The sequence below is a fragment of the Podarcis filfolensis genome (assembly GCF_964270895.1).
Source record: "Podarcis filfolensis genome assembly, chromosome: 12".
NCBI lineage: Eukaryota > Metazoa > Chordata > Lepidosauria > Squamata > Lacertidae > Podarcis > Podarcis filfolensis.
The window spans coordinates 6,756,903-6,901,081 of record NC_139614.1 but is presented as its reverse complement, the minus strand read 5'-3'; the positions used below and the strand labels follow the sequence as shown (position 1 = coordinate 6,901,081).

The window sequence follows — 144,179 nt, the reverse complement described above, 5'->3', positions numbered from 1 at the left end:
ATCGCCATCGCCATGCGCACCTGTGGTTCGCGGAGCCCGTGAGGCCTGCGCTGCTGGGGGCTGATGACTTGGCAGAAGGCTGAACGCTCTGAAACCCGCAGCGAGCCGGTCCAGTGCGGAGGCTGTACCGTCACGAGGTGCCCAAAGACTGAGTCGAGCCCCGTGAGTCGCACGGCCTGGGGCTTGTGCACAGCCGGGCTGCATCCTCGCGTTTCTCCAGCCACTCCAGGGGGTTGCGGGTGCCCAGCTCCGGTCTTGGCACTGGGCTCTAGCACCAGGCTGAGTCCCTGGAAGCAAAGCTGCACTTCCAGGTCGGTGGCAGTGGCTGGACTCTGCCCTCCCCGAAAGGGGTGCTTAGTGCTGCTGGGCTTGGGCACGGCACCCCGCAGCCATTGCAGGGACTCATCCAGGGGGGACCAGGGTGCCCAGAGCTGGTACCCGCTGGCCATGGTCAGCGCTGCCCAGCCGCTGCCACCCTGCTCTGCCCAGGCTCTTGTTGCATCTTTCCTCAGTCCGGCGCCCGCGGCAACCCATTATGAGCATCCTTCACTCCAGAACACCAAGACTGAGCCAGTGTTCCACAAGCTCCTCCCTTTGGCTCACACAGAATGGCTCTTCCTGTAAGGACAGAATCCCTCCCTCGCTATCCGATACTAAAATAAATTTAAATGAACCGAGGCAGGGAGGATCTTCTTGGTGTCGGTACTAAAGTTATGATGGAACAAGTCTCCCCAGAGAGGCTCACCAGATGCTTTCCTTAGCTTTTCAGTACCTGGTGAAGAGCTTTTAATCAGCTTGTAGTTATTGTTGTTTTAATAATCTGGGGTTCTCAGTTCTATTATATTATTCATGTTTCTTTGTACATCTATTTTGTTTTGCTTTTTCAATAATTGCATTTCATTCTTTTTATTTTTGTGAAGCTCCCAGAGAACATATATTGGGTGGCCTTCCAGATATAGTTAATTTAATAGTAGTAGTAGTAGTAGTAGTAGTAATTATTATTATTATTATTTATTTATTTATTTATTTATTTATTTATACCCTGCCCATCTGTCTGAGTTCCCCCAGCCACTCTGGGTGGCTTCCAATCGAGTGTTAAAACAATACAGCATTAAATATTAAAAACTTCCCTAAACAGGGCTGCCTTCGGATGTCTTTTAAAGATAAGATAGATGCTTATTTCCTTCACATCTGAAGGGAGGGCGTTCCACAGGGCGGGCGCCACTATCGAGAAGGCCCTCTGTTAATGAGTTAAATAACAAAACTCCTCTGGACGATACTAAGTCCAAAATTATAGCTGTCTTCCCAGTTCTGTACTCCTATGCATGCAAAGCAACATCCACCAAATAAGAGACCATTTCACAAAAGTGAGTTTTGGCTAATCAAAGGGCAGCTTCACACATCCACCCACATCACTTGATTTCTTACCATTGGATTAACAAAGTTTTATTACTTGCACAAACCCATTCCTCTGGAAAGCATTGTGTTTCAGAGCTCACCCATAGGTTTCAGACAAGTGTATCACTTGTTGCTGCACTCTTGCATGTGTGAATCGGCCAAAGAGATTAGAAGTGGTCTACAAACAGGGAAATGAATCTCACAAGTTTTTCCTTCCAAGAGTTTCCATAAAGGTAAAGGGACCCCTGACCATTAGGTCCAGTTGCGGACGACTCTGGGGTTGCGGTGCTCATCTCACTTCATTGGGTGAGGGAGCCAGCGTACGGCTTCTGGGTCATGTGGCCGGCATGACTAAGCCACTTCTGGCAAACCAGAGCAGCGCACGGAAGCACCATTTACCTTCCCGCTGGAGCAGTACCTATTTATGTACTTGCACTTTGACGTGCTTTCGAACTGCTAGGTTGGCAGGAGCAGGGACCAAACAATGGGAGCTCATCCCGTTGTGGGGACTTGAACCACCGACCTTCTGATCGGCAAGTCCTAGGCTCTGTGGTTTAACCCACAGCGCCACCCGCGTCCCTCAAAGGGTTTCCTTAATTAAGCCCATTTTGATTTTAAATTCACATTTATCTGTACACTTAAGTTTTCCATCCACACAAAAATCCACTGAAGAATCACTAAGACAGGGTGTCCTCCAATATGTCGGACTACAGTTTCCATAACCCCCTGCCCCCCACCCTGCCTTGGCTATGCCCATGGTATGTCAGCTTCCTATGCCCCTACTTCTTACATCCAGGGTGGATAAAACCTATGGCAGGGTTTGTTTCCATGCTACGCCAAGATTTAATTCTCATCTCTGTTCAAGAGATGTACTCTGGCCCCAGTCTGTATAGTCGTAACAGTTGGAGTTTGTCTGGCAAAGTTTGCTTCTTTGGTGAACTTTACCGACACTTAAGAGGAAAATGTGTTAGGCATAAATACACTTCTAAAAAGTTGGCACAGTTTCAGATGAGACAAATGACACAGTCGTTCTAAAGTGTTTAATATTTCATTTGCAGTTTGTAATAAATGGTCCTTATCCCATTGGAAGGAAATTAGCCCGTAACAGTTCTTTGGAAATATATCCATAAGAGTCACTTGGCATTTGAAGTTCAGCTTCTATAAGAAGTGGTTTGGCTACTGTTCATAAAGATGTTTCTCTGTAAGTTGCACTTCACCTCAACTCCAAAATCCCCCTCATTAATTTTCTAGTTTTGTTTTGTATGAAAAGGAAGTGTTGCCTTAACAGTGCAATCAGCCCCTCGTATATTTTTAATATTAATTTGATATTGGGAAATAGTAATAGCAAAGAAGATTAGAACAACCTCAGATATGCAGATGACACAACTTTGATGGCAGAAAGTGAGGAGGAATTAAAGAACTTCTTAATGAGGGTGAAAGAGGAGAGCGCAAAATATGGTCTGAAGCTCAACATCAAAAAAACTAAGATCATGGCCACTGGTCCCATCACCTCCTGGCAAATAGAAGGGGAAGAAATGGAGGCAGTGACAGATTTTACCTTCTTGGGCTCCATGATCACTGCAGATGGTGACAGCAGTCACGGAATTAAGACGCCTGCTTCTTGGGAGAAGAGCGATGACCAACCTAGACAGCATCTTAAAAAGCAGAGACATCACCTTGCCAACAAAGGTCCGTATAGTAAAAGCTATGGTTTTCCCAGTAGTGATGTATGGAAGTGAGAGCTGGACCATAAAGAAGGCTGATCGCCGAAGAATTGATGCTTTTGAATTATGGTGCTGGAGGAGACTCTTGAGAGTCCCATGGACTGCAAGAAGATCAAACCTCTCCATTCTGAAGGAAATCAGCCCTGAGTGCTCACTGGAAGGACAGATCCTGAAGCTGAGGCTCCAATACTTTGGCCACCTCATGAGAAGAGAAGACTCCCTGGAAAAGACCCTGATGTTGGGAAAGATGGAGGGCACAAGGAGAAGGGGACGACAGAGGACGAGATGGTTGGACAGTGTTCTCGAAGCTACTAACATGAGTTTGACCAAACTGTGGGAGGCAGTGGAAGACAGGAGTGTCTGGCGTGCTCTGGTCCATGAGGTCATGAAGAGTCGGACATGACTAAACGACTAAACAACAACAACAAACTAGACCAACTAGGTTTAGTGTCTAGGTTTGGCTTGATTTTGTCACATTATGGACTGATGTCTATGATGGTGGCTCCTGCTTGATGACTTAGCGGCTTGAGATTCTAGATCTCATAGTAGAGCGGGGTGCCCCTTTTGTAATTACTCAGTCCCCAAATAACGATCAATAAGCTGTTTATTTATTTAAAATTGTGTCTAATCTATAGCCTCCAAGGTGGGATACCTCCAAGGTGGGACCCCCACCCACCCAATCTGGACAGAGAAATAACCCCTCCCATCTTCACCCACAACTCTTATTGCATTTCTGCTTCCTCCAAATATGTGGAAGTTGGCAATTATGTGATGCCAAAACTGGCCAGCCATCACCATAGGATTTAGTCTCTACCCTGGCACAAACATGTAACTTATCACTTGTTATCACAATCATGGTGCCAGGTGAGATTTTGAAATAAAGGACGTTTAACATTTCAATCTTAGGTTCCAGCCACACAGTGTCCCAGTCTAAAACTGCAAGCTGACTGATGTCCCAGTGTACTTCCCTGTACCAACTGCCCTTTGGCAGACATGACCCTTGGCACTTTGAGGTGGCTGAAAGGTGTTTCTAAAGGCAACAAATCCTGTGAGTGAAGATGAGTGGCTGGAAAGTAGGAAAGGAGCAGGCAAAGGGTTAAGCAGAGTCCAGGCTATAAGGGTTCAGGGGTCCTCTGGCTGCTGGACTACACCTCACATAATCTCTTACCATTGGCCATATTGGCTATGACTCATGGGAACTGCAGTTCAACAATATCAAAGGACCTGCCCTGGAACCTTAAGGTGAAGGGAGGGTAATGAATATCAGCAACACCATCACCATTTGGGGAGCCATAGGTTGCCCATTCTGGCTTCCTGTCCATTCCAGGCCCATGTTCCCAAATGATGTTCCCAAGAGTTGTCAAGGCACACTTCAGCTTCATTTGGCCCAAACACTTAGTGAGAAAAGAAGACTCTTACAGAGAAGGCTCTCTGTACATTTTGATAATAAACCTGATATGCAATGGGGGTTGAATAATTTTGATTGCTACTGTATATACATTTCCCAACGTCCAGTAGGAGATTATGCATAATAGCTGGAGAATGCACAAAATGCAGTCAAGATGCACACATTCTCCAAGACCTAGTGAAATTCATGCATATTGACTGGAGAATGTACAATATATTGTCAAGATAGGCACATTCCCGAATGCCTGTTGAGGAGCATGTTGAAGAGATTGTTGTTGTTGTTTAGTCGTTTAGTCGTGTCCGACTCTTCGTGACCCCATGGACCAGAGCACACCAGGCACTCCTGTCTTCCACTGTCTCCCGCAGTTTGGTCAAACTCATGTTGGCAGCCTCGAGAACACTGTCCAACCATCTCGTCCTCTGTCATCCCCTTCTCCTTGTGCCCTTAATCTTTCCCAACATCGGGGTCTTTTCCAGGGAGTCTTCTCTTCTCATGAGGTGGCCAAAGTATTGGAGCCTCAGCTTCACGATCTGTCCTTCCAGTGAGCACTCAGAGCCGATTTCCTTCAGAATGGATAGGTTCTTGCAGTCCATGGGACTCTCAAGAGTCTCCTCCAACACCATAATTCAAAAGCATTAATTCTTCGGCGATCAGCCTTCTTTATGGTCCAGCTCTCACTTCTACATCACTACTGGGAAAACCATAGCTTGAACTATACGGACCTTTTTTGGCAAGGTGATGTCTCTGCTCTGTTGAAGAGATTGTGCCCTTGGAAATGTGCACAATCCCATGGGTCCAACCATGATAGATCTTCAGGGGCAGGAGAAATCGAGTCCTAGACATTTGAGAAAAGGATCACAGAGGGCTTAAAACAAGGTTCAGAAATCTGCCTCTTTAAATTAATGCAGCATTGATCTCTTGATGCTGAATTCTGCCCCATAGTAAAATGGTTCAGTTACTGGCTTAACAAAAATGCATTCATTTTAGCTAGAGCTGAAATGTTTTTATCCGTAGATTATTAACTCCACAGTTTTGAGAGAAGTGCAACCTCTGCCTTTCAGTATTTTATCAAAGCTTTTAGGGAAGAAAAACTAATCTATGTCCTTATCATTTAAACGTTGCCAAGCACAACTGCGAACAGCTTCTTATTTGATTCCTGGTGAGATCTGTTTGCTTTCTATCTGTTCAAATTGAACACAGCTGGGGGAAATATACTTTTCTGATTTATCTTCGGATATAATATTCTTTTGGAGTACTAACCTGGGCTGGATTGTCTACTTCTTATTTAAATTACATTGCAGTGGCTGTCTTCACACAAGAATGCAGTATTGCTACTATTCCTAAAATATTTGTGGAAATATTTGCTGGGGAAGTTATGCAGCAAAGAGAGCATTAATAAGCAGATATAGCTGGTCTGTCAATAAAGGGTGGGGGGGGGGACTTATATTAGGCCAGATGGGACCTGATTGGATCCAAATGTCACCTGATTCTGTTAGTCTGAAAACCACAGCATCCCTCTGCAGCATTGCAGTGGTGATGGTGCAGCAGAGATCAAGCCAGCAAACTATTTAAGTACCGGTACATCCTTCTCTCACAGGGTAATTGAGAGAGAAGAGGTGGAAGGTATCATGTACACTACCATGAGTTTCTTGGAGGAAAGGTAGTATGGAAATGAATAAAAGAAAGAAACAAGTAATAGTTATGGTAGTATTGTTGGTGAAGGGCCCATGGAATAAATGGATAAATTGCCCATGTTATGTCAAAGAGCAAGCCAGCAGTAAATCAAACCATTCAAATATGGAGGTAACTCTTAATTAGCAAAAATACGATCTTCACAGACTTGGCTGAGTGTCAGCAAAAATGCTCATCCCTGGTAGATCTAGCCCCATGAATTAGTTGCTGTCTCTTTCTCATCCTCTCTATGGCTTTTTCCAAGCAATCAGAGACTACGCCTGCATGAAGCCTGCCTCTGCTTTGCCCTTTTCACCCCTCTTCTGACTCTGGGAGTCAAGAGGAGTTGAGCTTCTCATAACAGGAGGGGGAGACACCTGTGATTCTTCACCAGCCAGACTCATCTCTGCCATAGCTGTCAACTTACAGATTTGAAAATAAGGGACCAGCAGCCTCAAAAATAAGGGATCAGCAGCCAAAATAAGGGATTTCCTTTTTTCCCACCATGTGCCTCCACTCCAGACAGACCTTTTCCCCAGCAAGGGTGAGTGGGCTGTCGATGACACATCCATCCGATTCTGGGCACGGGTATGTTCAACTTCTGAGCGCCTCCAAGCCAAAGGCAGAAAGCCCAGCCAGCAACCAAACGAAGCCTCAAGCAGTGGTTCCCACAGCGCAGCAACCCGGCAAAGCGGATGCAGCAAGAAAAACCACCGTCACCTCTCCGCTGTGAAGCGCTGAGCAAAGGCGAGTCCCCAGGCAACGCAGCCAAATTGATCGGCACAAGGCATGCAAGCTCCACCCCCCAGTCGTTCTTAGACTCCTTATTGGTTGAGCAACGCAGCCAAGCAACACAGTTGGAGCCTCCCTCCTCCCTCGCTGGCAGGGAGGGAGGGAGAGGAGCTGTTTCCTTTGAAACCTGGGAAATTTACGGGATATCATCAATCCGGGACAGCAGTGGGAAACGGCTCTGGGATAAGGGAGTTTCCCGCCAAATAAGGGACGGTTGACAGCTATGATCTCTGCCTCTTGGCCTCCCTCCTCTCCTGCTTCAGCATCTGCCTCTGATTCTGATTCTGAACTTCTCTTTGCCATAGCACCTTCCTGCTCACTAAGCTTTGTTACCTTTTCAGCTTCCAACCCCTCCCCCCCCCACTCTTATCACAAGGAAATTGATCAAGGAAGGCAAATCAGAAGAGATGAGTGGGTGAACTATCCCATGGGCAAATGACATAAAGAGCTGTGCAGACAAAGGTAAGGCCTTTGAAAGTGATGTGAAATGCATTAGGAAGCTGGAGAGGTGAAAGCAAGAAATGAAAGGCATTGTTCTGACTCTGATATTCTAAACAGATTGAAGCCCAGGTTGGGGAGAAATAATGTAGATGTTCTATTGAGGAAATGAATAGAGAAATCAAGGGGAGATATGAATGGATACTGAGACATTGGGACACGGTTCCTTCCACTGTCAATTGTAGAAACAAAGTTCAAGGACTGGAGCATCTCTGAGTTTGGGAAATGCAATTTTTTAAAATTTTGTAATGGACTGTGAATTGTGGGGGTGGAGAAGAAAATGTCTCTTAAGCTCTGAATCTTGAAATGCGGTTCTCCAGCCAACTAATGTGTACAGAAATGCAGGTACTAGGTTAAGGTGCACATAAAACTGCTTATATTTATGAAAATGACACACACAAATGCACTGTATTGGGGAAAATAGAAAAAAAATGTATATTGGGGAAAACAGCATACAAAAATATGCATATTGGAAGAAATCTGTAGTAAAATGTTGGTGCATTTTCATGAGGGTCTTTAAAAAAAATCACAAACTGTTGTGGAAATGTGGAGAAGTAAACTTGAAACTGGAAAAATGAAAAAAGAGGTAAAAGAAACTGGAATTGACCATTGATCTCATCTTAACTGAGGTGTTTCCTGACTCTTGACTTGTATTAGACTACAACCTTAATGGGCTATTAATAAAATAATAATAATCTTCCAGACGTCGAGCAAAAGAAATTAACAAACTTTTTGGAAGAAAACAGACCAACTTTTTAAAAGCAAGTCACTTGACAGCGCAACTCCAGTAATATTTCTTTTTGGGGCGAAGTCCCACTGAATTTTAAGAACTATCCAGGATAGGGATAGAGACATAGAATGGCACAATACAGCATTTTCTGCTAGTCTCAGCTGATGAAGTCTTAGTGCTGAGGCCCTACTTTTAAGATGTCACTAGCTGATTTTGATGGCTGACAAGTTTCTTGTTTGTGTCTTTCAGTAATGTAGGCGGTGATACCTCACTTCCACCCTGCATGGCGTCCAGGGCTCTTGACAGTTCTGACAGAGAAAAAGATACAGTCACATACCTGCCGTAATTTGGCAATTATATACAGCCTGAGGGCTTCTGCATTTTTACTGACATGGAAGCCTAATTATGCCTTTCCCTCACTTAAAAAACAAAGAAAGTAGCCAACACATTTTGCATCTTCTGAAGTATTAATTGTACATGGAAAGCTTTATTCACAGAAGTATTGAATGGCATTTCAAATCACATACCAGTCTGCTGTCAAGTTATATATCACACTGAAGTTTCTCATAGGAAAGTTACCCTCCACACAAAAAAATCCTTGTCTCTTTCTGGGTACATTGTACTGTCCATGGCTTAATTGGCCTTGTGTTGCTATAGACAAGTCCTAAGCCTTTTTGCAGTTAGGGAACCTTTTCCAAACTGACTTACCCGCCAGACAAGGGGATTCCTGTGCTTTGCAAAGGATTCTGGGAATGCTCGGTTCACATGAAAATGGGTTTGTTCTTGGAAAGTTGATAAACCAGTGTGTGAGCTGTACCACCTCAGATTGCATGTTTGAATTTGGAGAAACAAACATCTTTCCAGCTGTAAACTTTACTAAATGGGGTGCAAATTTGAACCTAGATAAAAAAGAACAAAAACCCAGTTGTTCCTAGCAGTTGCCATGCAGATGAACCCCGCCTCTGATAGCCTCCTCTTACTGAATTTGTCTAATTGGTTTTAAAAGCAGCGAAAGAGGCTGTCACCACATCTTGTGAACGCATCTGTCTTCTCTGAGAGGAAAGGAAAGCAGTCTCTCCCTTCATTTCAGATTCAGCATATTTTCAGTTATTAATTCAATGAACCATGTTAGGTGATGAAAATAAATTGTTGTGTGCCTGGAAACCCTAGCAATTGTTTTTATGTTTCTGAAATCTCTCCACAGCATGTGTCTGTGAGATAATGGAGAGCATCTCTCTTATCATATTGTGCTTAAAATTTTGAAGTTCTCCTGTTCAACTCCCTTGCATGCTTTATTAAACTAAGACTTGTTGGTGGGGTGGGTGGGTGCTGACCTCGTTTGGATACAAGGCTGGCGCATGTATGAGCCTCAGGCAGCAGAATCCACAGGAGCAGCAGATCACAATGTAGATCTTTATTCCCCCCCTTGTTCCAGATGTGGATCTTCATTCACCTCTTCTTCCCTGGCAGGGAGAGAGGTGCCATTTTGTGGTTTGCCTCAGGTGCTAAAATTTCTTGGGCCAGCCCTGTTTGGATATATCTTATAATGTTGAATCTGCTGCACTCTGTGAAGGTGAAGAAACATGAAGCAATGTGGAAGCACTCATGCATACCTGTCAACGTTTCCCTTTTTTAAAGGGAAATTCCCTTATTCCGAATAGGATTCCTCGCAAGAAAAGGGAAAAGTTGACAGCTATGCACTTATTTATCATGTTGGGGATCGCTTGCCACATAAATAACTTTGTTGTTGTTGTTTAGTCGTGTCCGACTCTTTGTGACCCCATGGACCAGAGCACGCCAGGCACTCCTGTCTTCCACTGCCTCCCGCAGTTTGGTCAAACTCATGCTGGTAGCTTTGAGAACACTGTCCCACCATCTCGTCCTCTGTCGTCCCCTTCTCCTTGTGCCCTCCATCTTTCCCAACATCAGGGTCTTTTCCAGAGAGTCTTCTCTTCTCATGAGGTGGCCAAAGTATTGGAGCCTCAGCTTCAGGATCTATCCTTCCAGTGAGCACTCAGGGCTGATTTCCTTCAGAATGGATAGGTTTGATCTTCTTGCAGTCCATGGGACTCTTAAGTCAGCATAAATCTACTTGTCCACTCAGGAAGCCTCTTGACTGAGTTGCAAGACTGCTGCAATGCTCTGCAACATATGGGTAACCCCCAGACTGTCAGCATTTTGTGGGAGGAATTCAGGAAATTAAAGTGGTTCAAGCACTCAGCCACCCAAGCACAAAAAATCCATTCTTTTAAAACACTTTTTGCAGCAAGGAAAGTGATGGAGAAAGGCACTGAAAAGCGTGGTGTGAAAGACTCTCCTCCCTGGAAGAGAGGGGAGTGGTTGTGGGCGGGAACCCGAGCTCCGCCTCCCCCACTCACCTGGCTGGCGCCCACCCCCTTCGGCAGGCACCCAACCAGGTGCCTCCGAGGGGGCGTTTACTGCAGCCTAAATGCTGCGGCGCCAGCCCCTCCTCGGCCTCATTCTCCTTCGTCCCGTCGCGAGTCACCCACCCTCCACTCCCTTTGAGCTCAGGGTCTTAGTTCTTCCTTGGCCTTGCTATGGACCTTAGGTTGGTCGCCCTGGTTGTCCGGGGGGCCTGGTAGGAGTTTTTCCATTTGGCATTAGGCTTTTTGGTTTTTTCGCCTACCTCGTAGCAATCGTCACAACTTTTGTGGTATTGGTGGGTAGGTTAGGCATTGGAATAATGTGTTGTGGTGTGTCGAAGAGCTAGGTGTGGCCATCGCCTATGCCTTCAATTTTTGGGTATTCCGTTAAAGGAATCTGGCGGTCGTGTATTCTGTCCGATGCCTGCTTGGCGGGAGGCCATGGCACGACCCTCGGTGACATCAGGGGAGAGCCTATAGTTGGATTAGCATCAACAGGCTCCACCTACTGGTGAATAAACCCTCCTTGTTTTAGACATCCAATGCCTAAGCCAATACCTTTTCACTGCTGTAATCAATAAAGTTGTGGCCTTTTCTTGCCCATTAACCTTATATCACGTGACCTTGTGTATTCATTTCTCATTGCGGAGGTCGGGTCCTCGAACCACAACAAATGGTTAATGGTTACGCCTTGTGCAGGCAGATCAGGATGAATCCTCAATCAAAACAGGACATCTGGAGGAGCCCTCAATCTATGTAGAACAACCTGGGGAACTAACTACATACTAAGCAGGAAGTACATGTGCGCCAAATCGCCAGCCGCAAATTTATTGGACCGAAGCTTCTTTATTAGGCTGTTGTACTTAGAGCAGGAGCATTGTCCCATCTGCTTAGGAGAGGACTGTGAGGTCAAATACACAAATGAATGATTCTGAGTAGAGTTGTTTTTCCACTCCTGGCTCCACTTCTGAAGAACACTTTACAGTCTGCTTTAACTGTTCTTGACTATTTCTTTCCCATTAGAGAAAGAGCCTATATTTCTCCCTCTCCCTCTCCCTCCCCCCCCCTCTCTCTCTTTCTTTCTTTCTTTCTTTCTTTCCATGCTAAAATAAGTTGTGGCATCACAAGCACTCCCATTTTGCTGTGTCAGTTTTCAAGGGAGCCTTGGCAGTAAGGATGCTCAGATGCTCAGATTGATACCACTTCAACATGTGGCTTGTATTATTTATGGGCTAGATCCAAACTAAGTTAGTTGCAATGAGTTCCCATTGAAATCAGGAGTCTCTAGCTAAATCATGACTAACTTGTCCCATTGTTCACTTCATTTAGTCTGGATCCAGCCCATTATATTAACCATATTCTAGAATCCAGCTAGTCTACCGGGGGTGTTCTACACAGCAGGTGTGGGCACTTAAGATCTCCTAGCACAATTCCATTACCTCTTAACTGTTAACCATTGGCAAGATTGGCAGCAGCAGCGATAAGTTCTATGCTTAATATGTCATTCTCCTGCTAATTGTGCTGTTTAAAATGTGCATTTTATATTAGACTCCCTTTAGTAATTTTTTCTTTTGAAATATTTTTGAAAGATAATTTTTTTTAGATTAACTTTGCTGCATTAAATGTGCATTCTGTAGTTGTCCTTCTTTTGGAATGTTTTATTTTGAAATCTCAAAGATAACATTTTAGTTTCCTGTTAATTATGTTGCTTTGAATGCATACAGTATTTTGGACTTTCATCAGTAATGCTTTATTCTGGATTTTTTATTTGATTTGATGCTTTAATGTGTTGTAAACTGCTTTGAAAATGTTTTTTCCTGAAAAACATAAAGTGGTTTTTAAATGAAATGAAGGATAATAATTTTTCAAAGAAACATTAATATGCGAAAAAGGCACTACAATGGAAAATCTTATTCATTCCTAACAGGGAGAAAAAAAGAAATTTTTTTTTGCATCCAGCATTACAAAAATAAGTTTTGGCAAATTATATTCCATGGAGAAAATAACAGCTTGATTAAAAACACGACCGAAGGCATAGAAAACAAATTAATGAGCATGCTAGTGGCTTGTAGAAAAGAGCCAAATAAAAAAATGGGCATTGTTTTTGTAATTATATAAAACCAGGTTGACTATTTTTTAATGAATAATTGTTCGTGTCTACATAAAGAAATCCATGAAGATGTGGAAAGATTGCGTGTCAAGGTTTGTTTTTTAGGATGGGGGAATCTCTGTTGACGGTTGCCCTCTGGAAGAAATAAAGTTAAACTGGAACATTTTTCTGGAATCTGGAACAGCCAGATGGACATGTGACACTCATTTTGTGCTGTCAGGAATTAGCTTCTTACATTTTCCCTGAACTTACCGAAGGCGCTGCACCAGCAAGTCATGCTGCTGACATCTGTATGTTCAATTGACTGCACATGGGAGCTTCTGTAAGTAAGCCCCAAGTAATTTTGGTTCTTGCTGGAGTTGGAGTAAAAGTTTGATGCAGTTTGTATTTAAAGGGGAACCTGCCTAATTAACACTATCCAAAACAATACTTAAACTGAAACACAATCATCCTATGAAATTCACTTAGCCGTGTGATCTTTGCAGCGCAGCTCTCCAGCATATGCTAGGGAAAGGCATGCATAATAATGCTTATATTATTGAAAATAACATGAAAAGGGGAATTTTGTTACAGAAAATGGCTCTGCAAAAACATACATATTGGGCAAAATTGCACACAAGGGTGTGTATATTAGGAGAGGCTTGGAGAAATAAAATGCTGATGAATTTTTTTCATGAGGATTAATAATAATAATAAACTGAGATGGAAATGTGGAGAACTGAATTTAGGGTTGGAAAAATGAGAAAAAGAGAAAAGAAAATGGATGGATTTGCTCATCACATGTAGTTGGACTACAACTCCCATCATCCCTGAATTCTGGCCTTGCTAGCTAGGGGTGATGGGAGTTGTAGTTCAACAACGTCTGGGGACCCACAGGTTGAGAAAGGCTGCCACAAACCAAGAGTGGGGCACCTTGTATGTCCCAGATGTTGGTGAACTATAACTCCTATCATCCCTCACGACAGGCCATGCTTTCCGTGAACAAGAGCCCCTTTAAGACATTTGGCCGAATGTCACTGGTATGGCCAGAGGTGGTGGTGCGGTGGTTGGGCAGCATAGTCTCTTTTCATTTAATATTGATCTCAATATATGTATATCTCACTGTTCTCCCGAGATGAGATTCACCACAGCTTTAAAAACACCGTGTTGAAAATACAGAATGATAGAAACAAACTTGCTTAAAGCCACAATCGAAATGCATCGCAACCTATCTGAAACCAGCAATTAAAATATAATTTGTCTTGTCAGCAGTCCAGTGGCCAGCACTGTCTGCAGCTTAGTCTTCAAACGCCTGTCTGAACGGTAAAGTCACAGTGTGCCATTGACAGATCACAAAGAGGGAGCCAGTCGAATCTCTCTTGGGAGGGAATTCCACAATCACAGAGGAGTCTCTCTCTCGTTTCATGCTTCTGATGTTGAGAGGAGGTGTTCACCCAAGAGTACCGTCTGATTGGTTGATTATGTTTCCCTCCTGGAGCCTGATTGGGCTGCTGCTGCAGGCCAACCCGGTTGTTGCATTCTAGGATCTTATCTGCCTATTGTTCTAGGATCCAAGCTTAGTACAAAAGGGCTAGTATAGGGAGACCTGATCTTTCAGGTAGCCTTAGCTGAAGCCATCATGGGTTTTGTAGGTCATAACCAGCACAATTTTGCCCAGAATTGAACGGGAAACCAGGAAGCTGTTTTAATAAGAGATTAACCAGTCAGCAGTCCAGCTGCAGCATTCTGGATCAGTGGCCTGAAGGAACATGTGGAAAGTCTGTAAGAGGCTGCTAAGAATAGAGATGGAGCTAAGGTTGTGGCCTGAGGCAAGCATGCCTGGATTTGGTCGGTGGTGGCATGGGGGTCATATGTATGCAGCCTTGAATTCAATGGTGGAAGGAATACAGGACATAGATAAATAAAAGAAAAATAGCTAAATAAATAAAGGCAGGTAAAAAGGTAAAGGACCCCTGGATGGTTAAGTCCAGTCGAAGGCGACTCTCGGGTTGCGGCGCTCATCTTGCTTTCAGGCCAAGGGAGCCAATGTTTGTCCACAGACAGCTTTCCGGGTCATGTGGCCAGCATGACTAAACCGCTTCTGGCACAACAGAACACCGTGACAGAAGCCATTGTGCATGGAAATGCCGTTTACCTTCCCATCGCAGTGGTACCTATTTATCTACTTGCACTGGCGTGCTTTCGAACTGCCAGGTTGGCAGGAGCTGGGAAAGAGCAACAGGAGCTCACACCATCGCGGGGATTTGAACCGCCAACCTTCTGATCAGCAAGCCCAAGAGGCTCAGTGGTTTAGACCACAGCGCCACCCATGTCCCCTCCTAGCTAAATAAATATTTCAGATGGAAGATGGGACTCTGACTACATGAAAGGGAAAAGAAAGCTCCATTTTAGTTTTGGTAACTGTGATGGGAAGCCCGTTGAGTCTTCGGAGGGCTAAGTGTCAAATATGTTTGGTTTGTATTAACAGCACTCGTGTTGTTAATGTGTGCAATCTCCTTGGCAGGCTGAGGCCTGCACACAGCAGACAAGGCCCTTCCTACAGAGCTTAGGTCACCCCATGGAGTCATCCAAAGGATGAGGGCAAAGGGAGCACTTGAGCCTCACCAAGGAGGCGGCAGGTGCAATCAATTTTCTCCCAATTGGGACCAAATAATTGGAGGAAAGAGTCTGCGTTACCAAAGAATCTTCATCTATTGGAACAGAGTTGGGGGGCAGGCAGAGGGAGCATACAAAGCCGACTGCATCTGTTCTATCATATATAGCTGCTGCTTTTGTAACTCCTAATGCTTGACAACTGTGCTTGAAATGGATATAATTGGGGAGGAAAAAAAGCCTTTCCTTCTATTTGAGGCTTAGAAATGCTCAGAGGGAAAGGAGGTTTATGAGAGACAAATTAACTACAGTATTAGGTCCAAAGTAGCACATTTTATAGGTTTATTTGAAAAATCCATATAAGCTATTCATTTCAAGCCTGTTTTATAGCGAGTAAATTGTTCTGAAAGCTCCAGGAGCAGATGGGTTGAGTTCCAGCATTGGAAATGAGCTGTCAAAGGAAATGAGGGAGCCAAGAGTTCCACAGAAGTAGTAGCAAAAATACCTTGTCTCTTGAGAACATCTCCCTAAAGCCAAATATAATATAGGAAGAAGGAGTTGGAAACTGCAAGATACCAAGTTTCTCTAACAATGCTAGTACAAACCCAGGGCTTTTGAAGGAGATAGCGTTCTTAAAGAGTGATATACTTTGGTGATCTAATTAATATGATGTAATGCAGGGAACGGCCCTTGATTAAAGGCAGACCATGTGCTTTGCAAACTGAAGGTGTCGGGTTCAGTTTCCAGCATTTCCAGGTAGGACCTCCATCTGGAATCTTCGAGAGTTGTTGGCAGTCAGAACATACGGAGCTAGCTGGACCAATAGTCTGACCTCCGTAAAAGGCAGCTTCCCATGTTGCAAGTTAAATGGACTTCCTGGCTCATAGTCCAGTCTCTCAGACACTACACTACAGCTCTTGGTATAGAGCAGGTTTAAATGTTTTGCCAAAAGTGCTTTGTGAAATGCTCCCTTAAGTAATAAACCGTTTGGTGAATTTCATGCACTTATGAACAAAAACCTGTCCCCAGCATCAGCCATCTCTTTTCTGCACATTTAATATTTTGCACTGTCATTGCTTTTATTTAGGGCTGCTATAGATCTGGAATTTCCAGGACATATCCAGGATGCGTCCGCCAGAAGTAGCATCCAGGCTGCCAAATATCTAAATGACCTACTACTCCCTTCCCATCAAATAGCCTTTATGCTCGCGAGACTAAATGCCTTCCCCTCTGCAGTGTCCACAGGTATATTTTCACATACCCCATATAAAGCCCATCTGTGTGCCTGCAACCAAGGAGTGGTTCAATGGACCTGATTCAATGGACCACATTCTCTTGGATTGCTCTTTACACAGTAGACCTCGCCAACTGATGCTGAGCAAAATGTTGGACCTCTGGCCTATAACTCCGAAAAGAAGTCAAATGAGGTCTCTCCTGGCAGATATCACTATTTTAGTAAGCTTCCGTTTTAGCCACAATTTTACCCGAAAGGGTTCCCAACAAACCATCCTTTCGGAGAACAGACAGGGCGGATACCAAAGTACATTAGATCACAGTGTGACTTTACGATCCTTGACAGCTTCACCCTTGCCCCTTTTAATTACCCCAGTGACCTGAAATGTTTTATACTGTGATGCCAATAAAGGTATTTGATTTGATTTAGCATCTAGGCTAAATTTTTGAAAATTGGTTAAAATGGCAAATTTAATAAAATACGAAAAATTTCATAAAGTTTAGCTCAAAATTTCATTTTTTGGAATTTTGCAAAAAACACACCCAACAACATTTACCCCCCACCCCAATAATAATTTTTTAAATATAGCAACCCTATTCTATTGTTGAACATCCTAGTCTACTTAAGATGTGCACCAAACACACCAATCAGAGAAAGGTGATATTTTAAAATGATGTTTTTAGTTTGATGCTCATAACAAATATATAGAAGTGGGCATTTTTTAGGGTGGTGTGTTCCTGAATCCAGAAGGAGAAAGTCAGCATTCATTGCTCAGCTGTGACAGACATACCTTAGGAGAAGCAACAATCAGATTGTTTTTCTGCAAATGAATGAGTACCGTGCTTTTCTGAATTTGAGATTTAGGGCTAGATGAACAGGGGCTGTACTGGAGAATTTCTGGACTGGCTGGTCAGTCAGCACACAGCGTTAACTATCTCCAGTGTAGAGGCCTCTGAATCTAGATAATCTTTGATACAGAAATGTTGGTCTCTCTCTGGAGGAGCAACATTAGCTGTGATGAAATTGTCGGTCAAGCATATACGATGAAGACTCAGCATTTCTAGATGTCTCATGAATTCCTCTGGTATCATCTGCTGTGGGGGCTGTTTAGCCTTAGGAAACTTGGAAGCTGTCAGACCACTGCTCCATCTGTATTGTCCACATGGAGTGGCAACAGCTCTTCAGGGTTCCAGCCAAGAGTCTTTTCTAACCCTCCTTGGAGAATGAATCTGGGACCTTCTGCACACCAAGTATGTGCTCTTCCCATAGCTACAGACCATCCCAGACTTATCTGGGATAACAGAAAACACAGTATATGTAATAAAATTGAATCATGTCTATGGGTAAACTGGCACTCATGTTAAAGGCAAAGGGACCCCTGACCATTAGGTCCAGTCGTGGCCGACTCTGGGGTTGCGGCGCTCATCTCGCTTTATTGGCCGAGGGAGCCGACGTACAGCTTCCGGGTCATGTGGCCAGCATGACTAAGCCGCTTTCGGGCGAACCAGAGCAGCGCATGGAAACGCCATTTACCTTCCCGCTGGAGTGGTATCTATTTATCTACTTGCACTTTGACATGCTTTCGAACTGCTAGGTTGGCAGGAGCAGGGACCGAATCCCCGGTCGTGGGGATTCGAACTGCCGACCTTCTGATCGGCAAGTCTTAGGCTCTGTGGTTTAACCCACAGTGCCACCCACATCCCTGACAGGCCCTATAGATAGGCCCAAAGTCATGATTGACTCGCTTCTGTGATTCCTCTATATATCACATTCAGAATGTAAGAGCCCTCACGGATCACACCAAACATCCATCTAGTCTGGCAGGGAGCCATGTGCCTATGGGAAGATCACAGGCAGGACCTGGGTGCAACACTATCACTCTCCCTAGCAATTGTTGTTCAGAGGCAATAGAGGGACAACACAGGTATCACGGCTTAGTAGCCTGTGATAGTGTTATCCTCAATGGATTTGCCAGATCCTTTTTTAAAACCACTGGCGGAGAAGTCCTTCCTTCTGCATGTTCTGTATCTTCCAACATTCACCTTCATTGAGTGGACCTTTGCCCTCTGTTTCCATATCTGGGTCACAGCTGGTAGTCAGCTTCATGATCTGAAATAGCCCTTACTTTAGTTTCTCTTTGCCAGTAATGTAGGTCAGAAGAAGCTGCTCTTTAAAGCAGTGATGAACATTGGTCCTTTTTCTGGATCAAGCAGCTTTCTGCGTGAAAAAAGCTTTTGATATTGCTCCCTTCTGTAATGAATGGAGTAGCCATATGTGGCACAGAGTCAGTGCTGATAAAATACTAGATGGTAGCACCTGAGGATGTTTAAAAAAGAGTGTCACAACTATGCATCTACTTAAATAGCTAGATAAATCACCAAGTGGAATCTACTGTCACCCCAACACTAGGACATTAAATAAACTGAACTATACTCCTTTTTATGAAGTTATTATAAGGATAGGAGGATATGTTCTTGGCAGGCAGCTCAGGCAGGCTGACAGTGCAAATGACTGTTACTGCATATACTACTTTTATTACAAACAATTCTTCGACATGTACCCAGTGATATTCTAGCTTCTTGGCAAAAGCTGTTTGATGAGTCAAACTGGAAAAAAGTTGAAAGTTAGAATTGGTGCACTACCACTGCAAAGGCAGAAGGAAGGAGCATCTAGCTTCCATTTATATTGTTATGGAGCTTAATTCTGTCTTTGCATTGGATTAGGTTAACCATAAAAAATTAAACACTGCCACAGTTACAAAGAGATTGTCATTAATTGGCTACTTGCTGTGAGATTATACGTGGCACAAAATTGGGTGAAACACTCTTTTCACCGGTGAGAGAAGTGAATCAATAAGAGTTCAGATACTGCTGGGATGCAGAAATCGACAGATAAGATGTACACAGTCACATGATTTTCACAGAGGAAATCTCTAGTACCGTATTTTTCGCTCTATAAGACACACTTTTTCCCTCCTAAAAAGTAAGGGGAAATGTGTGTGCATCTTATGGGGCAAATGCAGACTGCGCAGCTATCCCAGAAACCAGAACAGCAAGAGGGATTGCTGCTTTCACTGCGCAGTGATCCCTCTTGCTGTTCTGACTTCGCTTCGCTGGAGAGGTGCTGCGCAGAGAGGGAGAGAATTCTTTTCCCCTTGTTCTCATCCTCTAAAACTAGGTACGTCTTATGGTCAGGTGCATCTTATAGAGTGAAAAATGTGGTAATTTATTCTGGGCTAATGAGATCATAAACAAGACACATCAACATTTGAGAAGTATAAGATGAGACTAAGTTTTATATTTGTTCATCTGTAATATGAGTGCCATTGGGACCTGGGTGGTGCTGTGGGTTAAACTACAGAGCCTAGGACTTGCCAATCGGAAGGTCGGCGGTTCAAATCCCCATGACGGGGTGAGCTCCCGTTGCTCAGTCCCTGCTCCTGCCAACCTAGCAGTTCAAAAGCACGTCAAAGTGCAAGTAGATAAATAGGTATCACTCCAGCGGGAAGGTAAACGGCGGTTCTGTGCGCTGCTCTGGTTCGCCAGAAAGCGGCTTAGTCATGCTGGCCACATGACCTGGAAGCTGTACGCCGGCTCCCTCGGCCAATAAAGCGAGATGAGCGCCGCAACCCCAGAGTCAGCCACGACTGGACCTAATGGTCAGGGGTCCCTTTACCTTTACCTTTATAGGGCCTGTCACTCATTCCCCTCTGAATGTGAAGACATGGAGAAGGGAGTGAGAGAGATCGGAGGGTGCACAGACAGCTGTATGCACTTAGATGTTCTGCGTGAACCTCAACCATTCAGGCTTCCCCATTGCATAGAGGGCCTACACTCCTGCAGCTGTTGCCTCTCTGCAACTGTTGCCTCTCTCCTACTGTATCTGTGAACATGGAGACAGTATCGGTGAGTGTGTTATCACTCCACATATGTAAGGGGATGAGTGTGAACCTTTCCCAGCATTGACTAAGGGTGAAAATCCAATCACTTAAGCTGCTCTCTTGTCCTCTCCAAGACCCATTCAGAAGGCTTCCTACGTGCCCAGATTGGGCATGAACAACACTTTGGAAACACTTGCTTTTTTTTTGCCAGCAGATGCTTTAGGTTATGCATGGAATTGAAGAGTACAATAAATCAGGCTTTAAAGCTGCAAAAGGCATTTATCTAGATTCCCTTTGGGAGTGCTGTATGATGAATAATGTTTTCTGGAGGACTGTTCATAAGCAATCAAAGAAATGAAGAAATTTCGTTTGGGAAAAAAGAGGCAAGTATTTAGCTGAGCACTCCGCTCAAGACCAAATGACCCATCGCATCCTACGAATGGCATCCCTGTATTGTTCACGCCAGCTAATGCAGGTGTTGGGTTTAGATTAGGGATGGTAGAGAAATTCCATTCAGCTTGTATCTCAAGGCAAACTTACCTAATTCATCCATTATACAGCCTGCTTCTTGGAAGAAAAGCAATGACAAACCTAGACAGCATCTTAAAAAGCAGAGACATCACCTTGCCAACAAAGGTCCATATAGTTAAAGCTATGGTTTTCCCAGTAGTGATGTATGGAAGTGAGAGCTGGACCATAAAGAAGGCTGATCGCTGAAGAATTGATGCTTTTGAATTATGGTGCTGGAGGAAGAGTCCCTTCTTAAAGAAATCAGCCCTGAGTGCTCACTGGAAGGACAGAGTGTGAAGCTGAGGCTCCAATACTTTGGCCACCTCATGAGAAGAGAAGACTCCCTGGAAAAGACCCTGATGTTGGGAAAGATGGAGAAGGGGACGACAGAGGATGAGATGGTTGGACAGGGTTCTCAAAGCTACCAGCATGAGTTTGACCAAACTGCGGGAGGCAGTGGAAGACAGGAGTGCCTGGCGTGCTCTGGTCCATGAGGTCACGAAGAGTCGGACACGACTAAACAACTAAACAACAGCAGCAGCAGCAGCAGTATGCACACTGCAGCCCAGCCATCCTTTCAAAGTCAAATTCCTCTGAATTTTGCAATGCATTTCTCCAGCCAGGTATCATGTACAAAAATGCATATAATCAGGGTATAGTGCAAATCAAAGTGTGCAAATATATGTGTGAAAATAATACACAAAAATGTGTTACATGAAAGAAAATTGTTTCGCAACCCCATCTATGTTAAGCACATGAAAACGTGTGTATTGGGAGAAATTCGCACTAAAATGCTGATAAATTTTCATGGGCGAGGCAGCTTAAAAATAGTAAATTGCAGATTGATGTGAGAATATGCTGAAATGGAGAAACTAGGAGAACCAGAAACTGACTACCCCTACTTCAGAGAATGATTTGAAAGCCATGTATTTCAGGTTTTATTATTGTTTGTAGCCAGTGGCTGTTGCAATATAAACATGAAATACATACATGCCATGATCATGAAAGCCATATAAAGTGAATGTTGCACTGGTAAATCTAAGCTTTCAATTTCATCCATTTTTATGCACTGCTAACATGATGATAATGTTGATAATAGCTTGTGAAAGTTTTGGGGTGACTATATTTATATCTGTTTTCGATTTATTTAGGAAGTTATTGGGTTTCTCTCAGCAGTGAAAGGAATGGCCCTCCCTTGTCTTATCAAAAAGGAGGTGGGAGCTTTTTCCCCAAAGAAAGCAAACCGTTTAGAAGCATTTCCATTGTTTAGACTGAGCTCCTTTGTGACATTCAACTAATACAGTTTCACTGACCTAAATATAAAGATTATCTGCAGAAATGCACGATGGAGGGAATTAGATTTAAGGAAGTAACGATGGCAATTTGCTAACTGACTGTTGAAATTTCTCCACCAAAGTGCCTCATTGTGTAGGATTTATGGAAGATTTGATATGGGTTAGAAGAATACAAAGCACTGGTTTTCCCAAGTTCAAAGACCGCATTTATTCCTTTCTTTTTGGAAAAAAATAACCCTATATTATTGTACAGCAATAATATTACATATCACAGTAATTATCTTTAGAGTGAAGCAGACATATTCTCCACGAAGAACAAAACTTTCTGAAGAAATGTGATGACGCTACACACCCCAATTCATATTGCTGTTGTTCGTGAATCATGCCACAATTGCCTCGATTGTAATGGAATAGTCCTTCTCAGATATGCATTATTCACATCAGAAATAAAATTGCACCACAGCAAGAAAAAGTATCTTGCATCTCCCAGGTTTTTCAAAATGTTGTGTGGAGCATTTTTCCAGCGTTGAGTAATTGTGTAGCTCAGCAGCTACCATAAATCTGATTAGATTCTTTCGCTCTGATAGTCAGAGTCATCTCCATCAAAGACAGAAAGCAAAAATACCACATTTCTATGTTGATTTGTCTGTGAAAGAAACCCTGCACATCTGCCAGTTCATTACTGGGACCCCACAGGAAATTGTGGCTGCTCCCCTGTGAGGCATCAGAGGATATGAAACAGCAGGGGGTCAGGATCCACGAACAGTTTGCTAAGACCGTTGCCAGCAGGCTGATGTGTCAGAGATCCTGCTTTGCTCGTTCTGCCAAGTATCAGAGGGGAAAGAGGAAGTTTAAAGCACTCGGATGGATTCCTCACACTACTGTACATAGCAGCCAATGAATTTGTGGCTTGTATGGATTTTTCATGTGTTGCTACTTGACTTACATCCCAATGCTGTGCATGATTTCTCAAAGGTATGTCTCACCAAGCTCCATCATGATGATGATGATGATGATGATGATGATGATAATAATAATAATAATAATATATTTATACCCCACCCATCTGGCTGGGTTTCCCCAGCCACTCTGGGCGACTTCCAACAAAAGATTTAAAATACAGTAAGACATCAGTCATTAAAAACTTTCCTAAACAGGGTTGCCTTCAGATGTCTTCTAAACGTGAGATAGTTGTTTATTTTTTTGACATCTGATGGGAGGGCATTCCACAGAGCAGGCACCACCACTGAGAAGGCCCCCTGCCTGGATCCCTGTAACTTTGCTTCTCTCAGAGAGGGAACCGTCAGAAGGCCTTTGGCGCTGGACCTCAGTGTCCGGGCAGAACGATGGGGGTGGAGACTCTCCTTCAGGTATATAGGACCCCTGCTTAGCCGGCATATATTAGCAGTCAGAGCAGTTTTGAGAACACTGCCTGATTTCTTTGCTCTTGGTCAGAATATGCCATAACAGCACCCCAGCTGTGGCGCAAGAAGTGACCTGCCCTTAGGGATCAGGAAGAAATTTGGTTTGGTTCTGATTTTCATGTGAACCTACCTAATTCACCTGTTCCCAAACAACCTGTGTTTAGATTGCTACGTATGATGTTACACATTGCGTTTTACCCTGTTTAAAGTTAATTTCCAAGAGTATTAAGGGCCCAGCAGGATTGTGCAGAGCTAGCACTGCCCATAGGGATGCGGGTGGTGCTGTGGGTTAAACCACAGAGCCTAGGACTTGCCAATCAGAAGGTTGGGGGTTCGAAACCCCAGGACGAGATGAGCTCCCGTTGCTCGGTCCCTGCTCCTGCCAACCTAGCAGTTCGAAAGCACGTCAAAGTGCAAGTAGATAAATAGGTACCGCTCTGGCGGGAAGGTAAACGGCGTTTCCGTGTGCTGCTCTGGTTCGCCAGAAGAGGCTTAGTCATGCTGGCCACATGACCCGGAAGCTGTACGCCGGTTCCCTCGGCCAGTAAAGCGAGATGAGCGCCGCAACCCCAGAGTCAGTCACGACTGGGCCTAATGGTCAGGGGTCCCTTTACCTTTACTAGCACTGCCCATTCGGTGACGATGAACACAATGGGTGTGTCCCCCAGCAGATGCATAATTGTCCCCACCAGGAGAGAGCCGCTTCCAGGCAAGTAGGATTTCTGCCGCAGGAACGAGCATCAAATGCCTGAATCGATCTGTTGCAGGTGCATGGGGAACTTATGATTAGGCATAGCTTCCCAGTACATGCGCAACCCATGCTCAGGCAGTGAAATGTGTGCACATTCCCCACATGCCCAAATCCATGCGTGAGGTTTATGCTGATTCCTACTTGGTAGTGCTTTACCGACAGAAGATATTGCAAAAAGTGTCCTCTCTTGGCAAGGTGGCAACCATAGAGGGGTCAGAGGAGGTCAGGCCAATCAGGTCATCTGAGGTAGAAGCGGAAGACCACCAGGAAACAGAGACAGCTCAACCCTTGGTAATGATTCCAGAAACAGGGTGGTTAGCGACAAGTCTCCCAGGACCCTGGACAGAGCCGAAAGAGCTAGAAATTTGTTCCAAATAGAGCTTGGTCTAAACTCCTGGCCCTGAATATCCATTTCAGGCTACTCCCGTTGCTGAAAGACGCAAAGCCCTCTGGCCTTGAGTCTAACACTCAGTCAGCAGTTCGAATCCACGTGATGGGGTTGTTGGTTTCTGTTTCCCTCACTGAGCAGCTGCTGGCAGTCACAGGACTATGTTTTCATTCCACAGTCCAGATACTGTTGGATTCCCACAGAAAAGGGAGCTGGGATGTGACGTTTACTGGTTTCCTGTTTCCTTTGTACTGTCGTTTCTTTGTTGGAGTTGCTCTCTGCTTCTCACAGAGGCAAGATGTATATTTGTATGCTCTCTGCATAGCTTAGAAATAAAGCTTAGCAATGTAGCCATACCTGCTTCATCCTTCTGTTGTGGACTCTGGGTGTTTACTACTCTGCTGGGCTCAAACGAAGATGAGCCGTAGCAGCTAGGACGACCGGAGCTGAATTTACTAACAGGGGAAAGCTTCTGTTGCTCTGTCCCAGTTCCTGCCAACCTAGCAATTCAAAAGCATACCCTTGCGAGCAGATAAATGGCACTGCTGTGGCAGGAAGGTAAACGGCCTTTCCATGCGCTCTGGTTTCCATCACGGTGTTCCGTTGTGTCAGAAGCACTTTAGTCCTGTTGGCCACATGACCTAGAAAGCTGTCTGAGGACCAACACTGGCTCCCTTGGCCTGAAAGCAGAAATGAGCGCTGCACCCCATAGTCGAATTCGACTGGACTTAACCGTCCAGGGGTCCTTTACCTTTTTACCTTTACATTTACACCCAAATATCCTTTATTAGGCATAACAAACCACACATTATCAAACAAACACCGTATACAATTTGTACAAAATACAAGCTCAACATAACAAGGTTTGTCCCAGTCAGATCTTAACTCCAGAGAAAATCAATTTGCATAAATAATACAATACAACCACTAAATCTCTTTATAATGGCCCAGTCTTTCTACATGGACAGCACTCAAGAATTCAGCCACTATTAAAGTAATTTGATCGTTACTGTCCAAAAACAGGTCCTGAACCATTGGTAGCGTAGAAATCAGCCTATTGAGTTGTAAGGCCTCTAATAATTGTCTTCTGGCATAAATGTCAAAATCACAAGAAAAGAAAATATGCTCCAAAGTGTCAGGTTCCTGTTTACTACATTTGCAGAGACGTTCTGATTCGGGAGAGCTAAATATCTTCCTCTCACTATCATCGAGGGAAACATATTAAATCTTAACACCTTGTGGAAGAGGCAATTCCGTAGTTGAACGCACAGTATGTGAAACAGTACTCCCTAATGTTCAGTGCTCTCTAATGTTCCAATGTTCAGCTTCATTGGATGGTTCAGGTACAGTGGTACCTCGGGTTAAGAACTTAATTCGTTCTGGAGGTCCGTTCTTAACCTGAAACTGTTCTTAACCTGAGGTATCACTTTATTGTTCTTAACCTGAGGTATCACTTTATTGTTGCTGCCATGCAATTTCTGTTCTCATCCTGAAGCAAAGTTCTTAACCTGAGGTACTATTTCTGGGTTAGCGGAGTCTGTAACCTGAAGTGTCTGTAACCTGAAGCGTATGTAACCTGAAGCATCTGTAACCCAATGAGAGCCAGTGTGGTGTAGTGGTTAAGAGCAGTAGTCTCGTAATCTGGGGAACCGGGTTCGCTTCCCCGCTCCTCCACATGCAGCTGCTGGGTGACCTTGGGCCAGTCACACTTCTTTGAAGTCTCTCAGCCCCACAGAGTGTTTGTTGTGGGGGAGGAAGGGAAAGGAGAATGTTAGCCGCTTTGAGACTCCTTAAAGGGAGTGAAAGGCGGGATATCAAATCCAAATCCAAACCCGAGGTGCCACTGTGTTATGAAAGAGGGCAACTGCTTCTCCCACTAGGTCTCAGCCCATGCTTTAAGATCAGCAGGCAATACTCTGCTGGTCTGCATCCCCACTGCGGATGACACAGAGCCTTCACCACTCTAGGATTTTCCCTAACCTTTGAGTGTTCAGAACGGCTTTTTCTTCCAAACAATCCTGCATCACTTTCTAATTACCTGCCCCATAGTTCCACTCCATGCATGTGGTCCCTGTTCCCTTTTGCCTCAATTAAATTTCTTTGTCTCTTTCTCTTCTTGTTCCCATTTGCCTCACTAGTCTGAATATAGGTCCTGATTTTCTACACAAAGGCATTTTTCTCTGCCTTCATGTGACTCAATAATAATAATAAGCGAGGAAACACTTTGCCAGCATAGTCTTATTTTTCTGAACATTTCAGCCTTGGGCTGAGTCAAGAAAGATTTTTTTTTTCAGTTGGTGGCCTAATGTCTCCAAAGATGTGCCACTACAAAATTGAAGATGAAGTCATTGTCGCTTTAATTTGATGGATGGTTGTGCTGTTATAAATAACGTGATCCTTAGAGTGGGAGGTGATTAAAAGTGGCCAGGAGTTTACACTGAATTATGTCATTTGAAGAGCTAAATCAATGCTTGATTACCCGTAATTAGCTGCTATTGTAGGGAATAATCTCCAATCAGAGTCTTTGGAATGGGCTCTGCAAAGGTGCTGCATAACGATACATTTCAAAATGCTGGAGAAAATTATCAAGAGTTTGGGGCGGTGAAATTAGTCTCTATATGATGTCCATTTGCACATACCTCGTTTCACACGAGGCTTGCAATATATTGTTGCAGTCTGCAGTGCTCCTGTTCAGGATATTCCCCCCACTGCAGTCAGTCAGTTTTCTGTGCCTACTGAGAGTACTGAGTTCATGGCACTAGTTGTGGGGGGAGAGTGTTCCACAATAAGGTCCCCCCCCCCATCCTAAGGTTCATTGTACTTCTGGGAACCTTGAGGTTTCCCCAAGCTTGCTGATATGACTCTTTTATGAACTAATAATAATAATAACAATTTATTATTTATTATTTATACCCCGCCCATCTGGCTGGGTTTCCCCAGCCACTCTGGGCGGCTTCCAACAAAACACTAAAATAAAATAACCCATTAAACATTAAAAGCTTCCCTAAACAGGGCTGCCTTCAGATGTCTTCTAAAAGTTTGGTAGTTATTTTTCTCTTTGACATCTCATGGGAGGGTGTTCCACAGGGTGGGTGCCACTGCCGAGAAGGCCCTCTGCCTGATTCCCTGTAACTTGGCTTCTCGCAGTGAGGGAACCGCCAGAAGGCCCTTGGTGCTGGACCTCAGTGTCCAGGCTGAATGATGGGGGTGGAGACACTCCATTAGGTATTCTGGGCCAAGGCTGTTTAGGGCTTTAAAAGTCAGCACCAACACTTTGAATTGTGCTCGGAAACATACTGGGAGCCAGTGTAGGTCTTTCTAGACTGGTGTTATGTAGTCTTGGCAGCTGCTCCCAGTCACCAGTCTAGCTGCCGCATTCTGGATTAGTTGTAGTTTCTGGGTCACCTTCAAAGGTAGCCCCACATAGAGTGCATTGCAGTAGTCCAAGCGAGAGATAACTAGAGCATGCACCACTCTGGCAAGACAGTCTGCGGGCAGGTAGGGTCTCAGCCTGCGTACCAGATGGTCAGGTTTGGGCATTCGGAGAACTATTAGTACGTAAGTGATAATAAAACAGGCACCAGGAGTCATCGGTCCACCATGGAAAGCAGCAACTCATCACTCACTTGCTCACAGGAAGCAGCAAACCATGAGCTTAAGAACCAGTCTTCAGGGTCCCTTCCAACTCTACAATTCTGTGATTCTATGACTTTACATTTGCTCAGGTTAAAAACCAGCAGGTTCCCATGAATGCATCTCCCACCAATTCCAGAAATGCAGATGACTCTTCAGAGGTGTCTACCACCTTCTTCTTTTTAGCTCTTGATCTATTGCTTGCTCTACACACATTCATACGTGATGTTGTTGATTTCTGTGCCATATAAAAAATTACCTGCTGATTCCTGCATATCGAACAGCTGTTAGACTGAGGAACGGGGTGTAAAAGTATTTTTGTATGCCACAACTGCTGCACGGATTTTACTAGCCAAAACATGGAAAACAAAAGAACTACCAATGGTAGAAGAATGGCAGATGAAGATGATAGACTTTATGGAGCTGGCTGATCTCACCAGGAGAATCCGCGACCAGAAAGAAGAGGAACACCAAGAAGACTGGAAGAAATTTAAAGACTATCTGAATAAATATTGTAATATTAAAGATATTGTCATATTAAAGATATGTAACTTGAAAGAATCAATTAGGCCTAGGATTAAATTGGGATTAAATAAATAAATAAGAAAATGTACGATAAGAAAAGTTAGGAAATATGATTATGACTGTGATATGGTTTTATGAAATAATGATATTGGAAACTGCTACATATAATTACTAAGAAATTCAGATGGAAGAGATTTGAGGAAGTCAAATAATATGTTTATGAAGATGGATTTTAATTAATTAATCAAGTGTTAGTGTAGTGATGATTTGTTGTTCTATATTCTTTTTTATGTTCTATATTCTTTTTTCTTTTTCTTTTTTCTATTTCTCCCCCCCCTTTATTATTGTCAGCTGTTTCTTTTGTTATGTCTATGTATGGAAAATAATAAATATTATTATCAAAAAATCAAAAACAAAAAAAGACTGAGGAACAGGAGCAGACCAGGTTGCTTTGTTTCATTATAAGTATTAATATTAGTATTACTTGTTAAATTTGTTAGTCACTTTATCTTGCTCAAGGCAACTTACATCATCATCATCATCAGGACTGTTTTTATAAACTGTATTATTTTAATTATGTAACATCCACCTTACCAAATTTCTACAATGCCTAATATGAATAATCCCAACTGCTCTTTTATATCCATATCTGCGTTACTAACCCATATTATTTCCCCACCCCCATAATTCACTGGATTTCCCTTCCCTCTTCTTGACTGTGATTCTTCCAAAAGTCAATAATCCACTGTGACTGTAGTGAATTTATGCAGAAAGATTCTCTCAGTTGAGCAATACTTAACCTTCCTTCTGTTACAGCTAAGCTGCTTTGTCTCTGGTCAGTTGGCAACCACAGTTAGCACAGATTACAGACCTTAGCATGGTGTTTTCCCTGATGGGGCAGCTTTCCACAAAGGATTTATATCAGTGCATCTTGCTATTAACCAGAAGGTTGGTGATTCGAGCCCACCCAGGAACGATTGAGAGCAGGATTTCTTCCAGCAGAATTCAAAGTTTGAGAAGAATGTGCCTTCAGGACAGGTTAGCTAATGGTCTCTATATTTTCTTACTTGGCTCATTTGCAAGAGACATAGTCTCTGCTTGTGATACCATCTATTTTTCAAATTTTAGCAGTTTACATGTAAGTGTAAATGGTACCTTGTTGTTTTTCAATAGAGCTGTACCTTGGTTTTCGAACGGCTTAGTTCTCAAATGTTTGGCTAACTGAGTGTTCCGGTTTGCAAACTATTTTTAGAAGCCAAACACCCGGCGGGGCTTCCGTGGCTTCCTGCAGCCAGTCAGAAGCCGTGCTTTGGTTTCCAAACATTTTGGAAGTTGAACAGACTTCCGGAACGGATTCCATAGTATCTCTCCCATATTTTACTCCTATGTACATCTTGGACTAGATTTATTTAATGCCACTTTGCAAAATTTGTTTATTGGGTTGCTTCAGTCATAATAGGGTCAGCTGCACTTTCATAGAAGCTGAGTGTATTGTTATAGATCTGGTGGGGGGGGGGGTGGATCCCTCTAAGCCCTAGGAATGAATAAATGCCAGGATTTTGATTAATCAGGATCTGGATTACAAAACATAAACTCCAGAGCTGTGCCAGACTGGGAATTCCTGGGCTGGTTTATGCAAACCAACCTGGCCGAGCTACCAAGAGGGCCATTAACAATACAAGGGAACTCCCCTCTGGTCCTTCAGGTGTGAACAGAGATTGTGGATTTGGGAGGTTGCCCGGGTAGCTGCTCTGGAGGAGGGCAAGGGGGTTCTGGGAAGAAAAGCAGAGATCCTCCTTGGAGAGGGAGGTAGTAGATTGCCTGTGCTGCTGCCTCTTGAACTGACCTTGCCGTAAGATCTGGACTCCCTCCACGCAGACTGAAGGTGTAAATAGGTGAATAAACCACATTTCTTAAAGCACAACAGTCTCTGCCCCGTCTTCTATTCTCCAAAGGGACACAGACCCTGTGCAGGTGCCTGGGACCCCATGGGATCTTGTCATGGCCTTGGCCAAGTATACCTGAAGGAGCGTCTCCACCCCCATCGTTCTGCCCGGACACTGAGGTCCAGCGCCGAGGGCCTTCTGGCGTTTCCCTCACTGTGAGAAACAAAGCTACAGGGAAGCAGGCAGAGGGCCTTCTCGGTAGTGGCACCCGCCCTGTGGAACACCCTCCCACCAGATGTCAAAGAGATAAACAACTACCTGACATTTAGAAGACATCTGAAGGCAGCCCTGTTCAGGGAAGTTTTTAATGTGTGACATTTTAATGTATTCTTAATCTTTGTTGGAAGCTGCCCAGAGTGGCTGGGGAAACTCAGCCAGATGGGCGGGGTACAAATAATAAATTATTATTATTATTATTATTATTATTATTATTATTATTATCATCATCATCATCATCATCATCACCACCACTCAGCAGAGAGAGGGGCAGGCACTGGGTTTTTGTAACCGTATCATGGCTGGTTGGTGGTGGATGGAGATGAGAAGAAAGAAAAACCAGCATCTAGCTCTTGTAAAGGATTTTTCATCAATGCACAAAAGGAGAGAAAATGTTTTCCTGGAACAGAAACTCAAACAGTTTGATTTCTGTCACCTTTCGCACTCCTTCGGCGCAGAGCCATCTGCTCTGCTGCATCTCCCCTCTTCCTCCTCTAGTGATCCATCTGTCTGTTTGCCTTCTTGCCTCCCTCCCCAGCTCCCCCCCCCAACTTGCTCCTTTCCCATTTTATGCTATTATCCTACTTCATTGAAACTATGAATTTCACACGCGGACCTAAAATGCTTTGCCTAAATATACAGTGATATTTGGCGGGTGCTGTTGATCTTGCTTTGTGTTTGAGGCTAACCCCTTATACGTTTTTCAGGCTCTGGTGGGGCTATTGTTCACAACAACAGAAATCCCTGAACTCTGTGTGAGTGGTCTAAATACAAGCCATTAAAGATCTGTTGGTTTTCTCAAGAGATGACATAAGAAGATTATTGTTTTTGCTATAAGGGCATGTTATCATTATGTCCTCTAACATTTCTCTTTTATATAATCTTCACAAAGTCCAAAGTAATTGGAAGTCAAGCCACTGCTCCAGAAAATCACAGAGGCCTTCCAAGTCAGAGTCAACAATCTTTTGCTAAAACTTTTAAAGTGCTTAATGGGCGCCCATTAAGTATTATTAGACCTCCTGTAATTTTAACAGAGGTGAGAACAGGGCAGGAACGCAACTGAAACTGACTCATCGATATAATGAGCACTGTCTCTCCCTCCACCCCAGTTGTGTTCTGTCTTTGTTCTGTTCCTTGGCTCAGTAAATGTTAAAAGTAACAGATGACTGAGTAGAGGAGACCAGGTCTTGGGTGCCCTGTCTCACTTTACAGAGGCCATGCTTTTTATTCATTCATTTCATTTCATAAAATTTATATGCCACTTAACTGTAGAAAAAGAACTCAAAGCGGTTTACAAAATAATAAAACAATAAAATTATCATTTTTTAAAAAAAATGCAACCATAATTTTAAAAAATACAGAAAGTTCAAGCCGCAACAGAATAGACTAAAACAAATTAAAACTCATACGAACTTTCTAAACATCTATGCTTGGCCATAGCCAATGGTGTTGATGGAATCATAACCATTGCAAGGAAATATTTTACAAAACCAGCTGCTGCAAATACTTTTGAATTCACTGGTTTTTAGCAATTTAAGAGTGAGCCTTTAATGTTTGATGTTTTATCATGTTTTAATATTCTGTTGGGAGCCACCCTGAGTGGCTGGGGAAACCCAGCCAGAAGGGCGGGGAATAAATAACTTCTTGTTGTTGTTGTTGAGCCCAGGGGTGGGGAACCTGTGTCCTTTCATTTTTTTAAAAAGAAATATTTATTAAGATTTTACAAAAAACAGATATACAAAAACACATAATAAAAAAACAAGAAAAAAATAAGAGTAAACACACACAAAAAATACAAAAAGTTAAAAACAATTCTTTTTCATAATTTAAAACTCATTTGCTTGTTTCTTTGACTTCCTTACACCTCCCCTTCTTGTATTCCCATTTAAATAATCAAATCAGCAAATCCTTACCCTCTTTCATTTATCTTATCTCTATAACTTAACATTTTATAACTCAGTATTTTCATCCATTATCAATTCATTTTTGCATATTCTTATTAACTTTGTTACTAATACCACTTATTTCCAATCCAACACCATTTTTGTTTTTTTTTTGTTTTTTTACCTATTTATGCCCTTCTTCCATATTCTTAAAGCATTACAGCTGGAAACCACTTAATTTCTATCCAACATCATTCTAACATTCATTAATTTTGCAATATTTCTGTAGATAGTCTTTAAATTTCTTCCAATCTTCTTCCACCGCCTCTTCTCCCTGGTCCCGGATTCTGCCAGTCATTTCTGCCAATCTCATATAGTCCATCATCTTCATCTGCCATTCTTCCAAAGTGGGTAAATCTTGTGCCTTCCAATACTTTGCCATAAGTATTTTTGCTGCTGTTGTAGCGTACAGAACCTGTGGCCTTTCAGAGGTTGCGGCCATTGGTCAAGGGTGATGGGAGTTGAGTCCATCAAGGACAAGGACTGGGTGGGGGGTCACGGGTATCCCATCTTTGCACTAGATGATGTTCATTGGCAGTAGGGAAGCCAGCAAAAGATACTGAAGTTGGCAAAGGAGCCAGCAAAAGAGCAAGCTCCACTGAACCTTGCACACATTTGCACAAACCTGTCTCAAGCATCGCTCACAAGAGCTCGTGAACAGTCTTTGATACCGATCTTCATATATACTTTTGAAATCCCCCTCCCCATTTTCAATCTTCAATCTTAAGCGCACAAATCTGCTCACAAGGTGCCAAGCCAAGAGGGTGCTGCAGGGGCACCACAACAATGACAAAAATGGAAAGTTACAGGTAGGTAGCATGTTGGTCTGCCGTAGTCGAAACAAAATTAAAAAATTCCTTCCAGTAGAGACCAACTAAGTTTGTTATTGGTATGAGTTTGTTATTGGTATGTATCTGAAGAATTGTGCATGCACACGAAAGCGCATACCAATAACAAACTTAGTTGGTTTCCAAGGTGCTACTGGAAGGAATTTTTAAATTTTGTTTAAAAAATGGAAAGTGAGAGGTGGTGGTGGCGGTGCACTAAAATTTCAGGTCACTGCTGAAATTTAAAGTCTGCCACTGATGAGATTACAGGGGTTCCCGGTACTCACTCGGGGTTGTGTTTCCGTTGGGAAATCAAGACACAGCAGAGAACAGGGCCTTTAAGAAATATGGTTTATTTTAGACATATTTACACCTAGGTCTACTATGGGGAGAGCTCAGAGCACGACATCTCAAGAAGGCCATGTTCCCTCAGAAGTGCAGCACTGGATCCCCAAGGAATCCCAAAAAACTTCTCTGTGCTTCTGCCTCCTTCTGCCAACATGATTATGCCCTGCGTGGCCTCTGCCTGGAGATACGGCTCCACCTTTCTCTTTCCCCAGCGCTGTGTGGGCACAATGTGTCCCCCCACCCTGTTTCCTCTGTCATGGAAGCTGGACTCCTAAACCTTTCTCTGCCCATAGTAACCATGGCAACTCTGTTTCACAGATTCAGGAATCCTGCTTTGATGTACTGATGACTGACTATTGTCCATTCACTACACATTGATGGCTTTCCTCCCCAGGCTGTTTCCCAGTTCGGTCTGCTAACATTTACTAATTTTAGGAAATCATAGAGAGAACCCGGCAACCAGGGATGCTGCCTATCACATTTACTTTATTTAATGCAGATTCTCTTCACGGTTGATGTGACTGTCGGGCCTCATGCATTTGCAAAAGCAGAGGAGAAAGAATTGCTGTATTTTTTGCTGTATAAGACTCACTTTTTCCCTCCTAAAAAGTAAGGGGAAATGTGTGTGCATCTTATGGAGCGAATGCAGGCTGCGCAGCTATCACAGAAGCCAGAACAGCAAGAGGGATTGCTGCTTTCACTGCACAGCAATCCCTCTTGCTGTTCTGGCTTCTAAGATTCAGAATATATTTTTTTTCTTGTTTTCCTCCTCCCAAAACTAGGTGCGTCTTGTCGTCCGGTGCGTCTTATAGAGCGAAAAATACAGTAAATACACTTTGCTTTTACAGAAGCAGATTTTGACACCTCCTACCCCACTAAGAAAACATGGGCATAGCCAAGGGGGGCAGGGAGGCGCAGCTGCCTCCCCCATCAATAAAAAAATCAATAAAAATACATAGCTGACTGAGGTTCTGCTCCCCTAAAGAAAATTCTGGCTATGCCCATGTAAGAAAACCTTTCCTTTTTCAGTGCATCATGGTAAACCAATATGTTACAATAACTTTAAATCTGCTTACAAATACAGTATTTCTGCTCCAAATATAGGATTTCCTTAAAACAATATTGCTGTTGTTGTTTAGTCGTTTAGTCATGTCCGACTCTTCGTGACCCCATGGATTAGAGCACGGCAGGCACTCCTGTCTTCCACTGCCTCCCGCAGTTTGGTCAAACTCATGCTGGTAGCTTCCAGAACACGGTCCAACCATCTTGTCCTCTGTCGTCCCCTTCTCCTTGTGCCCTCCATCTTTCCCAACATCAGGGTATTTTCCAGGGAGTCTTATCTTCTCATGAGGTGGCCAAAGTATTGGAGCCTCAGCTTCAGGATCTGTCCTTCCAGTGAGCACTCAGGGCTGATTTCCTTCAGAATGGATGCGTTTGATCTTCTTGCAGTCCATGGGACTCTCAAGAGTCTCCTCCAGCACTAGAATTCAAAAGCATCAATTCTTTGGCGATCAGCCTTCTTTATGGTCCAGCTCTCACTTCCATACATCACTACTGGGAAAACCATAGCTTTAACTATACGGACCTTTGTCGGCAAGGTGATGTCTCTGCTTTTTAAGATGCTACTTTTGTGTAAAGTAAAAAACCTGGAGAAAACTTGCAATCTAGTTTTTTCTATTTTTTATTTGCAAAACAAAACACATTTTCATGAATCATAATCTGTATGATTTGGGCAGAGGCAGAACTAGACTCCTTTGCACTCTTGGCAAGGAGCTGTATCCTCCAACCCCCTCACCACCTCTTGTGCCCTTGCCAATGGGAATATTCCAGCACCTCCAAAGCCAGGGAGATCATGAACCAGAAACTCAAAAAGTTTGATTTCCATCACCTTTGGCGCCCCGCCAGTGACTTCCTCCACAGCCATCGTGGTCTGGTCTGGTCTGGTTCCCCTCCCTTCCTCCTCCTCCATTGGTCCATCTGTCTGCCTGCCTTCCTTTTTTTAATATGAATATTTATTGAATATTATAACAAATAATGAAACAAATCTCATTCATCATGTTATATACAATTATTCTCCCTCCTCTCCTCTGAACTTCCCTCAACTCCCCCTCTGCTGTGTTATTAATTTTATTTATTGTATTCTGCTTTTCCTACAAAATAAAATCCCGTATCATTTCTCTAAAATATCTGTTACTCAAATGAAATTGTGAATGTTTATTCAAATCCTGCCAGTGAATCCAGTCCATTCTGTTGTTTCTGCAAATAAACTGTAAATGGTTCCCAGACTCTTTTGAAGTCCTTTTTGTCCTTCCCTTTTAGTTTCTCTGTTAGCTTAGCCAATTCTGCATAGTTCCTCAGTTTTTCATGCCATTGTTCCTTTGATGGTTTTTCTTCCTTCTTCCAGTATTGTGCAATCAAGATTCTTTCCACTGTTGTAGCATACATAAATAATGTCCATTTTTCTTTTGGTAACTCTGGATTTGAGATACTTAACAAAAAGGCTTCAGGACCTTTAACAAAATTCATGAAATTACATGGAAATGGTGTACAGATGGTCTGTCACACCAGTGAAAATGGCAAAGATATTTAGGAAAGAAAATAACAGATGTTGGAGATGTAAGGAAAAGGAAGGAACATTTTATCATATGTGGTGGGAATGCAAATGCATTAAAAATATTGGGAAACGATATACAATGAATTGAAAAAAATGTTTAAAATGTCTGCCTTCCTTCCTAAGCTGCTCCCTCTGCTGGCTGCTTCCCCTTTTGCCTCCTCTTGCAATTTTTGCCCACTGTCTCCATCTTTCTTCCCTATGAGCCTCACTGGGCACTCGGTTCACACTTCTAAAGGTGCCACCAGCCATCTGGGGAGAGGGTGCCATAGGGTTGCTGAGATGGCACATGCCAGTGACTAGATTTCTCCACGGAGGTATTACAGAGGCATTTGCAGTTTGACAGTCCTGCGCTGAGCGCCTTCTGCCAATTCCCTCACTACGAGAAGCCAAGTTACAGGGAGCCAGGCAGAGGGCCTTCTCGGTTGTGGCACCCACTCTGTGGAACACCCTCCCATCAGATGTCAAGGAAATAAACAACTATTAGACTTTTAGAAGACATCTGAAGGCAGCCCTGTTTAGGGAAGCTTTTAATATTTGATGGATCATTGTATTTTAGTATTCTGCTGCCAGGTGTGCAGGGTATAAATAATAAATTATTATTATATATTATTATGACAGATCACTCTGCTTCCTTGGCGAAAAATGGCGAAAAAAGGCTTTTTATTGGGCTACAGTGACTTTTGCAGTTGTTTTTAAAGTTGTTTTAAGCATGGGACTGAGTGAGGGAGAAATTTCTGGAACAACAGTGGGATATCAGCTCTGCCCAAGGCATGATGGATAACAGCAAAACCGGGAAAAGATAGACATAACATTTTACAGGGCAGGAAGAAACACCTCAGACAGAATAAATGTCACACACAGGAAGAACAAGGATATAGTTGGAGATCCTCACCTGTAGTTTCATGAATTATTTAATGTGTCAATACGGATAGAAGTTATAAATATTGCAGCTGTTGTATAAGGGATCATTATTACGACTGGAATGTAATTGAAATCAATAAGATTTTGGAACGCAGAAATAAATCATCGAATCAATTCTAGCACCTTATCTAAATTATATAATTTGGTATTTGAATGATTGCTATTAGTAATTGTATTATAATTTGGTATTGTTATAATGAGGCTACTATTGGATGATAATTGAAAATCAATAAAAATTGCCTCGCTGCCCAGAGCAGCGGAGGAGCTGCCAGAGGAGTAGGCGTGTGGGCAGCCCCCTCGTCCCTCTGAACCAGAGTGGAGAGGCACCACTTTTGTGCCATCCTGGGCCTGTGCCCTTGGTCAACCGGTCCAACCCCAAGGTACACCCCTGGATTTGGGGGGTACTGTTTTCAAAACACACACCACTGAAAAACAGCACGAAAGTAGTCATAAACAATAAAACCCATCATAAAGTACACAATTAAATTGAACAATGCCCATGTAAACCATAAAAAGATCTAAAAATAAAGATACGTAAAAATTAATATCAATGAAATATATTCGAAGTCTGAATTTCATGCTCTTTATTCAGCTCGTAGCAGCAATGAATGAAACTTTCCCCAAAACGTCTAGCTATATATACCTTATTTACACAATGGGCCCCATATGATTGGCTAATTCCGGGCTGCTCCTGTAGGCCAATCAGGTTGTTGATTTACTTAATCCAGGAGCCTGATTGGCTGCTCCTGCAGGCCAATCAGGTCGCTAATTCTATTCCACCTGGAGCTGGATTGGGTGGCTCCTGCGGACCAATCAGACTGCTGCATTCTGGATCCTATTGTTCTAGGATTCAGCTCAGTACATAACAATCAATAACAGCAAGACACCCCCCCACACCAACCCGGGCGAAACCCAAAACTCTTTATTGCTTTCTCCAGTTTCCTGTTTCCATTTCTGTAGCTCTGTAGGATTTTTAAATTTTTGAGATCAGATTGTACTTTAGCTCAATTGCCCAGAAAGGAAGAATAAGCCTCCACTTCAAAAACGCACATCCCGTGGCTCAGGACTGGCTTGAGGTATGATACTGCTGCGCTTGCTCCTTTTGTACAATAATGGGTTTGTATTCTTTACTGATCCTATTAAATTTGAACAGGGTGGTTATCTATGCTGTGGCATATAATTAGTCCTCCAGCAGTGCTTAATTCCAGGATCCTTTATGTAGCAGATGTGCATCTTCACACGGCTGGAATTCAATGGGTCACTTTAGATCTCTATGGAAAGTATAATGATGTTGCCATGGGGTGATAACACTCTGTAGGAGACAGAGGCTTCCTTCTGACACTCTTTCCTCCATCATACTTCTCGATTGCTACTTTTCGCTTTTCATCTGCTGGGTTTTCTTCACCATATTTACAGAAAACAGATCCTCTTCCTTTCTCTCTCACTATATATGAGAGAAGAATATAAGGCAGCCGGAGTGCTTATTGTCATTTTTCTGAATGTTTGATTTGGCCATTTCAGGGTGAAGGCAAATGTAGCATTCAATCATGTGGTGTTGTTGTTGTTTAGTTGTTTAGTCGTGTCCGACTCTTCGTGACCCCATGGACCAGAGCACGCCAGGCACTCCTGTCTTCCACTGCCTCCCGCAGTTTGGTCAAACTCTTGCTGGTAGCTTCGAGAACACTATCCAACCATCTCTTCCTCTGTCGTCCCCTTCTCCTTGTGCCCTCCATCTTTCCCAACATCAGGGTCTTTTCCAGGGAGTCTTATCTTCTCATGAAGTGGCCAAAGTATTGGAGCCTCAGCTTCGTGATCTGTCCTTCCAGTGAGCACTCAGGGCTGATTTCCTTCAGAATGGAGAGGTTTGATCTTCTTGCAGTCCATGGGACTCTCAAGAGTCTCCTCCAGCACCATAATTCAAAAGCATCAATTCTTCGGCGATCAGCCTTCTTTATGGTCCAGCTCTCACTTCCATACATCACTACTGGGAAAACCATGGCTTTAACTATACAGACCTTTGTTGGCAAGGTGATGTCTCTGCTTTTTAAGATGCTGTCTAGATTTGTCATTGCTTTTCTCCCAAGAAGCAGGCGTCTTTTAATTTCGTGACTGCTGTCACCATCTGCAGTGATCATGGAAGCCCAAGAAAGTAAAATCTCTCACTGCCTCCATTTCTTCCCCTTCTATTTGCCAGGAGGTGATGCGACCAGTTGCCATGATCTTAGTTTTTTTGATGTTGAGCTTCAGACCATATTTTGCGATCTCCACTTTCACCCTCATTAAAAGGTTCTTTAATTCCTCCTCACTTTCTGCCATCAAGGTTGTGCCATCTGCATATCTGAGGTTGTTGATATTTCTTCCGGCAGAAGTAGTTTGAATAATTTCCCATGCTCTCAAATGTGTGTTCAAACCAAGTTCTGCCACTCATAGTGGCACTTTCTATCCATGTTTACTCAGATCAATGGAATTTACTGTGTGCATAGGATTTCAGCATACAATTTTGGTAGTTGTGCATAGGATTGGAGTGGAAATGTTCAAACTGTTTTCCTTGAGATGTTGTTGGACTCCGACTCCCATCAGCCCCAGTCAGCACAGCCAACAATCAGGGATGATGGGAGCTTTATTCTAAGAACATCTGGAGGGCATCATATTCACAAACCCAGCCTTATTTGAATCTCACTGTTGTCATTCAGTTCTCAGTGCATCAAACACGGAATCAACATAGGCCTGTAGCTTAGGAATGTCCCAGCTGCCAGATTTAGTTAGAAAATAAATATTGAAAGTTGCTAGAGAGAAATAACTCCTTTTTTTTTTTTTGTAAAGTCTGACTTGGGAAAGGGTAAACAAAAGGAGAAGCCAGAAGAGGAAAAGGAAGCAGAGATGTTGTTTGACCTAGCAGGGATAAATACTTTCACCTCAAGTGTGAAAGTCAGTTTTTATCTTGTCAATAACTTGAAAATAATTGAAATGGTAAGGTTTTGATAAATTCCTAGGAACGTGAACCCCCCCAAGTATTTGAGGGATGCAAAGCATAGTTTAATATCTATGTTCCGTGTAACAAAAAGTTGTGTTGTAAGGCCAGTGTTCCAGAATATAGCCTCGGATTTATCACGGTTAATTTTAAAACCTGAAATCAAGCCCAGGGGGCCTATTTCTCTCTTCAGTCCATGCAGAGTTGATTCTGGATCAGGTATCATTATAGAAATGTCATCAGTGAGAAGAAGAAGAAGAAGAAGAAGAAGAAGAAGAAGAAGAAGAAGAAGAAGAAATAAATAATTTTATTTATACCCCGCCCTCCCCGGCCAGAGCCAGGCTCAGGACGGCTAACACCAATAAAATTTCAGTAAAAACATAATAAGAAAAAAAGAAAAAGAAAAAGAATTAAAATACAGGTTAAAATGCAATTTAAAAATGCAGCCTCATTTCAAAAGTCAAAACCATAAGGGGAGGGAAACATAAGGGACAGACTGAGTCCAAACCAAAGGCCAGGTGGAACAGCTCTGTCTTGCAGGCCCTGTGGAAAGATGTCAAGTCCCGCAGGGCCCTAGTCTCTTGGTGACAGAGTGTTCCACCACGTCGGGGCCAGTACTGAAAAGACCCTGGCCCTAGTTGAGACCAATCTAACCACCTTGCGACTTGGGACCTCCAAAATGTTGTCATTTGTGGACCTTAAGGTCCTCTGCGGGGCATACCAGGAGAGGCGGTCCTGTAGGTACGAGGGTCCTAGGCCGCATAGAGCTTTGAAGGTCAAAACCAGCACCTTAAACCTGACCCTGCACTCTACAGACAGTGCTTAACAGGTGCTGCTAGATATCAAGTTCATGGCCAATGGCAAGTGAATTGTCTCTGAGGATATTAGCCAATGGGTCTAATGATAAAATAAGTAAAAATGGGGACAAGGGGCAACATTGTTTCACTACTCTGTGAAGCACCGAAAGATGTGAATCAACATTGTTGGCTTGTACTTAATCAACTTGATCGGCACACAGAGTTTTGAGAACACTTCCTCCAATTTGTCACTTATCTGGAATTTCCACCTCAGGCATCGCAGGAAAGTCCGTTCCAAGTGGCCCAGGTCATTTTGTGTGTGAGAGAGATTTTTCATATGAGACCTGGTTTACATCTGTATCTATACAATTTGATTTCGTAACCGTGACTACAGTGTACGTCTGACGAGAAGCTGCTGAATGGGTGAACAGACTGTTGAAAAATACTGTGTTTAAGGTGGTGTGAGTAAAATGGAAAGTTTGTTCTCCGTGTTACCATTGTAATGTCCCATTCATACATGTAAGTCGTCACTTGATGTTGCAGTCATCATGTGCTAAGTGTGAATATCTGGCAGAACTAGCACACTGATGACATGAGAAGGAGCTCCTGAATTTCACTGGTAAAAGATTTTTGAATAGAGAATCTGAAGTTGGTGATGGTGGAATTGAGTACAAAAGTCATTTACTGTATTTGTGTAACTGAAGCCATTCCAAAACAAAATAAAATACATTACGCGCTTAAAATAATTACTGAGACCAGACATTCTGTCAGATAAGAGTTTTCTCCTCTGATTATTTAACTTATCATCCCTACAAATATTTCTCCTTAAAATTGCCATTGTTTGCGTGGCATCATTGCAAAGCCAAATCAGAATGAGAGCAGGTAGATGTCATGATATCTGAAAGCAAATCAGAGCGAAGGACCACAAGCAGATGGCAACAAAGGCTCAAAAACAGCCCCCCCCCTTTGAGCCAAAATGTGTGACAGATAATTTTTGGTTCAGCCTTAGTTTATTTCTTACTTCCTTTATTTACAACCTTTTCCAGAGAATGCTTACTTTATCCTTTCTGTAATTTGTGCTGCAGCAAAACTTAGCAAGTGGTTTTTTTCCCCTTCTCAACTTGAGACTTTTTGTGTGGTTAAATGTCACCAAAATGAATTTTTCCATCTATTTTTGGGGGGAGCAACAATGAAACCTACCCGCCTTTTAAAAACAAACTGCTAAAGATAGTTTCATCAGCTTTTATGGACCACCTCTGCAGATATGCATCGATTATACATTATTTGGAAAGGCTGTTCAAACTGATGAAAAATGCCCCATTGGCTTGAATACATGGTGATGTTGGTGCCTAAACCACAGCCAGTTTATTTAAGAGAGTTTTTGACATTTGCAAAAACTAGGGACACACTTATGACTGTAGAAATAAAGCATAGCCACATAACTGCCCTGGTTGCTTTTTCTGCCTTTGCCACTCCTTTAATTAGAGTTTTGAATAAATCAATAGCTCCACCTGCTGACAGCTGAAAGAAATTTCGTTTCCCAACCCACCCACTGTTCTACTGCTACCAATCAACCTAGCAGAGATGACCCAAGACTGTTCTGCTTTGTGGTGCAATTGGTGATCTTGGGGACTGCATATTTGAGTGACCTCCCATGCAATGTGTGTGTGAGACTGGACCGCTTTCTCAAATATACTGTGCTTAAGTGCAGCATTTGAACATTATGATCAGAACATGGTAGTGATTGACCTCAACCAGCTTTTCTTTGATCATGCTGTCCAGCGTCACATTACCAAGCTCATTTCTGTAAAATAATTTTTGCTCCTTTGCTGTACATTATTATGAAGCATCAAACCTGATTTTGAGATGATAATGGAGATGATAGTCACTCGTGCAATCCTCTTATCAAACTGCTGTCTCCCTTGCACATTTTCTACCATGAACCTTACTTCTCACCTGATGTGTGTGTGTACACACACACACACACACACACAAACGTGTGTGTGTATATGTATATATAAGGTCTGTATAGTTAAAGCTATACAGTTTTCCCAGTAGTGATGTATGGAAGTGAGAGCTGGACCATAAAGAAGGCTGATCACCGAAGAATTGATGCTTTTGAATTCTGGTGCTGGAGGAGACTCTTGAGAGTCCCTTGGACTGCAAGAAGATCAAACCTCTCCATTCTGAAGGAAATCAGCCCTGAGTGCTCACTGGAAGGACAGATCCTGAAGCTGAGGCTCCAATACTTTGGCCACCTCATGAGAAGAGAAGACTCCCTGGAAAAGACCCTGATGTTGGGAAAGATGGAGGGCACAAGAAGAAGGGGACGACAGAGGATGAGATGGTTGGATACTGTTCTCAGAGCTACCAGCATGAGTTTGACCAAACTGTGGGAGGCAGTGGAAGACAGGAGTGCCTGGCGTGCTCTGGTCCATGGGGTCACAAAGATTTGGACACGACTAAACAACAACAATTGCAGGTGTTTTGAAAACCTGGAGCCGTTATCAGGAAAAATGAAATGCAGCAATGTGGCGAAAATCAGGAAGTGAAATGAGCATTCTCTTGCTCAAGCAAAGTAGTGAAGCACACATTATCACTAAAAAAAAATTGTAAGCAAGAAGGCATTTATTAAGGACAGCAGCACTTTAGAAAGCAAAACAACCCTAGTGTGTCTGCTTAGCAAACTCATTCTCTGAATATGAATCCAGATAACTGCCATCTATAACACCAGTGGGGGGGAGGAGAGATAAGGAGGACCCAGAACAGTCAGAGAATTTCACACCCTCCACCATGATAAAAATACCCCCTCTCCATTTTTGCCATTCTCAAAGGGGTAGCAAACTGAGTGACAAATCCGGAGGAATGCTAAACTGTAGAGTCAGAAAATATAAAGGTCTCTTATACTGCTAGTGCCTGTCTGAGTGTTTGAGAGAGGGGGCAAGAGAGAGGCTGGTTTTTGTGGGCCTTTAAAAAGTTATTCTTGAGAACGAGGGTTTTCAAACGCTGGTCCACAGACCATCAAGAATTCATGAGCTTCAATCAGGTGGTCCACAGTGTGACTGTGGAACTGGGCTTGAAGTAGGATGTGACAGCACATACATTGTATTAAAGGTAAAGGTAAAGGGACCCCTGACCATTAGGTCCAGTTGTGGCCGACTCTGGGTTTGTGGCGCTCATCTTGCTTTATTGGCCAAGGGAGCCGGTGTACAGCTTCCGGGTCATGTGGCCAGCATGACTAAGCTGCTTCTGGCGAACCAGAGCAGCGCACGGAAGCGCCGTTTACCTTCCCGCCGGAGCCGTACCTATTTATCTACTTGCACTTTGATGTGCTTTCGAACTGCTAGGTTGGCAGGAGCAGGGACTGAGCAACGGTAGCTCACCCCGTCGCGGGGATTCGAACCGCCGACTTTCTGATCGGCAAGTCCTAGGCTCTGTGGTTTAACCCATTCATTGTATTAAGTATTCATATAAATTTCTATTTGCATTTTTATTGTTTCCTTTAATTCTATGTATTGCAATGAAGTGCAGTAGGTTAGAAATAACAGCAAAAAAGTGGAATAAAAAATCCTACAGCATCTAGCACAGCACATCCCAGTGCTCCTGTGTTTCATCAAGCTCCCCATTCTGTAAGCATGCTCAGTCCTCATTAGGCTGTTTTGGAGTTGCTCTTTTTAAAAATCAGTTTTATTGGTTTTTCAGCGATGCGCACATTGCGCACAAAGAGAAATGAAATATATTGGGAGATAAGGAAAACAACAAACAAAATCCTCCTGCCTATGCTGGAAGCCAGGCAAGGGGTCACATTCATGCTCCTAAGGTTTTTTTTTTATTTATGGCATATTTTTATACAGTGCCTATAAGGAAATTATCTGGGTATCATACAGAAAAACAGTTATCATACAATATAAGCCATGAAAAATTCAATTTCAGCAAAGACAAATCAATAACACCAAGGGCAGAGAGGTCTGGAAACTTATTTTAAAAAACCCAAAACCAGAGCCTCAAAATCCATAAAAAATATCAAAAGAGCTCTACAAATTATGGGAGAATAAAAGTAATACAGACTAGATGCCAGGTAAGCCTTGGGGTGTTATCAGCAAGAGGGGTCTTCTTTTGTAGCCACCAGCTGGATCCCCCTATGATCTTGAGAAGGAATAAGTAGGAGGAAGTGATCCTTCAAGTAACCTGGCTCCAAGCCATTAAAGACTTCAAAGGTTAAAATTGTGGGATATATCCATATAGCCAACAAGCTTAACTCTAATTAATGCATGAAGGGGTTAAGACCATAGAGTAAGCTGTTCTGCCAGGTTTAGGTAGGTCGCACACCCTAACCATGCTTTAGGGTTACCAAACTCTCTGTTCTCTGTTCTTCCACCATGTGAACTCTAGCAATAAGGTGGTCTAAGCTGGATGTGCCAAGCTTAGACCACACAGCTTAAGCAAGCCATCTTTGTGTTTCTATACAAATAATTTAAAAACATTTATTACTTTTGGAAACCTAAGTTATACTGCCTGTCTTTTCTTGTTGCTGTATAGAAAAGCACATGAATTTGACCTTTGAAGAGTTTGTAAGTAAACCATTGTTTACCAAATATATGGTCTTTTTCTGTGCTAGGGGAAATGGGAATCTTTGGAAGCAACTTAGAAGGGGATATTTTAAAAGTCCAACAACCTATATTTCCATGCTTTACTTTGCTGTTTGTTTGGGGATTTTAAATCTCTGCTGGGGCTCTCTCACCAGAGAGTACTTGCCCCAAACCTGGATCTTGACATCCAGGATTTCTCCTTTTATTTTACCGCATCTATTTTCTCTTTTACCAAATTCAGCACGCCCACATACAATAGGTCACACCAGGGTTGAGGAACATTTGGTCTTCCATATGCTGCTGTAGAGGCAGATTTAGGGCAGCACAGCCAGTTCCCCCACACTGGGCACCGAGGGCGACACAACTATGACCATCTCTCCCCCTTCTTTTCGTTCTGCACCACTGGGGATGGAGCTGGCTCTGGTGTGCGGCAACAGGGCTTGGTGCGCTGCTCCCGGAGAAGCCAATGCAGGTGGTGCTTGGCTGCATCTGTCTCCATGGCGCTGGCGCAGAGGTGGCGCCCATCAAGGTTCCAATGCGCCCATTCCTCTTCCTCCTTCTCCTTTGTGGCTGGTGGTGGAAGGGATGTAATCATTGGCTGGGGAGGCAGCAGCAGGGGGTGCCTGCCTCACACTCTGCCAGCGCCAGAGCATGGTGTGCATGGAGCGCATGGAGAGATCTTTCCACATTGCAGAAGTGATGAGGGGGCACTGCCAAGGGTGCAGGTGCCTGGCCAGGTCACCTCCCGATCGGCGGAGTCACCTCTTACCACCCCTGTGTCAGGCCTGAAGAATCTCTCCCTCCTCTCCCAATGGTTTCAAAGAGCCAGGAGAAAGCAAGAAAGTTTTTAAGTACAGTGGTACCTCTGGATGCGAACGGGATCCGTTCCAGAGCCCCGTTCACATCCTGAAGCAAACGCAACCCGCGTCTGCACAGGTCACAATTCACTGCTTCTGCGTATGCGCATGACGTCATTTTGAGCATTTGCACATGCGCGAACGGCAAAACCTGGAAGTAAAGCGTTCCGTTACTTCTGGGTCGCCACAGAGTGCAACCCGAAAACACTCAATCTGAAGCAACTTCAACCCTGAGAGTCCCATGGACTGCAAAAAGATCAAACCTATCCATCCTTAAGGAAATCAGCCCTGAGTGCTCACTGGAAGGACAGATTGTGAAGCTGAGGCTCCAATACTTTGGCCACCCCATGAGAAGAGAAGACTCCCTGGGAAAGACCCTGATGTTGGGAAAGATGGAGGGCACAAGGAGAAGGGGACGACAGAGGATGAGATGGCTGGATAGTATTCTCAAAGCTACCAGCATGAGTTTGACCAAACTGTGGGAGGCAGTGGAAGACAGAAGTGCCTGGCATGCTCTGGTCCATGGGGTCACGAAGAGTCAGACATGACTAAACAACTAAACAACAACAACATGACTATATTATTTATTCAGTTGCTGTGGTAACAGACAAAGAATTCTAGTCTTTCCCTCATGATGGAGCGGCTCATTCTGGCTCCTCTCTTCCCCTTCCCCAACAGCACTGGCCTCTACAGAAGCCTCCCATTGCCAAACGCTGCTGTGTATGTTGCTCTTGTACCCTCAACGACTGTCGCGCCCTAGGAGACAGAGGAGCTTCTACACTGTCTATTGAAGTGTTCGCTGGCTGCTCTCCCGCCTCCCTTAATTCTCCCAATTCAGCGTAGCTTGGCTGCTCACCTGCCCCTCCCTTGTTATCTTTCTCTTTGTTTGGCTGCAATTCAAAACTGTCTCTCTCCCCCCTTGTCAGCCCACCATCCCTCTGCCTCTTCATTCCAGTCTCTGACACTTGGTGGCTTTCATGCCTGCCAAACTGGGCACTCATGCACCACTAGGAGCCACTTCTCCTAGATGAGGGGTTTAAAGAGCTACAGGGGGACGGTTTCATTGCACCCTCCCCATTGGTTAGGACAAAGGAAGGAGAGCAGAGCTGTGAGCAGGGAGACATATTTTGGGGGGGAAGAGGGCAAATTTTGGCCTCGCTTAGGGAGCCATATTGTCTAAGTCTGCCCTGGCTTCTGGATGACAGCTCTGGTCTCCCCCGGCCATTGGTCAGGCTGGCTGGGGTTGATAATATAATAATAATAATTTATTATTTATACCCAGCCCATCTGGCTGGGTTTCCCCAGCCACTCTGGGCGGCTTCCAACAAAACACTCAAATAAAATAACCTATTAAACATTACAAGCTTCCCCAAACAGGGCTGCCTTTAGATGTCTTCTAAAAGTTTGGTAGTTATTTTTCTCTTTGACATCTGGTGGGAGGGCATTCCACAGGGCAAGCGCCACTACTGAGAAGGCCCTCTGCCTGGTTCCCTGTAACTTGGCTTCTCACAGTGAGGGAACCACCAGACAGCCCTTGGCGCTGGATCTCAGTGTCTGGGCAGAACGATGGGGGTGGGGAAGCTCCTTCAGGTATACTGGACTGCGGCCGTTTAGGGCTTTAAAGGTCAGCACCAACACTTTGAATTGTGCTCAGAAACGTACTGGGAGCCAGTGTAGGTCTTGGTTTGGATGGTTTGGGACAAAAGACTGAAAACAGTGTTTCATGCAACAAATACAGGTGGATCAGAAAATGGTGACTTCTTACATCCTTAATGGGTGCTGGAGTCCAACAACGTTTGGAGGGTCACGGATTTTTCATCCCTCCATTACAGGAATCTTAATCAGAACACCAATGACAATAGTCAGGCTATCAAAGTCCCCTGCTTCTTTTTTCCTTTCGTTAGGAATGGGGTGGGGGCAGCAGCAAATACATGCAACTGCAATACTTTCACATAGCTGGCTAGACCTGGATAGTATTGGTACTAAGGTCAAAAAAGGCAAAGGACCCCTGGACAGTTAAGTCCAGTCAAAGGCGACTACGGGATTGCGGCGCTCATCTCGCTTTCAGGCCTAGGGAGCTGGCCTTTGTCCACAGACAGCTTTCTGGGTCATGTGGCCAGCAGGACTAAACAGCTTCTGGCGCAACGGGACACCATGATGTAAACCAGAGCAAACAGAAATGCTGTTTGCCTTCCCGCTGCAGCGGTACCTATTTATCTACTCGCACTGGTGTGCTTTTGAACTGCTAGGTTGGCAGGAGCTGGGACAGAGCAACGGGAGCTCACCCCGTGGCGGGGATTTGAACTGCTAACCTTATGATCAGCAAGCCCAAGCGGTTCAGTGGTTTAGACCACAGCGCCACCCACGTCCCTTTCTGTATTGGTCAAAGGAGCACCTCAACAACAAAGCCATGATAAGAAGTAACATTTTGTGAAGACAATCGGAGGTCTCATAGCTACTATCATAAAAACACACCAGGTATCTTTTATTATTTTAATAATAATTTATTATTTATACCCCGCCCATATGGCTGGGTTTCCCCAGCTAGATGGGCAGCTCCCAATCGAACATTAAAAACACAACACAGCATTAAACATTAAAAACTTCCCTAAATAGGGCCGCCTTCAGATGTCTTTTAAAAGTAAGATAGTTGCTTATTTCCTTGACATCTGATGGGAGGGCGTTCCACAGGGCGGACACCACTACCAAGAAGGCCCTCTGCCTGGTTCCTATTTTGACAGAATAGCTGCAGAATCCCTTTGGATCTAGACAGTAAGTGCACTTTTAAATCTGTCACTATCTGAGTGTGAATTACCGTATTTTTTGCTCTATAAGACTCACTTTTTCCCATTTAAAAAGTAAGGGGAAATGTGTGTGTGTCTTATGGAGCGAATGCAGGCTGCGCAGCTATCACAGAAGCCAGAACAGCAAGAGGGATTGCTGCTTTCACTCTTGCTGCTCTGGCTTCTGAGATTCAGAATATTTTTTTCCTTGTTTTTCTCCTCCAAATACTAGGTGTGTCTTGTGGTCTGGTGCGTCTTATAGAGCAAAAAATACGGTATATGTCCCATTTCCTGAATTGCTGCTTCCCAAAAAGCTTCCACCAGAGGGCAGGACCACCACATGGTCATGTAAGTCCCTCTATGTCCACAATCCTTCCAAGAATGGGGAAAGTCTCTCTTCAATATCTGAGCCATCCAAGCAGGTGTATAACAACTTTATGGAGTTTTCTTCAGGTGAAAGTGGTGTTCCATTGTCATGTACTTGTTCACTTTTTCAATCTCTTGGTCCCCCACACCCCGTTTCCATTGATTCCTGAAACCTGAATTTCCCTCAGTGGTTAGCTCAAGGAAAATATTAGTTTCTCTCTGTCCCGATAAGGTTTCAGTTTGTTTATCAGCTGAATCTTATGAAGGGCACTCTGAGTCATTTGTGCTTTCAGGGACAATGTTGCATCATTGAGCAACTCCAAACTGTGACTCTTATCCTTTATGGGTACTGCAAACTCTTCCAGAACAGACAGAATAATTCTCAGCTGGCGTCTACAACCTAAGCATACTTCAGCATCTCACTGACGTTGCAAGCCCAGAGCCCTTACAATCATGAGAGAGAGAGAGAGAGAGAGAGAGATTACTACTTGCATTTTGTGACATCATATGGCCTCACAGGGCAAGAAATGTCACCGTGCTTCGTCTCGTCTTTGGTCTCAGCTTTGATGTGTTAAGAGTTGGGTGAAGATGAAAGACGAAAGTACCACAAAAATAATATTCGGATATAAACTCAAAGACAGATATTGTTACTGTTATAAAACTTGACATGGGTGAAATTTGTAAAAATGATTTTGAGTCATAAAAGCATAGTATATGACGAGAGAGAAAGAAGAAACACCAAGGCAAGTCACAATTATCGACATGAAAAAATATACACCATCTTTTTGGGGGGCAAGGTGGTGGTAGTTAAGGCCAGCAACACAGCTGAGGATCAATGAATGAGTAAACTTTAAATACAGCCAAATAGTTTGAAACAAAAACCTCACTGTCCCTTCCCTTCTCTTGGTTTCTCCTCATTCTTCCAAGAAGCTATAGGTTGTCAAATTCCTTTGCAGAGACTAAATTTAGAGGTGGGAATTGTGTGTGTGATTTAAAAGGGACAGGAGGGTTGGGAACACAAATTGCTTGGCAAGTATTGCACAAAGAGGAGAGAAAAGGCATTGCAAGGCAAACATATTACAATACCCCCTGGAGTCCTGCAAATGGATACTTTAGAGTGGTGGGCAAAGATTCACAACAGCAGAACTGCGAATAGTGAAATCCATTGGGCAAGGAGTTCTTCCAACACAGTCCGAAGACTCAAAGTCAATGACGCCATTTTCACAAACCGTGAGAGCGTGCCAAGCTGATTTGCATTTCACAGGCTGTGGACTGAAACAAATTGAGTTTGCGCAAGGGCACAGTGAGGGGGAAATGAACAAGACTGCAAGCCCCAACACTACTCAAAGCTGAGCTCCATAGAAAGCAGTGGGATAGAGCTTAGTCCTAACTAAACCATCTCGGTGACTTTCAACTAGACTACAAGTGTGAGAATGTGAATATTTACTCAGAAATCCCATTATGTCCATTGGTTTTTGCTCCCTATTAAGGATGTAAGAAGTCACCGTTTTCTGATCCACCTGTATTTGTTGCATGAAACACTGTTTTCATTCAGTCTTTTGTCCCTAACCATGCTATTTCTTTCACTGCCTGCTGTGTCAAAATTCTGTAACTTACATAATTAATTCTGTAAACCATGTTGACATCACGTTATTCCAGCCCCTTTTTCCCCCAGTGCAAAGGAGACATGATGTAAATGCTGGGCAGTGGCAAGGAAATGTAATCATTTGCAGATTTAAAACAACAACAACAACAACAACAACATATGTCAATCATATTCTCTGGATTGATTTCCGTTCTGGATATGAGGTGAATAACCAAACACCATCAATTTCTGCTTCTGTTTCTCTGCCATGCCTACTCCCTGGGAATTGCGCATAGTTGTGACCTTTTCCTGGATCATGTGTGTCCATTTCATCAGGAGAGCAGCTAGGATTCTTTTTCAATTATTCTTAAATGTCATTTTTGAAGTCCATTAGTGAAGTATCACTGCCTAACAAAATCATATTATGGCAACCACTCCAAATGAAAACTCTCCCTAAATCCAAAAATTATCTTATTACAGATGCATTAGATGGTGTAAATGATATCATGAACTGATGAAACATTCCACTTCATCCCTAGGAGGAAAAAAAACTTCCATGGCTTCTTCCCACTCTGTTAACTGTCAATGGATTGCACCGTTATACGAATCTGGAAATGAATATCGTCATACTTTGTAAGCTCATGATCTTTGCAATGAATTATAAGTCATTTTGGGTTGCCTTGGGCAAGATAAAGAGACTAATAGATTTAATAAGTAAAAAGTAAAAAAAAAAGTAATTGCTATGTTCTGCTTATTAAATGGTGTTGGCCAGAAAATGCAATATGTTATAATATAAAGTTATAATGTTTATAACTCTATCATAGAACCATAGAGTTGGAAGGAACTATCAGCAGGAATCTTTCACCTAACATGGGGCTCAAACCTATGATCTGAGATTAAGAGTCTCATGCTCTCCTATAAGTGCCACACTTTGCTTGGAGCCCTTGCTGGCTGTTTCTTTCTGGTGGGTCTTAAAAGTCCTTCGTTCACAATGAAAAGCCATATTACATGCTCCGTTGTCTCAGACAATACTTTGATAATTACACAAGCTTAGTCTCCATCCTTTATCCCTCTCTTTCCAAACACAATAGTCCTTGCTGGCAGTGGCATACTTAAAATCTAATAGACACAATGCAAATGAAAAATGGAATAAAGAAGGGGAAGGGAATCGGGAGCCAAGCAAACCCAAGCACCAATTCTTACACAAAAATCACATAATAAAAAAAAAATACATCCTTTATCTTATAGGCACCAGCTGGAATAGTTGCTGATGGCACAGTTCTGAGACAGGATAGCTGAAACAGCAGCTGCTCCTCGCTGACCCAGTGGAATTGCTGCCTGTTCTTTCCCTCTGGTGCAGTCAGGTGAAAAGGACTAGTGATGGTAACTTTTCTGGGAGGGGATGAACCAAAAAGACAGTTTGTCTCAGCCAAGCTGATGGAATGAGCTTAGCTGTCTGTCCTCTGCCCCAGACACAGGATGCTTCCAGATGAGATTTTATCGTTGAATTAGTGCTTTCTCAAATTGTTGTTGCTTTGCAGTATCCACACAGTTTATTACCAAAATACTAATCTAGACTTTCCCCTAATTTGTTCTGGATTTCACCTTACCATAGAAAACCTGATGAGTAAAGGAGAACCTGTTTTACATTGGCAGCCACCGCTGGTCTGGAAGCTTGATGACACTTCCTGGGACAGTGGTGGTCACAGGTATGGCAACCCTCTCTATTGCCACAGCCCTGGTTCCCTTTGCTCTCACCTTGAGCACAACCTAGCCATTTTCTTCCTGACAGCCCAAATCATAGAATCAACTCGAATTGTGGGGTTGGAAGGGACCCAGAGGGTCATCTCATTCAACCCCCTGCAATGCAGGAATCTCAACTAAAGCGTCCATGGCAGAAAGCCATCCAACCTCTGCTTAAGAGAGCCAGTGTGGTGTAGTGGTTAAGAGCGATAGACTCGTAATCTGGGGAACCAGGTTCGCGTCTCCGCTCCTCCACACGCAGCTGCTGGGTGACCTTGGGCCAGTCACACTTCTCTGAAGTCTCTCAGCCCCACTCACCTCACAGAGTGTTTGTTGTGGGGGAGGAAGGGAAAGGAGAATATTAGCCGCTTTGAGACTCCTTCGGGTAGTGATAAAGCAGGATATCAAATCCAAACTCTTCTTCTTCTTCTTCTTCTTCTTCTTCTTCTTCTTCTTCTTCTTCTTCTTCTTCTTCTTCTTCTTCTTCAAAACCTCCAAGGAAGGAGAGTCCATCACCTTCTGAGGCCACCAGTGGTTTGAGCCCACCCAGAGACAGCTGTGAGTAAGATTTCTGCATTGCAGGGAGTTGCAGAAGTGGTCCCTTGCCCAACCAAGAAGGAGCTGGGGCAGGGCAGCCACAGAACTCCAGGACCACTCTTAGGTCTGTGAGACCCTCTTGCCAGACACCCTGAAGAATGGATGTGGGAAACTCACTGAACTGCTGAGATTGAGTGGGGGACCACGTTACTAAGAAGAAAGTAGTTGGATACCTTCTTCCATCAGTTTCCCTGGAACAGTCATTAAGCTAACTGGCCTATGATTTCTAGGTTCCCCCAGGACCCTTAGAACATCATTGTTTCAGGGCTACTGTTTTAGTGCTTAAATGCATGTTCTCGCTTTGGCAGCACTTTAATAAAGTGCTTCCACCTTGGATGATCTGAGAGGAAATTGAATGCATGATACTTACCTGACTTCTAAGGCAGAAAGCTTCTGGTAGATCTATTTCTGCTACAGCACGACCCTTCCTTCCACCACCCTAAAAACTCCTCCATTCTGCCCATTGTGAAACGTGCCTACTTTTGGATTTGTTTTTTTAAGGTGTCCACACACAGGTACAGAAATAGCTGCCCATATGTAAAGCCCCATGGCAGAAATGGTGAGCAACCAAAACAGAGAAGAACCAAAATGACCCAGTGGAATGGGCTTTGGTGTCTGACGTCCCTTCTCAAACAGCCAGGGGGAAATCATGTGAGCTGGAAACACATGCACCCAGTTCAGACTAACTGCACCCTCTCCCCACACCCATGCAAGTGCCACCATGAGCTTGTAAAGGTAAAGGGACCCCTGACCATTATGTCCAGTTGCGGATGACTCTGGGGTTGCGGTGCTCATCTCACTTTGTTGGCCGAGGGAGCCGGTGTACAGCTTCTGGGTCATGTGGCCAGCATAACTAAGCTGCTTCTAGCGAACCAGAGCAGCGCACGGAAACGCTGTTTACCTTCCCACTGGAGTGGTACCTATTTATCTACTTGCACTTCGTGCTTTCGAACTGCTAGGTTGGCAGGAGCAGGGACCGAGCAACGGAAGCGCACCCTGTTGCAGGGATTCGAACCGCCGACCTTCTGATCGGCAAGCCCTAGGCTCTGTGGTTTAACCCACAGCTCCACCTGCATCCCATGAGCTTGTAGCCAACAGCATTTACCAGAAGGCACCATTTGTGAGAACTGGAAGTACCAGCAGTGACTGAAACCTAATTGTTGCAATCATGCAAATTGTAATAGCCACAAAAGACCATGTCAGCTTAAAGCACTCGGAGACTGCTTGTTGTGGGGGTTGGGAAAAGTGCTTGCTTTTTATTTTCTTTGCTCTGCAATACAGGATCTTAGGAAGCTCCTACGGAGTCAGCCCGCTGGCTCATCTGGCTCAATACTGCCTACACTGATTGGCAGCAGCTCTCCAGGAATTCAGACAGAGGTATTTCCTAGCCTACCTGGAGATGCTGGACACTGAATCTGGGAGCATCCTTTCCCCTAATGATCAAATGTGATGTTTGAGCATTGGGATTGAAATATACTCGGAGTCGAGAGTGGATTTCATGCTTTTTATTCAGCTCATAGTGGTGAGGAGGAATGGAAGTTCCCCCACAATATCTGCTTTATATACATTATTTACACAATGGGCCCCACGTGATTGGCTTATTCCGGGATTCTCCTGTAGGCCAATCAAGTTGTGGATTCACTTCCACCTGGAGCTGGATTGGGTGGCTCCTGTGGACCAATCATACTGCTGCATTGTTCTAGGACCAATCAGACTGCTGCATTTTGGATCCTATTGTTCTAGGACCAATCAGACTGCTGCATTTTGGATCCTATTGTTCTAGGACCAATCAGACTGCTGCATTTTGGATCCTATTCAACTCAGTACATAACAGGGATATAGCACAATCAGGGAATTGTGGCACAGATTTTGGGAAATGATGCAAAGAGAAATTACAAAAACAAAAAATGGTCTACTTCAAAATCCTGGTGGTCTAGGCAAGTTTCAACAACTGATGACACATTTGATGGGCTGCACTGCATCCTGCCAGGTACAAGGGGACATGGAACAATGCTCTGTTTTGTAAAGAAGATGATGCTCACCTTGCCAGTTGACACTTAGACATGTGGTGATCTACAGCTAGCTCAGGTACAAGGATGACTCAATAGGGATTCACTAGTAATTGACTCCAGGTGCTGACGAGAAACGTCTAGACAGCCAGGTCTGTCGGCAACCTGAGTTCCTTTAGACAGAAGGTTTCCTCAGCTTGGATGGTGTTGCTGAGTTGCCTTGAAGTTTGATGCCTCCCAGAGCCACCGGTGGAGCAGTGAAGCTGCCTGTGCAGCTGTGCTCCTCTGTGGAGAGACCTTGGCTGTATTATTAACTCTCCGTCGCCAGAAGAGCCAGAGCAGTTCGGAAAAGAGCCACAAGCCATGCAAGCCAATGTCACAGAAGGCAGCAATAGCTCAAATGGGAGCGCTGACAGCCTGGAATCCACTCTTGTCACTTGCACAGAGACGGTGACTTTCACTGAAGCGGAGGAAGAGGAATTGGAATCCTTCTATTATTCCTTCAAGGTATGTTCCGCTTTCCTGCGGTCACTCGCTTTTCTTATTATGATGATCCAGCGGCTTGGCAGGCAGGCAGAGATCACCAGTGGGGCACTGAATGCTTTTGCTCTGAGTTGGCAGCTGATTCCCGCCCCTCAATTTGTTTCAATGAGGACTTCGAGGTCAAAGAGGTCTGTGTTTTTTTTCAGCTGCTGATCAGTGGGAGGAAATTTCAATGTTCAGCGAAGAGCAGGAAAGCGATCTTTGTATAACCAAAGGATGGTATATAGATATTGAATTGCTTAGGTGATTATGGTGTTTTCCTCTTTTTGGATGCGATGTTTCAGCTGATGTTTCTAATGCAACAATAAACAGCATATTTGCAATTGCATTCCTATTCCTGTGTCTTGAAATTAAGATTGCTTAGATTAGTTTACTTCCTTGTGTTTCTCTGTTAAGTGTGATGCAAATTGATGGAGCTATAGAAATCACTACCAACACGCAGCCATCCCAACAAATGTACTCTAAGCAACAGGCAGCTGAGTTCTGTGATTATGAAAAGTCTTTTGAGGCTGTCTACCTCCCTTGCAAGTTTAATTGACTTGTATAAAAGTTTCTGGGGCTGTAATTTTCAGGGTGCTGTTGGGGAGGGAGATTTGTGAATGGAGACAATTTGACTTCAGCCCTCTCATTAGAGAGTACCTTGCTATCGCCATCACTTAGCAGGTGAAGTTTGGGAGGGGGGAACCTGAACAAGAATAATGGCAAACATTTAGTTTATAGCATAATTGTCTGGGCTGCTGCCAATCCTTTGATGGATTTAATTTCATCAGGTGGGTTTGTGTGTGTCACAACAAAACTGACAGCGATCAGGCAGCATCAGTCAGCGTGGTTTCAAAAATGAGAAGTTGGAAAAGGTCTTTCATCCCTCTGTGGAAGTGTAATGGATCTAGTGGATCTAGGGGTTCAGGGCACATCTGCATAGTAGATGGCCATAGTCGTTTCTGGCTCTCTAGCACACAAGCAGAAAAGGCAGATCAACATGGCTGTGCCCTGAGAGAAAGGTAGTAAGAGCCCTGATAGATCAGGTGCGTCCAATTCAACATCCTGCACAGGGCAGCCCAAGACATTTTGGCAGCTGAGGTGAACCCCAAAATGGTGTCTCTCTCTCTCTGCCAGGGAAGAAGGGGTGAGGGAAGATCGACATAAGGGTAAAAAAATGGAAAGAAAGTTGTCATTAGGATCTGCTGCCCTGGTGGATTCTGCTGCCTGAGGCAGTCACCTCACCTTGCCTCATGGTTAAAGGTAAAGGGACCCCTGACCATTAGGTCCAGTCGTGACCGACTCTGGGGTTGCGGCGCTCATCTCGCTTTATTGGCCGAGGGAGCCAGCATACAGCATGGCCAGCATGACTGAGCCGCTTCTGGCGAACCAGAGCAGCACACGGAAACGCCGTTTACCTTCCCGCCAGAGCTGTACCTATTTTATCTACTTGCACTGTGTGCTTTCGAACTGCTAGGTTGGCAGGTGCAGGGACCGAGCAACGGGAGCTCACTCCGTCGCGGGGATTCGAACCACCGACCTTCTGATCAGCAAGTCCTAGGCTCTGTGTTCTAACCCACAGCGCTGCCCTAATCCTACACACCACCGTGGCCGGGAAGCCCACAAACAAGACTGGAAGGCATTTGTCTTTGGGGGACAAAACTATTATATCTGAAAATGTGTAACAAAATTGCAATGGCCACTTCTGTCAGGGGAGAGATTTTGGCTAGGGATAATTTGAAGTGGAAAAGCTGATCTCTTCCCCTGTCCATTGCTTTCCCCCAGCTGCCTCCCCTCCCTGCTTCTTGCAAACACATGTCTGCAGCCTTCCCTCAGCCACGTAGCCCACATTATAGGGAAATCTGATGGGTGGAGGAAGAGTTAAGCACTCCCTCCCGCCACGGAGTCCCCACTGCAAATCACCACCTTCCAAAGCTGCTTTCACCTCATAGATGTGCTCACTAGGATTTTGTTACACATGTGTGCATGTATATGCAGTTCTGCCCTCTGCCTAGGTTGCATCCCTGGCATATGAAGATTACATGTATAGGATGCACTGCAAGAGAGCGTCTAATTTCCTAAATAAGCATACATAGATGTGCTTCCATGCAGAGAGGAGCAAAGTGAGCATAGGCACAGGCATACGGAGAGCAATGTATTTAATGGTGAGCATTCTCAAATCCCATTGATTGCAGTGCAAGAGAGGGAATCAAGGGCTGCACTCTCCCATTGGAATAGATGGGACTGGAACATTGTTTAACTTTGGCTGGCAAGCCCTTTCCTTCCACATAATGGGTGGAGGGTGTGTGTGTGTGCATGCACTTCTTTCCCCGTCCCCAGCAGCAAGAGGAGAATGGCATGGATCCTAACAGTGTGGGCAGGAGCAACTTAGCCACCCAGTTGGATGTGCCTCCCTCTTTACCAAACTGGGCAAATAATATGAATGTAAGGCAAGCCTGTTGGATGAAACCAATGGCCCATTTAGTCCAGTATCCTCATAGTGGCTGGCCAGATGCCTGTGGGGAAGCTTGCAAGCTGAACATGAGCACAATGACACTCTGCCTATCTGCAGTTTCCAGCCACTGGCATTCAGAGCCATAATGCCTCTGGCAGCAGAGTAGCCATCATTCATTATGCGGCAGATGCAAAACACTTTGAAAATGGTACTGGGCTCTGATTCCATATGAAGCACCTTTGTAGAAAAGAGCGCAAGTGAATTTCCCAGTGCAAAGGCTTTTTGCAATTGGTTGCAGCTGAAACCCCATTGCCTTCTCTCCTTCCAGCAGGTTTACAAGAAGGATGTGTGTGTGTGTGTGTGTGTGTGTGTGTGTGTGTGTGTGTTGCTTTGTTATGAATTTCGGCTGGATTCTGCTTGAAATGGAAAAATAAAGTCAAGAAGCTCTCTTTCTCTCTTATCTTTCTGGTTTTGACATCTGTCTGTGAGCCTAAACAACAGCAGCAGCAGCAGCAGCAGCAACAACAAAATACTACTACTACTACTACTACTACTACTACTACTACTACTAATAATAATAATAAATTAGTAGTAGTGGTAGTGATTGGGAATAAAGAGAGTGAAAGCTAGTTAACCTTTCCAATTTGAAGATAAATATCCAAGCAGGTCATGCTGTTAGATACAACAGAGCATCTAGGACCAATCAAAAAGAAATAGGAAACAACATAAAGAGAAGCAAATATTGATTCCTAATGTAACAAATGCCTCTTGATTGCATCACGCACACATGAAGCTGGGATGTTGTTTCATCCTGGGGCATTTGTCTTGTAGGGACAAGTGTTCATTACAGGGACCTGTGTAAAATATCCATTTTTAGACTTCCTGCTTTCTGAGCCTACGATCGTAAGCAGGAAACACCACTTACAACTTTACAACTTTGACCTAAGGCAACACACTGTCATTGACTTTAGTGGCTTTGCAAATTCTTCCATATTTTTTCGGGGGGGGGGTCATCCACATGATAGTGGCCCCCATCTCCAATCCCCCAGCCAAAATCTACTAGCAGTTTCATGGAGACGTGGAATAACATTTGAGCCATGCAGAAAGTACCCAATATAACCCCAATTTTTAAAAAGGGGTCTTGGAAATTATTGTTGTTGTTGTTTGGTCGTTTAGTTGTGTCCGACTCTTCGTGACCCTATGGACCAGAGCACGCCAGGCACTCCTGTCTTCCACTGCCTCCCGCAGTTTGGTCAAACTCATGCTGGTAGCTTCGAGAACACTATCCAAGCATCTCATCCTCTGTCGCCCCCTACTCCTTGTGCTCTCAATCTTTCCCCACATCAGGGTCTTTCCCAGGGAGTCTTCTCTTCTCATGAGGTGGCCAAAGTATTGGAGCCTCAGGTTCAGGATCTGTCCTTCCAGTGAGCACTCAGGGCTGATTTCCTTCAGAATGGAGAGGTTTGATCTTCTTGCAGTCCATGGGACTCTCAAGAGTCTCCTCCAGCACCATAATTCAAAAGCATCAATTCTTCGGCGATCAGCCTTCTTTATGGTCCAGCTCTCACTTCCATACATCACTACTGGGAAAACCATAGCTTTAACTATACGGACCTTTGTTGGCAAGGTGATGTCTCTGCGTGGAAATTATAGGCCAATTCATTTAATGTTTGTCACTGGAAAACTGGTGAAAAGTTCACAGTGAGTCATCCAATGTGGATATCTTCTGGGTCTTTTGGGAATTTGCTGACTTGTCACAAGAACTGGAGCTTTATGGGCAAAAAACACCATATATACAGTGAGGGAGGGGGAAGTATTTGATCCCCTGCTAAATTTGCAGGGGTTCCTGACTTTTGTCTTCTGGGTTTCTGGGGTTTTTCCTGTTGTTATTCTGTCTCTCACAGGTACAATAAACCTACCATTAAAATTATGGACTGGTCATTTCTTCATCAGAGGGCAAACGGACAAATTTAGCAGGGGATCAAATACTTCCCCCCCCCTCACTGTACATAAAGGCCATATACACACATGGACCATGGAGCATAGAGAGCAGGGGAAAAGGGGGGGGGACTATACCAGAGGTGTGCAACCATCTCCATTCTACATCACAGCTGGTGCTTTATGAGAAAATGAGGTATGAAAGAACCCATCTCTTGCCAGAAGTCCTTCCTCAAGGAAGCGGGAAGCCTGCTCCAGAGAAAAAACAAACAAGATCAAACATAAAAACTCGTCCTATAAAATAATCAAAAGGGGGTGAACGCCTGCTCTTGTCCCACCCCGGAGAAGCAATTAATAATAATAATAATAATAATAATAATAATAATAAATTTTATTTATACCCCGTCCTCCCCACCCAAGACCGGGCTCAGGGCGGCTAACAACCAATAATAAAAACAAGTTGATTAAAATACAATTCAAAAAACAAGATTAAAATACAACATTAAAACATTAAGATGCAGCCTCTTCACAGGAGGAGAAAGGAAAGAGGGAGAGGGGATCGGGCTGATTCCAAGCCAAAGGCCAGGCGGAACAACTATCTTACAGGCCCTATGGAAAGAAATCAGATCCTGCAGGGCCCTGGTCTCATGAGACAGAGCGTTCCCCCAGGCTGGAGCCAGTGTTGAAAAGGCCCTGGCTCTGGTGGAGGCTAATCTGACTTCCTTAGGGCCCGGAACCTCTAGGGTGTTGCTATTTATGGACCTTAAGGTCCACTGTGGGGGATACCAGGAGAGGCGGTCCCGTAGGTACAAGGGTCCTAGGCTGTGAAGGGCTTACAGGTTTTCCCCACAGGTAGCAAGACTCGCTGCCTCCTCTATTTTCTCCTTCCCTGGCATCGGGCAGTGCAAGCTGGGCTAGTTTGGAGACTGCCCTCGAAAATCCCCAGGGAGTGCTCAGTATGTCATTTGAAGCTTGATTCCACTTCTGCTGAAAAGACAATTGCATGGTTATTCTTTTCAGGCTGCAATCCTGCCCCCACTTATCTGGCCGTAAACTCCATTGAACTCAGTGCATAAGATTGCCTTGTTAAAGTCATCTCGTATGATTTGTGTTTAAAAATGCAAAGCTCGATTTAATTATACAAGGGAAGAATGTCGACCAATCCTCCGTATCTTAGACAGGCTTGGGAGACGTTTTTATTGAGACATTATTTTGTTGCATTTATATTGGCTCTTTAAATGATGCTGAGCTTTAAATATTTTGATAACTGCTGGTTTTAGCTGTCCTTTGAATATTGCTTCTGTTGTTATCTTTGACTTGCTAAGGCACCCTTGAGGATATTAAGATTCCTCTTTAGACACAATGAAATGCATATATTTTAAACAAAAATGCTTCAAATATACATATTTATTGAATAAATTAGGAAAAGAGGGTAGCTAGGATTGTCACTGGGAAATGGCTATACTTCAATGATTAAGGACCAGCAGTTGATGATGAAGTGAGACTCAAATTAATTCTGTCGAAATTATTATCATTGGAAGAGTTGTTTATCTGCTGCTTTGGGTGCTATGAATTCTCATGCACAACTAATTATTCCGCCTCTGTTATTTCCCCCTGCAATAGCTCAATGACTTACAGAAACTTCAGCCAACTTATTTCATCAAGGAACTTAATGTAATTACTTGCTTGGGAGATGCCCAATTGCCTTGAAGGGAAAGCTGGTCTGTGAGATCCAGTTACACCTTCCACCCTATTTCCTTGCTCCTGAGTGAGAGGAACTCCCTCCAAGAGGTTTTTTCACCTGGGAAAGGGTAATTGCCAGCTAAATCCACAGTCACTGCTGAGCAAGTTCAGCCCGTTTCTTCTTCTTCTTCAATAATAATAATAATAATAATAATAATAATAATAATAATAATAATAATTTATTTATTTATACCCCACCCATCTGGCTAAAAGTCAGGTAGTTGTTTACAGTGGTACCGCGGGTTACAGACGCTTCAGGTTACAGACACTTCAGCTGTCTGTAACTCTGCTAACCCAGAAATAGTACCTCAGGTTAAGAACTTTGCTTCAGGATGAGAACAGAAATCGCACAGCAGCGGTGCGGCGGCAGTGGGAGGCCCCATTAGCTAAAGTGGTGCTTCAGGTTAAGAACAGTTTCAGGTTAAGAACGGACCTCCGGAATGAATTAAGTTCTTAACCTGAGGTACCACTGTATTTCTTTGACATCTGATGAGAGGGCATTCCACGGGCGGGTGCCACCACTGAGGAGACCCTCTGCCTGGTTCCCTGTAACTTGGCTTCTCGCAGTGAGGGAACCGCCCAAAGGCCCTTGGAGCTGGACCTCAGTGTCTGGGCTGAACGATGGAGGTGGAGACGCTCCTTCAGATCAAACCATGTAGCATGAAAGTGCATTCTGATACACAGGGTAAAGATATTTAATAAATAATAGTAAATAAATAATATTTATCTGGCACTCCTCTTGCTCCTGTGACTCGGCTGATCAATGAGAAGAACACTGCAGGCCTTGTAACATTAGGAAGGAACAAAGAGGAAAGAAAGACAAAAGGGTATATTTCTTGGAGACTCTTCAAACTGACTGGAGAATGTGACATCGTCCAGATAGTGTATAAAATGTTGTCAATATATGCACATATCCCAAGGACTGTTGGGGAGTCTGCATAATGGCCAGAGAATGCACAAAATTCAAAATTCTGGCCCCATTGATTGCACCAGGCTAAATCTCTGGATAAAGCACTTTGTTTCAGCCATGATAAAATAGCACATATCCTCTTAAGAAAATGAATGCGGCGTGAAGCATTGTAGATGTACCAGCAAAGTCTTTCCTTGGATGTGGTAGCATAAATAAGAGCAATCTTATCCACAAGAGACAGTTGTTGCCACCAAATAAATTGATTCTTTTGTCAAGTAAAAATATCGTTTTATTTTCTCCAGTTCTTACAAAAATATAATTACACGGGTTTGATATTTTTGATGTTGGAAAGATTATTCTTATGCTGATTTAATGTGCTGCCAGGGCAGGGAGGAGATCAACTCATGGAGGAGCAAACAGTCATAATAATATGCAAGATAAACAGACAACCATTGAGCCAGCCATATGGATGGGAATAGTGATTATACACAAGGAGTGTTTTGAGGCTTGGGGAAATTTTATGCACACATGGCTACTTTTTAAAAGCAAAACATGGATTGAAAGGTGAGTGTAAAAGTTTTCATTGTCACCACAAAAACAGATTTGTTCAGCCTGCATATTTATGCTGTGGTGCTTAGTGTAGCCCTGGAGCTGGAATTTGTGCTCAGGGGCTGATTCTGTTATTCTTCATGGTCACACTCCCATTTAAGATGAAAACAGGCCAAACAGTGATTGCATTTCCATAACCCAAACATGGGGAATGAAAATGCAACTCACTGGACTTTATACATTTGCATAGTAATGTGAATACACATGCTGTAATTCCCAGATAATAATAATAATAATTTATTATTTATACCCCGCCCATCTGGCTGGATTTCCCCAGCCACTCTGGGCGGCTCCCAATCGAATATTAAAAACACAATACAGCATTAAACATTAAAAACTTCCCTAAACAGGGCTGCCTTCAGATGTATTTTAAAAGTAGGATAGTTGCTTATTTCCTTGACATCTGATGGGAGGGCGTTCCACAGGGCGGGCGCCACTACCGAGAAGGCCCTCTGCCTGGTTCCCTGTAACCTCACTTCTCACAGGGAGGGAACCGCCAGATGGCATTCGGAGCTGGACCTCAGTGTCCGGACAGAACAATGGGGCTGGAGATGCTCCTTTAGGTATACTGGGCCAAGGCCATTTGGTCAGCACCAACAGATAAGTCTGACCAAAGTCTTCTGACAGAGAAGCTTTCTCCCATTGAATGAACTTATGGGAGAATCTTGGACTTGGAACAGAGAACTTGGAACAGGTTCCAAAGCTAGGACTTAGGTTTCATGTTTGTGCTTTAGCTGTGGAGCTCTTCTACACACACACACAAAAGGAGTATGGATAACCAACGTGTTTGGCATGTTTCTGGGTGGACTTTTTGATGGCATCCATCTTTCTCATGAGACAATGGAGTGCGCCTCCATTGGGGGTGAAGTCAAACCACTGGGAAATCACGGCGCCTGCTGTGACTGCAGAAACCGGTAAGCCATAACTGCTGCATTCTGCCTTACTTTTGCTGCATTGGTGGCATTCTTCAAGGCACAAGTCTGGGCAGTGTGTCTGGAAGTCCTGGGCTGCCCAGTCGACAAGACCTCCCTCTCAGCCTTGCTGATGTGGTCCAAAGGACAGCAGAGCAGGACGTTTGGCACAAGCGTGGCTGCAGGTGTACGAGGTGCCATCCAACTGCCTAGGGCAGGGGTCGGCAAGGTTTACCTCGCCTGGGCTGGTTCACTCCAGCAGAGATCACTCCATGGGTTGGATTGTGCGTGCGCGCCCACAATTTCTGGCATCTGCGCAGACGCGATTTCCGGCGCTGTGGAAGCGAGTCCCCGCGCCACACCAGTTTAGCGCAGCATGCAGGGCCTTGCCAAGTGGGCAGCTTCATTCGGGGGTGGCTTCTGGGCTGGGTTAAACGACCCCCGTGGGCCTCTTGTCGCCCATGGGCCTTAGGTTGCCGACCCCTGGCCTAGGGACTCCCCTCTGGATTTGTGAAGGGTTTGCCTTCTCGGTAGTGTCACCCGTCCTGCGGAACGCCCTCCCACCAGATATCAAAGAGAAGAACAACTACCAAACTTTTAGGAGACATCTGAAGGCAGCCCTGTTTAGGGAAGCTCTTAATATTTTAATGTTTAATACACTATTGTATTTTAATATTCTATTGGGAGCCGCCCAGACTGGCTGGGGAAACCCAGCCAGATGGGCGGGGTATGAATAAATTATTATTATTATTATTATTATTATTATTATTATTATTATTATTTCTCTCAAAGTTATCCCACAAGGCAACGGGTACTAGGATGCAGTGGCGAAGCAAGCCAATCAGGTGCTTGGGTTGTCGCCTGTGCCCTGCGCCCAGGGGCGGGGCCAGCCAGAGCAGGACACTCCGCAGGGCCTCTGAGGAGTCTGTCTGCCTCCTCCCACTCAGCCGCCCTACAGCTGAGGGGGAGGCGGCGGGCGGACTGCTTGGGGCAGCGCAGACCCTGCGGGCGCAAAAAGCCGTCGCGTCCCTCCCAGGAGAGCCATGTGGCTTGGGCGCGCTGCGGGCCCCACGGTGAGCGCCACCTGGCATTTTGTCACCCCCCAGTGGTGACATCTGGGGTGGCCCACCCTCACCACACACCCCTTCCTGCTAGGATGGACTAGGCCAAGTGTAAACAGCAAAAGGCTGAGCAGCCCGCAACAGAACAGAACTATTTGCTGCACCCAAGGTACCAGTTCTTGTGTTCACCCAAGTTTCACCTCCAGTTTCCAGGACAGGGTCTGGTGACTCTGGCCAGGACAATGTTCGTGCAAGGAGGCCGTTTATGGCTCTCATGCAGTATGGTCCTCTGCATAGGATATGGATTGAAGTCCCAAATCCAGTGTTTCCCTTTATAGGCAGCCTTTGGGATATGCACTTCTGGGGGGAAATAAATAAATGGTACTACTAATAATCACATCAATAAAAAATACTACTTGTTGTTAGTATGTATTAAAACCCATCATTCATTACTTATATTTATTACTATTAACTGCTCGTAGCATTGTTAGAAGAATTGTAAAGCCCCACGGCTACTAAAAGAACTGCTGAAATAAATTACTACAAATTAAGCTATGACTTGGGACGCGGGTGGCACTGTGGGTTAAACCACTGAGCCTAGGATTTGCTGATCAGAAGGTTGGCGGTTTGAATCCCCGCAATGGGGTGAGCTCCCTTTGCTCAGTCCCTGCTCCTGCCAACCTAGCAGTTCGAAAGCACATCAAAGTGCAAGTAGATAAATAGGTACCGCTCCGGCGGGAAGGTAAACGGCGTTTCCGTGCGCTGCTCTGGTTCGCCAGAAGCGGCTTAGTCATGCTGGCCACATGACCTGAAAGCTGTACGCCGGCTCCCCTGGCCAATAAAGCGAGATGAGCGCCACAGCCCCAGAGTCGGTCACGACTGGACCTAATGGTCAGGGGTCCCTTTACCTTTAAGCTATGACTTGCAATTCAAAAAGTTGTAGAAATCACAAATCAGTTTTGCCTTTTTTTTTTTGCTTTTTAAAAAAACTTAATTTCAATCAGTGTAAGCATGAAAAAGCATTGGGGACACTTTTCTGTACATTTCTGTGTGCTGCACATCTCCAGCAGTATCCTTGCCTTTGGCAATGGTTTGTTTTGGGATGTGGTGCCTAGAATACAGGAATAGCCTATTTTAGCTCACAATACAGCAATTAAAGCAATTAAAGAGCACCGCTAGAAAGCCTATATATAATAAGAAGGTTAATTTTGTGGGAAATAATTCATAATGAGTTGAACAAAAATGTTTTAAAGTACTTTTCCAAAAAAACAAAACAAAACAAAAAAAACAGAGCCCTTTTTGTTGGGAAAATTCAGACGGAAATTCCCAGGTGTCAAAAAAGGTTATTTATGTATGCCACTACTGCGGCCCGTGTTTTGTTAGCCCCCAAATGGAAAACGAGCGAGGTCCCAGCTAAAGAAGAATGGCAACTTAAACTGATGGAATATGTGCAGCTTGTGGACCTAACATACAGAACAAGAGAACAAGAAGAACATAGGTTTAGAGAAGATTGGAAAATGTTTATTGAATATATGGTGTACATTTGAAAACGTGGGCAGCATGAAGATAAATTCAACAGTGTAAATAAGTTTTGATGGATGTAATAATGGAATGATGAATGGTTTAGTTTATATAAAATATGCGGGGATTTATGTTATGCAAAATGAACCATGGAAAGAGAAGAAGGGAAGTCATTGATATTTTAAGGTTGCTTAAATGACTATTCTAAAATGTAAAATGTAAAAAATGTAAAAAATTATACAGAAAAAGGAAGGTTAATTTTGGTTTTAAATGACTAAGGCTTTTAAATACAGAATTAACCAAGCACAAGTTTTACCGCCGCATCTTTCTGCCACTTGGGTAATGTGCTTAACGGCAGCTCAGCATCTGCTACAACTGGATCCATCCATTTAACACAGTATTTTCTTTCTCTGCAGACAGAACAGCTTGTTACCCTTTGGATTCTTTTCATCATAACGGTTGTTGGGAACTCCATTGTTTTGCTCTCCACCTGGAGGAGGAAGAGGAAGTCCAGGATGACTTTCTTTGTGACCCAGCTGGCCATAACAGGTAAAGCTGTGTCAAAAGGGGGCGTGGACTTGCTCATTTATTTTCACTTGGCAGCAAAAAAGGGGATGGTTTTCATACCCGGGGAATGAGCCCTTGTGGGAAAATTTTGCCCTGATACTTGCCTCTTCCATTCGCTGTCCTAGTTCTATTCTGCTGTCCGTCGGATATAGTTGTCCAAGAAACTAGCAAATTTCGCCAAATGCACAGTAGCACAGGGCATGCAACATTATCTGGCCTAGGTACTGGAAGGGACTAACAGTGATGAAGCCACAGCTTTTCCATAAATGTGGGGGTTTGGGGCGGGGATAATGAATGAGGAAAATATAATTTCTTATTGATTGAATCCATAGATCAGGTAAAAAAATCCAAATTAAAAAACATCTAAAACTTCACATAAAAATATACCTAAATGCAACAAAATGTTGTGCTTGTTTCTGCTAAAACAACTAGAAATTCTACTTTTTTGTAAATAATTTTTATTAAGTTTTACAATTTTATATTCAACACAAACATCATTATCACAAAAAGCGTATATGAATCCCAATGACTTCCCTCAAGTTCCTCTTTGGGTTCTCTAAATATTTGCTTCTCCTGCCTATCTTATTCTACCTTAATTTTATAATACTTAAATATTATTATATTCTTATAATTTTTGTACCATATTTTTTCACGTTACATCTTACACTTTGTTGTTTTCTAATTATTACATCTTAACTTCTGTGTTTGTTTTCTTAGTTTTAAGTGTTTACTCAAACCCTGCTAGTGAGTCCACCTCTTTACAATATTTCTGTAGGTACAGCATAAACGGTTCCCAATCTTTTTTGAAATCTCTATTGTCTTTGTCTCTAAGTTTTCCAGTTAGCTTCGCCATTTCAGCGTATTCCATCATTTTTTCTTGCCATTCTTCTTTCGTTGGTATCTTATCGTCTTTCCATTTTTGGGCTAGTAATATCCTAGCCACCGTTGTAGTGTACATAAATAATTTCTTCTGCTCTTTTGGCAAGCCTTGACCTGTAATAGAAATTCTAAAAATATAATCTAGGTTCAAAATCCAGCCTTTGGCATATGCACTTCTCATTAGTGCCTTGTAAAAGAAAGGTTGATTTTTCTGTCACATATTTCTTTATTTGTAGAGCCCAATATCTTGAAGAGGGAAAGACTATACCTAGATAATATGATTTTACTTGCTCTAGTTCTTTAGAGTCTATGTACTAGTTGTGCAACATTTTTCACTTACCTAAGACTACTACGAGATTGATGTATAGTCACAAAATTAAAAGACGCCTGCTTCTTGTGAGAAAAGAATGACAAACCTAGACAGCATCTTAAAAAGCAGAGACATCACCTTGCCAACAAAGGTCCATATAGTTAAAGCTATGGTTTTCCCAGTAGTGATGCATGGAAGTGAGAGCTGGACCATAAAGAAGGCTGACTGCCGAAGAATTGATGCTTTTGAATTATGGTGCTGGAGGAGACTCTTGAGAGTCCCATGGACTGCAAGAAGATCAGACCTATCCATTCTTAAGGAAATCAGCCCTGAGTGCTCACTGGAAGGACATATTCTGAAGCCGAAGCTCTAATACTATGGCCACCTCATGAGAAGAGAAGACTCCCTGGAAAAGACCCTGATGTTGGGAAAGATGGAGGGCACAAGGAGAAGGGGACGACAGAGGGTGAGATGGTTGGACAGTGTTCACGAAGCTACGAACATGAGTTTGACCAAACTGCGGGAGGCAGTGGAAGACAGGAGTGCCAGGCGTGCTCTGGTCCATGGGGTCACGAAGAGTCGGACATGACTAAATGACTAAACAACAACAAGACTACTACTGGTACTTTGGATTTAGCACTGTTAATGACTAGATAATTTTCTGTACAAACTGTCTCAGTAATCTCATACCAGCTTGTGATGTTGAAAATAAAATCACACCATTGGCACAAAGTGATATCTTCACAGGTCTAGCCATAGTGTTAAGCATATCAAAATTTTGGCTATGCAAACTTAGTTCAATAAATTGAATGAAGATAAGGTCTGGTCAGACTCCTTCGTATATAGGAATCTCACATGTAGGAACAGAATTTAAGACTTTTCAAAACTTTAAATGTGTTTCTGTGTAAAGCCGCCTGATTGAAAATAATAGCTTCAAATCAATATTTGTTTTTAAACAATTTATCCCCAGAAATCTATATACAGAATCAGAAGCAGCAATGAAGTCAATAAAAGCAGTATGAGACTTTGCTGTGTATTAAATTATCAAATGGAGTAATTATCAAGGGTTCCTTTCCCAAAGCCTGCTCTAATCTTTGAAGGAGATGTGCTGTATAAATTTAGGCTCATCTATCAATGAGGGTGATTGATGTATAAATCATGGGACCCTTCTGATTCCATTTTTCAAATACTGGGACTATAACGTTACATTTCCAACCTTTGCGGTACAACCTGCAGAAAGCAAGGCAAACCTCATTGCTCTTGAAATTTTCAGTTTGGCAGGAAGTCCTTTCCCGGAGTCTTATTTATTCTTCAATGGCTACATATAAGATTTTACCTCTTGGGAGGATGCAGGAGGCCATAAAGAGATGGAATTAATATCTAATACAGGAAACGTTCCACAGGATATCTTTCCTATTGCAATTTCTTCTTTAAACATGTCTGATTAAAAATGCCCCCACAAGCAACGACAGATATATCTCAAGATAATTTTATTTTGCTTGCCCTACTTGCCATATGTCCGGATTTCCCCAACATATTGCTGATTCAGCAAAAATCTGCCTGCCCGATTCCTAGACGTGTTTGGGGGAAACCAGGATGTATGGCAGAAATAAGCAGAGTTTGGCCCATTTGCAACCAAAATCAATGTCAGCCCAAAATTTAGCCTTAAAAAAAACCAGCCAGGTTTTCTTGGCTGCAATTATTTTTTGTAACCTCATCTAAGTTCTTAACATAGACCCTTATATACAGCTTTCAGGGGAAGTTCAAGCAATTCACAGCAGATTTCTTATTTTCTACATTATTTGGGAAGATGGGCCTTCAGCTGTGCAATGGAGAGTTTGATGACTGCCAGCTATGGAAGGAAGGCATTGTTTGCAAATCGTGTCCTCCCTCAAAGAGGGCATGTGTTGTGGTGCGACCTGACAACCTAACCCTGTGTTGTGGGTGGGTATGATTAGATAGCCACAACACCCTATTGGTAGGTCCCTCGATGCTGGGTTTAATCAGGCCAATGGGATGCTAGCCAAATGGATCGAGGGACCTATTTATGCCCATGCACGTGATAGATATGGATAGGATTCTACTGTAAGGCAGGATTTTGGATAAAAGCCAAAATAATTCAAATTGTTTAATTTATGCAGTTTGCAGATTCCTTTCTCTCTGACCTATTTAGACTTCCCTTATTCCTAACATTAAGAATAAATTTACTGGTACTTTTAATATCCTGGTGTTCCAGTCCTAATATATTTTGTTGGACTTTAGACTTAGTAATTTAAACAAATACTGGGGTGTAATGCTCCAGTGCTTAAATTAAACAGTGTTTTTCATTACTTCACCAGAACAGTCTTCAGAATAACTCAGCGAGTTTTGTGTGAAAAATAAAATGAACTTATGCCATCTGGGTTTGAGGACTGAAGAATATATTAGTTTATAGAGAGTGAACTTGTTGGGTGTTATCTTGGAGGGGATAGTTTGAATGATATTCTATATATATATATATCTGGCAGACAAAGAACCAGAAGTTCTCTCTCCCTCTCCCTCCCCCTCCACGTTTTTCTTTTTTCCTTCCTTCCTTCCTTCCTTCCTCCTTTCTTTTATTTTCTTCATTTTGGTTTGTGTTTTTATTTAGATTAGTTTTTATCTTTGATAAAAAGATATTTGATATTCATATTTTATTTATTTTAAAAATTAATAATAACTCAGCCATTCACCTGTTATAAGAAAAAAACAACTGCTCCTTTTCCCTTATGGGGTACCCAAGAGCCCGTATAGAGTCCTTATGTAGGTTCTCTATTGGTAGGAGAAAATAACAGAGGCCAACCGGAGAGTATTGAGAAGCAAAGCAGCTAGTAAGCCTGATCTTTATTAACCATTGCAACAGGGTGCTCACAACCACACGCAGGAGACAGGAGAAGGACCCAGAACAATGGTGTGCAAGGCTTATATAGACTTTTGAAATTGCCCACCCTGTAGCTCAAGGTAAAGGTAAAGGGACCCCTGACCATTAGATCCAGTCATGGCCGATTCTGGTGTTGCGGCGCTCATCTCGCTTTATTGGCCGAGGGAGCCGGCATACAGCTTCCGGGTCATGTAGCCAGCATGACTAAGCCACTTCTGTTGAACCAGAGCAGCGCACGGAAACGCCGTTTACCTTCCCGCCAGAGTGGTACCTATTTATCTACTTGCACTTTGATGTGCTTTGAAACTGCTAGGTTGGCAGGAGCTGGGACTGAGCAACAGGAGCTCACCCCGTTGCAGGGATTCAAACCACCGACCTTCTGATCGGCAAGTCCTAGGCTCTGTGGTTTAACCCACTGCACCACCCGCTCAAGACCATCCCCCAAAACATCATCCATACATCACAGAAGGGGCGGTCTACAGCAGAATCCTGTCTGGCAGGAAACCTGTTAATGGGTTTACCTGGAAAGCGTGGTCATTCTTTTGTGATGATAAATACTTAATTCCTGAGTCCAGGTCACAGGCTCACCCTATTCATACACAAATATGCCCTTAAGGCAGGATTTGTGAGCACAGAGACAATGGAGAGGTTTTTCACATTTCCATCCAAACTGCAGAGGAATATTTGAGGTCACTGAAAGAGTCAAAATGGCTTTAGGACTGTTTTCCTGTACTGTTTCAGACATGTGGTTTATATATTTATGTATGTGTTTGCCTGGTACATTTATGAACATTTATTTTATATCTTAGACCTTATAATTCTCACAACACACCTTTATAATTAGCAAATATTTACCAAAGAGAACAAAGCTTTACAAAGTTCTACAGCACACAAAGCCAGATTTCACAATGACTTGCTAAAACCCTCCAACTCTCACAAAAGCAAAGAGAATGTAATGGGGGGATATATTTAATGGTTTTCAAAAGCAAACCTTCGATCAAAGCAGAGCAATGCAGGAATATAACAAAAGAATAATAGTGTGGAGGACTGATCAATATTACAATATAATGAAACAAAAGACATGTATCATTCAATGAAATATAATAGAACGTGGTTCTAAAAAACTCTTAATCAAAGTAGGTTGTTTAGCAAAGTCATTTAGAAAGGGCATCAAAACTTGTCACCAAGAGAACAGTTTAAATTATCCCTTGTCAGATTTTTGTAATAGTACTTTGTTTCTGGTTATTAATTTGGAGATTATGGGATGAATCACCACTTTGCAACATGCCGGAGCCCCACAAAGGATGTCTTAAATCCCACAAACTAGAATCTGAATGACAAGCCATGAGGAAACAAAGGTTGACGGACTTTTGCTTTTGAAGGTCAATGTTATTTTTGAATGAATCTCTGAATTCTGAAATTATTCTTGGTTAATACCCTAAGGCAAGCAAAGAGGAGCCAGACTAAGGATAGTGCTGTGTTCATTTGCATTTTGGGAGAGAAGGGTGGTTTTGGCTTGCCTATCGGGTGAAAATAAATCAAATGAACTCTTTCCACGGATCAGACAACTGAGCCACACTCTAGTGAAAGATATTCAAGTGCAGAAACAGGCTTTATCCACATAATTCTGCTGGCTGGATATGCAGCAGGAATAATGACACTCAGCCAGGAAGCTCCTTCTGGTTTCTCAAGGAGGAAATTTATAAATTACCACCTGCTTTTCTGTGGCTTCATTCCACACATGGGTTCCACGGGAGGAGGATGACAGAAGCTCAGGATTTTTTGTGGGGCTGGGTCTTTATTCCCCCTCCCCTCCTGTTATAGCAATCTCTAGTGAAACAAGTTTTGCAGGGCCTTGAAGCCTGTGTAACCTGTTTGAACAGGAAAAAAAATAGCAGGGGGAATTGAATTTTCTATACAATGTATAAGCATGGAGCCTTTAAGACTCTGGCAGCACAATCTTGTACATGTCTACTCAAATGTAAGTCCCCCTGAGCTTAATGTGGCTGAAATAAGTGAGTACAGGGTTGCAGCCTGAGAAATATCCGTCTCCACAGAGACGGCTCTCAAGTGCCTTTTCCATGCCAGTTTCATCTGCGAGTGAGAGGCAGATAAAGGGAGGCTAGACTGAGTGTAAGGCCAATAGACAGAGCCAGAGAAGAAGGAGCTCCTACCACGCTAACCTCTTTTTGAATACACAGGGACAGGCCTCTCTGGCACATGAATCCTGCTTCCTTTTGCTAAGTGCATGCTAGAGTTCTCCAAAATGACTCAATGGCCGAGCAACACTCCTAATTCCCTTCTGAACTGAGTCATTCACTTCATTCTTGTTATGTACTGAAGTTCTCACCTTGGGCCAGCAGGAGGATACTGTAGATAGTTTTCACTCAGGTCCGCATATGCAAATAAGGAATTGAAAGTGACGTTCAGTGATTGGATAGTTACAGAAAGTTGTTACTGTTGCTTTGTAGTTGAGCTCTATATAAGCAGGCTGGCTGAACCCTTCAGTTCAGTTCTGTTGTGGCCCGTGAATAAACAAGAGCTGTCTGAAGAATCGTTGTGTCATCTGATATATTCACCCACAACTTAACGATTCTGAAGACTGCACATTAGACCAGGCAGTGGGATAGGAAGGGGGGTGCGGTGGGTGTGGTCCGCCCTGGGTGTCATCACTGAGGGGGGTGACAAAATGGCAAAAATATGAGTTTTTAAAGTAAAAAAAATTGTTTGGGCTCATGAAACTTTTTAGTTCAGTCAACTAACACAACGAAACGTGGCTGGCACTGGGCGCCACACTGTGGGGGCTGGCACTTCCCACAGGCCCTGCAGTGTGCCCGAGCCATGCATCTCTCCTGCCCTCCGCCTCTCACTCAGCCCCCCTACAACTGAGGGGGAGGCGGTGGGCATATGTGGTCTTAGAGTTCTTAACCAAAAGACATTTCTTCCAGCGATAGACCTACATTGGCTTCCAGTACGTTTCCGAGCACAATTCAAAGTGTTGGTGCTGACCTTTAAAGCCCTAAACGGCCTCGGTCCAGTATACCTGAAGGAGCATCTCCACCCCCATCGTTCAGCCCGGACACTTAGGTCCAGCACCGAGGGCCTTCTGGCGGTTCCCTCACTGCGAGAAGTGAGAACCAGGCAGAGGGCCTTCTTGGTAGTGGCACCCGCCCTGTGGAACGCCCTCCCACCAGATGTCAAAGAGAAAAACAACTACCAGACCTTTAGAAGTCATCTGAAGGCAGCCCTGTTTAGGGAAGCTTTTAATGTATGACATTTTAATGTATTTTTAATCTTTGTTGGAAGCCGCCCAGAGTGGCTGGGGAAACCCAGCCAGATGGGTGGGGTACAAATAATAAATTATTATTATTATTATTATTATTATTATTATTATTATTTGCTTATTTCTGATACTTGATTGATGTGCACCATGTTGAGTTGTTTGAGTGGATGGCTTATGATTTTTGTTCTGTAATGTTGAATACGGAAAACCTATATAAAAAAGTTTTTGTTGCCTTTAAAAGTTTGGAGCAATGGAAATACAAATAACAATGTTGTTTTGTAATGGATTGTTTTAAGACTTCCGGGTTAGCGCCTCCGGCAATGGCGGAATTCCTCTGATGGGGAGGAATTTGCTTCGTGGAAATTAGGGTGTGGCCGCCACGGCGAAGGCGGGGACCCACTAAAAATCACAGGCGGGAGAAGCCTGTGAACGTGGGATTCGGCTGGCACCTTTTGCGCCTCCCCTACTCGTGTGGAAACCCGGTTTTGGGGATCCGGAGCGACGTGGGGTGAGTGGCACGGTGCTTCGAATTGACTGCTTATTTCACGGAGTGAAGCCGCATTGCTGTTGCCGGAGAGCGCTGACTTTTTCCTGTGGACAATTTGATTTTAAAACAACTACCCGTGAGTAGAACGGAAAATTGGATTTTTAAACGTCTTAAATTTGGCACCGAAACGGGGAGGTTTCAAACAGGAAGTCCGCCTTCCCCTTTTGTAAATAGACTGAAGCAAAGAGGCTGCAAGCTAAAGTCTTGGAAAGCCTTCCGTAAAGGATTAAACTTCCATCGGTTAAAATCATTAACCCCCCCCTTGGAAGCAGGAGAAGAGGGGGAAAATTTTGGATCGTGTAAGCCTGCAGGAGGGAGTGAAGAAAGTCAAATTACCACCGCTCTGAACCTGGAAACGGGCTGCTAGTAAGACTGACGTTTTGGAAATGCTCATTGACTGTGAATAGATCGTTTGTTGACAGCTAGTTAAATAAGAGAAATACATTGTTTCCATTGTCTCCTGCATTTAAAAAGGAGTAAAAGTAACTGAAAATTGAAACTAACTTTATTGCTTGAACTGTGTTTAAAAGGATTGATACAAATAGAAATTGTTTCCCCCTAGAGGAAGCCTTTGAAATTGTTACATGAGCTGAGCTGGGGGACTTTCCAGCTGCAAGATAAAAAACTGTGAGAATCTGGGACTGACCTTGGATCGTTAAGAATGTTGACAGAAGAAGCCTTAGTGGTTGCATTATGTAAGATAAATGATTCACTGGAACAGCTCCATAAGAAGACGGATGTGATGACTGTAAAAATTGATAACTTGGGACAAAAAGTGACTAATTTGGGACAAAAAGTGAACATTAATACAGAAACTATTCAGGAATCGATACAGGGATCTACTTTGACATGGCAAATTGTGGAGAAGGCGGGGGAGAAAGTTGTTGTTGTTGAACCTAAAATAGTACAAGTGGAGAGGGAGAGAGCCCCAGACTTACAGATGCAATTTGATGACTATAAGTTGATGCCTTTTATGATTGAATTTAGGGAAAGTCAGATTTTGAGGATTGGAGCCCCGCTTGGACTGGAGAAGGAAAGTTGGATAGATCCCTTCATGCAGGGATTTACTGACCTTTGGGACCTAGACTTGGGTCAGGAGGAGACTGGAGTTGTGGGGACCTCCAGATTTGGAGGAACTTTGAAATACGTCCTGAAATATCTTTTGGATCTTAGTTTTAACTATGGAGATTTGGCTGACCTGTCAAGAAGGAATAAAAACATTGCTAGGTGGGAATTTCCCCGAGATCTGCTCTTCAGCATCAAAGGAAGGAAAGTAAGAAAAAGATCAGTAGAAGACAAAGTAAAGTGCATGTATAAATATGAAGAAGACTTGCAGAAGGGACTTGGAAAAGAGTTAAGAGCCTCAGACAGAAGATCACCAGGTTGATGGACTATATGGAATTGACGGAAATGACTGGCAGAATCCGAGACCATGTAGAAGAGACGTTGGAAGAAGATTGGAAAAAATTTAAAGTTTTTCTATGGAAATAATGTAAAATTAATGAGTGTTAGAAAAATGTTGGAATGAAATTATATGGCTTTAGTAGAAATGTTATAAGGAATTAAGCTTAAATAAGTATTATAGTATTAATGGAAAATAAGGTTAAAATATGTTAAGATGACAGAAAATAGAGAAAGATGGAAAGGACTTGCTGAAATAATTAATAGAAATGGAATACAAGACTTCCGGGTTGGCGCCTCCGGCAATGGCGGAGCTCCTCCGATCGGGAGGGACTTGCTCCGTGAAAAGCAGGGTCTAACCGCCACGGCGAAGGCGGAGACCCATAGAAATCACAGGCGGGAGAAGCCTGTGAACTTGGGATTTGGCTGGCACCTTTTGCGCCTCCCCTACTCACGGGGAAACCCTGTTTTGGGGATCCGGAGCGACGTGGGGTGAGTGCCGCGGTGCTTTGAATCGACCGCTTCTTTCACGGAGTGAAGCCGCATTGCTGCTGCCGGAGAGCGCTGACTTTTTCCTGTGGACATTTGGACCTTAAACAACTACCCGTGAGTAGACTGGAAAATTTGGATCTTCAAATATTTTAATTTGGCAACGAAGCGGGAAGGCTCTAAACAGGAAGTCCGCCTTCCGCTTTTGTAAACAGACTGAAGCAAAGACGTTACAAACTAAAGTCTCTGAAAGTTTTTGATAAAGGATTAAAATTCCATCGGTTAAAAATACAAAACCCCCTTGGAAGCAGGAGAAGAGGGGAGAAGTCGTGAACCTAGGGAGAACCTGCAGGAGAGAGTGAAAAGCAAATTACCACTGCTCTGAACCTGGGAACGGTCTGCCTGATGACGTTTGGGGAAGATTCATTGACAGAACGGATTTGACAGTTACTTAAAATTGGAAAGATACTGTTTCCATTGATCTCTTCTGAGTTTATCAAAGGGAGGAAAAAAATAACTGAAAATCGAAACTGTTTCTGTGCTTGAAAGAATTGATACAAGTTGAGACTGTTTCCCTCTAGAGGGAGCATGTGAAACTGTTACAGGAGTGTAACAGGGTAAGCTCCAGCTGCAAGATAAAGTTTCTGAGAATCAGAGATTGACCTTGGACTATTCAAAATGCTGATAGGAGAAGGTATTGTGACTGTATTATATAAGATAAACCATTCACTTGAACAGCTGCACAAAAAGGCAGATGACATGATTTCCAAAATTGACAGCCGGGAACAGAAAGTGACCAATTTGAATCAAAAAGCAAGCAACAATACAGAAATAATTCAGGACTTGGAACAGGAATATACCTTGGTAGGACAAATGGTGGAGGAAAAGAAGAAGGATGCCGTTGCGAAATCTAAGGTAGTTCAAGCAGGATCCTCAGTTCTACAGAAGCAAATTGAGGATTATAAATTGAGGCCTTGCATGATTGATTCTAGCAAAAGCCAGATTTTGAGGATTGGACCCTGGCTTGGACTGAAGAACGAAAGTTGGAAAGATCCCTATATTCAGGGACCAACTGACTTTTGGAACATGGGTTTGGGCCTGGAGGAACTTGAAGCTTTGGGGGCCTATGGATTTGGAGGAATCCTGAAATACGTCCTGAAATACCTTATGGACTTTAGTTTCAATGATGGAAACTTGGCTGAGCTGTTCAGAAGGAAGAAAAGTTTTGTTTGGTTGGAGTTTACCCGAGATTTGCTCCTGAGACTTCCGGAGGCGGCGCGACCGGTAATGGCTGCCTTCTCCGAGTAAGGAGAAGGGAGCTCCGCTGTAAACGGGTCGTCCGCTACGGCGAAGCGGAGACCCACTCAGGAAAACCACAGGTGGCAGAAGCCTGTGGTCTCGGGACCCGGCGGGCGCCAGAAGCAGCCCCCAAAACGTTGAAGGGACCCCGTAAGGGGCTCCGGATCGCGGAGGGGGTAGCGGCGCTGTGGGTCGTTGCGCAAACAGCGAAGTGAAGCCGCATTGCTGTTGCCGGTCAGCGCTGTCCTTTCTTCCTGCAACTTTTCTGAACTTTGGAAACTACAACCCGTGAGTAAATTTGGACATTGAAAACTTTCTGAAACTTTTGTCAACTTTCTGAAACTTTTTGAGAACTTTATGAAACTTTTAAAACTTTTTTAAAAAAAAGTTGAAATCTGGCTGAAAACGGAGTGAGGATAAGCAGGAAGCCCATCTCCCGCTATACTGAACTTTAAGCAAAGAGCAGGAGGAGTGGAGACAAAAAGTTATGCGTTAACTAAATGCTGGCACCCTGTTAAAGCAGTTTTCTGAGTGAAAGACTTTGAGCTATTGACTTTTGCCGGTTATATTCGGGGTGCACTGATATTCTTCTTCTGTGGCACCAGTGGATTATAAAATAAATAAGAATCTCTGATGCTGGAGCTGCCTGGATGAGCACCAGTTTGCAACTTTGGATACATTGAATTCAGGTTTTGAAACATTCTGAGTTGGAACTGGATACTTTGAAACTGTTGCAGTCAAGGCACTGTAAGAAACACTGTTTTGCTTTAAGTTTTACTCTGCTAAAAATAATACATGTGGAGGCGATAGACATGGATTTAAATTTATAAGTTTAACTTGGATTTGATCTTTTCCCTGAAGACGTATTAAGCTCCCTCTAGAGGATTTTGGACTTACAGCAGTGACTTTGTTTTACTTTCCCTTTCCCGGCCTCTGATTGACTATTGTATCTGGGACTCTGCTTTCTCATGGGAACAACTTGGATTGACCTTGGATTACAGATAACTTTGGAATGAGTGGCGCAAGGAGAAGAGGAAGGACTAAACAAACAACTCTAACTTTATCTGCAGCCTCACAGCGTAGATCTTCTGTGCCGGCCTTGCCTTCCACTTTGCCTCCAGACATAGAGGCGGCCTCCCTAATACAGGCAGGGGAGGGTGAGACAGAGGAGCTGCACCTGGGAGATATGGCTTCAGGGACAAGTAGCTCTGTCTTGGAGAAAATTTTGGAGAAACTGGAGGCTCTGGACAAGAAGGCTGATTTGCATACAGCTAAAATTGAACAGAACACAGAAAGCTTGAATAAGCTGACTGGACAAGTTGCACAGAATGCCCAGTCTATTGGAGAATTAAAGGAGGCTGTAGGTGAAAATCGTAAACTGGCTGAAGATACTAGTCAAAGATTGGAAGAACTTGAGAAAGAAGTAAGACCACTCAGCAAACAAGTTGGAGAACATCAGATTTACTTTTTGATGACAGAACTGCGAAACAGGGAGACCAACTTGAGGATACGGTCAATACCAGAGGTGGAAGAAGATAATTTTATTGAATTTCTAACTAAGGAATTTGCCAAGTTTTGGAAGTTAGAGGAAAAAGACTTTAAAATTGTATCTGCTTTTAGGCTTGGCAGAGTCAGAAGGACAGAGAAGCCCAGAGATTGTTTGATAACACTGAGATCAAAGGAGGAAAGGGACAAGATTTTGGGCCTGCACTACGAAAAGTCACTAGACATTTTGGGCAAGAGAATTGAAATCTACAAGGACATTCCTAAGCAGTTGCTGGACCTTAGATCTAACTACACGGAATTGGCAAGACTGTTGAGAAGCAACGCAATTATCTTCAGGTGGGAGTTTCCACAAGGATTATCCTTTACCTACAGAGGGAGAAAGATCAAAATCAAAACAGTGGAAGATAGAGACAAGTTTTTGGGAGCACACGGAGAAGACCTCCACAAAGGACTTGGATTGCCAACGCCAGAACTTCCAGGGGAGCCCGCCCCCTCGGATCCTCAAGGACCGGAGAACAAGGTACCACCCCAGAAAGAATAACCAGATCTATCCAGGATGTCTCTGCAGCTTTTGAGTTGGAACATAAATGGCTGTAACAGTCCTGAAAAAAGGTCTAAAATTTTTCATATTCTAAAAAAGGAACAATTGGACATTATATGCTTACAAGAAACACATGTGATTAGGCTCCATAGAAAGGTGTTAATAAATAAAAGGCTTGGTCAAGAATTTATATCATCGGATACAGTTAAAAAGAGAGGTGTAGTGATCTATGCAAAAGAGAGCCTTTCACCAAAATTTCTCTTTAAAGATGAAAGTGGAAGAATCCTCGCAATAGAAGTACAGTATCAAGGAGAAAAAATTTTGATATTAGGAATTTATGCTCCAAATGAAGGAAAATCGGATTTTTATAAGAAGTTGCACGAGATCATGCTGGATTATCTGGATTACAACAACGTCATCATGATGGGGGACATGAACGGGGTCGTATCAACAAATATGGATAAGTCACAGAACCAGAACATTACTAAAGAGGGAAGACTACCTAAGACCTTTTTTGAAATGACTGACAATATGGACTGGGTTGACATCTGGAGAGTTAGAAACCCCCTGGGAAGAGAAGGAACATTCTTTTCTGAAGCTCAACTGACTTGGACACGAATCGACCAAATATGGATAACTAGAAGTCTGGCACCTAAGGTGAGGAAGGTGGAAATCTGCCCCAAAACATGCTCCGACCATAACGCCTTGAGAATGGATATGACATTGATCCCAATCGGCTCCTTTAGATGGAAGATGAATGATGGCCTGTTTAGAGATCAAAGAATTGTAAAGAAGGCCCAAAAAACCTTAAAGGACTATTTTGAGATTAATTTGAACACTACGGTGGAAAAAAGAACTATCTGGGATGCAAGTAAAGCTGTGATGAGAGGGTTCTTGATTCAACAGAATTCCTTAAAGAAAAGACTGCAAAATGAAAAGAAAGATAAAATTCTGGAAAGTATCAAAGAGTTGGAGAAGAAGTTAAGATCTAACCCGAAGTCCCAACCGATTCTGAGAGAAATTAAACTTTATCAGGCGCAATATTCCAAGCTGATAAATCAGGAAATAGAATGGAAGATTAAAATAATGAAACAAAAAACTTTTGAATCGGCAAATAAATGTGGGAAACTGCTAGCTTGGCAGTTGAAAAGGAGACAAAGATTAAACACAGTAACAAACTTAGAGGTTGAAGGAAGGAACATTCAGAACCCGGGAGAGATTAGAAAGTGCTTCCAGAGGTATTTTAAAAAGTTATATACTCAAGGGCCACAAGATGAAATAGAGATTACACAATTTTTGGAGAGAAATGGATTAGCAAAGCTGTCAGAAGAAAATAGAACAATTTTAAATGGCAAAATAACACGACAAGAGATTGAACAGGCCATCCTGAGTCTGAAACAGGGCAAATCACCAGGGCCAGATGGACTGACCTCTAACTACTACAAGACATTGAAGGATTATTTGATACAACCTTTGTTGGAGGTCAGTAATGAAATAATGGAGGGGAAGAAGGCGCCTGAATCGTGGAAAGAAGCATTTATCACATTGATTCCAAAGTCAGAAACTGAAAAGACACAACTCAAGAATTACCGTCCCATCTCCCTTTTAAATGTGGATTACAAAATATTTGCAGATGTTTTGGCACGAAGATTTAAGAAAGTTTTAAGTGAGATAATCCATAAAGACCAGGCAGGCTTTCTCCCGGGCAGACATATGTTTACTAACACAAGGAACATCATAGACATATTGGAACTTTTACAAACAAACATAAACACTAAAGCAGTTTTAATTTTTATAGACGCGGAGAAAGCCTTTGACAACATTTCTTGGAAATTTATGAAGGGGAATTTAAAAGAAATGGGAGTGGGACGGGGGTTTGAGAACGGGATTGAGGCAATATATTCAGAACAAAAGGCTAAACTGATAGTTAACAATGTGGTTACAGAAGAGTTTAAAATTGAAAAAGGTACACGACAAGGCTGCCCGATTTCCCCATTACTGTTTATTTCGGTTCTGGAAGTGCTCCTGAATATGATTAGGGGGGACCGGTTGGTGGAAGGGATTCAGGTCGGAGCGAAACAATATAAACTTAAAGCTTTTGCAGATGACCTAGTTCTGACATTACAGGAGCCGGAGTCTAGTTTGAAAAGAGTACTACAACTGATTCAAAACTTTGGTCGAGTGGCAGGATTTAAGTTAAATAAGCAAAAAACTAAAGTTTTGGGGAAAAACGTGACAGATATTGAGTTGGAACAGCTTCAGAAAGAGACAGAACTAAATGTGGTTAAAAAAGTTAAATACCTAGGGGTAAATATAACAGCAAAAAATCTGAGTTTATTTAAAGATAATTATGAAAAATGTTGGTCAGAGATTAAGAGAGACTTGGATAGTTGGTCAAGACTAAAACTTTCTTTGTTAGGCCGAATAGCTGCCATCAAGATGAATGTATTGCCAAAAATGTTATTTTTGTTTCAGACACTGCAGATTGTAGACAAGACAGAGTGCTTCCGGAAGTGGCAGAAAGATATTTCTAAATTTGTCTGGCAGGGCAAAAAGCCCAGAATCAAATTTAAAATATTAACAGATGCGAAAGAAAGAGGGGGCTTTGCCCTGCCAGATTTAAAGTTGTATTATGAAGCTGCAGCTTTCTGCTGGTTAAAAGATTGGTTACTTCTTGAAGATACGGATGTTTTGGATTTGGAAGGTTTTAATAATGCGTTTGGATGGCATGCATATTTATGGTATGATAAAGCTAAGATAAATAAGGCCTTCAAGAACCATATTGTCAGAAAATCAGTCTTTAATGTCTGGACAAAATATAAAGACTTACTGGAGAATAAAACTCCGAGGTGGCTGTCACCCCTGGAGGCTAAGGCTCGGAAAAGAGCCAATATGGAGGCCAACTGGCCAAAATATTGGGAGATAATAGAAAAGGATGGTGACAACTGGAAATTGCAGAGTTTAGAAAAGATGAGAGACAAAGTGCGAGACTGGTTACACTATGCTCAGATTAAAGAAGTGTTTAAAAATGACAAAAAGCTAGGATTCCAAGTGGAAAAGTCAAAGTTAGAAACTGAACTGTTAGAACCTAAGACTAAGGTACTTTCAAGAATGTATAACTTGCTGCTGAAATGGAACACACATGACGAAATGGTAAAATCAACAATGATAAAATGGGCGCAGGATATTGGGTATAATATTATGTTTGAAGATTGGGAAAGGTTGTGGACCTCTGGGCTGAACTTCACTGCATGTAATGCGTTGAAGGAAAATGTGATGAAAATGATGTATAGATGGTACATGACCCCTGTTAAACTGGCTAAAATATACCATTCGTCTGATAGCAAATGTTGGAAATGTAAGGAAAATGAAGGAACATTTTTTCACCTCTGGTGGACCTGCCCTAGAGTGAAGGCCTTTTGGGAGAAGATATATAATGAATTAAAAAAGGTGTTTAAATACACCTTCACTAAGAAATCAGAGGCCTTTCTCCTGGGTATTGTCGGCCAGAGTGTGTTAAAAGAGGACAGAACATTCTTTTTGTACGCAACAACAGCAGCAAGAATATTAATTGCCAAGAATTGGAAAACTCAGGAGCTACCCACTGTGGAAGAATGGCAGATGCAACTGATGGACTATATGCAATTAGCCGAGATGACCGGCAGAATTCGAGACCAGGGAGAAGAAAGGATGGAAGAAGACTGGAGGAAATTTAAGATTTATTTACAAAAATATTGTAATTTGGCTGAGTGCTGAATTGGATGCCAGTGCAGACAATTGTCTACCATTAAATTAGATTTAAGGTTGAATTATATGTCAAACCAAATTAAGATTACTAATTAAGATGAATTAAATGATAATTTGTTTGAAACTAATTTAATAATGATGTAAGTGTATGCGGGAGGTGTGGGGGAGTCCCATGTAACAATTGAGAGATGTTAAATGGACAATGATAAGTGCTTATCTAATATATGCTTTATTTGAAAAACTTTAATAAATATATTATAAAAAAAAAAAAAGAGATTTGCTCCTGAGTATTAAAGAATACGAAGAAGATCCACAGAAGGGACTTGGAAAAGAATTAAGAGCCTCGGATATAAGATCTCCAGGTTGATGGACTACATGGATCTGACGGAAAGGACTGGCAGAATCCGAAACCAGGGAAAAGAGAGGGTGGAAGAAGACTGGGAAGTTAAAGTTCATATTTAGAAATTTTGTAAAATTAATGACTGTTAGAAAAACTGTGGAATGATATTATAGGGATTTAGTGAAATGTTAGAAGAAGTTAAGTATAGATAAGTAATTTAGTTTTAAAGGGAAATAAGGTTAAAATATGTTATTTACAAGATGATAAAAAACAGAGAAAGATGGAAAGGATTTGCTGAAACAATTAGAAGAACTGGAATACAAAAAGGGAGGTGTGAGGAAGTCGAGGAAACAAGGAAATGAAGGACAGAATATGGAAAAGGAGAGATGTATTTTAAACTGTTCTTGTTTTAAGTCATGTGTTTAATCTAATGGGTTTGGGGTGGGTTTTATAATATTTGTATACTGTATTGTGGTGTTTTTTCACTTTTTTTGTTTTGTTTTCTCTTTCTTTCTTGTCTTTATTTTTCTTTTTTCTTCTTTTTCTGTAATTTTCAAAAGTAATAAATATTATTCTAAAAAAAAAAGGAATACAAAAAGGGAGGTGAGAGGAGGTCGATGAAACAAGGGAATGAAAGAGAGGGTATGGAGATGGTATGATGTGTGTTTTTTGAATTGTTTTTGCTCTCGTTTTGTTTAATATGTTAATGTTGTGTTGTGTATTGTTTATATATTGTACTGCATTGTTTTTTCTTTCTTTTTCTTTTTCTTTTTTTCTTTTCTCTTTTTTGTAAGGTTTAAAAGTAATAAATATTATTTTTTTTTAAAATGTAATGGATTGTTTTAACAATACCTCTGAGTCACACTGCAATGGACTCCAGCTCTTGAGAAGTATGCATCACAATGTATTATGAGAGATATGGAATAATCAAATCGCTTATTCTCAATGTGATAACATCTTGTTACAAGCACGGAACTCAAGCAATAAAAAGAAGAAACCAAATCATTTTATCTCTGTTTACTCCTCAGTGCTCAGGCATTATCTGAATGCATAGCAGTTTATAAATCCTGAAATAAAGGTGTGCTTGTGTATAGGATTGCAGCCTTAGGTACTCATCTGAGCATTATGAGTAAACAGGAAAAAAATAAGAAAAAGTATGAAACAACCCCCTCACCTAATATTTTTATGTGTCTCTGTGTAAACTCATCATTTCCTCTTAATACAGTGGTTATAACCAATTGTACCTCTAGAAGTTAGTGTTAACATTTATTAATATTCATGCTTTTGACCTGAATTTCCCTTTGGCAAGTTTAATAAAGTCATTTGATTGGCACCTCTTCACAGGGAGATTAATTGAAAGCTTTTGTCAGGCAACTGTCAAGTTCTATTTAAGTCCCGAATCCTTTGGGATATGGTTTCAAAATTAACATGTTAATATTAGGGAAAAAAATTTCAGGTGGCCCGTGTCAACTTCGGGATGTCATCAAGGGACAGATGGTGTCAGAAAAGTCCTGCAAATTATTATTTATTAAACCTGCTTATCATTTTGTGAGGCAATAAATGCTCAGTTATAATCATTTATTGTAGAAAACCCAGCACAGTAACCTATAATTAAAAGCTTCATAAATATTCTGAGGTCGCTCAAACTGCATATTAACAAAGAGTCCATCTGTGGTTTCGTTTTGTGTGTTGAAGAACAACAATATAAAACATTCTGGATAAGCTGCAGTTAAGAGTGGAAGAAGGGTGAAGACAGACCCTCCAAGTGCCCCTATTTTCTAGGGATTTAGAGAAGCCGCCCCGGTTTCCGATTTGATCCTGGAATATCCCGCTTTTCCTTAGGATGTCCCTATTTTCATCGGAGAAACGTTGGAGGGTATGTGAAGAGAGAGTATCTACTTAACTCTTTCCCATATGTTGTTGTTTAGTCGTTTAGTCATGTCAGACTCTTCGTGACCCCCTGGACCAGAGCACGCCAGGCCCTTCTGTCTTCCACTGCCTCCCGCAGTTTGGTCAAACTCATGCTGATAGCTTCGAGAACACTGTCCAACCCTCTCGTCCTCTGTCGTCCCCTTCTCCTTGTGCCCTCCATCTTTCCCAACATCAGGGTCTTTTCCAGGGAGTCTTCTCTTCTCATGAGGTGGCCAAAGTATTGGAGTCTCAGCTTCAGGACCTGTCCTTCCAGTGAGCACTCAGGGCTGATTTCCTTCAGAATGGATACGTTTGATCGTCTTGCAGTCTATGGGACTCTCAAGAGTCTCCTCCAGCACCATAATTCAAAAGCATCCATTCTTCGGCAATCAGCCTTCTTTATGGTCCAGCTCTCACTTCCGTACATCACTACTGGGGAAAACCATAGCTTTAACTATACGGACCTTTGTTGGCAAGCTTTTAAAGCTCAGAATCCTCATCCCCAAATGGACAGGAAGGATACAGTGGAGCTTTCCTGTAGTACCTTTTCCCTCTATGGACACTTTTGAGTTGGAAAATGTCTAGAGGGAAAAGACCCAAGGAGTCACTCCCTCCCCGCCTTCCTCCCACTCAGGGCTGCTTTTGTTGCTTGTTTGCTTGGGTTTTTTAAAAAAACAGAACAAGAGAATGCAGAGAAAAAGACTGCAGTTGTCAGCTTCGCCCTTGAGCCGGTGCCAACGACTGGGCTCAACCTCTTCAGCCCCGACTGGGCAGGCGAGCTGAAAAAGCACTTCCAGAGACCTTCCACTGCAGAGAAGCAGGTCTAAGTGCAATGGCCTCACAACTTTGAGCTGTGAGCACCAAACTCAGTTCCAAAGTCAGCGGAGCACAGCAGAGTATGAACTACACGAACGACAGCTCTGAAGCATAACTTCTTCATTCTTCTACAGCTACTGCAAACTAAAACAACTAAAGACTATCGGAGGCTACTGGACTGCTTGAGCGTTACAGTTGCTTAAGCAGTCATCTTATCTCTACACAGAAAACATTCAGGCTCTCACAGAGTCAGGCTGGAGCGGAAGAAGCGATGAGCAGATTCCGCCCCTTCCTTTCTGAAATCATTGTCAGTAGATTCTTCCAATGAGAGGGGTGAAATATCCACAGCAGTTCTCATTGGATTCTGGAAAGGGTACCCATGTTAGTCTGTTGCAGAAAAAACAGGTGTCCTGTGGCACCTTAAAAGTCTAATGGGTTTGATTATGGCACAAGTTTTTTTTGTTGCTCAAGGGCCTGTGCATCAGATCGCATATTCACAGCAGAGACTTTGGTCACATCTGTAACCATATATTTAAAGCACATGGTTTCCCTCAAAGAGTCATGGGAACTGCAGTTCATCCCTCGCACAGCTACACTCCCCAGCACACTTGACAAACTACAGGTCCCAGGATTCTTTGGGGGAATCCATGTGCTCTAAATGCATGGTGTGAATGTGACCTTGGGTAGAATTTGCCATGCAATTTACACAGCACTTGTAATCCATGTTAGATACTTGGGGAATGATATTAACTTAGTGAAAACATAGAATTAAACGCTTGGGGCAGAGGCAGTCAGAGGTTTGAATGAGCTTTCAGAACGTCATCCAAAAGTCTCATCACTATGCCTGGACTATGTGGGCTTTAGCTGTGGGTTGCTCCAGCTCCTAGTAGATTCTAAAATCTGCAACGCAGCCCTTAGCAATAGAGTAAAGATGAGGGCAAAACACCAGGAAACAATGCTAACTGGGTTTTCCCACAGTTGCAAAGGCAATGCCGGCAAATTATTCTGGGAGGAAAAACACATGTATCTGTTTCACTGCATGAATGAAGCGTACCTCCAGTTTGAATCTAGAAGGAACAACAAACTCTTGCATGAAAAGAAGCACTCAGCTGTGGCTTCGGGACTATGAAGTGCTTTTGTGGCGATCAAGAGAACTCTTTGGAATCTGAAGCATTTCATTTAAATGAACAGAGCCTGTTCTGCTTATATCTTCCTGAAGATGCAGTGTCATGCCCTTCCGTGCTAACGGAAATGCAGAATTCAAAGCTGGATGGAAAAATAGAATTTGTGTACATTTGTGATATCTGAATCTTCTGTTAAAAAACCAGTAAAAGTACAAATAGTAGATTTGTACAGTGGTACCTCGGGCGGCGCTGTGGCTTAAACCACAGAGCCTAGGGCTTGCTGATGAGAAGATCGGTGGTTCGAATCCCCGCTGACTGTTAGGTCCAGTCGCGGACGACTCTGGGGTTGCGGCGCTCATCTCGCTTTATTGGCCAAGGGAGCTGGCGTACAGCTTCAGGGTCATGTGGCCAGCATGACTAAGCCGCTTCTGGCGAACCAGAGCAGTGCACGGAAACACCGTTTACCTTCCCGCTGGAGCGGTACCTATTTATCTACTTGCACTTTGACATGATTTCGAACTGCTAGGTTGGCAGGGGCTGGGACAGAGCAATGGGAGCGCACCCCGTCACGGGGATTCGAACCGCTGACCTTCTGATCAGCAAGTCCTAGGCTCTGTGGTTTAACCCACAGTGCCACCATCTATTTCCTTCCCTTTCAGCTTTAAAGTGGGCTAGTGGGGCAGGGAGACCCCTTCTGGGTGTTGCATCTTAACAGCTGTCTTTTTAATGTAAGGGAGAGGGGTAAATGTTATGGTTCTTTATACAGAGAACTTATTGAGAATAAGTGCCAGTCGTAAAAAACAATGAATTCAATAAAATATTGGCTTTTGCGTTCAGTATGCCTCCTGCATGCCCTTGGATCAAACATCAGCAGAATAATTTGCTTTTATGTCAAAGAATAGCAGTCAGCCGGTAGCTTTTGTCTTTAGAGTATTCTGACCATATAATTAGTTCAAGGCTGGGACTATGCAAGGTAAAGTTCTGCTCTCTTCTTCTGCTTTCTTTTACCTACTGTAACATGGAAAGCTAAAACCAGAATTGCCGGGAAGGCAAATGTCTCCAACATATAACTGCAACTGTAATCATTTAAACAGAAGTTAATTAGAGAGAGATTAGCGATGATAGAGTTAAGAGTGCTGTTCTACAGCTGCTGCTGAGGTTGCTAAGGGTGCTTCTTTATATTCTGTTTTATATTCTGCTGCTTGAGCAGGTTTTATCACGGGGGATATTTGAAAATACTGTTTTGCAGCATTTGCCCAATCCTTCTCAGAGGGACTTACTCCCAAGTAAATGAACAGAAGATTGCAGCAGTGGCCTACTTTCATTTTCCAAAAATAAATCAGCAACATCTGAGTGGCTGAATAGAAGAGAGACACAAAAGCATAATCAATTGCAAAGCTGAAGTTAGGAAACAGACCCAGTTCCTATTATGTTATGCAGGTCTCTCAGGGCAGTTATTCATTGCGACTCCTCATTCGCAGTTGAAATAGGAGCAAGAGAAATAATACCCTTATAAGCAAGTGAAATCTGTACCAACATTACTTTTACACAGGAATAGGGAGTATGTGGCCCTCCAGATGTTGTTGGACTACACCTCTCATCATCCCCAGCTAGGATGGCCAAGATTTAGGACAGTGGGACTTGTAGTCCAACAAGATATGGGGGTCACAGGTTCCCAATCACTGCTTTAACACCCCAAAGACAATGTACTGTATGACATTGTCTGTAAATACAATGCCGTGGAATGTGAGGACAGCTTGAGCAGTACAGATTCTGGGTATTGAACACACACACAAATCCACACACACACTTTCACTGGTGTGGTCATAAATTAATGTTGCATGTTAGCAGTTTTTTCTGAATCAAGGACTGCAAAAAACAAATAAATATTGAAGTGGTGTTCAACTATATAGAGCAAATCAACTATTATGCTGTATACTGTGCTTAGTAAGCAACCATGGAAGGGGCAGGCAGAAGGAATCCCTGGATCTACTGGTAGATTACACTATGATTCACAGTAGATCAGCAACGTAATGGGCAGGGATTTGGGATCTAGAGTTCCATTCAGCAGAGTGAGCAGGCGAGTCTCCAGCAAGGCTACTTTAGCACATGTTGAAATAAATTAAATAGTACACTTCATAATCTAAACAGCTTTCCTGCCACAAGACCATTAAGTTCAGGGTTTAAAATGATCTAAACATATCATTCTTTGAAAATGTTTTCTCCCTCCTCTGTGTAAGTGATTAGTAACTCTGCTGTAGATTGGTGCTTGTACATGCAGGTTATCCCAGTGTGTGGGGAGGCAGCTGGCAGCTGGCTCTGACCGCTGGGCCGCCATCTTGAAATTGGCTCCAGCTGCTGCAGGACCATTTCAGACCTGCCTTCACCTCAAAGTCCAGTTGCTGGACCTATTTAAACCAACCACCCAAAGTAGATTCCACAAGCCTGAATACTTCCTGTTTTGGCATTCAGGAAATCTGGGACATATATTGACTATAGTACAGACTGCTCTTGAAAAGCACAGACGTTTGCAGTGGTTCTGCTACTCAACCAACCTCTGGTGTTCAGGGGTAAGCCAGCTCTGGGGTTGGTAAGACCAATCAGAGGCCCTGTGATGTTATGTCATCATTCATTATTATTAGCAATATGTTTTGAAGTGTTTAAAGCATTTCACATGCAGCAATGCTTATGACAGAGATGGCCTTGGCGCCATGTCCGAGGGCACAATCCACAGGTACCACAGTGGGGATTCCAGACTTACAACCGCCCTGTAGAATAGGGCATCCTTATTTTTTTAATATTGCAGATGAGGAGCTGAGGTCATCAAATTAATTCATAAGATTTGGACATGGGGCTTGGCAGCTTCTTTGCCATCTCACCACCCAACGTATGAGGGTTACTGTCTCTGGCCCTCCTGCCACTAAATTGCAGAGGCATCCTTTACATTTGCTTTTTTCGCTGAAGACAATCTGAAATGATGCTCTGGTTTAATGTCCTGAAGCAACTCCCCCATACGCTATGAAATAATTGAAAAGATTCTCAGGGATAAAAAGATGTATTGCTTGAGATGTCATCATCTAGCAGGGAAAGGATGTTTCGGCTGCTTCAGAAATGCCAATTCCATCAGCTCATAGAAGGGGCGCTGCTCAAATTTTCATAAAATGCCTGGAGCAATATACCCAAGGAAACATGCTAGTGAAACCATGTTGTGTTAGGTTATTAAAGACAAACTTGTTGTGAATTAACTACTGCCTTACAGAGCATTTTTATTTGTATCTTCTGTAAGTTTTGTGGCAGTATACTTGAAACATACTCTGGGTGTATACGGTATTACCACACTTAGCAAGGGCTAATTCTCCTTCCCATTTATCAGACTATCTGAAAGAAAATTATGTCCACAATATTTCATTTCTAGACATGATTAACTCCTTAAAGAATGCTACCTGGGAGGATTCTAATATTAACTACTAAGCAGTTTCGGGCCCCTATATAAGCCCTACATAAGGCATCAAAGCAATAACCTGTCAGGTGGCATCAGTGTTCGAAATTCACCAGGCACACTTTGCACCTGGCTTTTGGTCACTTGCAACCAAGTGAAGATGCCCAGGTATCAAGATGGAGCCTGACGTCCCCACCACCTGGAGGTGCATGCCTGTGGATCCTTGGATATGGACTGTTTTCACATACGAGCAGCACATCCTGTAGAATTCAATCTGTGATATTTTATCTGCACAATCAGAATGAATTCTCGGAACCAAAAACTCGTACTGAAAAATAGGACTTTCGAGCCATCTGGCCCCCCCAATAGCAGCTGGGCATTCCGTTTTGGTGACTGTAACCCTGGTTCAAGGAGCCATTTGGCACCTAGCTTATATAGCTAACACGGGACGCCATCTATCTCCTCATGATAACCATATTATTCTGCATGATTCTAATACATCTTCCACTCCATCACCCGACATGTAACAGTGGGCTACATTTCACCAGGTCTGTCTGCTTTCAACCGGACAATGACAAAATAGGGTCTACCTGATTTTTGTTTTTGAGGAAATTGTCAAGAATTTCAGCCAATATACCAGAGGCTGCAATGTGGCACCTGTGGGCAAAAAAGTGCCCTTGAGGTCTTCTCCCGGTGCCCACAAAGTCACTGAATCACCTCTTCCCTCAAATGAACTGGGATCTAGTGAGTATAATTTGTATGGTTGGACACGGGTAGGGGAGTGGGAGCTATGTATAATTTAAGGTAAAGGTAAAGGGACCCCTGAATGTTAAGTCCAGTTGTGGACGACTTTCGGGTTGCGGCACTCATCTCGCTCTATAGGCCGAGGGAGCCGGCGTTTGTCTGCAGACATCTTCCGGGTCATGTGGCCAGCATGACTAAGTCGCTTCTGGCGAACCAGAGCAGCGTATGGAAACACAGTTTACCTTCCTGCCGGAGTGGTATACCTATTTATCTACTTGCACTTTGAGGTGCTTTTGAACTGCTAGGTGGGCAGGCGCTGGGACCAAACAATGGGAGCTCACCCCATGACGGGGATTCGATCCGCCGACCTTCTGATCGGCAAGCCCTAGGCTCTGTGGTTTAGACCACAGCGCCACCCGCGTCCCCTATGTATACTTTAATTTGCCCCAATATCTTAAAACTGTCTCTTGGTATTGTTCTTGAGGGCGGGGTGCTTTTATCACAAAGTGCATAGTTGTTATGAAAAGTTAGGCTGTGCTGTCAAGCTAGAAGAACTGTATTTGAAGGTCTCAAGCAGAGCCAAGTTATGTTGCTTGCTTCTAATTAGAACCACATGTAGGAAATGGAGGTGACTTCGGGGAGCTGTGATCACCTGTTGTTCATCGCACATTCTGTCAGCCTACCAAGCTGCCTGCTTCAATTAGAATGAACAATAGCCTGATTGCCTTTACCATTTCAAACCACTTAGCCCCAATACTTTGGCGTCTCCCAACAGATTAGAATCTGAAACGAACATCAAGGCTATTAGTTGATACACTACAGTGAAGGGAGGTCACTGACCTTCCATACTGTGTGCTGCTTCTGTCTATGCAATTTTCGAAATAGAGCAGCGCTCAAAGCAAACCTAATATTTTTGCTGTGGTTTCTGAAGCTTTGCTTAATTGCCTTAACCAACCCAAACACAATCTCTCTCTCTCTCTCTCTCTCTCTCTCTCTCTCACACACACACACACACACACACACTCTCTTTCTGTCTCTCTCCAGCTTGCTAATCCTCACGATCGATTTGCAAATGGGAATTAGAATGTATTTGTCATTTTACAAAGCTGTTGTGACAATTTAATGGCTACTGCCTGCATCTCATCACAATGTAAGTAGATCACACTACAAGGCCTCTCTTGCCCAGTGCTGTGTTCTCACAATTACCAGTCGGATTCCTATGCGAAGCCCACAAGAACAGCACGAGTGCAATAGCTGCCTCCTGCTGTTTGCACACTAGCAACTGTCAATCACTAGCAATATGTCACTGAGGTAATATATAGCCTTCATAACTAATAAGAGCCTTATCCGCCACAGATCTGCCTGTTCCTCTTTCAAAGCTCCCCACTTGGCCATTTTGAGAGCAAATTCCATAACTTAACTATGCACTGTGTAATACTGCCCTGAATTTCCCATCATTCAACTTGGCCGTGGGTTCTAGAGAAAAGCATCTCCCTAGTCACTTTATTGGAAGTGAGAGCTGGACCATAAAGAAGGCTGATCGCCGAAGAATTGATGCTTTTGAATTCTAGTGCTGGAGGAGACTCTTGAGAGTCCCATGGACTGCAAGAAGATCAAACGCATCCATTCTGAAGGAAATCAGCCCTGAGTGCTCACTAGAAGGACAGATCCTGAAGCTGAGACTCCAATACTTTGGCCACCTCATGAGAAGAGAAGACTCCCTGGAAAAGACCCTGATGCTAGGAAAGATGGAGGGCACAAGGAGAAGGGGACGACAGAGGACGAGATGGTTGGACAGTGTTCTCGAAGCTACCAGCATGAGTTTGACCAAACTGCGGGAGGCAGTGGAAGACAGGACTGCCTGGCGTGCTCTGGTCCATGGGGTCACGAAGTCGGACACGACTAAACGACTAAACAACAACAAGGTCACTTTATTCACGTCATGCATTATCTTATACATTTCTATCCATGCTCCTCCTTACATACATTTTCTCTAAGCTAAAAAGCCCATTGTTCCTCAAAGGGGAATTGTTCTAACTCCTTGATAATTCTGGTTGTCCTTTTCTGTACTATCCTTTTTGAGGTGTGATGAGCAGAACTGCACACAGTATTCCATGTGGAGCTGCACCACATATTTGTAGGAAGTTATTATGATATTGGCAGTTTTTTTTCCAATTGCTAATGCCACTCTCATCAGTAGTTTTCATGATCGCATGCCTGCTACCAGTAACCTTTAATGCGGACCAAGAGTCAACAATTACAGTCACCACCATTGCCATGGGAACTGCAGATTTAGTTTTGGCAACCAGCCTCTGTCAAAAAGCAGCTGTGGCATTTCGTCTGTTAAAAAGAAGAATCAAGCTGCTGTTGTTTCCCCTGTTGAGCAGGTAAATGAGGCTGTCAGATCAACCTCCGCTGCTGAATCACTAATCCTGCCGTGCTTCCCAAACTTTTGACTGACTGAACAGCAGCTAACCTGGCCAAGTTTAAATTCCTTTCTTGCGTATTTCTTTCTGCTGCTTTCCCTCACTTTACACTTTTAGGACTTTAAAATGCAGAAATTGATTTAGGCACTAGGACATGATACATTGTTTAGTCATCCTTCCTTGCTCATACATTCTTTAGTACCATCCTTTGCAGCTTGGAAGATAAGACAAGATTGATTTAACCTTCTAGAAACAATAATCCAGGAGGCTTTAAGGCAGACTGGATTTTCGCTGGTATTACCCCTTTTCTCCCCCTGAAAAATAACAATCACACATACATTGTTTTGTGAAGAAGTAAAAGTTGTATTTACTTTCATAATCCAGGTCTTGAAGCAGTAGTTACAGTAGCAAAATGAAGGGAGGTTTATGACTACTATTTAAGTTACAAAAGTACAAGATCTAAGTTCAAAATGGTGTCTGAGCTCTTCAGGTGGGTGTGATTTTTTTGGGGGGTGGTGGCATTGCAAGTGAACTTGAGCCTCTGGTGGGTCAAGATGGCCCACAAGCCAGAGTTTCCTCACCTCTGCTCTATAGCTTAGTGCTATTTTCCTTTCTCCAGAGCCCTGCTGCAATTTGCAGATCTGCTGAATCTCACATGAGGAATGTCTGTGTACGACAGACGATACCAACTAGGTTGGCTCATCTTTAGAAGTAGATAAGCTCTATTGTAGTAGCCAAAGGCCATGACAAAACCATACAGACACTATTAAAGAAAGAAATACCTATATATCTATATATAAAAACAGAACTGCTGCCTAAGGTAAAGGTAAAGGGACCCCTGACCATTAGGTCTAGTTGTGACCGACTCTGGGGTTGCGGTGCTCATCTCGCTTTATTGGCCGAGGGAGCCGGTGTACAGCTTCTGGGTCATGTGGCCAGCATGACTAAGCCGCTTCTGGCGAACCAGAGCAGCGCACGGAAACACTGTTTACCTTCCCACTGGAGCGGTACCTATTTATCTACTTGCACTTTTGACGTGCTTTTGAACTGCTAGGTTGGCAGGAGCAGGCACCAAGCAACGGGAGCTCATCCTGTTGTGGGGATTCGAACCGCCGACCTTCCGATCAGCAAGTCCTAGGCTCTGTGGTTTAACCCACAGCACCACCCACATCCTAATCATCAGAATAATAAAATGCCAGTGCATGTGTAAATTAGGGGTCTCCACACAGCATACAGTATTTTTCTATTTAGACATCTGAATCTCCCTTACAGTTTACTGCAATTTTATCCGGATTCTTCTTCCTAATCTTTCTTGCTGCCACATTATGTGTCACGAGGGCATTAACATCACTGAGCAGCCATAGGACCCTCTCTGCCGGGGAGAGACTGCTTTCCTGGACAAACAAGGGATAGTTGGCTGATCTTGCTGGTAGCCATTCTGTTTCTGACTAAGCACTAAGACTAAGTCTCAAACTTCCTCAAGGAGCATTATTCTGTGGCTTATTTTAATTAGAACACTAAAGCATAAATCTATGTTATCTTGAATGTCCACATGATCATTCCAAGTGCCTATAATTATAAACATTAATCAAAATGGTTCTTTCTGTTGGCAGTGTACAGAATCTTTTTCTTTTCCGTAAAGAAAATGTAGAGCACACACTTCTGTCCTAAGTATAGTTACCTGGAACTGAGCCAGGAGAAATCAATGGACCGTCTTGCAAGTACAAATAGTTCAAACTGGATTGCAAATGTCACCTAATTGGCCTACGTGAACTACAACCCCTATTAAAAGTGAGCTGCTCTCCCTATACTTGGGTTACAGCTTCTGACAGTACATTATTCGCAGTTATTCACGCGCACACACAAAGGTGCTTGCAAGGTGGCAGTACATTTTGCCAAAGTGACTGACCTGCTGTATGTGAAACAGTATTCACCAATCTGATGCCCTCCAGATATTTTGGATTACAACCCCATATTTAGGCAGAATTAAGGGAGCATGATCAGTTTGGTCACACTGGGCACAGAGCCTGGGTGGGGCACCACAACTATTATTTAGAATGGAGTGTGAGTGGTTGTTGTTGTTGTTTAGTCGTGTCCGACTCTTTGGGACCCCATGGACCAGAGCATGCCAGGCACTCCTGTCTTCCACTGCCTCCTGCAGTTTAGTCAGACTCATGCTGGTAGCTTCGAGACCACTATCCAACCATCTCGTCCTCTGTCGTCCCCTTCTCCTTGTGCCCTCCATCTTTCCCAACATCAGGGTCTTTTCCAGGGAGTCTTCTCTTCTCATGAGGTGGCCAAAATATTGGAGCCTCAGCTTCAGGATCTGTCCTTCCAGTGAGCACTCAGGGCTGATTTCCTTCAGAATGGAGAGGTTTGATCTTCTTGCAGTCCATGGGACTCTCAAGAGTCTCCTCCAGCACCATAATTCAAAAGCATCAATTCTTCAGTGATCAGCCTTCTTTATGGTCCAGCTTTCACTTCCATACATCACTAATGGGAAAACCATAGCTTTTACTATACGGACCTTTGTTGGCAAGGTGCTGTCTCTACTTTTTAAGATGCTGTCTAGGTTTGTCATTGCTTTTCTCCCAAGAAGCAGGCATCTTTTAATTTCGTGGCTGCTGATGCCCTCCAGATATTTTGGACAACAGCTCCAGATTTAGGCAGATTTAGGGGAGCATGATTTAGGGGAGTGTGAGAGGTGGGGGTGTCAAATTTTGGTGTTGTAGAGAGCACCACTGGAATCTGAGATCCCAAGGTCCACCACAGAGAACACTCCTAAGCCCCAGCAAAGCATGATATAGACATGTTCCAGCATATGGTTCTTAGTAATTGTCAATCATTTCTTAGACTGGAGGAGAACTACAAACTGAGAAATGTTATCTGTTCTAAAACATTACCACCTGTCGACTGAATGCTCTTCGGCCCTGTCAAAAGCTCATTGCCAATGGAAATTTTATACATAGACAGGGATTTTTGGTTGGTCTTTTTGCTGGCATGCTAATATGTGTAGAGAGTGGTTTTTTTGTGAGGGGAATGGGGGATGCACTCAAATGTGAACCACTTGCATAGAGCCACCTGCAGTCCTAGGAAGCTTGTACCAGATGATATTGAGAACCTTGGTTCTCGAACTTAATCCATTCCAGAAAAGTCTGTTCAACTTCCAAAACGTTTGAAGAAGCTGAAGGAGAAACACACACCTTTCAAAGCTAGCTGAGCTATGGGAGATGGAGTGGAATGGTTGGAATCTTGAGCAGGGAGCCTTTCACACTGAAGCATTTTGTTCTAGTTCCCAGTTGTACATTATACTAGAAATATGTTTACTTTGGTGTGACATAAATTGTTCTTCATATCAGTATATGACAATGAAATTCTCCGATGAAAAGCATTACCATTCAAGGAAGCTGAATGTTGGAAGATTTGGAGTTGGTAAAAGAAAATACTTCTTTATCACAGTTCAAAGCTAAACTTTTAACTTGGGTGCTTATTGCCACATGAGACAGTTGTTGTTGTTTAGTCATTTAGTCGTGTCCGACTCTTCGTGACCCCATGGGCCAGAGCACGCCAGGCACTCCTGTCTTCCACTGCCTCCCGCAGTTTGGTCAAACTCATGCTGGTAGCTTCGAGAACACTGTCCAACCCTCTCGTCCTCTGTCATCCCCTTCTCCTTGTGCCCTCCATCTTTCCCAACATCAGGGTCTTTTCCAGGGAGTCTTCTCTTCTCATGAGGTGGCCAAAGTATTGGAGCCTCAACTTCACGATCTGTCCTTCCAGTGAGCACTCAGGGCTGATTTCCTTCAGAATGGAGAGGTTTGATCTTCTTGCAGTCTATGGGACTCTCAAGAGTCTCCTCCAGCACCATAATTCAAAAGCATCAATTCTTCGGCTATCAGTCTTCTTTATGGTCCAGCTCTCACTTCCATACATACATGAGACGCTAATGGCCACCAACTTGGACAGATTCAAAAGAGGACTAGACAAATTTGAGGAAGACAAGCCTATCTTCTGAATTAGCACGTTGTTAGGGCTTGCAGTCAAAACCCAAGACCCTTCCTTTCCATGTTGTACAACAGTTATTGTTTCAGCAAACATTTAATCTCGTAGAGCTTTTCGCTGTGGAGAGTGTGGACATCAATAAAACTTAAACGAATTCCACTTTATTTCATCTCTTAGTTCCTAAATTTGATGCAAAATATTGATACCTCGTGAATAATTCATCCATGCTTGTCAATTTTTCTTTGGTCTAGATTAATATGCATCACAAGCCTTGAAGCAAAGGTTGCTTTTTGAAGTCCTCTTTTATCTACTAGACAAGAGGTTTCGTATTAATTTATTTTAAAATAATGTTTACCCCCTTTTGAGTGAAAAAGGCTCCCTGAGTGGTTTACATATCAATTTAAAGAGTACCAGTCCCTGACCTCAGCTTTAAAATCTAAAAGGCACACACAAAATGAAAAAGTAATGGAGAGGAAGCCTTGACAGAATTATCCATCTACTACATTAGCAAACACTAATATAGGAATATCTATTTGAACTGTGGGTATTTTTTTGGTTTCTGTTGGTCAGAAGAGGACAAGGGTAGATAAAAATATTTCTGAGACTTGTTCAACTTTCAGATTTCAAACAGGACCATCTTTTGGATTTATGCAGAATTAGCTTTATGGTATTATGAGCTACTGCAGGAAACCAACTTCATGGATGATATGTGCATCTCTTTTCATTACAGGTTGAGAGGATCAGTTAGTTCTTTTAAAAAAATCTACATCTGCATCTAATGTGCATCAATTCAAGGTGCTGGTATAAAGCCTTAAGCCAGGCACCCCCAAACTCGGCCCTCCAGATGTTTTGGGACTACAATTCCCATCATCCCTGACCACTGGTCCTGTTAGCTAGGGATGATGGGAGTTGTAGTCCCAAAACATCTGGAGGGCCGAGTTTGGGGATGCCTGCCTTACATGGTTTGGAACCCTAGGACCCAAAGAAACATTTATTCCTATCATTTCTGGAGGTACTCCTTTGAGTTCCCCCATGGGCTGAAATTTGGAGAATGGCAACAAGCGTCTTCTCAGTGGTGGCCCCCTGCCTCTGGAATGCTGTCTCCAGGGAACCTAACCTGGTGCCCCTTTTACAATCCTTTTGGTACCAGAGGAAGACTTCTTTTTTTTCTCCAGGCTTCGTAGCAATACCAACATTTTAGTGCTTTGGATTTAAATATCTTTTCTCAGCTGTTGATTTGATATTGTCTGTTGGGTTTGCGATTTTCTGAATGGGGATCCTGTGTCTTCTTCAGATTTGTGCCCTAAGAAGGATTTTGCTGTTGGTTGCTGTCTTTATGTCTAACTTACATATTGTAACATTTTGCATTTGTGATTTTCTTCCCTCTTTTAATTGCAAGTCGCCCAGAGGCTTCTTGCAAAGTTGACACATAAATTTAAATAAGTAAATAATCTGCATGCATGGCTCTCAACCCAGCAAGGCATCAAAGCCATGAATTGGCACTAAGTCATAGCTCCCTCATTGGACTGGGCCCACTTACTGGAGTGGGCTTGCATGTTCCTATGACCCTTGTGAGCGAAGCCATTGGGAGTCTCATACTCCCAGCAGGGTCACAGCAGGGTCACCCAAGGCGGTAAGGTCAAAGGGGAGGAGCTACATAAAGAATGATCCAAGAAGTCCCCAACGGCAGAACAAACAGTATGTTACAACGGCTGTTGTATTCTACTCATGTAAAAACACTAGGCAAACCCCACAAATAACCCAGAGATGCATTTTAAATAAAAGAGCACATTCTACTCATGTAAAAACATTCTGATTCCTGGACTGTCCGCGGGCCGGATTTAGAAGGCGATTGGGCCAGATCTGGCCCCCAGGCCTTAGGTTGCCTACCCATGTTCTATAGCATCCTGCCCGTTCCTCAAAATCAGAAGGAAACAGCCTTTTCTGAGTCCCATCTAGGGTGGAGACATGTTGATGACAAGTGACAAGGCCCTTTCAGTGTCCTCACCAATATTGCCCCCTAAAGCATGGGTGGCTCCTTCCGATTTGTCTCTTGTTTGCCAACATATTTTTATTTTGGTGGGCTTTCATGTTCTTTTCTAACTTGCATTCTCTGCTATTGATGCTTTGAAATGGATTTTAATGTTGTGCAATTTTTGTATTTTAATTTAACCTTTTTGTATTTTAATATATTTGCATCATATTATACTTGATTTTTAATTGTTGTAAGCTTCCCTGAGTAGCACATGGGTGCCAGACTGTAACGATAGACACTTATCTCCATTGTGCATGCTGGTGTATTACTGTACAGCTCATGTAGGCTGTCACTGTTTCAGTATAAAATGTTAACCAGTCACATTATTTCAAGCGCTGCGCTTCCAAGATGTCAGAAGACAAGTTCAATGAAAGTTGGACTTCATAAACGTTTCCCTGTCAGGGTGTTCCTACTGAAGAGAGATGAGTTTCATTTCATTGCCGATTGCTTCAAGCCATGGAGGAGGCAGGGAAAGATCTTGATATACTACAAGATTTGCGGGAGACATTTTGCTCAGAAAGGCCTGTAGGATATGGGAAACGATCAAACTTAAGGCTACTAAGAACTGCAGAAATGATTTACGTGGCTCTCCAGAGGAGGAAATGGAAAGATGGTTTAATAAGAGTGCTGGTGGCACTTGACTTGTGTCAGAGATAATTCCATGTGAAAGGTGGGGTTCTTTTTAAATAAATAAAATAAAAACATTATACAAGTACATGTAGTCACTAAAAAAACACAAATGTGTTCTGAGCTAATACTCTGTGCATGTCTGACAGCAAGATCCTAGAGCAGAGACGGGCCTTCCTTACTTGCCCTCTTTGAAAGATTTCCCCAGTGAAATATTGCATTCTGCTTTCCCCTTTCAACCTCCACCTGGGATAGAAGTAGAAGCATGGAGATATTTGCTTTGCTTTAAAGGTAAAGGTAAAGGGACCCCTGACCATTAGGCCCAGTCATGACTGACTCTGGGGTTGCGGCTTTCATCTTGCTTTATTGGCCGAGGGAGCTGGCGTACAGCTTCCAGGTCATGTGGCCAGCATGACTAAGCCGCTTCTGGCAAACCAGAGCAGCACACAGAAACGCCATTTACCTTCCCGCCAGAGTGGTACCTATTTATCTACTTTCACTTTGACGTGCTTTCAAACTGCTAGGTTGGCAGGAGCAGGGACCGAGCAACGGGAGCTTACCCCATCGCAGGGATTCAAACTGCCGACCTTCTGATCAGCAAGTCCTAGGCTCTGTGGTTTAACCCACAGTGCCACCTTTGCTTTGCTTTGCTTTACTAGCCGGAAATGGTTTAGCATTACACAAAGCGAAAGTTTGTAGCATTTTAGCACTTTCCTGAATCCTGACATGCCTGGATTTTATAACACTTTTTATTTTTTCCTCTGTCTTTTTTTGGGGGGGGGGGAATTATCACTGGTCAACAACAAATTAGTTGTCTGCGTTTTTTCAGTTGATTTAGGATGGATCTGATGCGCTGAATCCAAAAATCACATTGGTTTTGCTCAATCAGGTCAAGTTTTTGAGCTATGGCCACATGTCTTTTTTTACGTTTTTGTTCACATGTACGCTTGTGTGGAGCATTTTAGAAGAAGTTGGTGGGGGTAAAATGCCATGTTGAATAATTGTTTTGATTGGAAATGATTATTTTAATGACAAGAAGTATTTAGGTCCGATAGTTCTGGGTGATTATGTCGAAAAGGGATCAGTTTGAAGTCATAAAACCTTGAAATCTTCCATAAATTGGTGCGGCAAAGCATAAAGTTGGGGGATCAAAACTAAGTTAATCCTGATTTTCAATCAGGACCTCATCCTGTAGCTCATTGTGATGAAATTCCAGTGCCTATCTTCGGAGAACTTCCTGACATTAGTGACGAAGATGCCTCCAGTGTTGAAGGACATGAAGAAGAAGAAGTGGTTCTTGAAGATGATGCTCCACATCCATTTTCCCAAAAGGAGTTGAATGATCTAGTTTGCGACCTCAGCTTGTCAAAGGACTCTGCCGAACTGTTGGCATCCAGATTGAAGGAAAAGCACCTCCTCTCTGACAGTGCTCGCAGCAGCTTCTTCTGCAACAGGCATTAAGAGTACCTCCGTTTTTTCTCGGAAGAGGACTTGGTGTACTGTGCAGATATTGTGCAGCTTCTGCTCAAGCTTGGAGTGCCACAGTACGAACCCAAAGATTGGAGACTGTTCATTGACAGCAGCAAGCGATCACTGAAATGTGTTCTGCTACACAACGCAACCAGTTTGCCTCTATACCCCTGGCTCACTCGACTACACTGAAGGAGAACTATGAAGCGGTGAAGTATGTCCTGGAGAAAATTGGTTATGATCAGCATAAGTGGTTTATTTGTGTTGACCTGAAGATGGTGAACTTTTTGTTGGGACAACAGTCTGGCTTCACCAAGTACCCATGTTTTCTGTGCATGTGGGATAGTAGGGACCGTGCTCAGCATTACACGAAGGAGGACTGGCCTGTGCGGGAGGAATTGGTGCCTTGCAAAGAAAGGAACGTTATCAACGACCCTCTGGTGGACAGAGACAGAATACTCTTCCCAAAACTGCACATCAAGCTCGGCTTAATCAAGCAGTTCACCAAGGCTCTGGACAAGGATGGTGACTGCTTCACTTACTTGTGCCAGGCTTTTCCAGGATTGACCATGGAGAAGTTGAATGCTGGCATTTTTGACGGTCCTCAGATCCGTCAGCTCATCAGAGATCCAGAGTTCAGAAAGTCAATGAACGAAGTGGAACTGGAAGCATGGAAGGCATTTGTTCTGGTAGTGAAGAACTTTCTTGGCAACAATAAGGCCAGAAACTACGCAGAACTTGTCAACAACATGCTGACTGCTTTCAGAAACCCGGGCTGCAACATGAGCGTCAAGATGCACTACCTATTTTCACATATGGACCAGTTTCCTTAGAACCTGGGTTCAATGAGTGACGAGCAGGGGGAGAGATTCCATCAGGACATGAAAGAGATGGAGACCAGGTATCAGGGTCGCTGGGACGCAGTCATGATGGCTGACTACTGTTGGACTCTGAAGAGAGACCTCCCTGCCACTGAGCGGAAGTTCAAGCCCTGAAGTTTGAAAAATGGTGAAGCAACATGCAATTTACGTGTACTTACCTTTATCAATGCCCACCATTCGGTTTACAGTAAACCTGACCTGATGGAGAGAAACGGATGCCATTTCCTGATTCAGCAGTGCAAAAATACCCTAAATCAGTTGTAGAAATCTAGACAACATTCAAAAAGTTAAAAATTGTTGCCCAGTGTTTCCTCCTGACCAGAAGCATGGAGGAAGCTGAGGGAAAGGGACAGAGCATGGAGAAGCAGCCAGGTGCATGGAGACAAGAGTTCTCTGTGAGAACATCAAGTTGCTATGAGACAGAAAATTTGACGGGGCTGCTCTCAGTCTCTTCCTGTTTTTCCATGATGGACCACTGGTAGATTTAAGATCCAGCACAGATGTGGATCTCAACTTCATTGAGAGCTACTGCAAGCTCTTGCAGACTGTCTCTCCCAACACCAGCCACCTCAGGCCCTACAACAGGCAGGGGAGCCTCTGGTGGCAGTTGTGCCATCACTGTTCGGGGAGGCACACTGGTGCCATGCCCATATCATAATGTGTACTGCTGATACCTAATGCACTGGAGTATTATGAGAGGTAGTGATGTATGGAAGTGAGAGATGGACCATAAAGAAGGCTGATCACTGAATAATTGATGCCTTTGAATTCTGGTGCTGGAGGAGACTCTTGAGAGTCCCATGGACTGCGAGAAGATAAAACTTATCCATTCTGAAGGAAATCAGCCCTGAGTGCTCACTGGAAGGACAGATCCTGAAGCTGAGGCTCCAAGACTTTGGCCACCTCATGAGAAGAGAAGACTCCCTGGAAAAGATCCTGATGTTGGGAAAGATGGAGGGCGCAAGGAGAAGGGGACGACAGAGGACAAGATGGTTGGACAGTGTTCTCGAAGCTACCAGCATGAGTTTGACCAAACTGCGGGAGACAGTGGAAGACAGGAGTGCCTGGTGTGCTCTGGTCCATGGGGTCACAAAGAGTTGGACACGACTAAATGACTAAACAACAACAAATTATGAGAGGAGTGCCTGCTCCTTTACCATGTGGGAAGGATCTCCAGTCTGGAAAGTGAATGCAGATACCCATGTTCTACCTAATACCTGATATGGTTGGCATCCGTCTGTCTCAGGAGACAATGAAGGATTTCACCTTTGGGGGTGAAGTCAAACTGTTGGATCCATGTTCTACCAAATACAGTGGTACCTCAGGTTAAGAACTTAATTCGTTCTGGAGGTCCGTTCTTAACCTGAAACTGTTCTTAACCTGAGGTACCACTTTAGCTAATGGGGCCTCCTGCTGCTGCGCTGCTGCCGCACGATTTCTGTTCTCATCCTGAAGCAAAGTTCTTAAGCCGAGGTACTATTTCTGGGTTAGTGGAGTCTGTAACCTGAAGCATCTGTAACCCGAGGTACCACTGTACCCACCATCTACTATTCAGTGATCAGAAGACATCACTGCCTTTTCTACATTCAAATGTGTGGCTTATAATGGTCAATCTCATTTAGATATCTATTTGGATATATGAATTGCTTATATGAGTCTATACCAGGGGTCAGCAAACTTTTTCAGCAGGGGGCCAGTCCACTGTCCCTCAGACCTTGTGGGGGGCCGGATGATATTTTGAAAAGAAAAAAAATGAACTAATTCCTATGCCCCACAAATAACCCAGAGATGCATTTTAAATAAAAGCACACATTCTACTCGTCTAAAAACACACTGATTCCCGGACCGTCCACAGGCCGGATTTAGAAGGTGATTGGGCCGGATCCAGCCCCCAGGCCTTAGTTTGCCTACCCATGGTCTACTGTATATGTTTAACACTAGACTTGATGGGATGTTATTAATATCAGCTGGTTATATTTGTGTCTCATTCTCTGTTTCATATTTCCAAATAAAAATTATAAAAAATATGGATACATACACACACACACACACACACACACACACATATATATATATATATATATATACACATATATATATAAAATGTGCATGATTACAGAAACAAGGACAACACCATATGACTTGTGGATCAAAACAACCTACATGAGCAATATTGTATCCACTCCAGTGCTTTCGGACTTAATACTCAAGTTCCCATTGACCTTTTTTCTTAATAATCACCAGTGCCCAATCTCATGCGCCTTATGAGTAATATCACTTACTTACTGGAGTTACTATGGCAATAGTTTGAACTTCAACCATTAAGTAGGTCCAGACATCAGTGTAATCCTATGTCAGATTCCTAAGTGCCTCTTCCTGCTTCTGTAATGGATTTACTCTAATAGTCGTAAAAAGGTTGCAGGATACAAGTGCTTTTCTTATTCTTTTCTCCAGTGTGGGAATAGAAGCTTTGAGGGAGGGAGTTTTGGGTTGGGAAAACAGTACGGGGAGATGGGGCTTAATACAACTCCTACAGAGATAAAATTGGTAAAGGTTAAGTGGGCGAAGGATTTCGGTTACAATATACAAATGAAGGGATGGGGAAATTTATAGAGAAGGGAACTGAAATCACGGCTTGCTTCACTATAAAAGAAAATTTTATGAAAATGCTATACAGGTGGTACATCACCCCCAGCAAGCTGTACAAAATGTACAGAATTAACTCAAACTTATGCTGGAGGTGTAAGGAGGTAGAGGGCATGATGTACCACATGTGGTAGGGGTGCAAAAAATAAAGAGCTTTTGGGAACTTATATACAATAAATTAAAAACTAAAAAATAAAATTTAATTAAAAAAAAACCCTGAAGTCTTCCTATTAGGCATAATGGCATCAGACGTCCCAAGGAAAAATCTTTTAGTGTTCAGCAATGGCAGTGAGGATGCTGATTGCCAAGGGATGGAAAGGAGATAAAACTCCATCAAAAGTAAAAATGCTTGAATACATGGAACTTGCATATATGACGGAAAAGATCAGAGATTGTTCAACCCAAAAATTCAAAAGGAAATGGGAAATCTATAGACAATATTTAAAAGAACAGTGACCTCAGATAAAAACTTTCGAATGCTTCAAATTGATTAAGGTATAAAGAATGAAAACAAGATTTAATAAGGGTAAAGTTTATTGGAAAATAGAGGCAAGTAATTAAGAAAACAAAGAACCCATATCAAGGAAGTCGGAAGTGGAAGGTATTATTCTTGTGAATTTGTGATGTATTGTTCTATTTTGTATTTTGTTTGTAAGAGATGTATTGTTCTTCTTTTGTTTCATTTTCTTTTCTTTTCTTCTTTTTTAAAGCTTTCGTTGTGTGTGTGTGTATGTGTTGATTTTAAACCAAAAAAGGATACACACACACACACACACACAACTCCTACAGGTTCCATTTAAACAGTTCAATCTCACCCATGGACGTGTGCATCCCATTTCATTTGGGCGAAGCCACAGGGAATGCCATCATACTGGTGCTCTACTACAACTGAGCAGGGGGCAGGGGCAGCCCATGCACGTGCCTCTGGTGGTGGATCCGACCCCCCCACCCCACCCCCACCCTGGCATTGTGCCACTGCCAGCCTCACCAGAACTTCTTCTGCCAATGACATTGCTTCTGTCCTCGTCACTGCATTGTGACGGCAGCAAAAACACAGTCTCAGGTGTGGACACAGTTGCACACAGTGATGGGAGGAGGTGCAGCTCTGGTGCAAGTGTGGGGGCAGGGAAGAGACCTGAATCTGCAGGGGGCATTGGCACTGGGGCAAAACATCTCAGGCCGGCCCTGCAGAGGGGCATCGACTACCCCTTTTGTGATAACATAGGAAAACAGTAACACAGTAAGAATTGACAACATAGCTGGAGCAAATTTATAAATTACTTGAAAGAAAGTTGTAAACACCTAAAAACGTTTGTAGCATTAACATGAAATGTTTTGTAATGTGGAAAGAAGGAGCTAATTTACAAATGAAAGGGTGATTGTTAAATGATTATATATGGTAAAGAAGTGATTGTAGAAATGTGATAAATATGTTAAAATAGTAGGAAAGTCAGAAAGAGTGACGGAAGGAAGTCGTTACTCGTTTGGAGTAGTGATGTAAGCTCGAGATATGTATAATATGTATGATAAAATGAAATGAAATATGGAAAACTCAATAAAAATCATGATTTAAAAAAATGAACAACATAGCAAAATAAACAGCATCCAATAGCAAAGATAACACTTAATCTTCTCCCTTGATTTATTCCCTTTCCCTTAATGAATACGAATATTACTGATCTCTGTACACTTAAAGAAGGCGGCAGATCTGCCTTTGGGAATTTCATCTGCTCTCATCTCTTCTTCCCCTTTTGACCTTTGGGACTGCAAAATTAATGAATTTTACTGGTTATGGACAAGCAGAATATAGCTGCATATTATCTATAAAGCTTATATAATACTGCAGTATTCTACCATTTTAAAAAAAGTTGATGCCTCCCTCCTTCGATATCTATTTGAAATGTCAAAGAAATAATTCCTTCTTTTCCCCTTGCTCAGCTTATAACAATGCTTCTCGTTTCCCTCACCCAACACGATGTTCTTGTTTTAAAATGCAATATTGTGTTCAGTCTGTGTTAATGTACACCATCAAATCATACTATTAGGAGACCAAAAAACCACCCCTATTCAGACGCACCAATTTTAAATAATTTTTCCACCAGAAGAGAGTCCACTGGCAACATTCTCTGCATTAGCATAATAGTGTGTTCAAATCGCCTAGCAACAGAAGCTCAGGCAGCACAGAGTCCATAATCGTAGTTGTAATAATATTATACGTAGGAAAGCAAAAGAGTTGGCTGTTTTGTTTTCCAAATGGAAGATTGCTGTGTTTTCAACATATTTAGATGCATAAATTGGAGGAAAGGGGAAAGGCCCATACAGGGACATAAAATATGTAAAGTTGATTATTTGTATCAGAACCTCAGATGCACTGATAGAACAATGCCAGCATTTATTTCAAAGTTTTTCTTATTTAAACACAAAATGTGTAATTGGAGAATCATAGGGCACACAATACATTAAACCAGGAGCAAATAAAAATAAATAAAAAATAAGTTCCCTCCTTTTGCGTTTAGTTCTGCAAACCTTGGGGTTACCCCAAGCCCAGGGGCAGTGCATCCCATTTTGCCACCTGAAGCAGAACAGGAAGGTACTACAGCCTTGCCACCCCACCGGGCCCCACTGCATCCTCCTGCCTTGCCAGGGTTGTGTAGCAGCACCCATGAAGCAGCAGCAGCAGTAATAATAATAATAATAATAATAATAATAATAATAATAATAATTTATTATTTATACCCCGCCCATCTGGCTGGGTTTCCCCAGCCACTCTGGGCGGTTTCCAACAGAACACTAAAATACAATAACCTATTAAACATTAAAAGCTTCCCTAAACAGGGCTGCCTTCAGATGTCTTCTAAAAGTCTGGTAGTTGTTTTTCTTTTTGACATCTGCTGGGAGGGTGTTCCACAGGGCGAGTGCCACTACCAAGAAGGCCCTCTGCCTGGTTCCCTGTAACTTGGCTTCTCGCAGTGAGGGAACTGCCAGAAGGCCCTTGGCGCTGGATCTCAGTGTCTGGGCAGAACGATGGAGGTGGAGACGCTCCTTCAGGTATACTGGACCGAGGCCATTTAGGGCTTTAAAGGTCAGCACCAACACTTTGAATTGTGCTCAGAAATGTACTGGGAGGCAGTGTAGGTCTTTCAAGACTGGTGTTATATGGTCTCGGTGGCCGCTCCCAGTCACAAGTCTAGCTGCCGCATTCTGGATTAGTTGTAGTTTCTGGGTCACCTTCAAAAGTAGCCCCACATAGAGCGCATTGCAGTAGTCCAAGCAGGAGATAACTAGAGCATGTACCACTCTGGCGAGACATACAGTAGCAAGATCTCAGAAGATCTCTCTGTGAGCTGCCGCCATGGCTGCCACCCCTTTTCCAGCAGTTACAGGAGGATTCAGGGAGGGTGGGGCACCCATTGGGTCGCTGCCTCTTGGTGTTCCATCACCCAACGCATCTACCTCAGCCTACTGCATGGCTGGGCCAAACCTGCCCAAGCCTTCTGTTACCTCCCTTTCCCTCCCTTAGCTGCCAAGTTTTTTTGAATCACAGTTGCCCTGTTTGCAGGGTATGGAGCTGGCTAATAGAGGAAGCGATTTCAACCCAAGCATTATAGCTTATTTTGTGAGGGGACCCAGTCAGAGAAAGATGCACGCAACAAATCCTGTATGCATCGTTGTTGTGGCTAGGTGTCTTCATCTCTATGCTCATCTGGACCAACTGAATTGGCAGGGCGTGTAATTTGATGCATTTGAGGACCACTCCTTATTTCAGGGCTAGCGAATGTGATGCCTTCCATGTGGTTTTGGACTCCAGTTCCCATCAACCAGTGTTCAGGAATGATGGGAGATGTTGTCAAACAACACCTTGGAGGCATCCCATTGGCTCTCCCTCACTGACTGTATTTGACTAGAGGAGGGGTGGAATCTAAGTCCTAAGCTTCACTGTAAAGACACTATGAAGGACACAGTCCTTTGAGACCGTCTGCTGAACAGCTCCTGCTGGAATGAGCAGGAGTGATAGAAAAACACACCCTTTCTCTTTCTTAGTTGCCTTTCACTCCACAGGAACAGGTGGAGTGGAGCAATCCTAGTTTATTGTGGCCCAATTAACCCTGAGATAGGCAAAAGTAATTAAGCCAATGCCTTTCTCAGTCCCTCTCAGTGAGTTTCCGCAGTCTGTAACTCACTGAATGGCAGGAACGTCTTTAATTAGTGACCCAGAAATGAGATGAGAATGTATTTCTAGCAACACTCGTAATTCTCTGCATTGGAAGTCAATCAAATTCAGTCCGTCCTCCTTTAAAAATTCTGCAACAGGTAAAATAGCTCACCACAGTCCTCTTCAGCCAGGCCTTTGGCTGATTAACAGTCTATGCCCTTTGAATTTTATTTTATTTTATTTTATTTGCAAAAGGGAGAGGGGTTATTGGTTTGGTTTATTCTTTTTTATGTACTTTGTGGTTTTATTCTGTGTTTTATGCTGTGAAATGCGCCGAGGAACTTCCAATTCAAGAATAAGTAAGGCAACCATCTTTTATTGCCTTCCTCAAACGCAAAAGAAAATGTCCCAGCACACAAATCATTTTGAGTGATCATGCAAATTGTGATGTTAAGTGTCTTAAAAGCCTCAGTTCCAGGCATATCAAAAATCTCACTTTGCAAGTTTTGTCACCAATTCCTTCGGGTCAAGCGCTGATGCTTTGGAGTGCTCCATCAATAGAGTTGCCAAGCCAATTAGTCTCTTTTTGCAACACTGTAAGTTTTCATAAGTTTGGGCTTTGAGAAACCGTGTTCAGAATATAAAATAAAAGTAAAATGTCACCAGGATTTTATAAGATAGAACAAAACCTAATCTGTATAAAACTGCATCCCTCTGCCTGGTTGACCTAATGATGGTACCAGCCCTGCCTCTGTGAGGGATAAACTAGAGTTCCCAGAATTCTTTGAGGAAAGAAAGTGTTTTGAATGCGTGTTAAAGGTAAACACAGCCTCTTGCCTCTTATTAAGTTGTTTCCTCTAAAGAGCAATAACTCTAAGGCAGTCACTTATCTTCATCCAGCTCTAAAAATGCTGTGGGACTACAGGATTGTAACCATGACCTATTATGGTGTTCTGTGTAGCATAATTTTCATGATCCTGCTGTTATCCGAAGCAAATAACAGCTCCCCGCCGCCATCACACGTCAAACAGGTACATTTTGTCTAACAGGTTAGCAATCAACTGACCAGCTATCCTTCATATTAAAGGTCACTGAATTCAACTGACGTCCCTTATTACAATTACATTCTTCAAAATGAACACTGTGGCTCCTGCAGTTTCTGTTAGTTTTGACACTTTGGTTTGGCAACGAAAGATTAGAAATCAAAGCTGGCCCAAACAACTGCGTGTGGATGTGAACATATTCTTTCCTCAGAAGCAAGGACAGTTCTATTCTGGCATCAATTGAACACAATTCAAACACAACAGCGTCACACCTATGATTTATCTATCTGTGCCAAATCTGCAGAGTGGCACACAGCTCGCACTCTCTCTTTAACTCTTGTTTTAAATCTACAATCCCTGTGTTTCACGGAGAGCCTGGCAGCGGTTAGGGGTTTGGTGCAGGGGAAGCATCAGAAGTCGAGGTCCGAGCGGCAATTTACGCAGCTGCACTCCAGAAATGAACTGCGTATGGTAGAGTTTATGAAGCCCCCTTCCAAAAGTAGCCCAACATCCTGTCCAAATTCAGCCTCTGGTGTAAGAGCATCTTTGTTTAAAACTCCCAGTGTGCTTTTGTACTCCCAGAGGACACTCTAGATTTAGGACATAGAACCTTTTCTAAGCTGAGAGCTGTGTTTTCTTTCGAGAGCCGCATGTCAGTGGGGCATGAGGCCAGAGGCAAAAGTGGGTGAACATTAGATCCTGACTGAAAATCAATGAACTTTAAGTGGAACAGAAACAGCTGCTAGCACTGTTTCTCAGCTACAAGCCCAGGTAAGGTTTCCAGGTGCTCAAGTGTTTCCTGAACTTTTAGAGTCTAAGCCTTGTTTTCAGGAGACCTGTCAGGTGTTATAACTCAGGTCAGTTGGTTAGAGCATCGTGCTGATAATGTCAAGGTTGCAGGTTCAGTCCCTGTATGGGACAGCTGCATATTCCTGCACTGCAGAGGGTTGGACTAGATGCTCCTCAGGGTCCCTTCCAAATCTTCGATTCTATGACAGCAGCTGTATGTGTGTTGGAGGCATACATCCCCACCCCGTCCACCTCTGACTTGGCTTCATAGAGTGGTCAGATCTGAAGATGCTTTGTAAGTCTGGGATAACCAACCTCATATAACAAACATGAAAGGGTTAATACCATAGATACTCTTCTGCCAGACTTAGCTCACCTTGGGTGGGGCTAGGTAATCAAGACATTGTTCCCCTAGTCTACCGGACAAGCTCAACACATGTCTGGAGGTCTGAGCTGAGCCAGCTCGGACCGCATGACTCTACCAGCTTCTCTTGAGTTCCTACACCAATCATTTAGGAACTCTCACCACTGTAACTAAGCCAGGTTTTACTGCCTATGCAATTTTTTTCTGAATGCTGTATGGAAAAGTACTTATTAATCTGAGCACTTATTTTATCCCATGGCAGCTACCACCCACTGATCTCCACAATCGCAGCAGGTGGGAATAGGATTGAAGACGATAATGGCATTGTAGCAGCTGCTTTTTTCCTTCCTTTCTAACTGTGCCTTTTTGTATTTTTAATAGATTGTTTTACAGGCCTTATAAATATAATGACTGATATAATTTGGCGCTTCACTGGAGATTTCATGGCCCCTGATCTCGTCTGCCGAATTGTTCGCTATCTGCAGGTAGGAGAATAGATAAATGTCTCTCTTGACGTTTCTTGACGTACTTATTCCTTAGCTTAACAATTTGCCTAGGGCGGGGCAGAAATCACTCTGTTTCCAAGAAGGTGGTTGCACGAAAGTAGAAAAAAAAAGTTTATTCTGCGTATCAGTTTTGTTACACAATAGCCAAGTCATCTTTGTCCCAACCGGGCCTTGCTGGTGAACCAGATGGGGCTGAAAACAGGCACACACAGTCACTGAGTCCACCTGTGCCTTCAGTTATGGTGGACCTGCTCCTTCTAGGGGAGTGAAATCTCATTCAGGTCAGGCTGCCTCTCCGCCTCCCAGACACAAGACCCCAAAACCCATAACACATTTGTTTTTTCAGGATTCAGCTTCAGTTTATTGCCCCACATCCAACCCATCACCACCACCAACCACTGACCTAACACCTCGACTGCTTCTCCTGATCCATGTGGACCGAGAGATAGAGCTGGGTGCCATCTGAATATTGACAACACTTCACTCTAAATCTCCTAATGACAGCTCCCAGAGGTTTCATACAGATGTTAAATATCATCTGGGACAAGCTGATAGAACCCTGGAGGACATCATGGGGCAGGACACGCCATGACTACTTTCTGGAAATGGCCATGGAGATAGGAAGGGAATCAATGAAACACAGTCCTGCCAACCCTCACCCCCTTGAGACGCTTGAGAAGGATACCATGCCCAACAGTCACAACAGCCCCTGAGAATTGGGCAGGGTCCCCCTCTGCCATCTTTCTCCCAAGCCATACAATCATGGCAGCTTCAGTGCCATGCCCAGGCCTAACACCAAAATGGAATTGAGCCAATGCTCTGATGACCCATTTCCCTCCAATAAATGGTCACTTCTTTCTTTCTGCTCTAGGTTGTACTTTTGTATGCTTCAACCTATGTCCTGGTCTCACTAAGCATAGACCGATATCATGCCATTGTGTATCCAATGAAATTCTTCCAAGGAGGTAAGAGATTTATCCCACTCCCATGTTACACACACACACACACACACACACACACACACACTTTGTGCAACAACTTCATTTTCAGAGCAAATATTTTACTGCTATGAATAATGCAATAGACTCGTTTATTAATTCCTGTTCTTAGACTCCCTTGCCATTTTTCAAATATCTGTGGTGTTGGCCTTTGGCATTTTACAACCATTATTGCAATCGTGTCAGATATCTGATTTAATGAATATCTTCCTTTTTTCTTACTCTGGTGAGAAAGGGCCATTAGGCACCCAAAAGTTAATAAAACGATAAAATGTTTGAAAACTATGCCTGGTGGAAATTCAGTGGGGAATTCAAAAAATTTAATTGGTTTGAGCCCCTGAAACTTAAATCATGTCATTTAAAATGTTGTGGGACTTCCATTTATACCAGTGAAATGCTTCATAGTATTAGTTTAAAATAAAGTAAAAATCTGTCTGTGTAGGAGATATAAAAGGTAAAGGTAAAGGTACCCCTGCCCGGACGGGCCAGTCGTGTCCGACTCTGGGGTTGCGCACCCATCTCGCTTAAGAGGCCGGGGGCCAGCGCTGTCCGAGGACACTTCCGAGTCACGTGGCCAGCATGACGAAGCTGCTCTGGCGAGCCAGCACCAGCGCAGCACACGGAAACACCGTTTACCTTCCAGCTAGAAAGCGGTACCTATTTATCTACTTGCACCGGGGGGTGCTTTCAAACTGCTAGGTTGGCAGGCGCTGGGACCGAGCAACGGGAGCGCACCCCGCGGCGGGGATTCGAACCGCCGACCTGACGATCGGCAATTCCTAGGCGCTGAGGTTTTACCCACAGCGCCACCCGCGTCCCTGTGTAGGAGATATAGGGAAATGATATTTTCCAGTGTCAGTAAAAAACTGCAACCGGAACTTTGCAGGACAGTGGAAGTTTTGCTATTAGGAAGACAACTAACAGAGTGGTTTTTAAATCTGGGAAAAATGCTCTGCAGAGAAACATTTAGGCAAGACTTAATGTTATTCTGAACATTGACTGCTGATGAAAACAGCATCCCCCACATCACATTATCCTAAAGAATGTGAACATTCTTGTGATTGTGGCACCATATTATTGACTGTGTTGTGGCATCCAATCATGTTTATGTACTTGCCAAGTTGATTTTTACTCTGCCCTTCGGCCAAGGAGCTCGGGCTAACACACACAGCTCTCCCCTCTTTACTTTTGGTGTGGAGGAATCACAATGTGATAATGGCACTTGAATGAGACTGTTACACCCCACCCCAGTCTTCACAGCAGCGTGAGACCCCAGGGGTTCCAGGCACGCTTTACTCATAAAGTTCTGTGTTTCCTTTGGGGAAATTGTAGCCTTATTGGAGTTCACCGACTGGGTCTGCATTGCTCCCGGGAGGGAGGGAGGAAGTCAAATGACACCGAGGGTTGGTTCAGAGAAAGAGTTCTTTATTTCTGCTCTCCGGAGCAGCAGAAAGGCACTTGCATGGTCAGTCCACAGCAAGTCCAAAGAAAGAGAGATTTCATGCAGTATATATATCCTCCAGGCACCCTCTTCCCCCCTTCCGCAGGAATCCAGGTACGTCAGCTTATACACGCAGGTTGACATCACAGATGTTCCTGCTCCAGTACTCTTAACCATAAAAGGGTTTTCCTTCCTGTATTCCTGACCATAAAAGGGTATTCCTGTTCCTATATTCTTATCTTGGAACAAGAGGTCACCAACTCCAAGAACATACTCTGGCGCTGTTCCCGGACTAGGTCTGTGCATCAGAGTGTGGTCAGGACGTAAGATAAGACCTAGACATGTCATCCCTACTCCACTGGAACAGCCAAGGTCATCCATTGCTGTGACTGATAAAGGAGAGATCTTTGTTTATACAGCTGTGTTCTTGTTATGCATTTGCTCAACAGCTCAAGTTTATGCATTTTAGAAATGCTAAGAAGAAAAGGGGGGGTAGGGTCCTGTTTCAAACTGACTGCACAGAAACCCATTCCTGAGCAGAGACTGTGGTGTCTTTGTGATATATGGTTTATTTACGCACACACATATATATAACCCGAGCCTGCAGTTGAGGGGTTCAGAACATTGCCACCCCAAAAGGGTCTTGATTTTTCCATAGCCGCAGCCCAGATTTCAAGCAGAAATCAAACATGCTTCAAAACATGCCTCTCACCCTCTCTCCATTTTGCTGAATATTGCCAGTTCTTACATCACTGCAAAAACTCCATCCCAATATTCTCCTTTTTCTCGAATGAGGGACCATTTGCCCTCTGGCGTAGAGCCGCTCCCTTGGTCCCAGCCAAAGACTCACCAAGCTGGCTCCTGACTTGTATTTTAACATGCTAAATTCAATGTCTGGCACCAGTGGGTGACCTTAGGGTCTCAAATTTCAGGGGTGCCCTGTGAGATGCCAATATTTGGTGCCCCTTCCTCTTGCCTTCCATTCTGCATCATAGTTGCAGGCCGGTGCTACCCAGGCTCCATGCCCTAAATCCCCCTCTGTTGGCACTCTGGAATTAGAAGGGGACTCCAGGCCCCACAAACCTTATAACAATACTATACATTGCATTAAAGGAATCATAATTGGGGATTTTGTGTTCTGCAGAACACTGGAATTGCAGGCAGTGGTGAATGGAAGTAGGTTTTTAAATAACATTTGTTTGTTTGTTTCAACAATTTATATACCAGTTACTCACAGTCATCTCTAAGCAACGTGCAGAAACTTCTCTATAAAATTCAGAATTCAGTTGAAATGCCTGCTGGAATAAAAGCAAACAAACCCCATTCACTGAGATCATTCACTGAGCTAATTGAGGGCCACCTGCTTCCCTCACTTGCATTCCTAAACCTTGTTGTACCCGGAAAATAGCCATGCCTTTGCAGTGTGCACATTGTTAAAAGTAGAGAATGAGCCACAAACCCGGCAAAATCATGTAATAGTTCCTTTGTAAAACTGCTGCAGTTCAAATGGAAGCATTTTTTAATTTATCACTTACAAAAAGAAGAAAATCCCTATAGCTAGAAAACATAGAGGTTATTCCAGGTCCGGCCCTGGCATTTTGGAGGCTCTTGGGCCCCAAGATTGCCTGAGAATACCATGTACTGATGATAAGGCTGGGCAGAGATCTCTCCTGCTTCCCTGAAATCATGTTAATTGGGATTACCAGGGATCTTTTGTACATGGAGCCTAGTGAAGTTCTGCCACGGAGTGGTGACCATGCTTGTTTGGGTTTTGCTGTTTCTGGAGCTCCCTGGAATTGAATGAATCCCAGCTGTTGTGCTGGCCATTCTTTGCCTGAAATCTCAAAAACACCTTGCAGCAAGCTTTTTTCTGACTACAGTGTTTGGCAGAGCTCCCAGTTATCCGCATGGTAATGTATTTGATAAACCATCCCTAATTATTTTAATCCTAAAACAGAACACAGATAGTCATTCATATTTCACAGAATGCGACCAGCTAAGTTTCCCCCCACACTGGGGGTAAGTAACTCTATTGCCTCTCATTCACCCCTCTAAATTTTCCTCAGTATCCAGGTCTGTTCTTTGAATAAGCTGCACATGTAATACAATACCTTGTTCTTATTTCTCGACCAGAAAGGCAAGCAAAAATCCTCATTGTAGTTGCCTGGGGCCTGGCCTTTCTGTTTTCAATTCCAACGCTGATTATATTCGGGAAGCGGCAATTATCCAATGGCGAAGTGCAGTGCTGGGCTGCCTGGCCTGATGACTCCTATTGGATTCCCTACATGACCACAGTTGCCTTCCTGGTATATTTCATTCCTCTGATTATTATCAGGTAAGGATCTTGTACTAAGCATTCACACACACTTATCTCACTCCAGGTGTGGACCTGAGTTCAGGTGAGATTCCACCTTCATTTCAATGGAGGGCACTAATCTGCATAGTTACGCAAAGGAAGAAGGGCACATATTGGTTTCCTCCATTGAAATAAATGGGGGAAACTGGGGTTCTGAAACACATGGGGCACTCCCTTGGATACGTACGTTTTGGGGTATCACCCTCCAACTTGTAAAAGGCAACTGGAACAGCAAAAGAGGGAGGAATTAAATGTCTGCATAGGTCCTTAGGTGTGCGGACTTGGTTCCTTTTCATATTTTGCTTTAAAGGTAAAGGTAAAGGGACCCCTGACCTTTAGGTCCAGTCGTGACCGACTCTGGAGTTGCGGCGCTCATCTTGCTTTATTGGCCGAGGGAGCCGGCGTACAGCTTCCAGGTCATGTGGCCAGCATGACTAAGCCGCTTCTGGCGAACCAGAGCAATGCACGGAAATGCCATTTACCTTCCCGCCAGAGTGGTACCTATTTATCTACTTGCACTGGCGTGCTTTCGAACTGCTAGGTTGGCAGGAGCAGGGACCGAGTAACGGGAGCTCACTGTGTCGCGGGGATTCGAACCGCCGACCTTCTGATCGGCAAGTCCTAGGCTCTGTGGTTTAACCCACAGCGCCACCTGTGTCCCGTATTTTGCTTTATCTGAAGGCATTACAGGGACTCAACTAAAATTATCATTAGAATGGCAAACACATTAGTGAAGAGTTATTAAAGCCCTGGTAAGAGAGTTGTCAGAAGAGCCACTTGAACCAAACACGTCCATGATCCAGACCTGGGAACCATATGCATCACTGTTCAAGACCATTTTTATCTTGTTTCGTGCAGCTTTAAGAGCTATAAAGCTGAAAAGCAGCGTATTTATGAAACTAAACCAAAGGAGACAACCATACCTTCTGTTCTGGAAGCTACTTCTGCCACATCCTACAAGCAACGTAATGTCAAAGTGGAAAACAGCCTCCTGTGAAGGGCAAATCAGTATCTTTTGCATTTGAATATATCTGAAAAGGCAGAGAATGCAAAGAAATACAAAGTACAATCATCTCTTGCTTCACAATACATAAAACCAATATATTCAAGTGGTGTCATATTCCCGGAAGTTTGAGCACAGGTGTTTATAGATCTCTGGTATTAAATCTTGCTCATGGGTGTCCAGTAAGGTTAATAGGATTTGATCACTTGTTTGCACATGAATTTATGCTTATGTACTTTCCTAAGGTGGGAGGTTTTGTGAAATCGGTTTTTCAGTGTAAGAAATGTACTGAACTGGGACCTGTTGCTGTATACCAAAAAGGAGGCTAAAAGAAGCCAGAGGTTAAAATTGGAATGCCATATGCATATGGTATTATATGATAGTAAAATTATAATAATAAATCATAGAATTATATGATAGTAAAATTATAATCTCTATAATGAAAGAGAAATACAAAACATCTCACCATAGTAGAGAATCCTATGACCAGGTGCAAATTGTCACTTCCTATCAGTAGTATTCAACAAACCTTTACTCAAAGTAGACCCATTAAAATGAATGGGCATGACTAAGTTAGATCCATCCATTCACTTCATTAAATCTATTTTGAGTAAAACTTACTGAATATCACCCTATTTTTTAATATTTAATCCAGACTTGGATGCCTGTTTTTTAGCAGTGGAATAGCAGGAAATCTGCCACACATGAAGGCACAAAACTATTCCGTGCAGATTTGTGTACATTGTGTCAGTTTCATTCACACACACACACATGCCTACAGCACATGGCTGTCCCTTTGAAATTTGTTGCAAAGATTACTCAATAATCTATGTGAGTTGCCGAACACTCAAAAAGTAATTTATAAATGCTTCATCTTCCTTATCCTTATTATTCAAAAACCTCTGTAATTTTCTTATCATATGAAAAGAATAACTCACAGATGTCTCCTGAAGAGAGATCCAGGGGCCTCAGATGGCTTTATTTATCTGGAACAATCATACCATCATAGGAATGAATAACAAGTAGCTTTCTTGGGTAGGGTTGCCAAATTGCAAGCCCACTCTCTTTCTGCCTTACTTTCTCTGCATTCTCTTTTCCTTCAAGCAACTTGGTATGTTGGCTTGCTACCATGGCAGAATGACCTGCCATGCATACCTCAAAGAAGGCCAGCGTCTTCCACTTTGGCCATACCTAGCTGGCAGAATGTGCAGAAGGCAAGGGCAGGCCGATGAAATAAAGTTACAGAACTGAATGTTTGGTTGCCTCTCTAGCGCCATTCACTTATTTCCACATGCATGCTCCTTTTCAGCTTCATAGTTATCAAAGCTGCATGCAGCAACAACAGAATCTTCAATTTACTGGAAGAGCGTCATTCTTGCATCAAACAAAGGCACTTGGATGGAGCTAGGTATCTCTCCCTTTGTGACATTTGGTTTAATTATGCAGTTCCTGGCTGGAGCCATGATCATTAAAGTTGGTGACACACCAGCTTCAGAAGTGTGGGTATTAATATCTTTGCCATAATGGAAACTTCTTTTCTTCTTAAAGGTAAAGGTAAAGGTCCAGTCGTGACCGACTCTGGGGTTGCGGCGCTCATCTCGCTTTATTGGCCGAGGGAGCCGGCGTACAGCTTCCCGGTCAATAAAGCTAATACTTTATTGAATTGTTTTAACCATTTTGATGAATTTGTTGTAGTTGTTCCTTACAGCTTCATCTTAACACTGTAACTAGAGCTGCCACAAAAACATGCAAGTTTCATTCATTCATTGTTTTAACCATTTTGATGAATTTGTTGTAGTTGTTCCTTACAGTTTCATCTTAACACTGTAACTAGAGCTGCCACAAAAACATGCAAGTTTCATTCATTCATTGTCATCACTGAAGCATCGTTTGAACTGCCTTCCTCACTTACCTGGAGGGCAGTGAAGGCTGTAAGACTTCTGCATCGCCTCCAACCTCCTGCACCATCAGGTTTTGATGATACTGGAAGTGGTGTTAAGGTTAAAGTTCTGCAGAACTTCATGGCTTAAATCAAACCTCACATTGTGTCAGCTACAAGCATATGCACACTGACAAACTAGTGTTATAAAAAAAATTAGGTCACACACACACACACACACACACACACACACACATATATATATATATATATATATATATATATATATGTTCATAAATGTACCAAGCAAACACGTATATATATATATAAACCACAGGTCTAAAACGCACAGGAAAAGTCCTAAAGCCATTTTGACTCTTTCAGTCACCTCAAATATTTCTCTACAAGGTCGAAGGAAATGCAGAAACCTCCCCATTGTCTCTGTCCTCACAAATCCTGCCTTAAGGGCACATTTAAGGTGTGAATAGGGTGAGCCTGTGACCTGGCTCAGGAACTAAGTATTTATCATTACAAAAGAATGGCCAGGCTCCCTAGGTAATCCAGTCAAGTGAGCATTAACTGGTAACCTGGCAGACAGGGTAAAAACAACGCACTCAGATTTCTGTTGTAGACCACCTTTTCTGTGATGTAGGTATGATGTATCTGGGGGGTGGTCTTGGGCTACACCCCTTCTGTGATATATGTATGATGTATGAAGGCGTGGTCTTGAACTCCAGGGCAGGGAATTTAAAATGTCTATATAAGGCCTTGCACACCATTGTTCAAGGTCCTCCGCCTTTCCTGCATGTGAGGGGAGCACCCTGTTGCAACAGATCAATAAAGATCAGGCTTACTAGCTGCTTTGCTTCTCAATATTCTCTGGTTGGCCTCTGTTATTTTCTCCTACCGATAGAGGACCTGCAAAAGGACTCTATATGGGCTCTTGGGTACCCCCATAAGGGAAAATGAGCAGTTGTTTTTTTTTACTTATATCACTAGGATGATGAGATACTTAGAATTATCCCATCCTAAAGAATCGCTAACTTGTTTGTTTTCTGTTCTTTCCCCAACTGTAGCGTTATTTACTTCATTGTGATCCGAACAATATGGGTTAAGAGCAAAGCTCATGCTGTCATTGTTTCCAACTGCTCAGGTAAGTAAATTGGGGCAATCACGCCCAAGCATTGAAAGTAATGACATTGAAAGACAGTGGGAATGCAATTGCCACAGATCATTAAAAAGCCCACTGTTGATCAAATCTCCATGAGCTGCCATAGGCTAAATTGCCAAAAGCATTTAAACATGTGCTCACCAGGTTGGCTGGACCCCAGTCATTTTACCTGGAAGTAATAAGAGAAAATGACTGAGTGGAGTCTTATCCTAATAACCTGAGCATAAGCCATGGAAAATACACACTAATTCCTAACTGAGGACCTAAAATTCATCAACAGCGGTTGAAATAGATTCATGTAAGCAAGGGAAAAATCAAGACTCTTTCTTCTGAAGCACTAATTAATCAAATAAGCATTGTAAATATTCAAATGAAAAGGAAAGAAAAAAACTGAGCCAAGCGTACTGTTACCTTAATTACTGCTTTAGTGACAGGAAAAGAAACATTGTGTTAATACATTCTAATGAATTCACAATTAGCTTTTCTAAAGTTGTATTTTTCTTTGGTTTCCACAAGTTATCTCATGCAAAGCTGTGCTCTGTTCAAAGTTTAAACTAAGAATTTCCAGAAATCCTTCCAAGTTCATCATGGATGGAAATATTGACCAAGATTAAGCTGATCAGTAATAGCAGAATATTCCCAAATATCTAACTGTCCGTGGTTTCTTCCATTTTTGCCAGTTGATTGAGAAGATTCTGGAGCACCATTTACATTTCCGTTTTGAGTGTGAAATTTTAAATGCAAAAGTTTCAGTTTTGGCAGGTTTCGCAGATGAAATCTTTGAGCTACCAAGTAACGTAGAATTGCATCAAAAACAACAAGAAGTTCTGTGGCATCTTAAAGGACACCACAGCTATCCCTCTCAAAATTGCCACAATTTCTTAGGATCATAGAATTGTAGGGATGGAAAAGACCTTTGGATCATATTATCCAATGTTATCAGATCCTAAAGGCCAATGTTGAACCAGCTATGGGGAATAGACAACCACAGATCATGAAGAATGTTTCATCTAAGTTGGGAAACAAAACTGGAAGTAGACCTACAGTGTGGCTCTTAGCAAAGGTTCTGCTTATGAAGGCCATATGGAGAACTTCTAATACCCAATTATTCCTCAGCAGAAAATTATGCCCGTAACATCATTTTTCAGAGGGGAGGCATTAACAGGCCTCTTCCGTCATTGCTGGAGCCCTCCGCAAGCTGCTACCTTGTCTCTCTCCCTCAAGGTGAGCTCTTTTAGCCCTTGTGGGAGTAGAATGGGCTACCAGCCAAAGGAAGTGTTAAGCTGAACACTCAGAGAGCTTCATTAAAACTTTCCAAGTGTTCAGGTTTAATATGCTTTTCAGGGTGGGCACAAGACTGCTTGCCTATCTCTAGCATATGGTCATTGGCTATAAACAAACAAAAAAAATCTATATCTCTAACATCTCTCTCCCCCTGAAAAAAATAAAATAAAAAATAAGGCAGGAACAGTAAATTGGGAGTTGAAAGGCTGTGAACTGGCATCAAAATTGTGAGAGTGGTGGTGGCAGCAAACATTTTAAAATCTCCCCAATTTACAGCTTTGCTTTGAAAATCAAACCTCACAAAAATTTGGCACGGCGCACTATTATTTTGGCTGTTCTGTAGCAGGATGGACCAAGGAGATTATTTTACCTCACAGCTGGTAGCTAAGGGAGATGTCTTCGCAACTTGTTGAAAGCCACATCAGATAGCTGTTTACACTTTTAAAAAAGCATATAGCCAAGTCTATGATAAAAGAACATCTCAAAAGATTGTGTTGTGTTGTGTTGTTTTTAAGATGCTTCAGCATAACTGAGGTCCTTGTCATAGGCTAGGTGACTGTGCGTTGCGTAAGAATTCAGATAAAGAGTCAATAAATAATGGGACAAATTGATAGGTTAGATGATATTATAGATGGTATATGTATTGCGAAATTGCTCATGATTGGTCATTCTAAAAATTTCTATTACAATAAATGGGCTTTTGGGGCAGTTTGATGAGAGAGGTGACCACATTCCAGTCATGGCTATGCATTTCTTAAATTTATTTTTTCCTTCTCTTCTCTTTTCTTTGCAGATGGTAAATTCTGTGCTAGCTACACCCATCGGGGACTCATATCAAAGGCTAAAATCAAAGCTATCAAGTACAGTGTGGTAATAATTCTTGGTAAGTGACAACATATGCCAGCTAACTAGACATCAGTGACCAGTGAAAGACTTCATTTTTTAAAAAAAAAATGGCTCCATGGAAGCTTCCAGAGAGTTGGAGTGGATATCTGCCCCCATGGTTTTGTCTCAAATCCATTCCATCCATTTCACTTCTGCTGCCAGAGCAAGAGCAGCTTCTTCTGACTACCTCAGCCTTTGACAGCCACATTTTTACTCAAGCAAGAAGGTATACTGTTTTGTTTTCTTATTTTTAAAGAAAGTAAACCAGGTTTTCTGTGGCTGAAAAGCCCCAGTCTCTGCACCAAAATAAAACTTTACAGACAAGCCTAACCATAAGACAAAGTAGCATTAGCTTGCGTAGTAACTGAGGTTTCTTCAAGATTCAATTATGAGATGCTATTAAAAAGCTATTGTGAGCTGACCTTTTCCCAAGTATTATATCTGCTATGACGAGCGGAGTGGATAATGGACTGGTTTCGCTGTAACGTTCCTGGTTTACTAAAAACCACCAAGCCTGCATGAAACACACACACACACACACACACACACACACACACAGACACAGAGTTGGGCCAGCTCTTTACTTGCAAAATAAGAAAACTGTGATTTAATGCCAGTTTACCAACCAGGATCTGAAACCACAGTTTGATTCTGATTTGAGATCTTGTTTGTAAAGTGACATTTCCCTGTCTTAGACTGAACAAGAAACTGTAGTTTAATTCAATGCGGATTGCAGTGCCAATAGGAATGAGAGCAAGGGAGAGATGTGCAGTCAGACTGTGTGTACAGGACGCTGGACCATTGGCCTGTTCCAGCAGACCCTTCTTACATGCCTAGTTCGTTTACACAAGCAGCAGATAAAGTGAGAAAACTATTCCTGGGCTGTAATTGTTCAAACTGCAGGAAAGGGATTGCATGAGTAAATGCTGATGCTTTTTTTATTATTTAATGTATTGTGGCTTTCTCAAAAATACTCAATTCCCCACCTGTATAGTCATACCTCAGGTTGAATGTGCTTCAGGTTGAGCGCTTTTGGGTTGCGCTCTGTGGCAACCCGGAAGTAATGGAGGGCACTATTTCCGGGATTCGCCACTCGCGTATGCGCAGACGCTCAAAATGGCGTCACATGCATGCGCGGAAGCGGCAAAATGCAACCTGCAGACATACCGCCGCGTCTTACGTTCCATTCAGGATGCGAACGGAGCTCCGGAATGCATCCCGAGGTACCACTGTAGTATGAAACAACAAAAAAACTTCCCTAAACAGGGCCGCCTTCAGTTGTCTTTTAAAAGTAAAATAGTTGTTTATTGCCTTGACATTTGCTTGGAGGGCATTCCACAGGGCAGGCGCCACTACCGAGAAGGCCCTCTGCCTGGTTCCCTGTAACCTCACTTCTCGCAGTGAGGGAACCGCCAGAAGGCCCTCAGCACTGGACCTCAGTGTCTGGGCTGTATGATGGGGGTGGAGACGCTCCTTCAGGTATTCAGGACCGAGGCCGTTTAAGGCTTTAAAGGTCAGCACCAACACTTTGAATTGTGCTCGGAAACGTACTGGGAGCCAATGAAAATCTTTCAGGACCGGTGTTATATGGTCTTGGTGGCCACTCCCAGTCACCAGTCTAGCTGCCACATTCTGGATTAATTGCAGTTTCCAAGTCACCTTCATAGGTAGTCCCACAGAGAGTACATTGCAGTAGTCCAAGCGGGAGATAACCAGAGCATGCACCACTCTGGCGAGACAGTCTGCAGGCAGATAGGGTCTCAGCCTGCGTACCAGATGGAGCTGGTAGACAGCTGCCCTGGACACAGAATTAACCTGCGCCTCCATGGACAGCTGTGAGTCCAAAATGACTCCCAGGCTGCACACCTGGTCCTTCAGGGGCACAGTTACCCCATTCAGGATCAGGGAATCCTCCACACCCACCCGCCCCCTGTCCCCCAAGAACAGTACTTCTGTCTTGTCAGGATTCAACCTCAATTTGTTAGCTGCCATCCATCCTCCAGCCACCTCCAGACACTCGCACAGGACCTTCACCACCTTCACTGGTTCTGATTTGAAAGAGAGGTAGAGCTGGGTATCATCCGCATATTGATGGACACCCAGCCCATACCCCCTGATGATCTCTCTTTGACTACTACAGTGGTACCTCGGGTTACATACGCTTCAGGTTACATACGCTTCAGGTTACAGACTCTGCTAACCCAGAAATAGTGCTTCAGGTTAAGAACTTTGCTTCAGGATGAGAACAGAAATTGTGCTCTTCTGGCGCGGCAGCAGCAGGAGGCCCCATTAGCTAAAGTGGTGCTTCAGGTTAAGAACAGTTTCAGGTTAAGTACGGACCTCCGGAACGAATTAAGTACTTAACCTGAGGTACCACTGTATATTTACTGGTTTCATATCTTCTGTGCAGGGGTCCTTCTCCACTTAAATTGTGACAAGACAGAAATGTGAAAGTTGCAAAGATGCAATCATTGCCGCTGACCCTTTTCTGAGATAGGTTGAAGTAGCATTTTGGATTCTGTTTTGTTTAGCCTGGTGTGCTGCAGTAAAGATTGACTCACCCAGCGGATATAGCTGAGATCACTTCTACAGCAATTAAAGTCTCCCTCCATGGCAACACAGTCACAGATTGCCTTTATCATCAACACAGTCAAGTCCTGTTCTACCTACTCTGTTCTGCCTCCCTCCCACCCCCATGAAATATTAAATAAGTGCTTATTTCTCCGTAGAGTAGGGTCATTTCCCCCCGTGGTTTTCCAAGTCCCTGAAATCTCTACAAGCTTTAGAACCACCCGTATAGCAACAAAATAGATTTTTTGCCAAGGCGTTCTACTGAGGGTTGCAGAACTCCCATTCCTGGTCTGTCCCTGTGCTTCGTACTGTTTATTGAATTATTTCAAACTTTCCTGTGTCACCTTTCGGTGGGTTACACAAATTCGCAAAAGCAACCAAAGCCAAGTTATCTCAAAATCAGTTTTTAACAACAACAATAAAGAAAAAAACTGATTTTAACAGTTTCTTTAAAGAAGCAGCCCCACACAATTTTAAAGAAGCAATAAGCACCAGGATAGAGACCTAGAAAGCTGGGTGGGATCCTTTATGCCGACAGATATTGCTAGACCACTACTTCCATCGCCCCTGTTTATTATCTATTATTTTTCTTTATTACATTTGTTAGTTGCTTTATCTTGCCCAGGGCAACCCAGAACTACTTAGACTTGCAGTGTGGCAACTTTTAAAGGGTCATTGATTCGCCACTCCTGTCTTGTACTAATTCAGGCTGCTGGTCCATCTAAATCAGCCTTTCTCAACCTTGGGTCCCCAGATATTGCTGAACTGCAACTCCCACCAACCCTGACCACTGGTCTTGCTCACTAGGGATGATGGGAGTTGTAGTCTAGCAACATCTGGGACACCCACGGTTAAGATCTAGCTCAATATTTGCCCTAACTTGCCAAGACACCCTGGGAGCAGATCAGCACATGGGCTTCCCAAGGTTTCCCAAACTTGGGTCCCCATTTGTTATTGGATCACAACTCCCATCATCCCTAGGTAGCAGGACCAGTGGTCAGGGATGATGGGAGTTGTAGTCCAACAACAGCCAGAGGACCCAAGTTTGGGAACCGCGCCCTAAAGAATCTTGAGGACTGTAGTTTGTTAAGTGTGCTTGGAAGTGGAGTTCTGTGAGGGCGAAAATAACAACAAAACAACAACAACAATTTATTATTTATGCCCTGCCCATCTGGCTGGGTTTCCCCAGCCACTCTGGGTGGCTCCCAACAGAATATTAAAAACACGATAAAACATCAAATATTAAAAACTTCCCTAAACAGGACTAACTTCAGATGTTTTCTAAAAGTCAGATAGTTGTTTATTTCCTTAACATCTGATGGGAGGGCGTTCCACAGGGCAGGCGCCACCACCGAGAAGGCCCTCTACCTGGTTCCCTGTAACCTCACTTCTCACAGTAAGAGAACCGCCAGAAGGTCCTCGGAGGTGGACCTCAGTATCTGGGCAGAACGATGGGGGTGGAGACGCTCCTTCAGGTATACTGGGCTGAGGCTGTTTAGACTACAATTCCCAGTATACTTAGGAGGATACCATGTGCTTTAAATGTGCATTGAATGTGCTTTAACTTTACGGTGTGAATCTGCCATTGAGTTCTTGAGGAGTCTTTCCCAGCCCTGCCTTGAGATGCAAAGTATTGAACCTCAGAGGTTTTTTATGCAAACTATACGCTGCAAACATTAGGCTCTTTGATTTACATTATAAGCTTTCCTTTTTTTAAATCTGCCTGTCTGCAAGCATACAGAAGGAGTGACCTCCATCAGCCAAGCGATTAGGCTTCCTTTTTTCTTATTCAAACTTAAATATGCATTTTCTGCAGATGCTATCAAATGCAAAACTGAAGAATCCCCGGCTTAGGTGCTGGAATTTATATTGATTCAATTAGGCTGGCTGTTAATGCAAGGGGACACAGGAGAAAGCGCTCCTTGGCATTTGATAATGATTTAATTGGCTACACATCTGTGTTTAATGTGATTATATTGCTGTCGCTCAGTGTTTTGTTTGTCTGGATTAGTCCAGAGGGACTGGCAAACTGATATAACAGGAGGAGGGTGTGCTACGCATTTTCTTCTTTGCAGATGGGATGTGCAAATAAGGCTGCACCAGTATACCTTTGCGGATGAACCTCAGGGAACTTTCAACAAAAGGATTATGCAAAGAGAAACACTTAGTTCCCTTCTTTGAGAGCCAGAGGCAGATGTAGGAATGCCTTTGAGGCTCTTAGCTTAGAAAGCAAAGTCCTTTCAGTATTTAATGATGGACATCCATTAAAATAAGTTGTTACATTTTTATTTTTTTTTAAGCTTTGTATATTTGCTGCTGAATCCCATTGACCGAGGACAGATGGGGATCCTGCACTTTAATAGATGGGATTTCAGCAGGTGTTGCAGGAACTCAACAGGTTGGTTCTACATAGGCATGCAAAAGTTTACCAGATTTCAAAGCAATTCCCCTTTTTTAGTGAGAAAAACAGAACACTTGTGAGAGTAGACAAGCCAATTTTGCCCAGATCTCCTAGTGCTACGTTCCCCATTAAAACTGAACACTTTTCAAACCATTTCCTTGATTTCTTGCAGCTTTTGTACTCTGCTGGAGTCCTTACTTTCTCTTTGACATTCTGGACAACTTCAGCGTCCTCCCGGAAACCAAAGAACGCTTCTATGCCGCAGTGATTATTCAGAATTTGCCATCTTTAAACAGTGCCATCAATCCCATCATATACTGTGTTTTCAGCAACACCCTTTGTGATGCTTTCAGGTATTAGACTTCTTGGGTCGTCCCCTTAATGGGATTTATATGGGCAAAAAATGCTACCAAATAATTGCCTGGTTACACATTACGCTCACCAGGTGAGTAATAGGACTATAACAGAAGACTTTAGAAGATACAGCTACCCCGTCCTGAAGTCCTTCTTATTCTTCATTTATATTTTGTGCTCATAATGGTATTAGGGAAGTTAAGTGTGATCTTGCTTTCAATACTGTTTGCAGCTGCAAAAGCCTCAGGGCAGACATACTGCTTCATTTCCAATTAGTGTGTGGCCTACAATTTCCTGCTAGAATCCTGCAACTTTCCATATCACAAATTTCTGAGGGAGGGGGAGTCCTGTCCTGCTTTCTCTGTGCAAGAGTGCAAGAGTGCCCCTCCAGACACACTGATGTATTAAAATTGGGAAAACATTACAGAACACCTAATAAAGTGGAATGATGGATGGATGGTCCAGTTTACAGTGTTGTGAGATACCCCCATAACAGAAGTTGCCCTCAGTTCCCATCACACACAGAGGCAGGTTAAAGTCCAAAATAGTTCACTGCTGCAGAAGATAAGGCTTCAGTAATACATTTCCAGACATTGATATATACATACAGCTTGTAGGCTTTGCAGATACATATATACACAAGTACAAAGCATTTCTGAGGCTTCAACAATTCAAGATGTAACACTGACTCTGACTCACTTCTCAAGACTGACCTCGACACACAGCACAAGACCCCGGCATCCTGAGCTGACTTACCTCAATCACTTATATAGGCGGCACTCGGCTGTTGCCATAGCAACTGGTTTGACAGGCCTTGCACCTGTTATCTTATCTCATACATGAAGTGATCTGTAATCATGAAGAAAATTAACCCCTTCCTCCAAGTCCAATTTCTCTTACACCCCTTCTGTAATTTTGCTCATGGCATTGCTTTAACACAGGTATTTGATATTGGCATGTTTAGACCTCTGTTGGACTTTCTTTAAAACCAATCAATCAATTTCCTTTATTCGACTGATAGTCAGAAATAAAACATTACACAATAATTATAAACTATAACATCATAGGGGTACATAAATAAGGTAGGGCCACAGTACTAGACCTCTCACAGATAACCCACATCAAAGCATTCAGTTATACGTTTCCGACACTTGAGTGCCAGGAAAAGGAATTTAGCCACTGACAAAGTTGTTTTCCCAGAAGACTTATTTAGCAGATATGCTGTCTGCTTTCCTCTTTGTCGGGAACTGAGCTGGGGTAAGTATGGAGTTATAAGGTACTGTCTTAAATCGTTGTAGAAGGGACAGCTCAGTAAAATGTGCTCTGTGGATTCTACCTCACCCAATGCACAGTGGCATAATCTCTGGTCATATGGGACTCCTCCATATCTTCCCTTCAGAACCGCCGAGTCAAGAACATTCAGCCTAGCTGCAGTAAATAGTCTGCGGTATTCCACGTAGTGGATATCTTTAAAACTACTTGGCTCATATGCTGTACACATGGCCCATGCTGTAACCATTCAGGAGGCATCCCTTTTATACTGCATCTGGACCTCCTGGGAATGAATTCTTATTCATGTTTGAATTCACCCTCTCCTAAACCTGACTCTCTTTTTACATTCGATTCGTTAGATTCATTGCAATGATTGCATCAGTGACATACTACAGAATTCAAGGGGGCAAGAGCAGCTGCTAAGTTGGGTGGAGTGGTTTAAACCTCTCCACACTCACACAGTGCTATGTTTACTCTCTCTTTTGGCCACCACTGTCACTGGGGGGCCAAAATATTAGCAAGTGGGAGAGGATCAGGCCCTTGGACCAGGGTTAGCCACCCCCAGTCCAGACATATAAATTAGCAGATAAAAAAGCTATGCGTTTGCACCGTCCTTATACTGTGAATTCATTTCAATTTTTCAATTATTGTTGTTATTACTTTGTTCTCTAGGCGAAGAAGATCAGGAAATTTGGGGACTTTCAGAGAAAGAACAGAAGGGCAAGAAATGCAGGCGGTATCCAAGCCGGAATATATTTAGAGTTGATATGTGACTATAAAGGCCACATGGAGTCTGAGGAGTGAAATAGAAGCCTCATCCTTGTATAGAAATCTATTATTTAAGGAGAGAGGAATGAGGAGCAAAAATCATTCCTTGTACACCCTGGTGGCCAAACAGAACTGCCATGGTTTGTTCCACATTTGCAGTCAGTCCTTGCTTTTCAAAGGTGCATCCACTGAGCGGTATGTTTCCGTATAAATGGCTTTTCTCCATATGGGAATATTTTATCTTGAAAAAGGCGGTGCCACATTTCTACATGGTACCACACAGCTCGTTTTTACACAATACTGTCACCTAAATCATCAAGACCCTTTGATGGCTGAAGAGCAGGAATAGCTTTCTCTCTCCTTTCTGAGAAAAGAGCATTCCCAGCGCACGTCAAGATACTTTATCCCTGCTGCCCTATTTGGGGAGTTGCTGTGGCTCAGTGGGAGTACATCTGTTTCACAGGCAAAAGGACTCAGATTCAACTCCCAGGATCTCTTGGTTGTGTTGAGATTGTTCCCTCTCTGAAACCTTTGAGACCCACTGCCAGTCAGTGTTGACAATATTGAACTAGATAGACCAAGGGACTGACACCATATAAAGCATGCTTCCTGTGTTCCTATATATGCTTCGCCAGAAAATCCTGCCCACTGTATAATGCGCTGAGAGAACAACATCTGGAACAATTTTTACGCAGTGATGGGAGAGGTATGAGTGGACAAGATAAATATGCCACTGTGAAGATTGCACATTTTCCATCTGTTGTAACCTACCTTCCTTCCTTCCTTCCTTCCTTCCTTCCTTCCTTCCTTTCTTTCTTCTTTCTTTTTCTTTCTTTCTTTCTCTTCTTTTTCTCTTCTTCTTCTCCTCCTCCTCCTCCTCCTCCTCCTCCTCCTCCTCCTCCTTCTTCTTCTTCTTCTTCTTCTTCTTCTTCTTCTTCTTCTTCTTCTTCATTGAATTTATATACCATCCTATACCCAGAGGTAACCTGTGAGAGGAGAGAATGATGTGTCTCTTGTCTGGGAGATTCAGATTTTTAAGTTTGCTTCCTGCTCCTATTCATTTAGGTTTTGCATAATTCTATTCAGACTTGTTTAAGTTCATTTCATCTTAATCTTTTATTATACTATTTGTTAAATAAAGGGCCTGTGCTCTGCCCAGGAAATTCGAGATTTAAAGTTTGGTTTTGGTTTTCTTTGGGTCTGGGTTAACTTCTATTGGTGTTACTTTCCTATTGTCAAACTTTTGTTTCTTGCGGTGGTCTGATGACAAATAAATGAATCTGATCTGCTGATCAGATCACCGGAAAGCTTCCAAAATAGGGAAGGCTGCTGATCTTCTCCCCATTACAGTAAAGTGGGTCACAGGTGGTGGAGGATGAAGATTCATCCGGAGTTAGCTGTCAGGAAGAGAACCAAAGCAATCCAGGCAAGTCACAAATTGCTAGCCCCTCAGCCCAGCAAGGACATGGCATTTAAATTTAGCCAAGCCCCTCCCTTGGCAGGCACAGAAAAAAACGGGATTTGTTGCAATTCCTGACTCCAGCAGAAAGGCATAATCCAAAACAAAGGAATAACAAAGGAATCAGTTATACATCCAGACAGTTGTTTTGAGATGGAGCCTAACAACAACATCATCAACAACAACAACAACAACAATAATAAATTTCTTATTTATACCCCACCCATCTGGCTGGGTTTCCCCAGCAACTCTGGGCAGCATCCAGCAAAATATTAAAATACAATAATTCATCAAATATTAAAAGCTTCCCTAAACAGGGCTGCCTTCAGGTGTCTTCTAAAAGTCAGATAGTTGTTTATTTCTTTGACATCTGGTGGGAGGGTGTTCCACAGGGCAGGCGCCACCATCGAGAAGGCCCTCTGCCTGGTTCCTTGTAACCTCACATCTCACAGTGAGGGAACTGCCAGACGGCCCTTGGCGCTGGACCTCAGTGTCCGGGCAGAACGATGGGGCTGGAGACGCTCCTTCAGGTAGACTGGGCAGAGGTCATTTATGGCTTTAAAGGTCAGCACCAACACTTGGAATTGTTCTCAGAAACATACTGGGAGCCAATGTAGGTCTTTCAGGACTAGTGTTATGTGGTCTCGGTGGCCGCCCCCAGTCACCAGTATAGCTGCTGCATTATGGATTAGTTGTAGTTTCTGGGTCACCTTCAAAGGTAGCCCCACGTAGAGCGCATTGCAGTAGTGCAAGCGGGAGATAACTAGAGCATGTGCCACTCTGGCGAGACAGTCTGCGGGCAGGTAGGGTCTCGGCTGGCATAGCAGATGGAGCTGGTAGACAGCTTAAGGAGAAGTCATCAAGGCATCAACTAAATGGCATGACATGGCAGAGCCTAGAACCCTGGTTGGCAATTAGTTATCCAGAGTAGCCACTTGAAGTGCGAAGGCTAGCTATGGAGAGTCAGTGCCTCCAAAATGCACCCTCTAATGCAGGACTGTACCACTTGTGACCCAACTGCTGGGTGCAGCCATCGATGGTGGCCCACCTAAAGTTCATTTGACATGCCAGCCTTGCTGACTGACTGCTACTATAAACAGGGCAGGAGCTTGTCAAGCCACAATTCATGGCTGCTGGGCGACGTTTGACTTAGGAAAGCCACAAGTTATGTAAGCCTGCCCTACAGTGACATGCCAACACACAGGGGCGGAGCAAGGTGGGGGCAGTGGGGCGGGCCATCCCGGGTGTCACCTCTGAGGGGGGTGACAAAAACCTGTGCGGCACTCAACGTCTGTGAGAGACGCTGTGGCTTTGGCACGTGCAGGCTTCCTGCTGCCAAAACGTCCGCTCGCTGCCTTCCCCTCAGCTGTAGGGGCAGGCTCCTCGGAGACACTGCAAAAAAGAAGTTTCAACAACTCTGGCTTTGCGGAAAAAAGTTCAACAACTCTGGCTCCCCCCAAAAAGCTCCACAACTTTGTCTCAGCAAAAAATGGGTGTGTGTGTGAGATAGAAAGGAATTTTGTGCACCGGGTACCACCTGACCTTGCTACACCACTGCCAACAAGTGTCCCGTTTGCCTTCGCTTTTAAGTTGGCAGGCTAATGGGAGGAAGCAGGAAAAGTGGCGGCACTCCAGGAGAAAAGTTTGGGCCTGATGTTGCTAAACTGCACTTTGCCTGGGAGCTCCGTCCTTAAAAATTTGTTTGCAAAAATCGCTATTTTAAAAACAATGGGTGGAAACATGATATGACCCAATAGTTAGTCTTCCCATAGACGTGCTGGGCTAATATATGTATATGGCCTCAGATGTTACAAATTGTAATGCACACTGGTGCCCCTTTCATCTTGGCTTCTGTTTACAAAATTGTGTTCCTGCCTTGGCTGAAGCTTCTGTTCACAATTCAAGTGCATGCAGGGCTTGTGCTTTATGGTTGCCATGGTGACACTGACAGAAACTCCCTCCCAGAGTTTCTCAGGTAATCCCCTTTACTAAAATAAAAACAAACCCCTTTATTCATTTCCCCCTTCATTTTCAAGGAAAGTTATTTTTATTTCATTTAATTGTAAAGTCCATCCCAGTATTTTGATAGTTTATACCTTCACTTGTTTTGAAATTTGCTGTATATATATTTTCAATCTGCTTTTTGTTTCTCCTGCTGTAAGACTTGCTTTCCTGTGCAAAGTGAGACTTGTTGAAATGGTCTGTATGCCTTTTAATTTAAAATAAAATAAAATAACTTTTCCAGCCATCATGTTCTCTGCAAAATAAAGCCTATGCAGTCTATTAATTATTGACCTCCATCATGTCTATTAATTTTACTAGGGTCAAGGGCTGTAAAACAAATAATACCTACTAGCTTAATCCCTCAAGTTGGCACTTGAAGGAACTGACCTGACATTGAGAAGTATTGTTTTACCCCAACAGAGGTATGATCCTTCACTTAACGTCACAAAGAAGTTCCCTTTAAAGATAAATATACCAATTTATGATGTAACCCCACCCCCACCACAGAATAAATATACAGCTGGTACAGTCATCATCATTATATCTCTAGGCCGCTCTTCATCTGGGTGGTACACAAGAATACATAAAATCTTACCCAAAAAATTAAAAATAAAACCTATTATGCCATGGTGTCCAAGAGAGCAATGTGCTAATAATAATAATAATAATTAATAATAATAATAATTTCTTTATACCCCGCCCATCTGGCTGGGCTTCCCCAGCCACTCTGGGCGGCTTCCAACAAAATATTAAAATACAGTAATGCATCAAACATTAAAAGCTTCCCTAAACAGGGCTGCCTTCAGATGTCTTCTAAAAGTCTGGTAGTTTTTTCTGTCTTTGACATCCGATGGGAGGGCGTTCCACAGGGCGGGTGCCACTACCGAGAAGGCCCTCTGCCTGGTTCCCTGTAGCTTTGCTTCTCGCAGTGAGGGAACCGCCAGAAGGCCCTTGGCGCTGGACCTCAGTGTCTCGGCAGAATGATGGGGGTGGAGACACTCCTTCAGGTATACTGGACCAACACTGTAAGTATCATAAACCATCACGATTTATGATACTTAGAATCCTAGAATCCTAGAGTTGGAAGAGACCACAAGGGCCATCGAGTCCAACCCCCTGCCAAGCAGGAAACACCATCAGAGCACTCCTGACATATGGTTGTCAAGCCTCTGCTTAAAGACCTCCAAAGAAGGAGACTCCACCACACTCCTTGGCAGCAAATTCCACTGTCAAACAGCTCTAGCTGTCAGGAAGTTCTTCCTAATGTTTAGGTGGAATCTTCTTTCTTGTAGTTTGGAACCATTGCTCCGTGTCCGCTTCTCTGGAGCAGCAGAAAACAACCTTTCTCCCTCCTCTATGTGACATCCTTTTATATATTTGAACATGGCTATCATATCACCCCTTAACCTCCTCTTCTCCAGGCTAAACATGCCCAGCTCCCTTAGCCGTTCCTCATAAGGCATCATTTCCAGGCCTTTGACCATTTTGGTTGCCCTCTCTGGACACGTTCCAGTTTGTCAGTGTCCTTCTTGAACTTGGTGCCCAGAAATGGACACAGTACTCCAGGTGAGGTCTGACCAGAGCAGAATACAGTGGCACTATTACTTCCCTTGATCTAGATGCTATACTCCTATTGATGCAGCCCAGAATTGCATTGGCTTTTTTAGCTGCTGCGTCACACTGTTGGCTCATGTCAAGTTTGTGGTCAACCAAGACTCCTAGATCCTTTTCACATGTACTGCTCTCAAGCCAGGTGTCACCCATCTTGTATTTGTGCCTCTCATTTTTTTTGCCCAAGTGCAATACTTTACATTTCTCCCTGTTAAAATTCATCTTGTTTGTTTTGGCCCAGTTCTCTAATCTGTCAAGGTCGTTTTGAAGTGTGATCCTGTCCTCTGGGGTGTTAGCCACCCCTCCCAGTTTGGTGTCATCTGCAAATTTGATCAGGATGCCCTTGAGTCCATCATCCAAGTCGTTGATAAAGATGTTGAATAAGACCGGCCCCAAGACAGAACCCTGTGGCACCCCACTAGTCACTCTTCTCCAGGATGAAGAGGAACCATTGATGAGCACCCTTTGGGTTCGGTCAGTCAGCCAGTTACAAATCCTGACTTGCAGTCAGAGAATCAGAGAATCCTACAACTGTAGAGTTGGAACGGACCCTGAGGATCATCTAGTCCCGCTTTCCTCACCATACACACAATATTGTCCCCCCACCCCCAATGTGGCAGCTGCACTCCCCACTCCCATTTTATCTGGGTCTTCCAGATCCATGTTTATCTCAAGATGACTATTGGACTCTGCTACATGATATGTTTTATAAATGCACTGCCTCATTCCTTATAATTGAAATTGAATTGAAATACTTTATTGTCACTTGTACAACTTGTATACAGTGAGATTACACGAGCACCCCCCACTCAGCTCTCTTAGTTTTAATTCCCCTCGTTTACTGACGCACACCCACCAAACCCGAAAGTCAGTTGCCCTGTTGTTATCTTTTCATTCAGCAGCCTAACAGCCCACGGATAGAAGCCGTTCTTTACCCTGTTGGTGTGACTAATCGTGCTTCTATATCTTCTGCCTGAGAGCAGGAGATCAAGAAAGTGCCGGCCAGGGTGTGAATCATCCCTGAGAATTTTCCTCACTCTCCTGAGGCAACGTTCTTCTGCTATTTCATCCATCGGATTCACGGGACAGCCCATAATATCTTGTGCTGTATTCACCACCCTCTGTAGGCACTTCCTATCAGATGATGTCAAACCAGCGTACCATAGAAAGGCCTGAATGAATAAGTATGTCTTCAGATGGTGCCCAAAGGACAATGCTGAGGCACACAATGGAAGGGAAATCCATTATTGGGAGTGAAATATACTCGAGAGAGTCGAGAGTGGATTTCATGCTCTTTATTCAGCTCATAGTGGTGAGGAGGAATGAAAGTTTCCCCAAAGTATCTGCTTTATATACATTATTTACACAATGGGCTGCACGTGATTGGCTAATTCCAGAATTCTCCTGTAGGCCAATCAGGTTGTGGATTCACTTCCATCTGGAGCTGGATTGGGTGGCTTCTGCAGACCAATCATACTCCTGCATCGTTCTAGGACTAATCAGACTGCTGCATTCTGAATCCTATTGTTCTAGGAGATCAGGGCCACCTAAGACATTTGGGCACCTGAGGTGAACCACAATAAAGTGCCTCCCCTTCTCACCAGGGAAGAAGAGGTGAGTGAAGATCTACATCAGGAACAAAAGGGGAACAAAGATTGGCATTGTGATCTGCTGCCCCTGCAGCTCCTGCCGCCTGAGGCAATTGCCTCATGTTGCCTCATTGGTGGCGCAATGAGAGGCACAATAATGTTTCCAGAACAATGCGTTTTCATATACTCTTTAGCACATCCCCATTCTTTTAATAATTTCTGGTCCGATTGTCCCCTTATGAATGCTGTGAGTCTTGCCAGATTTATATATTCACAAAATTTACATTGCTCTGGAGTAAGCATATCGGTATGTAATGAATGATGCTATGCAGGGTTAAAGAAAAAGAAAAATGGTGTAAAAAGTATAATCTACATTAGACACAACAATTTAGAAAGAGTAAATTTTTTGAGGTCCTAGAACAAAGGAAGGAAGTCAATATGTATGTAATGACTAGATTAGAATGAAGATATGGCTTTATTTGTAGATGTGTGCTTTGTTGCTGCTGTTTTTCTTTCTTTAGTGTTCTGTTTTTCTTTCTTGTTTGTATAGTTTCATTTTGGATTCAATGTTTGTAATTTTTGTTGTAATTTTGCATTGAAAAGAAAATTTATTTAAAAAAGAGAGGCACAATAATTAAGGAGAAGTTGTGCTGGAGGGAAGATGGCTACCATTTCTCTCTCCCTACTAGACAAACCGAGGTCAAGGTCCCTTCGTGTATATGGGTAGGTACTTTGGAGATGCAGTTTATGGGAGTGTGTGAGGATCTACCCCACCTAAGAAGTCTCTTCATGAATCCTTTGTGCATGTGGGTATGAACTTGGATATGCAATTTATTGTATGTGTGTGTCCATCTCCCATAAGTTGTCCTTTGAGGAGTTCGATTTGGAATACACAACTATTCATTGATTTAAACAACTGGCTAATATATTATTGATCTGGAAACTCGCATACACTTAAAAATAATGGAAAATATTCCCAAATAAGCTGTGCTTGACAACCATTTTGCAATTCAGAAGCAGATGGGCTACAAAAGCCCTCTTCAAACAGAGAGGTTGAAGGGTTGACAGCGGTATTTGCTCAAGGGTATAATAAATGCAGCGAGGCAAAAGCACTCACTAGTAAAAGCATCAGATAAATTAGCTGGAACTATTTTTTTAGATGCAAATTTAAAATTAAGCCATGAGTCACACATGGTTACAAATATAGAGGCATTGCATCCAGCCTTTCAAAAATAAAACTTCCCACAAAGTACTATGGCCAAAGTACTTACCGGTAGGTCAAACAAATATATAACAATAATATATTTAAACAGAATTTAAAGCTAAAACCACCAGTAACATTTGCCATTTCCTTCAAATGTATAATTTTAGTTTCGTTTCATCATTTGACGACGACCAGCAGAGGGTCAATTAATAAAATGTAAGCCAAAGCTGCAGATAGTCAGTAGCTAGAAAACGATGCCAAAAATAAGCATTTCATAATTATTCAGTTTTGCGTGTTTTCTCATCTGGTCACGTATTTACTTTTAGTGAGTGTGCCTGTGTCATCTACAGAACTCAGGTATTCTGTTTTGTTGTCATGCGTCAGTCTCTGGAGACAATGGAGGAAGATGCTTTGGAGGATGAAGTCAAACGAATATTTTGTATAATCACCTCATAAAAAGAGTATGTACGCCTTGATTTGATGGAGTCATTTTAAACATATAGAAAAGACCACGTTGTCCATTGTTAAGTCTGCTTGGTTGTGTTGCTATCAAGCTTTTGCCCTTTTTAAGGCCTTGGGCACATTGGGATTTTTGAGTGAGGACCATCACATGTCACTCCTCTGGTCTAAACCACTGAGCCTCTTGAGTTTGCCAATCAGAAGGTTGGCAGTTCGAATCCCTGTGACAGGGTGAGCTCCCGTTGCTCGGTCCCAGCTCCTGCCAACCTAGCAGTTCAAAAGCACACCCAAAAGTGCAAGTAGATAAACAGGTACCGCTCCGGCGGGGAGTTAAACGGCGTTTCTGTGTGCTGCTCTGGTTTTGGTGTTCCGTTGCGCCAGAAGCGGCTTAATCATGCTGGCCACAGGACCCGGAAAAACTGACTGCAGACAAACGCCAGCTCCCTCGGCCAGTAAAGCAAGATGAGCACCACACCCCATAGTCGCTGTTATGTACTGAGTTGAATAGGATCCAAAATGCAGCAGTCTGATTGGTCCTAGAACAATAGGATCCAGAATGCAGCACTCTGATTGGTCCACAGGAGCCACCCAATCCAGCTCCAGGTAGAAGTGAATCCACAACCTGATTGGCCTACAGGAGAATCCCGGAATTAGCCAATCACGTGGGGCCCATTGTGTAAATAATGTATCTAAAGCAGACATTCTGGGGGAACTTCCATTCCTCCTCACCACTATAAGCTGAATAAAGAGCATGAAATCCACTCTCAACTCCGAGTATATTTCAGACGCCTTTGATTGGACTTAACTGTCCAGAGGTCCCTTTTACCTTCTGGTCACTTTTTCGTTTGGCAAAGAGAACACATTTTGGTTTTCGAAGGAATCTGGGTACAAGTCAGACCCATCTGAGTAACGGTGAACCTTGAGAAGCACAGAGAGCTAAAAGAGAAGTGGGGTCTTACTCTTCTAGTTTTCTTCTTTAGCTCCATGTACTTTTCAAGAAACAAAAAAGGCAGCTATCACACTACCTCCTGGGGCACTGGCGAGGGGGGGCTCAGGGGCTCTGTGGGAACTGGAAGAAAAAGTGTTTTTGCAAAGCCAATTGCTGCTTGTGTTCATAAACCACTTGCTTTCCTCTGCAGCAGCCAACAGAAGAATTATTTTTCAGTCTCCACAAGCTGTTTTAGCTGCAGAGTGTTAGCTTGTTTTATTCTCACTCTAATTAAGACTTGGTATTATTTTGCTGGCATTTGCCCCTTTCTGATATATTCCCTTATCAATTAACCTTTCTGAAGCTTAAATGTTGTATATTCTAGGAACGTAGGGAACTGTATTGACTAGAGGGTCTTTGGAGATAGACAAGGTAAAAAGTAACGGCAAGGAACATCGGACCAGAAATGCTGAAAGTATTTTGATTGGAAGGGCATTGGTTTTGAGAAGCAAAAGTTAACTTAAAGCTGAAGAACCCCAGACAATTCACATTAAACCAGCCATGTATTAAAAACAGAATAAAATCCTGGTTTTCATAACAACAGAACGTGCTGATCCTCACTACGCAACTGATACACTCTTCAGACTGCAACACTTCAGGAGACAAAGGGATCGATTCAAAATCCAACTAAATTAGAGCTCTTGAGCCAAGCTAATTTATCCCAATTGATTTCAGTGAGACTTAATTTTAATTTTACGCATACCGTATTTTTTGCTCTATAAGACTTACTTTTTCCCTCCTAAAAAGTAAAGGGAAATGTGTGTCGGTCTTATGGCGCGAATGTTGGCTTATCTTTCTGGATTCCTGGAAAGGAAGAAGGTTCGTTGACAAAATCTCAGCCACACATTACTTTGCAAGCTTCAAGTGTAACGTAAATATTTTCTTTATTTCCATAAGCTAAACCTCTAGCTCAGTATATGCTGGAATAAGGCATATGGGATCCCATCTGGGACAGTTGCATATAATTTCTCCAAGGAACATCTTTGCAACCTGCTTTACCACTTCTGCAAAGAATTCAGCATAACAATCTAGCTTTAGAAAAATCACAATCCTTGCCCCATACCCAACCCAGAAAAGTTGGGCAGGGAGGGTGTTAGGTACTAAGCTTGGATCCTAGAACAATAGGCAGGTAGGATCCTAGAATGCAGCAACTAATTGGCTTGCAGGAGAAGACCAATCAGGCTCCAGGAGGAAGTTAATCAGCCTATTTAGGCTGGTACGATCATAGAAAGCAACAACTGATTGGCCTGCAGGAGAAGACCAATCAGGCTTCAGGAGGGAAGCAGAATCAGCCAATCAGACGGGACTCATTGTGTAAATAATGTATATAAAAGCCTGAGGTTTGGGGGGAAATTCATACACTGTTTTACAAGCTGCAATAAAGAGCATGAAATCACTGCAGAGTATATTTCAGAGGGGTTATAGCTTCATTGAACACAGTGGGACTTATCCCTGTCCTGAGTGAGTGTGCATAGGGCTTCGCTGTGTACATGAAGCTAAAGAACCACAAACAGCCCTTGAATTTTTCAACAGATGAGACTTTCAGGGTGGGAAGGGGACTTGTGTTACAAGTGTGCACTTGACTCAAAAAGAATAAAAATGCTTCCTGGCTCTGGTCTTATTGGAAAGACCTAAGAATTCCTTCTCCCATTATGCTCTCAGAACTGAAAGTCCCCCGCATTCCTTCTCTTTGAAGGGGTGTTTGTGAAAGTACTGGAAAGTACTTGTTTCAGCCTTGTAAAAAGGTAAAGGACCACTGAATGGTTAGGTCCAGTCAAAGGTGCGGCGCTCATCTCACTTTTCAGGCCAAGGGAGCTGGTCTTTGGCCACAGACAGCTTTCCAGGTCGTGTGGCCAGCATGACTAAATCACTTCTGGTGCAACGGAAGCCAGAATGCACAGAAAAGCTATGTACCAACTCTTAATAGATGCTCAATAACTAGACAGAGAGGGGTAGTGAGAGAAAAGGAGGC

The 144,179-nt window shown here is 43.2% G+C and overlaps 2 protein-coding genes across 2 annotated transcripts in view; one reads left to right on the top strand and one right to left on the bottom strand.

Annotated features, from left to right (window-relative positions):
* The window catches only part of LOC310745553 (FANCD2 opposite strand protein-like), a 3,690-nt gene extending 3,159 nt beyond the window's left edge, over positions 1–531 (bottom strand). Inside the window, exon 1 of the mRNA XM_083578355.1 lies at positions 1–531. This exon is cut by the window's left edge and continues 3,159 nt beyond it. Within this exon, the coding sequence (XP_083434481.1) occupies positions 1–449 (449 nt within the window). The 5' untranslated portion in view covers positions 450–531.
* Positions 532–55,907: 55,376 nt separating this feature from the next.
* NPSR1 (neuropeptide S receptor 1) lies at positions 55,908–132,936 on the top strand. Its single transcript, XM_083578194.1, has 9 exons — positions 55,908–56,566; positions 68,146–68,278; positions 114,386–114,489; positions 115,382–115,475; positions 119,083–119,284; positions 123,264–123,340; positions 125,436–125,525; positions 130,672–130,852; positions 132,798–132,936. The coding sequence occupies exons 1-9, from the start codon at positions 56,423–56,425 to the stop codon at positions 132,883–132,885; spliced, it is 1,113 nt and encodes a 370-aa protein (XP_083434320.1). The 5' UTR covers positions 55,908–56,422; the 3' UTR covers positions 132,886–132,936.
* Positions 132,937–144,179: the final 11,243 nt, after the last annotated feature.

Bases quoted from the DNA above. Each gene is read 5' to 3' on its own strand.
- NPSR1 (XM_083578194.1), top strand. From the start codon at position 56,423: ATGCAAGCCAATGTCACAGAAGGCAGCAATAGCTCAAATGGGAGCGCT. The intron at 56,567-68,145 runs GTATGTTCCGCT...CTTTCTCTGCAG, and splicing joins CCTTCTATTATTCCTTCAAG to ACAGAACAGCTTGTTACCCT. The intron at 115,476-119,082 runs GTAAGAGATTTA...TTTCTCGACCAG, and splicing joins AATGAAATTCTTCCAAGGAG to AAAGGCAAGCAAAAATCCTC.